Source organism: Physcomitrium patens, chromosome 16 (assembly GCF_059467195.1).
Source record: "Physcomitrium patens ecotype Gransden chromosome 16, ASM5946719v1, whole genome shotgun sequence".
In the NCBI taxonomy this organism is placed as follows: domain Eukaryota; kingdom Viridiplantae; phylum Streptophyta; class Bryopsida; order Funariales; family Funariaceae; genus Physcomitrium; species Physcomitrium patens.
This window is the reverse complement of record NC_143425.1, coordinates 4841210-4985388: the sequence shown is the minus strand read 5'-3', so window position 1 is coordinate 4985388 and position 144179 is coordinate 4841210. Positions and strand designations below refer to the sequence as shown.

Here is a 144179-nt window from a genome sequence, read left to right as displayed (position 1 = left end):
CAAATCCTAAATCTTATTTCTAAGCCATGCCTTAATAAAATTTTAAATCAATTTAAACCAAATTCTAATTAAATCATAAATCCTAATAAATTCTTAATCAAATCCTAATCAAATCCTAAATAAATTCTAAATTCTAATAAAGTCCTAGATCAAATTTTAATAAAATCTTAAATAAACTTTGATTAAATCTAAATCTTAGTCAAATTATAATTAAATTTTAAATTCTAACCAAATTCTAATGTAATCCTAAATCCTAATCAAATCCTAAACAAATTCTAAATAAATCAAAAATAATTCTAAATAAATCTTAATCAAATACTATAGTTGTTTTGAAACCTCAATTTATATTAATTAAATCATTAATCTTTACTAAAATTTCACCTATACTTTAATCTATAAATAATTTATAATCATACAAAATTGAAAAGAATTAAATACATTAATTAAAAAAAAAGCTTCCACAACCTCTTGGATGTTGGCCGCCTTCTTTCTCCAACTTAAATATTGATGTTAAAATAAAGATTTCTCCTTATTGAACTATTCAATTGCTCCAATAATTAGCTAGTGTGTAGATAGTTAAGTCTAATTTTTTTCATCAATTTTTGCTTTAATTGGCCCAATGGATGTTGCAAGATTGCAAAAATCCTTATTAATCCTAAATTTCAATTATTTAAGACAATAATCCACCAAATCTCTCACAATCTTCAATTTAATCAGTTAATTGATATTCAATATTTGAATCGTATTAAAAACCATCTCAATGATAAATTAAAATTTTTTTACCTATAAATATAATACAATACTAAAAAATCATTAAATTTATAACCTTCTTTTTATTTCTTAAAATCCAAATCCATTGAATATACTTCTTATTTTGAAAAGCTCTCAAAACTTCAATGTGCTTTTGAATCACGTGAAATTAGTTCTTAAAAATCCTCTCATAAGTTTTCTATCAAATTCTATTTTGTGATCAATCAAAGAACCTTAGAGTTGCTATTGGTGTGTTGTTTTGTGCCTTAGAGTCTGATTTTGACCTTGATTCACAATTGGTCCTTTCTAGGTATCAATTCTTCTTATTTTGAAGTATTTTTTATTAAAAAATATTGTTGATATTTTTTAAAACATTCTTTAATTAATTATTATTTTATTTACTTTAATTTGGCTCATTTATGTCACTACAAAGTAAATAGAAGTCTCTTTTATATGAAAGTAGCATTAAGACTAAAGTTTTTACTACCTTCCTATTATTTATCTTTTTTTCTACTATAATCTTTTATTAGGCTTTTCTATAATATATATATATATATATATATATATATATATATTACTAAATAGCCATATTATTACATAATATTGTGGCTAATAACAATAAAGTGAAGAAGGATGTAATTGGTTTATTTTTTAGTTTAACTTATATGATGATTTTAAGTATGTGTAAGAGTTGTATTGTATGTACATGGTAATATTTGGCTTCACAACAACAAATTCTATAGATGCACTTTTTAATAATTCACAAGTTTATTTATACATCATTACTCTTTAAGTAGTTATTATCTTTTATCATGGTTTCTAAATTGATACATGATATTAGTAATAATATGTTGCATTATTTATATAGAGCTATCTTGAAGTTACATCTACTTTAATATCCTCAAGCATGAGAAGGAGGTTGGAATAAACTTGGTTACATCTTTAATTATATTAATTTTGAACATTGGTGGTTGTCATAGAAATTATACTTAGCAAGGTTGAACTAGATCTAACATGTTGTTGGTGACTTTTACTCTTCTCATACTTTGGATTTGCATAAGATAGACAAATATGATAATCCAATGGAAAGCAAACAAACAAAGGTAGAAAATATAGATGAACATCTTGATATAGTCATAGTAGACCATATCATTGATCACTTGGATTTTGAGGCAAGACACCTAGATTTTGATGCAATTGTAGAGGAAGGATAGGACTTCACATAATTAGAGGAAGAAGTTGCAACACCAATCTATATCAGATCTAAAATAAATATATTAGAAATAATTATGAGCTTCTTTTGAATTAAGATAAAAAATCTAGGTATGATAAACTAATGTCTTGATGATGTTCTTTATTATATAAATGATTATATCATTAACCAAAGCCTTGATTTGAAGATGCCAAAGTTAAAAATGGAGGCACAAAAGGTTGTAATTGATATTAGAGTTGATTATATCATAATTTGTGCATGTCTATATAATACAATTCTGTATTACAAGGAATATGATACTCTAGAAAGTTGTCATAAGTATCAAAAATCTAGATATTGAGAAGACCTATTATCAAAAAAGATTCTAAAAAAATTATTATTTCTCAACTTAATTATATTCTATATATATCATTAAATGGTAATATATTGGAATGTATAAATTTTTATAGATGTTAGAAATCCTATCTATATTAGTTGAAGATACTAGAAGTAGCTAATTATTTGAATTCTATCATAGAAAATGCATTCTTTTTGATTATGCCTTGATTGTAGGTAATTTATCACGGTCCAATTTTGTCAAGCTTAATAAGTCATTATTACAACTATGTTAGTAAAGATGGGACAATGAGGATTCTTTTAGAATTGATGGCATAAAAATATCTTTTGAAAAAGCATCCTTTACTAGCCACAATGTATGATAATTCTTTTCTTATTTTAGCAATTAATAAAATTAATTCATATCAAAATAATGTAATAAGTCATTCTATATAGCCTACGTTGCTTATTAATATAAATCCTCTTCCATGATTATTAGTCAAGTCCATCCATCTTATACTATCATTAATTATGCCTAATACATATATTTTTTATACAAAAATTTCTTATTTCTATTTTATAATTAACATATTATACATTCCATTGTTTTGGTAGTTGTTCACATATTAGTCAAGTATAAAATTATATTTTTTGCCATTTGTATAAATAAAAAAAAATCAAAGATATAAATATCTATTTAAAGCCATTAATAGATAAACTCAAGAGACTTTAGGAAGTAAGAGCTCAAAGAATAGACATGTCTATATAAGAAGAAGCAAAACTATTATTTGTGATAAGAGTTGTATTCATGTAGACAATGCATAACTTCTTAGACTATAGAGCAACCAAAAATTTATAAATTCAAGGGTTGTATAGATGTCTACTTTGCAATCCATATGAGGTGGATTTTTATTTTTTTAAGAATTTAAAAAAAATCATATACCATGGCTATAAGAAGTATCTTGTATACAACTATCTAGAGAAGTAGAAGATACAATTGTAAGTTTAATGAAATAGATGAGCCTAGTTAAGTACTTCCAAAGAGATAGAAAGATTAGAATTGGCTATACTAATAAACCAAGGTAGAAGAAAGCAATCTTTATATAAATACAAGTAAAATAAAGAAATCGTCAATTTTTTTTAAACTACCATACTAGATGGTAGGTATTGAATTTGAACTTTATATATTAGATCAATTTTTTTTTATTGTGAACATTTTTTATTCCTTCATTATGAAATATATATTTTTTGATAATTTTATTGTACCTTTATACAATGTGCAAAAATACTTCTTTTTATATCTTTTTGATCTAATATATATAGAAAAGAATATTTGATCTTCATTATTTAACACAATCACAAATGCTCAAGGCACAAAAAGTAATTACATTGAGCAACAATTGGAAATAAAAGAAATGAAAACTATGCATAGAATGTAGGCCATAAATCATAGTATAGATAAAAAAAAGGCAAGACAAAGTATTCTTTGGCTAGAGCACCATAGATGTTAAATAAAATAGAATACAAGAGTATGGTGGATTTGATTAAATCCATTAATACACCAAGAAGATATAATTCTTTATTCTATTACAAGTTTTTAAATTATAAAATCTTAAGTATAAAGATCCATAACTATCATAAACTTCTTCATAATATTCTACCTATTGCAATTATAGGAATGTTGACATCTAACATTTATAAGATTGTATATTATTTGGAAGCATTATTCTAGCAGATATGCAATATAGAGATCAAAGAGTGTGAAGTTTAAAGCATGATAGATAAAGTAGCAAAGTTAATATACATAATAAAACAATATTTTTTACTCAATATTTTTGATATTTAAGTATATGATATTGTACTCTTACTAAAAGAGGTGGATTTGGTAAGACCAATCTATTACATGTGGATGTACTATTTGGAGCAATATATAAAGATAATAAAAGTTTGAATTAGGCAAATAGTATGACCAATAGGATCAATGGCTAAAGATTATGTTTTATAAGAGGGATTATACTACTTGATTAAATATACTACTAAACTATCTCCACAAGTAAAGCAACTTTGGCAATTGAAGAACAATCCTATATTTAAAAGGTAAAAGCTTTCAAGGATTCATAGAATGAAGAGGTTGGATTATGACTCTAAAAGGTGGATTTTATTAACACGAATTAATTCATTTGTTTTAAAAAATGACAAGTGCATGAAAAACTAGAGAACCACCTATAATTTACAAGATTTAGTTGATTTACCTTCAGTTAGTGACTAAATGCTGATTCAAATCTAGAGTCTTATTAGCAAGGAGAAGATAGGATACATGCTCTAGACCATGAATACCACTTGATATTGGATTTCTATTAAAAGGTGAAGTTCTTCTTATACATGTTGGTTAATAGAAAATTCTTAAGGATTCAAGGCAACAAAGAACCTAGTAAGACTATTCAAAACTTTGATATAATCCATTAGATATTTTAAATAAATATTTATTTCAAAACATGGTTTTATAGATTGGATGGATATTGTTGTGGTATCAAAATGTCTCTAGAATCAACATGGCAGTTCCTATTGGTGATATTCTATTGTTTGTCTTTAGATATTAGCTGTAACTTTCTAGACAATGATTTGAATGAAAAGCCTTCATCTACCAAGTAATTTGATTGAATTGAGAATATTGTCCAAGTGCACTTTACTACATTTGAAGTGACTTTATTGAAAGAAGAATGGTATGACAACAAATTAAGGTGTAAGAGTCTACCAAATGCAATAATTGATGAATGTGGATTCATGCACATGAAGACAAATTCCTTTCTACCATCACACTTATCAGAATATAAATCTTTTATATATATAAAAGATTTTAATTAAGTATTTTATATTAATGATAGAACAAATAGAAGATGAAGATGAGTTGTGAAAAAAGAACTTAAGATTGTATGTACTTATTGTGAACTAAAATAAATTTCTACTAATTGGAAGTCTATTCTAATTCATAACAATTTTAATTATCTAAGTTTTTTAACAAATTTCTATTATTATTTGATTTATGTCCAATATTTCTAATAATTATCTAATTAAAAGCTGAAATAAACCGTTCTAATAAATAATTTATTCTAATTTATAACTACTAATTAATTTATGAATTAATTACAATAAACTTCTTCCTACTTCTTATTAAGTATTCAAATTCTTTAACTAGTGAAATCCTTTCATACATCCAAAACAACAATACTACCACTTAAACAATTTAACAAAAACACCACAATTGAATGATAAATTTTTATATGATTTTTATTTTATTATTTAATTTTTTTATGTTTTTTATTTAATTATGTAAGTAAAATTTTCATTTACAAGAATTTCTCATCTGTAAATGAATTTTCATCCATAAGTAATTTTCATCTACAAATAAAAAATCATCCTAACTTAAAATAATATTCATCTACCAAAAATCATCCAATCAATCTCTAATTCATCCACTTAACCTAATTCAATCAACTCAAGAAGTCCATGCATGTTAAGTTGAATAACAATTTGAATAACAATTTGAATAACAAGGATGGAATCTCTGAATTAACTCAACAGTCTAAATTTTGGGAAGCACATAAATCTCTGCTGCATCTGCCTCCAATCGCAAGCTCAGTAGAAGCCGCCGCAAATGATGAGGTTGAGGGAACTTGACTACTTCTCCTGCTCGTGCGAAAATTGTTCCTTGGTTGCAACCAAACTTGACTCCAAGCCTGGATTCGTGCTGAACCAACTTGTTGAGAGATGTAGCTCGCTCGCTCTCCGCCTTGGACTCTAGAGCCTCTTCACATTGCTTAGTCGTCAAAGACCCTTTCTTTTGTTTTGATTTTATTAATACTGAGCCTTCTACAAAGAAGGTCTTAGTAGAATGTATTGTGACCAGGCTGGTATGGATTAATACCGGACGAGCATGAGGGCAATCACGATTCTAGATCAAGCAACAGTCAATGTAAATTTGACCACACTGTTATCCTAGCAGTTGATATATGCAAAAGACTAATCTGGAGTCCAAAGTGCCGAGGGTGTGACTTCAACATCTTCCTCGGTTGATTGCTAAGAGACTCGAGTGTGAGATAATTCTGTAACCCCGCGTGAATGTCACCTTCATATCAATAATGCAAAATCACCGTCCAAATCCATGTCACTTGAACGGCCAAATTTCCACATGAATATTAAGACCTTATGTTGATGTCAATCTGCTGATGTAGATGTTATGGATCGTCAATGCAGCTCTGGAGCTATTTCAAGGGGAGATCGAACAACGAGACCAACACAAGCAATTGAAATTGATTTTGAAGCTCAAATTTGCACTGAACCGACTTGCTGAGGTCCGTCTTTCAACCAGTGCCGTACCTCCACAGCAGTACTTGGACAAATCTTGATTAACGCTCGACCATACCACTCATGCTTTACGGTACGATAGAAGAGAATATAATTGCTCTTCTTCTTCAGCCTGATTGAGCACAAATGAAGAAAAAAAAAATCTGGGTCCCAGCACCAATCCGAAGACCGCGCCAATTAATTCACAAGAGCGAATTTTGGAACAAGGCCACATAGCTCCTATGACAAGTCGCATGTCTGAAACAAGAACATGAATCTCTTGATCTTCACTGCAACCAGCTCAAGATGGTCGTCAATCCTATTACCTCTTTGATGCAATCACAAGGAGCAACTTGCTTGCTGCCTTGATAGAAGACCAACATCAACAGCTACCAGTCGACGACATACGAAGAACTTGAAATGTCCACACAAAAAAAAAAAAAAAAAAAAAAAAAAACTTGGGGAGGGAAGCCACAATCACACAGAAGTGACTATTGCGGCAAAACAAGAACACAAGAGGAAAAATTAACTGGGAAGATGTTGACGTCGAAAGTTGCAGAGGAATGACACTTAGAACGGTCCAATCCAGCCATATTTGTTAGAAGCCATCGCTCCAGCCTCCACAACAAGCCCGGACGAAGGAATGGAAGATAATCAGAGATGCAAAGACTGGTCTCCAGAGCGATCGGAGCCTGGACTCATAACACAATTAAAAAAAAGGAATAGTTGTTCCTTGTGATTATGAGTCCAGGCTCCGATCGGTGTTCAACAACCGGTCGATGCCCGATTTCCTCGATATCCGGCTAGCTCCATACCCGGCCAGCTCAATGGTTCGATATCAACCTGCCACTATACTGTATGTTGCCATGCTATGTTCTATATGTATACCACATCAAGACCATATTCTGTATTCTACAATATATTGTCTATATTTTGCCCTGTATAGCTATGATACATATACTATATTTTTATAGTAATTTGCTTTATTTATATATATATATATATATATATATATTCGTATGGCATCTAAGACCATATTTACTTCATATCTAGGCCATATTTATATTATATATGGCCATCTCATATTAGAACCTTGAATATTCTAGATTTTTTTAGATGCTCTTAAGATGCTAAAAAGATATCTTTTACATGTAAATTTCTACTAGAATTCCTATACATCACTAAACTTTATCTACTAACTCTATTTTACTTTTATTTAGCATTTTGTCTACTTCATGATGACCAGTAATTGACTGTTGACACTCCTTTTGTACTCTTTTGTCCTAAAACAATCCATGAGCTGTTTTGATTACTTACACTTATTATCATGGATTCCCAACTGCTGTTATAATGGTCAGTGATGGAAGTTCTCAATTGATAACTTTGGCAAATCTAATGCCAAACAGCTACATATACAAAAGAAAAAATATGAATTTAGTGGTTTTATAATATGTTGACAATGAGACAAATTTGCATGATGAATGTGAATTTTTTAAAAAATAGAAAGATGATAAAAACGATTACAAAGTGGTGGATGAACAAAAAACTTGATAATGTAATTTACAAGAGGTTGAAGGAGATGTAAAAGACATATGTGAATTTGGAAGTAAGTGAAGAAATGTAAATTATTCCTTAATTGTAGTAGCATATACTTAGAAGAATAGTTGAATCATTTTTTTTTTTGTAACACCTCAAATGAATGTTTTAATATTCATCTTTCTTTTACATTATATAATAATCATATGAGTATATTAATTTTAAAAATTCATTGATGAGCTATAGCCAACTTCTATATTACTGTTGTTTAAGTCTAGTAAGTATTTATCCACTTGAAAGTATTAACAAATAATATCTTATTTTATTTTGGAAAGATGATTTCTAGTTTACATGAAATAAAATTGTAAAAGCCAAAGTGATAGCAACAAAATCAACTCTATAAGCCCACAATCTTTACTATTAGATTGTACTTTTATTTATTTTTAATTTTTAATTTTTTTAGAAAAATAAATCTTTATGCTATTTATTATATAATTGGTAGTAGATTATGATAGATGTATATTTAATAGTAGATTAGAATAGATATATAATTTTGTTGTTGCTAATCTATATGCTAGCTTGTAATGGAAAATGTTCATTTCATATGCTTGTTATAACAAACACTAATAGGATGGATTAAAAATTTTCTTTATTACTTATAACAATAAATGAAGTTTTTGAATGTCATAAACTAGATCCTTAGAATCATAGTGATATAAGAAATCATCTTTGAATCCAAAATGTTGCTAGGGACTAGTAGAACTTCGAGATTGTCCTTTCTTCCCTCCTCTTAGAAGAGAATGTTGTTTACTTTATATATTTGAATGATAATATTATTTTTAAACATTGTAATAAATCTTGTTTTTAATAGTATTAGCAAAAATTTATGTGGTTTCAAAAAAATACCACATTTATTAATTATTTAGTGAATTAAAATTCCATATTCATCACAACAAATACATTTATAGAAGCATAAATGCATTTTTTTTTTAAGCTTGCTACAAAAACAAGGTACAACTTTATCATATAGTCTTTAATACTTCTTACTACAACAACCATATTTTGCAATTGCAATATTATTACAACTTCCAAATCTCTCTAATAGATATTATAATAAAAGATTAAAAAAAAATAGCTCTTGAATTTAGACTTCAAAGATATTTTAAAAATATTAAATTATCTAATCTCAACTATTATAAGTATCTACAATATCTACAATCTAGCGACAACTAACTCAACTTAATATGAAGTATCCTTAGCATTAGTTCATAATGTCTAAGATTATGAACTTAATAGTCTAGAATTAGAATATTTAATTTGACATGACTACAAGGTTAAGGATTTAGATGGATAAGGAATAAAAATAAAATAATAGGTAAGAATTAAAAATCCTATTTTTTTCTTATTTTTTTCTTTTAATAGAAAAAATTCTAATTTTAAATATAAGATAGAAAAAGATAGTCAATTCTAAATATCATTTTGACCTATGCCATTGTTGATTTCTTGAACAATCTCAGATTGTAGTTGGAGATTGTATCAAGATTAAAAATTCAAAGAATGTAAATAAAAAAGTAAAATATTTTTCAAAGAAAGATGAAAAAAGAAAAATAAATAAATATGTATATTCAAGAAGAAATTAAAATGACTATTTTCAAAGACTAGTAAATTAAATATTCTTGAAAATAGACTAGAAGCAAAAAAAAAATTAACAAGAATAAGGAAGGCCTTATTTTTTCTTCTATGTATACTATCTAATTAAGAACTATATGATGACATTCTATATGACCTCCAACATATATCCAACTTATAGGATACATATTTAATTTGTAAATTAAACTTTATATATGTATGCCACATGTCCAGCTTGTACCACAAGTGACCAATATAAGCAACATGTGGCCAACTTATTGACTAAATTTTCTATCTATCAATTACTTATAGACACATATAAAGACAAAGCTGCATTTATAAAGCTTCTTCACAAGGAATTATCAAATTTATCTACTTTTACTTACTTCTATATGTTCATATTATTTTAATAATTATTAGAATAAATATATATATATATATATATATGTAAAAAATTCCTTGCATTATTTTTTATTATGTGTGATGGTAGATATGTGCATATAAAAACAAAAGAATAATTTTTTGGTGGTTATTTTTATTAAAAATAAGTTTTTAGATATTATTATGGATTTTTGTTGGAATTGCATTATTATGCTTTTAAAGCTTATAATCAATTTATAAATAGATGTAAATTCTTGTATAATTCTAAGAATTTTTGTTTTTAATAAATGGTTTTTGTGAATGCAAAGCTCTATCTAACCTAATTGATTATTTGTACATTTTATAACTTTAAATGTATAATAAGCACAACAAATTTTATGACCATATTCCATTGCATACTTATGGTGTTCTTAACCTTGATGGTATTAAAGATCCTATTCTTTATTATTTCAATTTTGATAAATTAGAGATTTATATGCCAACAATTGCCATCTTTCATTAAATAATAAAAAAACACATATAAAAAATCTCTCAATAGCCTCATAATTTAAATTAGCTCTTTAGTTACATGTGAGTGTAAAATTCACTCCTCAATCCTAATTACAAGATAGCATTAATTAAGAGTTGCTTGTAATTGGTGGTATAAAGTGAAGTATACAATTGGCAAAAAACCAAAGAAGAGCAACCACAATACAAGTGGAAGAAATGAAACCAAGTAATTACAACTCCCAAAACTAAGTCACAGTCTATTCACTGTATTTTTATCTAATAAAAAGTAAAATTAAAAATTAAAAAGTATATTTTTAAATAGATAATTTTTTTATCTTTTCAATTACATAAGAAACATGTAAATCCGAATTAATATGAATAAATTATGAAGTTTTAAAGATAGGAAGCAAATAATTAAAAAGTGAAGTGAAAATATTTTACCTCAAGAATAACTTGCTTATAGATCAAGGATTTGAGCCTCACTAAGGCTCATATGTAGTATATAAGGGTGTCTAAGAGAGGCCATGAGGATTTTAGCCTAATTTTTTTATCTTAGAGATTTTTGATAATAATAAAAATTAATTTAAATCTACTATAAATCTTATTTTTTATATCAATAACTAAAATGATATGATGTTCTTTCTTATGCTTCTTCTAACTACTAATATTTATAGTTTTTATAAGTAGTACATATAGATATAAGACTAATATAAATATTGGTCTTAATAAATAATCTTTAATATTCAATAATGAATAAAAATACTAAATCAACAAAGATAATTATCTCTAAGACTTACTATGACTCCATTTCTACTACAAACATTCTAATTTTCTATTTCTCTAAGAATTTCTACACTATGTACTATATATTGTGATTTAAAGCATTCTAAATGCATATTTTTATCCTAAAACAATAAATAAGCAAATTTGATGATTCACATCATATACTCTTATGATAGTCTACAAATGCCTTATATGGCAGTTTTAAAGGCTATTATTCTTTTTTTTCCTATCCAAATCACATGCAACTTAAAATCCTATATTTTTTTAATTTTTTGCAATTCTTATTGTTCTTGCTATTTTTCAATTGTCTTTATTGCAATTTGGTACTTGACTCACTTGTGTCATAATTTGCTTCTTTTTTTTTGTAAGCACTTGATCTTGCTTAAGAGCCATAACAAAGAGACACAATACTACTTTATACCTCATACCATTATTATATCACATTATTACATTGCCACCAAAACTACCATCTATCTATTACTTTGTAGTTGCCATTATAACCACATCCATCATCATGTATCTAATATCCTTATATATTAATGATACAAATATTATTTTTTCATAGATACATTGATTTTTTTTGTATTGCCTTGTTTTGAGCTCAAGTTTAGACAAATTTTTGTAAAGTTGATTTCTCTTCTTTTATATTGAATTTATTATATTTTTTATTTATTTATTTTAATTCTAATAATCTATATATTCTACAACACATATAACTTTATTTTTCATATTTTTTTTTTCTTTTTTTTTTCTTCTTTTTTGAAATGTAATATAAATTGATATATAATTTTTTCTTATTTTTTTACAAACCTTCTTTTCTTGATGCAATGGCAAGAAGAATTTATAGAATTTACAACTTATAGTGACGTAAAAATTCTAAATTAATTTATCAAATCAACACAATTAATTCAATTTATATTAGCTTAATAAATTAATTTTTTAGTATTTAATTTATATTCAAATTATTTAGCCATCTAATCATTACAAATTTAAATTATATTTAGATTAACTTATAATATTTTTAATATAATTCAAATCAATTTGCAATCCTATTACAAAAGATTGTGAAATAAAAGCAAGCTAAGCAAGATAAGAGCAAAGATTATGTAATTTTTGTAAAAACATACATTTATAATTGATACCTTAAAATTTTAAAATTAAAAAAAAAATGTTGTATTAAACCCTTTGCATATGCTTGAACTTTCATATGCTTTAATTTCTCTAATTGTTTTATCAAAAAAATGGAAAAGTAAAATTTATATATTTTGAAGATCCTTAGTAGAGACTTTGATATATTACTTTAGAGCATAATGTTGACCTTCTACAAGTAATGTGATTATGTATCTAAAGTAAAGAGTAATATTTTTTAAAATTTTTATAATTTATTCTTTATGTAAAATCAATTTTTTTGATATATTGTCATGGACATACATATTTACTTCAATAGTTACTTATATAATTAAATAGAAGTAGCTTAATATAGATTAATTTCATAAAAACTTTTAGAATAGCTTCTTAAAAGTTTATAGATATAATTTTTACTTTATATATGTTTATAGTTGATTGATAGGTTAGAAACGTGGTCAACAAGTTAACCAAATACCACACATATTGGTAGATCGTGGAAAAAGTTAACTATGGAGTGTACATATAGATAACTTATCTTACAAGTTAAGATATGTATCTAACAAAATTAATACATATTGGAGGTTGTATAGAAGATTGTCATGTAGCTCCTAATTAGAAATTATATATGGAGGCAAGAGTGAAGCCTTCTTTATTCTTATTAATGTCTTTCTAGTCTTTAATCTTGTTTCAAGAGTTTTTAGTCTTCTTGTTTTTTATAATAGCTATTTTAGTTCAATATATTATCATCTTTGAGTGATTTTTTAGTCTTTTTGAATAAAAAAAAAGTATATTGAGATTTTTTTTTCTTTGAGATTCATATCTTTGATAGTTTGATAAAAGTGCTAAATTATTGTTCTTATCTTTTTTTAGAAGTAAGTGGATTACTCTATTTTTATTATTATATTTTGAAGATTATGGAAAATCCATCTTTAAAAAAATAGTTTAATTTTTTAATCTTGATTTTTTTTTAAAGAAAGTGGATTATCCTTCTTTGTAAAAAAAATCATTTGATATTAGAGGTTTTGGATTATCTTCTTCAAATTTAACTTTTTGAATTTTTTTGAATTGTATATGGAAGAAAAGATTGTGGATATTATTTTCAAAAAAAATAAGAATAGATTTGTAACTATTGTAGATCTTCATGAGCTTGTCAATATTTTGTAAATAGAAATCTCACATATTTTTAATGTGAATCATAGAGGTACTATTTCTATGCATATAAAAGAAGTCCACAATCTAGGCCAAAAAGTTATATAATTAAAAGAAGCAAGAAAAGACTTATCATTGTGGAGAAGGTTTATGCCTATATTATAGAAAATCCAAGCATACTACTCAATATTATTCAAAGAAGTAATTTAATCTTAAAATGAGGAACATTGTTGCTAAAGAGCATAATGTGTCGATGTCATGGACATATACATTTCTTTCAATAATTACTTATATGATTACGTAAAAATAGATAAATATAGATTAATTTTATAATATCTTTTAGTAAAGCTTCATAGAAGCTTCATAGATGCGGTTTTGACTTTAGATATATTTTTAGGTTGGAAACTTAGCCAAGAAGTTAACCACATGTTGATAGCTTGTGGAACAAGTTAACTCCGTATCATAGCTTGTAGAACAAGCTAATCATGTGGCGCATACATAGAAAACTTGCCTTATAAGTTAAGACATGTGGCTAGCAAAGTCAATATGTTTTGGAGGTCTTATAGGACATCGCCATGTAGCTCCTAGTTAAGAGTATATATGGAGGCAAGAGTGAAGCCTTCTTCACTCTTGTCAATGCCATTCTAGTTCTTAGTCTTATTTTAAGACTTTCTAATCTTTTTATTTTTGACAATAGCTATTCTAGTTAATATTACATTAATTTTGGAGTGACTTTCTAGTTCTCTTTAGTGACACAAGAATGTATTGAGGATTCTCTTTTTTTGAAATTCATATCATTGGCAGTCAAAGAATAAGTTTTTCCAATTATAATTGAGACCGTCTAATTGAAATCTTCCTTAACACCTAATAAAGATCTTATTCTCTCTTCAAATCCTTCAACTTATTTTGTAATAGAAGTTTATTTAGGACCAAAAAATTACAAATTCTTAGCCTTGTCAGATTTAGGAGCCGCAGCTTATTTTAAAAATGAAGACTTTATCAAAAAACAAGAAATCTTATTAGTTAAGAAAACTAAATCCATACATGTAGAAGTCATAGATGGTCATTTGTTATCTTTTAGAGATATTATCTATAAATTTATTCTTTTAGATGTATCAATTAAATGTTATAATAGCATAATAATATTTAATGAGATAAGATTTCTATCTAATTTAGTTATTTTAGGATTATTTTGGTTAAAAAAATACAACTCTTAAATACATTGGATTTTTCATAACTTAATTTTTTTTATTCTTTGATCTAAAAATTTGCCAGTTAAGTAAAAATACATAAGCTTAATATATCCAAATCTTTACTAGTAGAAGCAAAAGCTTTTATTATTGTAGCAAAAGAAAGATTACTTTTTGCTATACATGCCATATCTATTTTTAATGGTAAAAATATGTCAAGTAGTATTCTTAATTAATATCAAGATTTTTAGGATATTTTTAAAAAGAATAATGTACATATTCTTCTAGAACATCGATCTTATGATTATTAAATTGATTTATAAGAAGAAGCTCAATCACCATTCAAACTAATCTATGGCTTATTACAAAATGAATTGGTTGCATTAAAAGAATATATTAGTAAAAACTTGGCTAAAAATTTCATATGTCATTTAAAACCTCTAGTAAGAGCTCCTATCTTATTTATAAAGAAAATAGATGGATATCTTTGGATGTGCATAGGCTATTGGAGACTTAATAAGATCACTATCTAAAATAGATATTTCCTACCTCTAATTTTAGGACTTCTTGACCAATTCAATCAAGAAAAAATCTATACAAAAATAGATCTACAAAGAATGTATAATTTGATTTGCATCAAAAAATGAGATGAATAGAAGACTACTTTTTAAACTAGGTATAGACATTTTAAATATAATATCATGCCTTTTGGACTCACAAACACACCAACTACTTTCCAACATTTCATAGATCTCATTTTTTGTAAGTTTTTTAATGATTTTAGTATCTATTATTTAGATAATATTCTAATCTATTTTAAGAATATAAAAGAATATAAATTTTATATTTTTGTGTTTTACAAAAATTTAGAAATACAAGATTGTATACCAAGATAGAAAAGAGTGTATTTTATACTATCCAATTTGACTTTTTAGGATACATCATTTCCATCAAAGGACTAATGATGGATCTAAAAAAAGTCCAAACTATCATAGATTGGAAGATTTAAAAAATAATTAGAGATGTATAATATTTTTTAAAATTTTCCAATTATTATAGAATCTTCATCAAGAATTTTTTTTAAGTTGTGGCTCATCTTACATACTTGATATTCAAAGAAAAATTTGAATAGAACAAAGAAGCTAAAGCATCTTTTGAAGCCTTAAAGATAGCATTTGTTTTTGTATTAATTTTATATCTTATTGATTTTTTTAAGATATTTTTTATGGAAACAAACACATCAAACTTTGTTATAAATGCTCTTTTGTTAGAAATGGGAGTAGATAACATGCTCTATCTAAGTAGTTTTTTATTCCAAGAAATTTTTAGCAATCAAAATTAAATATGAGATTTATAACAAAGAATTTCTTATAATTATGGATTCATTTTAAGAATGGCATCATTATTTAGAAGGTGCTTTTAGTCTAGACACTATACATACAAATCACAAGAACCTTAAGTACTTCATCTTGGCAGATGTTTTGAAAATTACCTTTAAATTACCTTTAAATGTGTTTTAAAGAGGTGATAAGGTAATAAATAAGGTAGAAAATTTATTATAAGATCTATGATCAAATCCTAATCATTTATTACCTTATCACCTCTTTAAAAATCTTCATTCAATAATATTTGTAAATCATCCATAGTATCACCAAAATAAGATTCTTCAAATAGCCTTGATATGTATTCATCTTCAACAATCACACCACATCTTCAACTCATGTTCTATATTTTTGATATTTATTTTTATCTATTCTTCTAAAATTATTTATATTTTTAAATATGATATATCCATCTTGTCATAATCTTATAATATCCTCATCTTTTTTACTACATGGAAAGCCTTTATTCTTTTTATTATCGCAATCTTCCTTTACAATGGCATCTAATAAAAATCCTTTGAGTCTTTAAGATCTTCAAATCCTTTATATATCTTTGGCAAAGAATGCTCTCTCAAACTATTCTGATTTCTTTCATGATTTGTACAAATTGTTAAAAATTACACTGTCTTCTTTTTGTCTTAACTTCTTATATTTGCATAAGTCAATCCATCATCCATAATCTTTGTCTCAATTTGTATCGCAGTAATATATGATATTCTCAATATAATAGGATATGTAAATATGTCTTGCACAAAAAAAAATTATTCATGAATAACATCTTCTATCGTCACTTTGATATTTGAACATGTTTTATATAAAGATTCTTTTGAATTATTTGCTGTTCTTATCATCCACCCATGTTCAGTATTAATAGGCCATTTTTCCTTGTTATACAATTCTTTTGACATCAAATTGATTTTAGAACCATGATCAATCAATGCTACAACTAATTCTTCTAAATTTTCCAATTTTATCTAAGTTTCTGTAGTAGTCTTTATCCAATGACTTCTAGAATAATGGCTAGAAGCTTGAATGACATCTTTTTTTTCTACAAATCTTACTCGCAAGACATTCCCAAAATTTTATATTTCATCTTCTTCATCTTCATTGCTTTCTATTGTTCTTGTTCCTTGTGCATTTGATGTCATAAAGTCTCCTATAGATTGTCATTTTTTCTTTATTATATCAATAATAACTTCATGAAACTCATGCTTTGTAATTCCTAGAATTTCACCGATTGTAAATTCAACCTTTTTACTTAAAATCCGCTCCTCCAATACCTTCTTCAAATCTATAGTACCTTTAATATCTAATTGTAATTTATAAGTAAGAGCCTTTGCTTTTTCTTATCTAATTTTCCTTTATTTTGTGGAAATGTTCTTTTTTGTCTCTTCATATATAGGATTCATTTGTTGTCATATTTTTTCTCCCCTTGTAGTTCTTTTTGAAGGCCCTTCATTATTTTCATCTCTCCTTTGTTTTTCTTCTATTAACGCTTCATGTTGACTCCTTGCAATATGAGCATGCACAGATAATCTATCTACGGGATTATCCCACTTAGTAATTTGTTGAATGTTATTACCAATACATTTTAAATTATTTCTAGTAAATTTTTTCCTTTCAGCATAACTCATTGTACTTATCCACAAAGAATTAGATTTTTTTAGAAACTCAAGATTTATACTTAAACATTTATTAGGATTTTCTTCCATCCAATATGTTGATGCTTCATTATTTGAGATTGTATTCACTTTAAAAGTATCTCTAACAAATACCTTTATTCTTCCTTTACCAAAATTTATTTCTAATTTTTCTCTACTTTCTTTTAAGTGTATCATTCCATCTTTAAAAAAAAAAAAAAAAAAAAAAAAAAAAAAAAAAAAAAAAAAAAAAAAAACTCCTTTAAGTAGTCCCTCTATAAAAACTTCACATTCCCTCTTTGAATGATCTATACTATCACACCACATGCACCTATGCACTACACCTTCCATTGGCCCTAGTCTTTATTTTATTGATATTATTGATGATTGACCCTTCTCTTCAAGTTTTGTAAATTTTATTTACAAATATCCCATCCCACATTTGATTTCATTGATGTCCATTTCTTCTTTCTTTGATGTACCCATTGAACGTTGAATCAAAGATGTTGGATGGATAATAGACACTTTTATCTTAGACGCTTGTAATGATCTTTGAATATCTATCTTTTCTTTTCTTCTTTCTCTTTTTAGAAAAAATCCTATTACCTCTTTTACTTCTTTCGAATTTGTTTTCAATCCTTCATCTTCTTCTTTATTTTCAAGCAAGATTTCCAAATTCTCTTGCAACTCTCCATCAGCCACTTGAAGAAAGAACTCGACCTTACTTCGATCCAAAAATTACCTTTTTTTTCTTTGATAAAGAAGAATATTACTTTTCAAACTCCCTTAATAATTCTTTTGTTAGAAGACCCTTCTCTGGCCTTTCAATCCATTCAAAAAAAGACTTTTTTGTAACCCTGTGATTATCTTCCAAGAAAAACTCATCCTTCAATACTTGAAAAAATTTCTCCTATGAACCTCCAAAATGTCCTATTAGAGACTTTACTTGATTCTTTATTTCTAATACAAAGGCTAATTCAAATAATTGAACTATCTTCCTTTCTAAAATACGATTCAATTCTATTTCTTTTACATAACATCTTAAATATTTTATAATATTTTTTCCTTCAAATTGATTGATTTTTTCTACAACCGCTTGTAATGCTTTAATTGCCATACCCTCTTTGTGATCTTTAACTTATTGCTCTTGCATGAATGAAAAAAAAAAGCTTCAAATATGCTTGAATAATTAGGATCAAAATATATACCTTGTCCTCTACTAGTTCCACCACTTGTAGCTCTAATTGATGCACCATCTATAGTTCATCCTCCAACTTTCTTGCCTTCCATCTCCATTATTCAAATAATCCAAGAAAACCTTTTTCTTTCCATGACAAGCGTTTCACGTCAAGTTTACTAAATATATCATAATACGTGAAGTCTTGCTTGAGAATGCTTCGAGTATCTAGTTGTGGAAGGTAGAATAGAAATTACAACAAAAAAATCCTAACTCTAATAGAATACTAATTAAATTCTAATTAAACCATAACAATGTTAAGCAAGCTTTAATCAAACTCAAATAAACCTCAAAGGAATTACAAAGAAATAATAAGAAATTTTAGAGAAATATTTGAACAATTACAAATATATCTCAAATACATCTTAATTCAATCTTAATTTAATCCTAGTTATAATCCTATTAAAATTCATTCAAACTTTTGGCCGAAAATTAACTAAATCTTAAACCCTAAATAAATCCTAATAAAATCCTAAATCCTATATCAAATCCTAAGTAAATCTTAAACTCTAAATCAAATCCTAATCAAATCCTAAATATTAAACTAAATCTTAATCAAATCCTAACTAAATCCTAAATCCTAAATCAAATCCTAACTAAATCCTAAATCCTAAATCAAATCATAATCAAATCTTAAATCCTAAATAAAATCCTAATCAAATTCTAAACCCTAAATAAAATCCTAATCAAAATTCAAATCCTAAATTAAATCTTAAATAAATCTTAAATCCTAAATCAAATCCTAATCAAATCCTAAACCCTAAACCAAATCCTAACCAAATCCTAAATCCTAAATCAAACCTCAACCAAATCGTAGTAATTCCTACTACAAATTTAAACTTCAATAACTAATGAATGAACCATCGATCTTAATTCAAAATTTGTATACTTCTTAAAAATCAAATTTAAAAAAATTACAAAATATTTGAAAAGGATTGAAATTACTAAATAGATGATTACCTCGTGTATTGATTGGTCTCCTTCTCCAACCTTGATGCTAATCTCCTAGAGCCAATATCTCTCTTTTTCACTTTTCAATTGATTTCAAAAAATTTATATATATAGAAAAACAAGTCTATTATCTTCATCTATAAATTTCACTCAAATCCAACTAGTAAATTGCAAGAAATCTTAAAAATCCTCACTAGACCTAAAATTCTATTTTTTGAGACCTTGACCCACTTAAATCTCAATAACCTTTAATTCAACCATTAGATCAAGCTAAAATTTACAACACATATTAAGCACAACTATAACCATTAATCCACAAAATTTCATCCATAGATCTATAACAAAACTCTTGAAATTGCCCAAAACATCAACCCTATTTTATTTCATAAAATCCAATTCATCCAAAAACAAACTTGACTTTGTAAAGCTCTTACAAAGTCATTACGAATCTAAATCATACAAAAATAATGCTCATAAAAATCCTATCTAGTCTGTTATCAAATCATACTCTCTGATCTGCAAAAGAATTTCCAAGTTGCCATAGGTGCTCAGTTTTATGCCTTAGAAACTGATTTCAATCCAGGTTGATAACTAGTCCTCTTTAGGTATCAAATTTTGTCTTTTTGAATTAATTTTTATTAAAATCAACTCCTAATTTCCTCCTATAAATATTTGTATCCTTTATTTTTCTAATCTAATTTATTTTATCTTATTTATGGTCCAACAAAGTAAGTAGAAGTCTTTTTTCTAAAAAGATAGCATTACTTCTAAAAGTTTTACTACCTTCTTATCTTTTATCTATATTTTTCTACTTTATATTTTAACTTATCTCTTCTATAATAAGATCTATATTATCTTCTTTTACTATATAATCATGTTACAATATAACAACATATAATAATTTGGTATATTTTTCTATTCAACAAACATCTTTCTTTACCAATTATGGTTATCATCCATGACCCAATACTTTTGACTTTTCAAAAATTGATAATCTTATAATAGAAGATATAGCAAATAATTTATAAAAACTATGTGCAATAATAAAGGTGTAGTTAAAAAAAAAAGCTAAAAAATGACCAAAAATCAATGTAGATGTCTATTGCAAGGAATAACCATAATTCATTGTAGATGACAAGGTATAGTTACTTTGTCATAATATCAAGACTACTTATTCTTATGATAAGTTGGATAATTATATGCTTTAACTTTTTTTCTATTTATGAATAAGTAAATCTTATTTCTTATTGATTACATTTACTAGAGTCTATGAAGATCCATCTTCTATTCTACGTGTCTTTTTTTGAACCATATGATATAGTGAATATTTCAAGAAGAAGACAAATATCACTTCTTTGTATAAAAGTAGATAATAATCAAGAATTCAAGATAAAAGGAGTCTTAGATTCAAGGTGGTGCTAAAATAGATAAGTTGTTCATTGGCATGGATATGATATTAATAAATACACATGAGAGCCAACAAAGAATCTTATAAATATAGCAAAGAGAGTTGAGGCTTTTTATTAACAATATCAATCAAATTCAAGATAAAGAATTACAAGATCCATGAAAGATGATGACCGCTATTCGTGGAATTTATCTCTAAAAGAGAAGGTATATACATTTATTCCAATAGTTACTTATATGATTAAATAGAAGTAGATAAATATAAATTAATTTTATAATATATTTTAGAAAAGCTTCTTAGAAGCTTTATAGACATAATATTGACTTTACATGTATTTGTAGTTGACTGATAGGTTAAAAACTTAGTCAATAAGTTAATCACATACAATACATATTGATAGCTTATAAAAATAGCTAACTATCTGGTGTACATATAGATAACTTATCTTGTAAGTTAAGACATATGTCTAATAAAGTTAATACATGTTGGAGGTCTTATAGGAGATCCATATATAGCTTTTAATTAGAAAGTATATATGGAGGTAAGAGTGAAGCCTTCTTCACTCTTGTCAATGTCTTTTTATTTTTTAGTCTTGTTTTAAGACTTTTTAATCTTCTTATGTTTAGAAATAGCCATTCTAGTTCAATATATTACCATCTTTGAATGATTTTTTAGTCTTTTTGAGTAACAAGAAAGTATATTGAGATTTTATTTTATTGAGATTCATATCCTTGACATATATATTCAATAGTCTTATTGGCAGATATGGAAGGAAATTTGATGCACAAATTTATCCATTCTATGTCAAAAATATCTTTTAATGAAAAATTCATCATATAGATCCAATTACAAGAAAACTAGATAAAAATTACTTCTTGTAATTAATTAGCTTATTCTTTTGAATATGACAAATACAAAACAATATAATTAATATAAGAAATCTATCTTCAATAGATATAATTAATATCTATTTTTTATTAATATCAATAGTAAAAGATTGAAGATCCTTGCATAATTGAAGAAGTTAGATAGTTGATTAGCAATAGAATGGTTTAATTTTTTTTAGAAAAATACAACCATAATAGTATAAGATATGTTAAAGCTTATGACTCCAATAATATGTACCATGACCATCCTAAACTTGTTAGATTTAAATGTACAATCCATAATAATGTTGTATAGATATTTTTTGTAAATTGGACAAATCCAAGTTGAAAAAAGAATATAAAACTTTTCTTATTTGTTTCATTAAACTTGTATGTTGTGAAAATAATATTCATTCATCAACTCAAATTACAAGATGGCCTCAATTAAAGGTTGCTTATAATTGGTGGTATAAAGTAGAAGTAGTAAGAAATAATAACAAAAGAAGAACAACACAAAACAAATAAAACAAGTAAAATTAGTGCAATCAAGCAATTGTATACTACAAAACTAGTTATAGTCTATTTACTAGATTTTTACCTAATAAAAAGTAAAAAATATATTTTTAGATAGATAATTTTTTATCTTTTTAATGACATAAAAAATATATAAATCTAAATTATTTTGAATAAGTTATAATAGGTTAAAGATAAAATATAAATAATAAAAAAGTTAAATGAATGATTTTTATCTCAAGAATAACTTGCTTAAAAGATCAAGAGTTCAAACCTCACCAAGGCTCACAAGTAGTGTACATGGGCTGTTAAGAGAGGCTATAAGGCCTTAGTCTTATCCTCCTAACTCTATTCAAGGTACTACAATCCATATGGGACTTATACACCTCCATTTCTATAAGGACTAGACTAGCTTCTAGTCATTCTATTTTCTACTACTAAAATTCATAATTTTTTATTTTTAAATTCATTAAGATATTTAAAAACATCCAAATAGCTTAAGAACCTTTTATGGCTTTTAAATCTTACTCCATTTTTTTCATAATGGCTTCCAAGGTGGTAAAACTTAATTTTACCAAAGTCTTGAAATCTTCTCTAAAGAGATCCTAAAAAATCCTATTAAATTTTTATTATGCTAATATATATTTAAGGCTATATTTTTCTACCTTGATGATTTTTTATAGTAATAAAATCAATCTTAATCCACTAAAAATCCTATTTTCTATATAATTAACTAAAAAGACATGAAGTTCTTTTTCATGCTTCTTATCACTACTAACTAATTATTGATAGGATTTTTATAACTTATAAATTTAGATAGGAAGCCAATAAAGACATTAGTCTCAATAATTACTCTTTAATACTTAATAATAAGTAAAAATATCAAACCAACTATGATAATTGCTTCTAAGACTTATTAAGATTCTATTTTTATAGCTTTTCTTTTAATAAGACTTTCATAATTTATAAATAATTTTAAATACTAATAAATACTTAAATAGTCAAAAATACTCTCTAACCTTAATATTTATATAATGAAATAAATTAAAATTATTTTTTTTAATATTTCATCAATTAAGATATATTGGTGGGACTCACATATGTATATTGGTATATGGCATTGCAAAGATTTTTTATAAAAAGTAAAAATGGATGAACAACCATAAAAATAAATTTTATAACTATATTGGTACTATCAAATTTTGTGAAGTTTTCTTGAAATTGCACTAAAAACCTAGATGTAGAAAATAAAATATAAATTATATTGATAAGATCTTAATAAATCTAATAAGTTCTTGAAAAAACTCTAATTAAATCCTAATAATGCTTATCAAAAATTAATTAAACTCAACAAAAATCTTAAAGAAATTACAAAAGAATCATAAAAATATTATGAATTAACCTTTAAAATATATATTTATTATATGTTTTTATTATATATTTTATTATTATTATTATTATTATTATTATTATATAAAGAAAAAAATTGTTAATTCTACATTTTCAATTGATATTACTATATACTATGTAACCTCTATATAACTCAATTTAAATAACCTGGCATCCTTAATTATCTTATATATAAATAAGTTCTTAAGCTTAATATCATTGATAAATGAATTGAGCGACTTCACATCTTTGAATACCTTAGACATATTGGAGTACTTAAGCTTGCCATCATTGCTAAATGAATTGAGCCATCTTATATCTTTGACCACCTTAGATATGTCAATGTGCCTAAGCACAGAATATATGTCAAATAAATTAAAAAATCTCACATCCATGACTACCTTAAATATGTTAGAGTACTCAAACTTGATATTATTGCCAAATGGATTGAAAAAATTTAGATCTTTGATTAACATATTAAAGTTTTTGAATTTGATATGACTACCAAATTGATTGAATTGCCTCAAGTCTTTGACTATTTTAAATATATTGAGGTACTTAAGCTTGACATTATTTTTAGAAGAATTTGATAACTTCATATATTTGACAAACTTACTTATGTTGAAATGCTTAAATTTAATATTATTTCCAAAGAAATTTGGCTATAACAAATCTTTGACTATATTAGACATATCAAGGTGCTTAAGCTTGGCATCGTTGTTAAATAATTTGCACAACTTTATATCTTTGACTATCATAAAAATTAGGTGATTACTCAAGCTTGACATCATTGTTAAATAAATTGAATAAATTAACATCTTTAACTATCTTAGAAATATTAAGATACTAAAGTTTGACATTATTATCAAATAAATTAAAATTTTGACCATCTTAGATATATTGAGGTGCTTTAATTTGACATTGTTACTAAATGAATTGAAAAAATTTACATCTTTGACTACCTTAGGCATATTATAGTATTCAAGCTTGATATAATTATTAAAAAAAATTAGAAATCTCACATCTTTCACTATACTAAACATATTATAGTACTCAAATTCAACATCATTACTTAATAAATTGGACAAATTTATATTTTTAACTATCTTAGACCTATTAATATACTCAAGGTTGAAATCATTGCTAAATCAATTGAAAAATCTTATATATTTAATCATCTTAAGTATATTATAGTCCTTATGCTTGAAAACATTATTAAATAAATTAGGTAATTTTATATCTTTGACTACCTTATATATTACAAGGTACTCAAGCTTGACATTATTTTCAAATAAATTTTCCAATTTTATATCTTTGTCTACTTTTAAAAAATTCTTTGTTTCCACTTTTTATATTTTTACTTTATTCCAATTTTTTGTTCTATTCTGATCTTCTCATTTCATGTTTTCTTACTTCATTTTCACTTCTTGTTCTTATGAAATTATAAAAGATGGGATTTTCATTTGATGTCGAAATTTTATGCTTGAGGAATTCTTTTTGTTCATATTAGCTAGCTAAGGAATTAGAAGTTTATCTATTGATTAGTGGATGTTTGTTGGATTTATTTATTTTTTTGTTTTGATTCATTTTGTGAAGTTGATAGGATGTGGTATTCATAACAATATTAGACTTGACTTTCCAAAATATACTTAGTGTGGCATATTATTATTACGTACACATTATACATTGAAACAAAAAAAAATTATTTCCTTACTTTGTACTCAATTCTTATTTCTACTTAATACTTTTTTATTTTTTTACCACTTTTTGTTTCTTTTAGTTATTTCCACTTCTTCTTCTCTTACTTTGTATCTACTTTAGGTTCTCTTTTGTTGTTCCTACTTCTTGTTTTCTTACTTCATTTTTATTTTATTTTTTTACTTTTTTTAACTTCACTCTTACTTCTTCTTCTCTTACTTCATTTCCACTTTGTTTTTATATCTTATTTCTAAGAATTTATTAATTTTTTGTCACTTCTTATGCTTACTTCTAATTCTCTTAATTTATTGTTACTTCTTAATCAATTTTTTTGTTGTCACTTCTTGTTCTTATTTCCTAGTCCCTTACTTTGTTTTTACTTCTCTTTCATACTTTTCTTTATTTTATTTTATTTTCACTTCTTGTTTATATATTTTTTTTATTATTTTTAATTCTTACTTCTTATTTCTTTATTTTATTGTCACTTTTTCTTCTTATTTCTTATTTTCTTGTTTTATAGTTACTTCTTGTTCTTATATTCTATTTTTATACTTTGTCTCATTTTTAATTTTCTTACTTTTTTTTCACTTCTTATTTCTTTACTTTTTTGTAACTTCTAATTCTTATTTATTATTTCTTTACTTTGTATTACTTCTTATTCTTTCTTCATCTTTCTTTACTTCATTCTTACTTCTTATTCTTTTATTTTATTTCCCCTTCTTATTCCTACTTCTTATTTTCTTACTTAATTATCACTTCTTACTCTTATTTCTTGGTCTCTTACTTTGTTCTTACTTCTTGTTCTTACTTCTTCTTTCTTTACTTTGATATCTATTCTTGTTGCTTTACTTCATTGTAAATTCTAGTTCTTACTTCTTATTTCCTTGCTTTCTTGTCACTTCTTATTTGTACTTCTTATTCTCCTATTTTATTGTTACTTTTGATTCTAATTTCTAATTCATTTATATTGCTCTTACTTCTAATTTCCTTCATTTGTTATTACTTCTTATTTTTTTATTCCATTATCACTTAATGATCTTACTTCTTAATCTTCTACTTTATTGTAACTTCTTGTTTTTACTTCTTATTTTTTTTACTTCATTGTCACTTCTTCTTCTCACATCCTATTTGATTACTTTATTCTCACTTTTAATTTTTTTTATTTCATTCTTGCTTTTTCTTTCCTTATTTCAATATTACTACTTATTCTTATTTCATATTTTCTTATTACATTGTCATTGCTTGTTTTTACTTCTTGTATTGAAGTAAGTAAGTAAAAGTAGAATAAATTACATAGTAAAAGTTATTATCTGAAGTAAGTTGCTATTGGTCAAAGGATTGACTCTTGGTATATAAGAAGAGCATCCTATAGATATAAGATGAGGTCAAGGACCGAGAGTCAAAGTCAAGAGGATAAAATATGAACTAGAAAACATCCAAAGACTAGATAAGAGTAATTAGTGTTTGACATAGGATGTCTTTGTGGTTAGTAAGATGCCAAAAGATTCAAAGACCATAGAGTATCCTTGAGGTACGTTAAATGCCAAAGAATCTTAGGACCTATCATCATGTGTGTAAAAATCAAAGAGTTGAAGGTATCTTGTAAGGTAGCAACCACAATCTATAAGTATTGGGTGTTGGGAGTGAAAGATATCTTATTATATACTCTCTTTGTGTGTAACCTTGTAGATGCTATGTGTTGTGACTTGAAAGTTCTATTTCTTCAATAGGTTATGGATCCATTCAGCTTTAGTTGTGAATTTTGAAGTTCTTTGAAGACTTTGATTTTATAAAGAGTAGATCTTATGGTTGTTGCTGATGTTAGAATTTGGTATCTTCTAAATCTCTAATTGCATCTAATTATTAATGTATTTATGCTCTTACTTGTTGTTAAGTACATTCATGGACTTAGAGATTGTTATACACTTTAGAATGTTGTTTTAGAATACTAGTGGTATGTTTCTTTACTAACATATCTCATTGATACACTAACATTGAACTTTGATGTACTTAAGTTCTTAATAGATCTTCTTATAATAAAAAGAGGTATTATGAGATATTAGAAGTGATAAAAGAGTGGCAAAGCTTGCAAGAGAGGTTAAGATAGTGTATAAGACTTGTGAAAAGTCTTATAAGTGAAGTTGGGAGTGATCAAAGAATAAAATCATTAATTTACTTACAAAGAGGGCATTTTGGGATTTTAAGACAGCAACACCTTCTTGTTGATTTTTAGAATTCTATCTGCTCTTTTTTTTTTTTTTTTTTTTCTTTGATACACCTCTTCTTTAGATATGGCTTCAAGTGAAGATGAGGGTTTGAAAGTGATTGAAAAATTTAGAGGTGACAACTTCTACTATTAGAAGAAAAAAATGGAGCTTTTATTAACTTCATTGGATCTTTGGAACATTGTTGATGTAAGTGAAGAGCTTCTTAGTGATGATGCTGATGTCAAGGTGAAGAAGGAGTAAAAATGACGTGAAAGGAAGGCTTTTGGCATGATTGCAACAAATCTTGATGTTGCCAACTTTTCACATATAATTGCTTGCAATAGACTAACAGAAGCATGGAAGATTTTTTGTAATATCCATGAGAGTAGAAACCTTCCTAATATTCTATAGACAAAGAAGAAGATCTTAATAGTAAAGATGGAAGAAGGAGATGACCTCATGGCTCATGTCAACAGGATAAAAATACTTGCAAACCAACTAACAATTGTTAATACGCTAATTAATGATAGAAAAATTATATTGATATTACTCATGAGCCTATCCAAGTCCTACAACTACCTTATTGTGGCATTAAAGTCTATCAACATGAAGGAGCTTACCATGAATTATATCACATCAAGACTTGCACATAAAGTAACCAAGAGGAAAGAAAAAGAGCTTCAAAGTGATGATTTGACTCTATTCTCAAGATAAGGTAAAGGTAGCTTTTCACACCAATATGATAATTCAAAAAATAACATAAGGAATTACTATATTTATAAAAAAATCAAGTTATTTTATTAGAAATTGCTATAGGATCAATAAAAAGAGGAGATAGGAAAAATGCAAATAATGCTAGTGATAGTTTTGGTGGAAATTATTATGCTTTTATAATAAGTCAAGGAGCCTCCATAGCTGCCAAATCTAAGTGGATTTTAGATTTGGGTGCTATTAAGTACATGACACCATACAAGTATTCATTTGAAACTTATGAAGTAATTCTAGTAACAAAAGTATGGTTGAGAGATAATGGCATGGTGCAAGCTATTGGAATTGGCTCCATTGTGGTGGAGGTTGAAATGAAGGGCAAAATCAAGAGGATCAAATTGAAAGAAGTCTTACATGTATCAAAGATGAAGAAGAACCTTTTTTTAGTGAACAAACTTGTATCACATGATTGTAAAATTAAATTTGACATAGATGAATGTTTTATAAAGACATTGAGTGGACAACATATTACCAAAGGCCTTAGACATGGCAACCTCTACTTTATCAATTGTAAGAAGGTGAATGGAGTTGAAGTAGCGGCATATGCTAATTTATCACAAAATCAAGATAAGTTTGGTATTTGGCATCAGCAACTCAATCATTTGAATATCAAAAGCATAAAGGAGCTCTAATTTGTGGTAAATAGCTTACATCTTAGTCAATTCAGCCACAATGCTATGATACTTGTTTGTGAAGGTTGTATCCAAGGCAAACAACACTAAGATAGACAATGGGGGTGAGTACATATGAAAGCATTTTGATGAATTTTTGAGAAATCAAGGTATTAGAAGACAAACCTCTACTCTTTATATTCCACAATAAAATGGAATTTTTGAAAGAGCAAATCATACTATTATGGAAATGGCAATGAGTATGCTTCATACACAAAACCTCATGCATGAATATTAGGTAGAAGTTGTAGTGAATATAGTATATACACGGAATAGATGTCCAAGAAGTGCACTTACATCAATGACTCCATAAGAAGTTTGGAGTGGCAAAAAATCTTGTGTTTCACACATGAAGATCTTTAGATGTATTGTTTATGCAAAGAAACTAGATTGCATGAGGTCCAAACTTGATGCAAAAGAAACAAAATGTATATTTCTTAGGTATTGTGAAGGTACCAAAGCATATAGGCCTATGTGTTTAGAAACCAAAAAAATCATTAAAAGTTGTCATGTAGAGATTTTAAAGGACAAGAATACTTATAAGCACTTGAAGATGTGTCCAAATGGGAGTAATGGTATATTTGTAGATGCATCTTTAAATCCAGCAATGAAAGAAGAAAAAGATGATGATAGTGAAGATGGTGGAATCTCAAATCAACATGAAGAAATAAAGAAGATAGATTATGAGGTGCCTACAATTGCTAAAACTAGCAATGAAGATAAGCAAGATGTTAAAGATGATGATGGTGATGAGGGATATCAACCTTTAAGTATGAAAAAACAAGTTTTAAGAAAAGAAAAAGATTGAAAGAGCTATTGGAGTGCATGAAGGTAAATCTTCATCTAGTGAAAGAAGATATCCTTTAAGACATCAAAACAACTTGGTCCATAGTAGAAGAACCACATCTTTTCTCAAATAAGTAAAGAACATGTCAATGTTGCACTCCTTGTTGATCTATTTAATTTGTGTAATGCTATGAAGTGGGAGAATACCATAGTTTAAATCATTTATAGAAAATAGAACATGGGAATTGACTCAACTTCCACCAAATCGATCTTCAATTGATTGTAAGTGGGTATTTAAAACCAAAAGGGATGCAATATGAAATTTTGTAAAATACAAGGCTAGGTTAGTTTCCAAAAGATACTCACAAGTTTTTGGAGTTGATTTCAATGAGATATTTACTCTTGTGGCCAAATTCACCACCATCAGAACAATTGTAACAATTGGGATAGCAATGGACTTGGAAATGCATCAAATAGATGTGAGGATGGCTTTCTTGAATAGAAAGTTACAAGAAGACATCTACATAGATCAACCTCAAGGATTTGTTGAAGATAGCAAATAAGACCTTATTTGTAAGTTGAAGAAATCCTTGTATGGGCTCAAGCAATCTCCAAAGGCATAGTACCAACATATTGATACATTCTTTGTAAATAAAAGATTTGTAAGGAGTGAAGCTAATCATTCTTTGTATGTGATGCAATCAAGTAAGTTCATATTGATTGTCATCATCTATGTTGATGATTTGATTATCTCAACTAATGCTATGAAGATGATGGATTGGTTCAAGGTAAATTTTAAAAAAGAGTATGAGATAAGTGATTTGAGAGACCTTCACTATTCTTTAGGACTAGAGTTTCTAAGAGATTGTGCTAAGAAAACCATTACAATGAGCCAAAGTAAGTACATTGAAGAGGTGTTGAAACGATTCAACATTGAAGAGTGTAAGCCTATTGGAACACCTTTGAAGGCCAATTTGAAATTGATGAAGCTCGCGGTGTCGTGTTGTAACACGAGTATACAGTGAAAATAAAAAGAAAGGGGAATTTTATTAATATTCAGTTACCTCGAATATTGGGAGCATCGATCAACTCCAGTACAAATACTGAGTGGTCAGGTTCAGTGACTCCGTTACAGTCAGCCGGGACATACTGGAATGCCCCATTCGATTCCAATAACGGGAGTCAGCAGGAAGAGAAGGACCAATTCACACGACGGGTTCGAGGAGCCAATTGGATCTAATTTCGAGAATCCAATCCGGGTCCTCTTACCCAATATGAGACCTGTATTGGTGGGGCAACCCAATGCAGTCTAGTTACGGAAAATCCAGGTCTTACTACGGGTCTTAGCCAATCTGACGCGAGGACCAATTTGACCCAATTACAGGAACATCCAGGTTACTACGGGCATCTTTCCCAATATAGGACCTGAATTGGTCGGGCGACTCAATGTGGTCCCGATTACGGGGTTCGATTCTGTTTCAGGCTGTCCTGTTCTCTGTGCCGTCTCAGGGAACGTTGTTTTTGGTAAATGGATTTCTTAAAGGTAAAAACGGAGGAGAAAGCTTGAGGTGGGAGCCAATTTCGGATCCAAGCTTGAGGTGGGAGCCAATTCCGGATCTAAGACGGAAGATTGAAGAAATTCAGAGGATAAGGTTAGGGGGGATATAGTTTTGGAGTGGTGTGGGTTTTTATTGGGATGGGAGGTTTTTGAAGATCAAGGGAATTAGAGAGAGGAGCTTCATGCTTTGGGTCGGGAAAGGAAAGACATAGGATTTGGATTTTTCTTCTTCGTAGAGTTTTGGGGAAGACTGAGGCAATCGCTGCTGAAGTCAGTGTTGTAATGGTGAATCGGGATTTTTAAATGAAGTGGGTTTGAATACTCTTGACTGTTTTGTGAAATCGAGTTACGTCTATGATTGAAGGATTAAAAGGGTGTCTATAGGATTGAGTATGCGGAGTGAATGAAATTTATTGGGTTAATCTAACAAGACAGTCAGTGGATACAAGATCGTAAGTACAAAGCAGTATTGAAGGTTAACAGTTTGGGTTGTACGGGGTTCTCTGTAACGTCTAGAGACCTACCGGCTGGGACAAAAAGGACTTCGACAAGCAGTCGAAGAGCACCCATATAGATTTACGGTACATTATTGCAGTCGTTTATATTCCAGCAGTCAAAAACTGATAGACTGCTTGACTATCGACGAATCTCCATACTACCTTCTACAGCCAGACGCCCGGCGCGTTCTCGAGCAGGAAAGCACGTAATACGACATAAGTGGTGAACCCGACGTGAAAGCTTGAGGTAGAAGGTATTGGATTTCGGTTGATTTTATCTTTATTTTTTATGGAAAACGAAAATAAAAATTTTGAAGGATTTTTGGGAGAAATTTCTGGTGGGGAGTCTTCTAAAGGACAAGGTATGCACATGGATCCGTCTATTGCTAGTTTGTTTCAAGCCTTCTCATTGTCAATGTAGCAACAGCAAAATAATGATCGAAAGGAAGCTTTGGCAACCAAAGCATTGCAAGCAGTGGTCAATAAAATTGATCAATTTGATGGGAGGAATATTTCAAGGTATTTAAGATGTTATGTTCGTGAAATGGAATTAAATCGGGTTTCTGAGAAGAAAATGGTTGCACTATTTGGACTTGCCACGATACCAGAGATAAGGGACCACATTACATCGATTACGGATCGTTGTGGGAATTCATGGGAGGATTTTTCACATGCATTGAAAGACGAATATTTCTTGGAAGATGCTGATCGCGTTACTAAGAAGCTGTTTCTGGGATGGATTGAACGGCCCAATAAGAATTTGCAAGCAACAGAGCTACTAAGGGAATTTGAGAGGCAGTACTCTCAATTATCGAAGGTAGAAAAATTGACATTGGAGCCGAACAAAGTTGATTTATTTCTTCAAGCTGCTGATGGAGAATTGCAAGAGAAATTAGAACCCCTTCTTGAAGACAAAGAAGAAGATGAAGGATTGACAACGAAGTGGAAGAACGTTGAAGATGCGGTGGGGTTGCTTACAAAAAAAGAAAGGAGGAAGGATAGGAGTAATATTCTGAAACAAGTACAAGCATCCAAAGCTCCAGTACGTACTACACCACCGACAATGCCTACAGTTCAACCTTCGACATCCTTGTCAAAGAAAATAGATATGAATATGGAAGAAATTATACGAGGAATGTGAGATCTTCAAATCAAATTGGCAAGACTTGAAGAGAATACTTCTATAAACAATTCGAAGAATGTTTCAAAACAAGGATATGTACAAAGATGCATTTGGTGTGATGATGCTTCACACACTAGAAAAGATTGCAATGAATTTAATAATATGATACGGCAGGGAATTATTTGCTGGAAAGATGGGAAGATAGCATTGAAAGATAGGGAGGATCTTCTTCAAACCAATTTTGGGAAGGGAGGAATGAGAGCATTGGTTCAAGATTACTTAAAAGGGCATGAAACAGTAGCACGAGAAAGTGCAAGTTATGGTGCTAGAGTAGATGATGAAATTGGTGGAAGTATGGAAACTAGTGAGTTTTGGGCTTCTGCCGTTTCTACAATGCAAGAAGGGAAATTACCTCGAGAAGCGTTATTGAGAACTGCAGCTACAATACGAGAAAGAACAGGTTGGGAGGATCCTGTTGAGTCTCTTTTAGTTCATGCATATATTGCTAAGAGCCAACATGAAGCTTTGATGGAAGAAAAAAGACGAGGAAATTTTGATGATACTAGAGAAGGAAATTTTTCTAAGAGGCAAACTCGAGGAGACAAGGCTCGAGAGGCAGCTTCACAAGAATTGCCTATAAAGGATACCTCAGCATCATTGGGAGAAAAAACAACGGAGACAAAAGATAAGGGCAAATCAATTGCTTATAAGCTACTTTCTGACATTGAAGCGGCAACAAATTTGAAAGGGGTGTTGGAAGAACGTATATTAAAGGCTAAGGTGGAATTCACATTGAAAGAAGTCTTGGGAATTGCAAAGAAGGAGTTTCATGATGTTATCATTGACAGCATTAAGCGAAAGAGGCAATTAATGAGCGAAACTGGAATGAGTCATGCTATTGACGCAAGAATATGTAGAGATGAAGAAGAGGTTGATATTGGTTACAAGCAACCAACAAATGAAAAGAATGGGTATAATCAGCGAGTACGTTTCGAAGATTCTAGTGACAAGGGAATGGAAACTTTGAGCCATTATACTCGAAAGCATTGGGCAAGGGCAACTACTGAGGTATTGGTGAAGATAGGAGATATAGAAGAACCAATAGTTGCTTTGGTGGACCATGGTTCTGAAATAAATCTCATGTCTAAAGATCTTTATAAGAAGCAAAAATGGCCAATTGATATGGAACATGGATGGGCAATACGAGCAGCTAATAACACACGAGGCGAATTATATGGAGCTTGTCCAGATGTCAAAATTCGGATTGGGGATGTTGCTACGGAGCAACATTTCTTCGTTCAAGATACAACGTCTTATCCGTTGATTTTAGGACAACCTTATATCACGGCAACACGGATGGAAACAAAGGTACTTGACGATGGTTCTGCTTATGCAAGGGTACGGAGCGAAGATGGGAGGAAAGCTGTACAATTTCTAACAGTACCTCCTAACCATGAACGGAATCGAGATAGGTTGAGGGAGAAACCATTGCCAAAGATTGTTGAAGGATTTAAGGATTTTGGGGAGGTACCACTGTAAAGCGAGATTATGGAGGTACAAAAGAGGAGGTACTCTCGCGAGATGAAGGTGCCTTTGATGCGAGTTTTATTGGTATATTGGAGAATGGAAATATTATGTACAAGAAAGTTGATGATTTTAAAAGAAAAGAAAGAAAAAGATTATATGATATTGAAGGACAGTTACGCAAGATGGGTACATTGCAAGATGATGAGAGGATTTTGGGTGTTTATGAAGAAAATGGGCTGGAAGATTCATTGGAATTGATTACATCTATTGGGTTAGGAGATAATGATAAGATTGTTGAGATTCATTCGAGAGAGGTTTATACCATGCTTGAATCTTTTCAAGTACCAGAAGTCACAGTAGAGACGAGATATAAAACGGCAGATAAGAAGGTAAAGCCTGTTGCCGGACCATTACCAGAGGATTCTAAAGAACAAATGGGAGAAGCATCAAAAGAAGCAAGTTTAAGAGATCCAATGAGTATTGGACATCAGTTTACTGAAGAGACTTTTGAAGAATTGAAGATTGGTTCTGATGGTTCTTTATTGCCGGAAGAAATTACTTGCTTCAAAAAGATGTTGGCTAAACAAGGTAGATCGTTTGCCTTCGAATCTCATGAAATTGGGTGTGTGGATCCAAATATTATAACACCTATGGTTATCTTCACTGTACCGCATGTACCTTGGAATCTAAGACCGATTCCAGTACCGAGGGCACATTTACCTAAATTGGTGGAACTATTGAAAGAAAAGATAAAGATGAAAATATTAGAACCTTCATTTGCGCCGTATTCTAGTCGATGGTTTACGGTACCTAAGAAGAATGGGTCACTGCGGTTTATTCAAGATATGCAGCCGGTGAATGCTGTAACTGTCAGGAATGCAGGAATTGGACCTATTGTGGATGAATTTGCTGAGCCGTTTGTTGGAAGGGCGATCTATTCAATGGGTGATTTGTATTCAGGTTATAATCAATTTCAACTTGCCGTAGGAAGTAGAGATATGACAACGATGAGGACACCGCTTGGATTGGTTAGAATGTGCACTCTTCCTCAAGGCGCGACCAACTCAGTTGCGCATATGATGAATGGGATGAATAAGGTATTGAGAGATTTTATCCCGGAAAAGACTATGCCTTTTCTGGATGATGTTCCTATAAAAGGGTGCAAAGAAGGAGACAAGGATGAAACTTTAGATACGAGGGGGTGTCGCAGATATGTTGTTGATCATATACAAGATTGTGAAAAGATTTTAACTCGGCTTGGAGAAGTTCATCTTACATTATCGGGTATGAAGTCCGTATTTGGAGTGCGAGAGGTTGTAATTGTTGGACATTTATGCGGATCTTACGGAAGAAAACCAGATCCGACTAAAGTTGATGCAATTGGAAGGATGAAAGAAGATTGTGGTTCTTTAACAGAGGTTCGCAGGTTTTTGGGTGCATGTATATTTTATCGAATCTGGATCCCTCATTTTGCTTACATAGCGGATCCATTATATGAACTGTTACGCAAGGGTTACCGATTTGAATGGGAAGAAAGGCATATTCAGGCAATGCAAAGATTGAAGAAATTTTTGATGTCACCTCCAATATTGAGGAAGGTTGATTATAAGTGCAATAGACCAGTGATTCTTACTGTAGACGCTAGTCCAATTGCCGTTGGATGGGCTGTGGGTCAAGATGATTCGAATGGGAGTAGATTTGCAGTTCGATTTGGGGCTAAAGTTTTAAGTATTCGTCAGCGTGCATATTCGCAAGTCAAAAGAGAACTTTGGGGAGTCGTTTCGGCTATGAAAGCTGAAAAGGACTATTTAATTGGAGCAGTAGTAGTAATTGAAACAGATTGCTTGCCATTGCTTGGAATGATTATTAACTGTTCAACGCCAGATATTGCAATGTTGAGATGGATTGCTTATATTAAGTCACTAAATCCAGAATTTAAGCATATCACTGGAAAGGACAATTTAGTAGCAGACATGCTATCTCGAGCAAGATACGAGAGGGAGGATGAAATGGTTGAAGACATTGATGATGTCGGATTGAAATTCTATTCAATACCAAATCTCAACAGAGAAGACAAGCTATTTCTTGAAGAATCTTATGAAGGAGAATTATTGGATATTGGTCATTATTTGAATACCTTGTCTAAGCAGGGGAATTGGTCTACAGAAAAATTCAAACAAATAAGAAAAAAAGCATATGGATTTTTACTTCGAGATGGATTCTTATGGAAGAGACCGAAGAAAGGAATTGGGATGCCACAACGAGTGATAGGCAAAAGGGAAGAAAAACTAAAATTATTAAAGGAGTTTCATGATAGTTTATGGGCAGGCCATAGAGGAATCTGGGCTACTTTTGCTAAACTCAAGGAACGATATTGGTGGAAAAATATGTATCGAGATGTGCTCTCATTTGTAGAGTCATGAGAAATCTGTCAATCGTATTCTAATATCCGACATCGAGATGGTCTTCATCCTACGTATCCTCTGGCTATTCATTTTAAATGGGTTGTTGATTTGGTTATTATGCCGGTTGGGTTATGGCAGATGAGATATTTGGTTTTAGCTCGTGAAGATTTATCAAATCAAGTAGAAGGAAGAGCATTGAGGACAAAATCTACAGAAGGGATTTGTAGGTTTTTGCTTGAAGATGTCATTTGCCGTTACGGGTGCGTAGGAAAAATCACTACAGATTGTAGAGAATTAAATGCACAAGAAGCTCGTAAGTTCTTTGAAAAATGTGGAGTTAAACTATCACTTACTACTGCTTATAATCTGGAAGGGAATGCGAAAAGCGAACCCGGTCACCCCCCGATTGTGAAAGCATTGGTTAAAGCTTGTAATGGGAAGGTTAAAGAGTGGCCACGGCTTTTGTCATTTGCATTATGGGCTGATCGAACAACACATAGTTCGGTGACAGGATATATGCCAGTAGAACTTATGACAGGTCAAAAACCAATTATGCCGATTGAAGAAAAGGTACTTACTTGGAGTATGCTACCATAGGAAGATGGATTGACAAGAGAAGAACTTCTGGCTATTAGGATTCGACAATAGGAGCAAAGAACGGAAGATGTCCAGATAGCATTGGAAAGGTTAAAAAGAGCAAGGTTACAAAACAAGGCGCGATTCGATAAGCAACATCGATTGAGACCAAAAGCAATCAAGGAAGGTGACTGGGTACTTGTTTATGACAATAGTCTGGATAATCAACATAGTACTTTGCGGAAATTTTCAAAACGTTGGTTTAGACCATATGTTGTAACAACTGTTCATGATAATGCGACTTACTCATTACGGGAGTTAGATGGTACAAAATTGAAAATACCAATTGCAGGGAAGAGAGTAAAAATATTTAAACGAAGACACGCAGAGATGAATATGGAAGACCTTAATGAAGGTACAGAGATTCCGCAGCAAGAAGATGAAAGTGATATGGATAATGAAGGTGACGAAGACGAACTGGACAAAGACGTAGGGGATATATTCTGAATCAAACAGCAATTGGGTAAATTGGTACATACCGGAGGATGCACAGGTTCAGAGGGGGTGGATGTCGTGTTGTAACACGAGTATACAGTGAAAATAAAAAGAAAGGGGAATTTTATTAATATTCAGTTACCTCGAATATTGGGAGCATCGATCAACTCCAATACAAATACTGAGTGGTCAGGTTCAGTGACTCCGTTACAGTCAGCCGGGGCATACTGGAATGCCCCATTCGATTCCAATAACGGGAGTCAGCAGGAAGAGAAGGACTAATTCACACGACGGGTTCGAGGAGCCAATTGGATCCAATTTCAAGAATCCAATCCGGGTCCTCTTACCCAATATGAGACCTGTATTGGTGGGGCAACCCAATGCAGTCTAGTTACGGAAAATCCAGGTCTTACTACGGGTCTTAGCCAATCTGACGCGAGGACCAATTTGACCCAATTACGGGAACATCCAGGTTACTACGGGCATCTTTTCCAATATAGGACCTGAATTGGTCGGGCGACTCAATGTGGTCCCGATTACGGGGTTCGATTCTGTTTCAGGCTGTCCTGTTCTCTGTGCCGTCTCAGGGAACGTTGTTTTTGGTAAATGGATTTCTTAAAGGTAAAAACGGAGGAGAAAGCTTGAGGTGGGAGCCAATTTCGGATCCAAGCTTGAGGTGGGAGCCAATTCCGGATCTAAGACGGAAGATTGAAGAAATTCAGAGGATAAGGTTAGGGGGGATATAGTTTTGGAGTGGTGTGGGTTTTTATTGGGATGGGAGGTTTTTGAAGATCAAGGGAATTAGAGAGAGGAGCTTCATGCTTTGGGTCGGGAAAGGAAAGACATAGGATTTGGATTTTTCTTCTTCGTAGAGTTTTGGGGAAGACTGAGGCAATCGCTGCTGAAGTCAGTGTTGTAATGGTGAATCGGGATTTTTAAATGAAGTGGGTTTGAATACTCTTGACTGTTTTGTGAAATCGAGTTACGTCTATGATTGAAGGATTAAAAGGGTGTCTATAGGATTGAGTATGCGGAGTGAATGAAATTTATTGGGTTAATCTAACAAGACAGTCAGTGGATACAAGATCGTAAGTACAAAGCAGTATTGAAGGTTAACAGTTTGGGTTGTATGGGGTTCTCTGTAACGTCTAGAGACCTACCGGCTGGGGCAAAAAGGACTTCGACAAGCAGTCGAAGAGCACCCGTATAGATTTACGGTACATTGTTGCAGTCGTTTATATTCCAGCAGTCAAAAACTGATAGACTGCTTGACTATCGACGAATCTCCATACTACCTTCTACAGCCAGACGCCCGGCGCGTTCTCGAGCAGGAAAGCATGTAATACGACAGCGGAAGAAGAGTTTGCTGAAGTTGAAGGACAAGTACAAGGTATTCAATACAAGGCATTAGTGGGCTCACTAATGTATGTTATGGTTGACACAAAGGTGGATCTTGCATATGCAGTGTCGTGATGTAACATGACTAATAGGTGAAATTGTATGGAAATTATTATAATATAAGAGATCTTAGTTCAAATTATTAGAGCAAATTACCTTAAAAATATAGTTAATAGTCAAAAAGGTAATAAAACCAAAAGGTATCAATGCTGCCTTTTTAGAAAGGTGACTTCTACTTACTTTGTAGGACCATAAATAAGGCAAAACAAAGTAGATTGGAAAAATAAATAATATAGGCATCTTTAAAAAGAATTTAAGAGTAAATTCTAGTAAAATTTAATTAGAAAAACTAGATATTGATATCTAGAGAGGGCCGGTTATGAACCAGGATCAAAATTAGACCCTGAGGCACAAAATTGAGTCTCTACGACGACTCTGGAGTTCTTTTGTAAATCGGAGAGTAGAATTTGATAGCAGATTGGATAAAAATTTTATAAACATTAGTTTTGGAAAATTTGGAGTTTTTATGACTTTGTAAGAGCTTTACAAAGTTAAGATTGTTTTTCAATGACTTGGATTTTGTGAAATAAAATAGGATTGATGTTTTTAGTGATTTCAAGAGTTTTATAATAAATCTATAAGTAAAATTTTGTGGGTTAATGGTCATAGTTGTGCTTAATATGTGTTGTGAATCTTAGCTCGATCTAACGATTGAATTGAGGATTATTGAAGTTTAAGTGAGTCAAGATTTGAGAAAGTAGAATTTTAGGTCCAGTGAGGATTTTTAAGATTTCTTGCAATCTACTAATTAGATTGGAATGAAATTTATGTGAGAGGATATTAGACTTATTTTTCTATATGTATGAGAATTTTGAAATCAATCGAACGGTGAAAAAGAGAGATATTCGGTCTATGAAATTGGCATCAAGATTGGAAAAGGAGGCAGGCCAATACCCGAGCACATTTTTGAAATTATCGTCTAGTTGTTAAGTCCAATCCTTTTCAAAAAAATTTGTGCTTGTTTTTAATTTAGTTTTTAAGAAGTATGCAAAATTTGAGTTAAGATCAACGGTTCATTCATTAGTTATTGAGGTTTAATTATATTATAGAAATTACTAGGATTTGATTAGGATTTGATTTAGGATTAGGGTTTGGTTAGGGTTTGGTTTAGGGTTTAGGATTAGGATTAGGATTTGGTTAGGATTTGATTTTAGATTAGGGTTTGGTTAAGGTTTGGTTAAGATTTGATTTAGGATTAGGATTTAGTTTAAGATTTAGGATTTGATTAGGATTTGATTTAAGATTAAGGTTTGGTTAAGATTTGATTTAGGGTTAGGGTTTGGTTTAGGATTTAGGATAAGAGTTAGGATTTGTTTAGGATTTGATTTAGGGTTAGGATTTGGTTAGGATTTGATTTAGGATTAATATTTGGTTAGGATTTGATTTAGAGTTAGAATTTAGTTTAGGATTTAAGATTAGGGTTAGGATTTGATTAGGATTTGATTTAGGATTATGGTTTGATTAGGATTTAGTTTAGGATTTAGGATTTGATTAGGATTTGATTAGGATTTGATTTAGAATTTAAGATTAGAATTAGGATTTGGTTAGAATTTGATTTAGGGTTAGGATTTGATTAGGATTTGGTTAGGATTTGATTTAGGATTAGGGTTTGGTTTAAGATTTAAGGTTTGGTTAGGATTTGGTTAGGATTTGATTTAGGATTAGGATTTGGTTTAGAATTTAGGATTTGATTAGAGTTTGATTTAGGATTTAGGATTTGATTTAGGGTTTAAGGTTTGGTTAGGATTTGTTCAAGATTTCATTTAGGATTTAGGATTTTATTTGAATTTATTTAGGATTTAAGATTTACTTAGTTTTTGGCCTAAAGTTTGAATAAAGTAAGATTTCAACTAGGATTAAATTAAGATTGAATTGGAATGTATTTGAGATATGTTTGTAATCATTCTAATATTTCTATAAGATTTCTTATTATTTCTTTGGAATGCCTTTGAGGTTTCTCTAAATTTGATTAAAGTTTGTTTAGCATTGTTAGTGTTCTATTAGAATTAGGATTTCATTATTGCAATTTCCATTCTACCTTCCATAGTCAGGTGCCCGGAGCATTCTCAAGCAAGACTTCACATATTACGACAACAGTGAGTGTTGTGAGCCAACATATATTAAAGGTTGGACCAATACATTAGACAACCATCAAAAGAATCATGACATACTTAAAAGGTACTTTGAACTTCATAAAAATAACTTAGAAGTGATAGCATTACTATGCATGGTTATTATTATGTAGATTGGATTGAAGATGCAAATGATAGAAGGTCAACAATGAGATATGTATTCTTTGTTGGAGTGAAAGCAATTTCATGGAATTACAAAAAGCAACCAACAATTACAAGGTCAATAATGGAAGCAAAGTAAATGATAGCAAGCCATGGTGCAATGGACGCAATATGGCTAAGACAACTTTTGAAAGACATTGGAGTAGTACAAATGGAAGCATAGTCAAGTGACTATCAAGGATGTCTTTCTTTTACAAAGAATCCAAAGCATCATTCAAGGACCAAATACATTCACATTTAACATCACTTTATATGAAAGAAGATTGAAATAGAAATAATTGATATAAAATATTGTGCAATAGAAGGCATGCTTGCTGATTTGTTGACAAAGGCATTTGTAAAAGATAGACACTGGATATTGACAAAGGCTTTAGGATTCAAAGTCCCTTGACCAGTAGCAAAGTGGGAGTGTTGAAGTAAATAAGTAAAAATAGAATAAGTTATGTAGTAAAAGATATTACCTTAGGTAGGTTGTTAATGGTCAAAGGATTGACTCTTGGTGTATAAAAAGAGCATCTTATGGATATAGGACGACGTCAAAGACTAAGAATCAAAATCAAGATGATAAAGTATGAATTAGGAAATATCCAAAGACTAAGTAAGAATAATTAGTATTTGGCATAAGATACCCTTGTGTTTAGTAAGATGCCAAAAGATTCAAAGACCATAAGATATCTTTGAGGTACATTAGATGCCAAAAGAACTTAGGACTTAGGATCATGTGTATAAAAGTCAAAGAGTAAAAGATGTCTTATAAGATAGCAACTACAACCTATAAGTATTGGGTGTTGGAAATAAAAGACATCTTACTCTATACTCTATTTGTATGCAACCTTGTTGATGATATGTGTTGTGACTTCAAAGTTCTATTTCTTCAATATCTTGTTCCCTAATTTAATTGTCACTTCTTCTACTTACATCTAGTTTGCTTATTTCTTTGTCACTTCTTGCTCTTACTTCTTATTTGTTTACTTTGTTTTTACTTCTAAATTTGTCACTTTATTCTTACTTTTTTTTTCTTACTTCAATATAATTACTTGTTCTTATTTCTTATTTTCTTACTTCATTGTCACGTCTTCTTCTCATTTCTTATTTGTTTATTTTTTTTTAGCTTCTAATTTCTTTACTTTATTTTCACATCTTATTTCCTTCCTTCAATGTTATTACTTGTTCTTATTTCTTAATTTCTAACTTCATCATTACTTCTTGTTTTTACTTCTTATTCTCTTATTTTGTTGTCACTTTTTCTTTTTACATCTTATTTGATTATTTCTTTGTCACTTCTTATTCTTAATTCCTATTTACTTACTTTGTTCTTACTTCTAATTTCTTTACTTCATTTTCACTTCTTTCCTTACTTCAATATCACTATTTGTTCTTATTTCTTATTTCTTTACTACATTGTCACTTCATGTTCTTGCTTCTTGTTTGTTTATTTTATTGTCACTTCTTCCTCTTAAATCTTATTTTCTTATATCTTTATAACTTCTTGTTTTCACTTCCTATTTATTTACTTTGATGTTACTTCTAAATTTGTTACTTTATTTTTACTTCATTTTTCTTCACTTCAATGTCACTACTTATTCTTATTTTTTATTTTTTTACTTCATTGTTATTTTTTGTTTCCACTTTCTTTTTATTTATTTTTTTCTCACTTCTAATTTTCTTACTTTTTTCTCACATCTATTTTCCTCATTTCAATGTTACAACTTATTCTTATTTCTTGATCCTTTATTTCATTGTCACTTCTTATTCCTTTATTTTGTTTTAACTTCTTGTTCATATTTCTTATTTACTTGATATATTTTTACTTGTTTTTATGTCACTTCCTATTTTTTTATTTTATTCTCACTTTTAATTTATTGATTTCATTCTCACTTCTTCTATCCTTACTTCAATGCCACTACTTGTTCTTATTTCTTGTATCCTTATTCCATTGTCACTTCTTATTCTTACTACTTATTCTCTTATTTTGTTGTCACTTCTACTTTGTACAACTTGATTGCTTATTTCATTGTCACTTCTTGTTCTCACCTTTTATTTGTTCTTACTTCTAAATTCTTTACTTTATTCTTACTTTTTTTTTTCCTTACTTCAATATCACTACTTATTCTTATTTTTTAATCTCTTATTTCATTGTCACTTCTTGTTCTTATTTCTTGTTTCTTTATTATGTTGTAACTTCTTGTTCTTATTTCCTATTTGTTTATTATGTTGTTACTTGTTGTTTTCACTTTCAATTTGTTTACTTTGTTTTCACTTCTAATTTCCTTATTTCATTCTCGCTTCTTCTTTCCTTATATCAAACTTACTATTTATTCTTATTTCTTGTTTCTTTACTTCATTATCACTTCTTGTCCAACTTTTGGTTTCTTTACTTTGTTGTCACTTCTTCTTACATCTTCTTTGCTTGTATCTTTGTCACTTCTTGTTAACACTTCTTATTTACTTGCTTTATTCTCACTTCTAATTTCTTGACTTCATTCTCATTTCTTTTTTCCTTACTTTAATATCACCACTTGTTCTTATTTCTTGCTTCCTTACTTCATTGTTACTTCTTATTTGTTTACTTTGTTATCACTCTTTCTTCTTACATCTTATTTGCTTATTTCCTTGTTTGCTTACTTCTACTTCACTTCTTTTTTCCTTACTTCAATGTCAGTGCTTGATACTATTTCTTATTCCCTAACTTAATTGTCACTTCTTGTTTGTACTTCTTGTTCCTTTACTTTGTTGTCACTTCTTGTTCTTACTCTTTGTTTGCTTACTTCCTTGTTACTTATTGTTCTTACTTCTAATTTCCTTGCTTTTGTTCTCACTACTTGTTTATTTTATTCGTTGTGACTTCTAGTTCTTATTGTTTCACTACTTCTTGCTCCTTTGTTCTCACCGAGAACGAGGCGCAACTTCAAGGCACACAGCAAGACCAAAAACGTTGAAACTTTTGTCCAAAGATTTGTTCATATCCTGTGTTCGTCATAGTATGTCATCTCTTCTTACGGTATACCTATAGTATTTAGTTCGAAGCCTTCCATCCTTCTTCTGTGTTGCTACGCTACGCACAATATTACTGTGTGACTATTATTCATATCAATGTTACGCCGCCGCTTTGAGGCACCTTTGTTTTGTTCGTGTTTCATGGTTCACTCTCGTTTCAATATGGTACCAGAACCACTTTCCTAGGACCAATAGAGACGGGGTGATTTCCTTGCAGTGATAAGATAACACACCTTGTTGTTTCTTCCTCAAGCAACACTATCTCTATCGATTAAACTCAACACACAATGGTGGATCAAGTGGTCGCAGATCCGAACGAGCCGTCAGAGTTCAGCTCCAACTCTGGAGAACAACCGGCACTGTCTGAGGCACTAGTTGTGGCTCAACGACCATACCAAACAAGGGAATGCTCGATTCCAAAACAATACCATCTAGAGAGGCCAGACAATTACGGGATCTGGGCGTATCAAATGAAGAATGTATTACAAAGCGATAAACTTTATTAGTATTGTACAACCCTGTCCACTTTGGAGCAGCTAAGAAGAGCTAGCACCCTTACTGCCATCAATAACAATGCAAAAATGCAGCTCTGCGACTCATAAGGAGGTACAAGGAAGTGCACCTCTGTTTGACAAAAATCAAACAAAGGTACAAAACTTACAACGGCCCTCGCAGATACATGCTTATAGAAAAGTTTTTCATGATGAAAAAATCAAAAAAACATAAGTATAGATAGTTTTCTAACCAATGTGAAAGAAGTAGTGGATTTACTAGAGGAAGTAAATATAGATCTATCGGAAGATGTTGGAGTTTGGGCCACCGTCAAAAACCTACCTGACAAGTATGAATTTTTTTAAACAAATGACACTGGATGGCGATAAACTTTCATGTTATGAAGACATGGAGTCCAAAATACTTGCCATAGAGATGTCTATGAACTTATCAAATTCTGATCACTCCAGCGAGGCACTATTGGCACACCGAAATTGCGATTATCGCGACCATTAGGGAGGCCATACGTACCAGCAACCTTATTCCCAATCTGGTCAATGTTCTACGATTTTTGAATTAGGGAGCTCAGGATAGAGATATACCCAGAGGTCACAATCTCCTACACCACAAAATCCACACTATAGTCAACATCGACCACATCGATCGAATAGTAGATCGATCGCTTCATCATCAACGTATCAATCGCGATCAAATTCAGCACCATCATCTACATACCAACCTCGTTTCAAAACATGCGGTTCCGATCATCCCAGAAATGAGTGTTGTAAGTATTGCAGCGAAGCTGGTCACTTCGAAAGAGAATGCGACATCAAAGCTCATATCGACAGGGCAAAGGAATGGAAACATTGGATTTTACAAAAACGTTGTACCCGCCATATCGTCGACGCATGTTTTTTTCAATTAGAAATCAACTCGATTGATTCTAGGAGTTCAAAAATGAAGTAGTACTTGGATTCCGGGCATCCAACCACATCACTGGAAATCACCGTGCCTTCTCCTTCGTGCGCCCATCTAGTGGGCACCGCATCCGATCTGCTGGCGGATATAGTCATCACCGCAATCGGTAATGTATCCATAATCAACCTTGCCAAAGAAATAAAGTCTATGGGAAACGTTCTTTTTTAGCCTGGCATAGTCAAAAACCTCATTTCGGTGGGCTACGTGGCTGATAAAAACATGAGTCTTGAATTTGTCGTCGAAGAATGCTTCATCCGCCAACAACAAGACCACTCTCTAGTCGCCTACACCAAAAGAGACCGTGGTAATGGTCTATTCCACCTTGATCTATCCACGATCCTAGACCCAAGATAAGATCCGCATATCGACGTAATCTCTAAACCAATTGAGATACTCTCATGTTGCCCCGAATCCGATTGCGACATACGTGGCACGCTTGGCTGGGCCATTATCACAGCCGATGACTATCCCAAATAATTTAACAACACGCCGACCGCGAACTCCCTACATTTTCAGGCCTCTTAAATCCATGTAAAACATGTTTTCTCAGAAAACAAAGTAGGAAAGCAACCCCCAAAATAGAACGACACCGAGCCTCCCGCATCCTCGAAATCATTCACTTCAACGTTTGCAGCCCCTGCCCCATCAAATCTCTAGGTGGCGTATCCTACTTTGTCACATTCATTGACGACCATTCCAAAGAGCTTTGGACGTATTTTATGTCACACAAAAGCGACACTCTCCAAAAAAATTGACAATTACAAGCCAAAGTCAAAAATACTTTTGGACGCAGCAAGAGAGGCAGTGCACCCGGTAGAGGAAGCCGCACTGGAATTCTAGGCATCAAATGTTTCCTCGTCCCCATCGAGTTGTGTCTTGCCCCACTCAAGCCTTCCCCTGGTAAAGCTTGAGACATGCAAAGGAGAAGTAGGAAAACCAGCTTCAGGATCCTAGGCGCCATGCTGCAAAAGAAGGCTGCATAAAAGGGTGAAAGGTGATAATAAACAATACCTCGTCCCCTTGCCTCTCTTCATGCTGTACCCACTCCACTTCGACTCCACTTTGACTCCATTTCCTATGAACAGTGTCCAACTCCAGATTGCTATATTCACTCCACTTCATCTGCACACTTACCACACTTCATCTGCGCATTTTGCACAGGAACACATCGATCCAAAATACAACCAGCGCAGTCCTCAACGTCCGCGGTGACCTCCATTAGGTACATCACCCAACCACGTTTCTGTAAACCATCGCTAACGTCACCGATCCCAAAGCTCCAAACTCTCCCCATCGAACACCCCGACCTGCACACCCAATCAAGTCGCTCCACAAAACATGAACAACATAAAAGGAACCCTGCCTCATCCCACACAACGGTCGCGGCTACCGCACACCTTCCACAACCACACTCACACAGCTTCCTGCTGCATCTCCGCAACAACACAACCTCAATAACACTTCCCAACCCCCACGGAACCGTTTCGCCCATGCCATGCGCACCCGTATCGCACGCTCCCAATCCGTCCACTCACCCACGCAGCGCCAACCAAATGCACAGCGTCCCAACACCCGGAATTGCTCACATCCCCCATATCAGACGCCGTTCCCCCACGACGCTTCTTCCCGCTTCCATTCGCTCTCTCACCCAAATCAGACATGCCGCGAGCCCTAGCAATTCTCATCACCGCTTCCGCGCCTCCCACCGAGAACGGGGGCCAACGAACAAGGCACACAGCAGGACCAAGAAGCCCCCGTGGATTCCCCATCCCTGCTCTCCACGCTGACTTGTATGCTCCACAACCTTTCCACGTGCTCCACAAACCGCTGCCCTGGACTGCTGCTGCTCTCGGCTTCTGCAACTCCTACTGGAACTCCAGTTCGAACTCCTACTGCAACTCCAATTGGAACTCCCAGTGCTTGCGCCCTCCTCCATTCCACTTTGTCCCAGGGGTTCCTATAACTAGGCATGCTGTGCGCTTCCACCTTCATTCCACTTCATTTTCCTGTTTTGTTTTGCTCTCTTCGTAGAGGACCTGGCCTTGCTTGTGCTTCCTCCCTAGCCATGGCGCCCATCTCCAAGCAGCCCCCCAAGAGGAGGACCATCATCGTCCTCACTCCTCGATCTCTGCCCCCACAGACAATAATCTCTGCCCCCACAATCAACCCCAAGACAGCAACTACCCTTCCTGCCAAGCCAAGACAGCTTCCAAGGCACACCTCCAAAAACCCCAAGCCCAAATTCAATGCGCACTCGAAGCCACCCCATGCTTCCGACTCTGCCTTGCACACACCCGCGCATCCTCTTGTGCAGCCACAGCCAAACCCTGCTCAGCTGCTCAGGCCACACATAAGGCCACGCGTTAGGCCCGAGCCACGCTGCAACATTGCACCAGTGCTGGTGCCTAAGATCACGCCAACCGTGTCCCCGTTGTTGTCGAGAAGGCTGGGCCGGAGGATCCTCATGAAAGTCTGGATCCCTCCTCGACTTCCCCTCAACCTCATCTTCCCCATCGCCTGCAAGGTCACCCTGGCCCCAGGAATCACCTTCTACCCGATGTGAACCCTGCACCGCTTTCCAAATGCACGCCTCCCTAGGGTTCATATGCGGGGCTAGGGTTCAAATGCAGGGCTAGGGTTCATATGCAGGGCTTGGCATTTAGACTCGACAGATGATATGGCACACTTTTGGTGCGCCATCTCAGTTTCAGTCTATAGTGCACCACCATTCCCCCAATCTTGTATTTTATTCCCCCACTGAATAAAACACTCCTGGGCCATGCTCAGGCTTCCAGCATTTGTGGATGTAGATGCACTTGCTGCTATTTGTGGATGTACTCCCTAAGATTCCTTCACTCCACTCCTGGGCCATGCTCAAGTTACATCCACAAAAGGCATCGCATAACCTGACAAGAGGATGAAAAATTAGGTGTAATTACGTTCAAGAAACTGCTAACCCTGAAAAAAACGCTGTAAGCAACGCTCAGATGGCATCCATTCCAATCGATTAGATAGTGGCAAAGACATTCCTTAACTTCTCACCAAAAGTGCGTCAGTAATGACAATATATTCAGATCACTATCCAATTAATGATGTGAAAGGGCTTTGCGGATTGAGAAGTGACCATGTTCACTCATCCTCAGTCCAATACTAATGCGAGAAAAATCGATGCAAAGTCAAGTCTAATTTTTGAAAACGGTAAGGTACAATCTCGTCTCGACTCTTCCCAAGAAATGACATGCAACCATTAGCTAGATCTTCTTGCGACGTCTTCGAACCTGTAATAATGCCAGAAGTTTTATAAGTATATAAGCATAGAGTAACACAGAGCCGCAAGAAGTATTGGCAGCATGAACGTTCTAATATACCATGGTCAAGAGATGTATCCTTCATGCATCTGGTAAACGTTGAAAGATAGAGCCAATAAATCAATACATAAAGTAGGCATTGGCCAGGAATGACGTTGAAAGATAGAGCCAATAAATCAATACATAAAGTAGGCATTGGCCAGGAATGAGAAAGATCAAGCTAAACGCACCTTTTTAAGTGATCCAAAATCAGAAGCCTGGGTCCTGGTGGAATCTGTACATCTCTTAAAGAACTGCACAGACCAACATAAACCAAGTTCAGCCTCGAGTATCATTGAGTAAAGATTATACTATGCCAAAAAGCACAGTTCTCCACGAAACTAGCTTTCATACCCAATGACCTTCTTTTCACAGTTGTGTTGTGGAAAAGAAATAGGTTAAAAGTATATGTAGCAGTAACAAACCTGTCATTTAAAAGATGAAGAGTTGAATCTGTCAACATGCCCTTCTTGAAGTTCTTCTCGTACTTTTGCAAATTAAGTTTCTCCAACATAATCTTTGATCGCAAGTAGTCTTTGTCCTCACTTCTGAGCTAGTTATCGCATTCTTAGCTAGTTATCGCATTCTTCTTGAATCTTAGCAAGGGATAATAAAAAGAAGTTGCGGTTTCTCCAAGTTAACTTCCAACCTGTTCACAACTTTCCAGGGTTCGTTCCGATTATGGTTTAAGTACGAAATCCTACTTACACACCAATGTCCTGCCTCAAACACGAGCATGCAAGCCAATTCAAAACAAAGACCCCTGAACCAATCAATATACAGAATTGAATGACAATTTACTAAAGATTAACTCCCCTCGATTCATGAACAACCATAATCACGAAAAGGCACTCAACCAGAAGTAAAAAGATCTCATAATTCAGCGAGAATACAATTAACAAGCACAAATCACGAATTTTACCAGAAACGAGAAGCCCTAAATTGAAGGATCCAGTGAATTCCCAGTCACAATTTCATGATCCCGATTCACGATAGCCACAAATCCCAGCCTGGAGACCCACCTTGGCTTGCTGAAGCGAGGCAGCAGCCTCGGGGTTAAGTTGAGGCGAAGGAGTTGGCATGGTAGAGACCACATCTGCACTGAACGTCCCCATGAGCGCGCCTATAGCACCACCTTGCACAGCGCTCCCTGCTGTGACCAACGCTACCTCCACAGCAGCGGGCTGCTTCTTCAGCCATACCTTGACATCCTGGTCCAGCTGCTTCACCTTGAGCTGAATCATCTGGATGGGATTCCCATCCGTTTTGTTCGTAGCCTGCATCATAGACGCTCCTCGAAAAACCCAACAACCCTAGAGCTCCAAGGCCAAGCTCAGAAGCTTGACGAAAGCGCTGCAAAAGCCATTGGCGACAACTCCACAACACAATCCAAAAGTTAATCTGGGGCTCATCGGAAGCAGTGGAGCAACCCCAGTCCGGTTCTCAATCCTGATGTCATGTCCAACACCGGTCTCGATTCTCAATCAGGACGTCTCACCGATCACAGATTTTGATGTATTTATGTGTAGTGTCTAATCTCCTGCTGTGTTTGGGAGCGTCTCCACTATGTCTTCTGAAGATTTTGAGATTACTGGTTGGAGGGGAGATTAAATAGGATTTTCAGATTTTAGTAGAGAATTTCATTGAACATCTTTTTAGAACACATATTAGTATGTTCAGCAATTGTAGTATTAACATGCGTAGAGTTAAGAAGATTACATCATTAATGAATATATTTTATGCGGAATTTTAATACAAGATTGGTCTGTCTAGGACTGGACTGTTAATTCTACATCATGGGCATGACTAAAAATATCTTTGAAACCTTGGCAATGGTCACTTAGTACCAACATGTCTGTGCAAAACATGTGTAGTACCAACACTCAATCAACTTTTCTCAAATCTTAATTTGGATGCTCACATTAACGGTTTAAGCAATGAAAATTGATTTCACTCCCTGTCGTGAATGTGTTCCTGTGACAACTCCTCAACTTCGCTTGATTCTTTGGAAAAGCAAATAATTTTCGCAGCAATCACTTGGAAAAAATATCTACCGTAAATTTTACCTGGGAATGTCGAAGTAAAAATGTAAAGAAGATTCAAATTTGTGTCATATACTGGTGTTAAGGAGAAGAAATTGTGGGCCGGATGTGAGCCCCAGCGCGACGGCGCAGCGCCTTGGGAACGGAGTTGAGTCTCGATAGGTCATTCTCCAAAGCAGATTGCGCTTCCATCGCAGAAGCTGATGAACGTCGGTTCCGTTTGGCGGATGTTGTTGCGTTCACGACAACACATTTTCAAGGAACTAGAATTTTTGTCCTGGGTCAACAAATGTCGCCGTTAACAAAGTGTGGCGAAAAGAAGCTGGTATTCGACTTTCCCGACCTCTCTCCTTGCACCATCGAGGAGCCGTAGAAATCCTCCACCCCCTAGAAGCAAGGTAATGGTAGTATATGCGCCGCTGTATACGCCAAAATTAGCCTGCCAAGAATCGGGAGCCTCTCGATACGCAAATTCATACCACAGACGCTAGGAGCCCAAATCTAGCATGACGAGCGACACCTCTGGAGGTTATATTTCAGACATGAATCTGGAAATCGCCCACCGTCAACGTTGGCATCTAAATTTACAGGGGTGAGAAAACATGGCCAAGGTGATGGGAGCCGTTGTGCGAGAGCGTCGTGCAAGTGATAGATAAGGGCGTGCGAACGGCGTGCACATCTTCGATTCAAATGTTAGCCATTCGCGGGATTCGTCCAAAACCCCCAAATATGCTTCAGGTTGTATTTCTTGTGGTTGATTAAAACAACAAAAACATAAAATAAAAATAACTCAAAACTAATCTCTCTCTCTCTCACTCACTCACTCACTCACACACACACACACACATACACCAGTTTAATTCTTAGCCAGGAACGGTGACGGTGAATTTTTTGTGTCTGCTCCAAACCCTCAAACCCCCGCTTTGGCTCTCCGTCAACGTAGTCCTTTCGCAGTTGGACTTTCATAGTCATGTGATGTGTCAACGTTTAACGGTCTGAACCCCTTTGAGCAGTTTCCGTTTAAAAAATATAAAAATCGTCTTTTTCTTTTCTTTTCTTTTCTTTTTTTTTTTTTTTGCCTGTATCTGTACTTTTCTTTGCAGTCTCACTGTCAATGTACAGGTGAACACGGCCATACATGATCTGGGTCCTCAAACAAAATGTTTACGTTTATCAAAACGTGAACAGAGCTTCCACGAGCAGTAGGAGAACATTCTATTCAGAGTGCAGATGGAGGCCAAATTACAACGCTCGGCGATTCACCGTTAGACTTCTGCACTTGGACCGGAGGGCACACACACATCCAACAGAATTTTCACAACTCCCAAGGCACTAAATACATAGGATTCAATTTTCAACTGCCTTCTGTCATTGGGGGGTAATTGCAAGTGGCAAAGTTCGGAAATGGGTGGGAGTAAATATTTTTATTAGGGGATATTTCACCAAATGAAGAGTTGGATCAATCACCACGTAATGACCAACATTCAAGAAGTTCGTCTGAATTTAGAAGTTATAAAAGGGTTGACATTTGTAGTAAATATTTGTTCAATTTTGAAATTCAAGTGGATTCAATTTTTTTTCGGGTATGGTTATTTATTTAGATATTTCAAGAATGATAAGGCTGATGAGCATAGTTCAAATAAAGATTTAATATCATTACATACAATGTAGCATTTAGATAATAAGCTCATAATAAAACTTAAGTTTGTGAACTTTGCTAATATTTAGGTTTAATGTTGGTATTTCATAGATACTAAGATTCTACTCTACCACATTTGCAAGACTTTCTAGTACATAGCATACTTCTAAAATTTAATGATATATATTTTAAGAAAGAATTATATTCTCTATTAATTATACTTCTTTCAAACTTTTGGAATGGTAGGTAAGCATTGGATATTAAGCAAGGAATAAAACCCTTTTTCTAAACTCAACCTTTATAGATGATAATTAGTAAAACAATATTCATCTAAAACGATAAATTTAGAAGTAATTTTATAAAAGTAATAGTAAATTTAATGTAGCTTTGGTACATTAATGAAAAGTATGTCAAGACATATTTTTGAAAAATATGTCAAGAAAATTATTTTTCATGTTGAACTTGCTACAATGCCTTCTGATCCCAGCTAATTCCTTCAAAGCATGTACTTTCAAATGCATTTTAATAAGATATGTTGAAAAAAAAATTAAATAAGAAATACATAGAGATGATAATGAATTATTATTATTAATTCTAAAAACATGTAATAAATATTATAAATATTAAACTTCATGTGATTTTATTTTTTAATTAATAAGATTGGATTTTGGTAATTTAGGCATTAAGAATTATAAAAATACTTAATAATATAGTTATTTTGTAGGATAAAATTACATAGATAGTTAGAATGAAGTAGAATTAAAAATAAAATAAAAGAGGCAAGGCTTTGAGATTTTGAAGATTTATTATGAAATTTAAAATATGATAAATAAAATTTAAAATAGTATATATATATATATATATATATATATATATATCTGCAAAAATATATATAGACATGTTTTGCATAGTTTTAATTATTCCAAAAACATATTATTACATTAATAATTACATTGTTACATGGAAGATTTAGATAATGATATAAAAATATATCAATATTAATATTTCTTTGATTAATTTTTATTTTCATTGTATCAATGTTGGTATTTTAAAATAATAGAAAAAATATTAATTTAATTTTTTTATAATTAAGAGAATTAAAAATTAACTAAATATTTAATATAAAATAAATAATCAAATTTATTCTAAAGAATTTTAAGATCAATAGATTAAATTTTATAAATAAAATAAAATATTTTTATTCACTTTTATATTTAATTATTATTTAAATTATTCCAAAGAACAAGAAACTTAAATCTAAAGATGGTTGCATAAAAATTAGAAGGATAAAATCTTTAATTAATTTTTTATCAATAATAAAGATATAGTCAATTAAATTTAGATATTACTAGGTAGAGATCTCACTTTTATTGTATACACTCTTTTTTTATTGCATCAACCATACATTGTCCCTTCACTACTTCTCTCCCTCTTCTCTCCCTCTTCTCTCCCCCCTACCCCTCCTTCCATGCTATACCAACAATACATTGTTATTATAAGTTTTTCAATAATATAGACATAACTAAGTTTGAAAAGTTTAAATACATAAAAGTAAAAACAAAAACAATAATCTACAACATACAAACAATAGTGGCATAGAAGGTATCAAAGTAGACAAAACAACACTAAAATAGAGGTGTCAATCCAATAAAACCACTATATAGACATCTTCTCTCATCTTTTTATTTATTTTTTGTTCTATTTAACTTACATTTTATTAATGTTTCTATTTTATTGGCATTGTTTTTATTCTTTCACCCTCATTGATATCTAGCTTGTTTAAAAACTTGTAGTGATGATGTATTGTTGGTGTGGCATGGGAATTATCTATGCAATTATAAAGGGATGTCCACATGTCAAATGGGAGATATCCACCTAAATTTATTTTTTATGAAAATATAACATGTACAGTTTGGATTGCTAATACATTTAAAAATATTTTTAAAAATAAACTATTATTTACTAATAAGAACATAATTGTGTAACAAAATATAACAAGTATTGTTATATATTTCTTTAATAATAACAAAGAAACATCATATTACAAAGCATAATAAGTATCAAAAATATATCTTCTTAATTGTCATGTTGTGCTCTATTCAAATGATTTAGACTGTAAATCATCACCAACACAATGTTTTCCTCCACCACTTCTCAAAATCCTTGATTTGATGGCCAATCGATAGTAGATCAAATATCTAGGCAGGAATCAAGGAAGAGAGGAAAAGTACAACAAATAGACATGAATCTCACCGTTGGAATGGCACAAATACATCATTCCTCCACAACACACTTCCAACATTGGACTCAGGTCAAAACAGAATTAGCCATGGATTTAAAAAAGAAAAAAAGAAGAAAAAAAGAAAAGAAAAAAGGCATAACCTCCTCATGGTCACAAACACAAAATGTATTCTCCAGAAATAATCGGACCACCATGGATCTCAAATTCTTTGCAGTGCACCCTTACATTCCCCATGCATTGGCTCCTTGCCCTTCAGAACAAAGTTGATTCTCGAACATCGGAGAAGCAGTCGAATAGCAGTACAGCAAGCATCCCAATCATGTGCAGATCACAAACTGTGCAAAAAGAGCAAAGACTCTGCACCACAATCCAATTCCAATGAGGGGGCTCATCAACGCTCCGCATCATCCGAAACGCGAACCCACAGTGGATGCAAAAAAGCAGTTAATGCTCCGAGTGACCTATATTTTCATCCAGAATCAGGAGCAGCTTCCTAGGACTCCATGGCGTAGTAAATGAGGCGAATCAGGTTGAACTAGGGGTGTGGGGCAATGTCAACTTCGCATTTGCTGGGAAATGGATAGTGGGGAGCAATGAGAGAGGCGTTGTATTGAGCAGGAATTTAGGGCGGTGTTGTCAGCCCTTAATGTGCCCGCCCTGCAATTGTGCATTGATTTATATCGTGACAGCTCGGGCACGCGCGGCCCCACCTTCTGATGAATGCAAGTTTGGTCTCAGATGGTGGACTCCTGCTGTGTCTAAAAAGCTGTAATCGGAAAAGTGGGTCGGAGATTTCGAGAAGTAAAAAAAACAAACGTGTACACAGACCGAGTCACTTGTGGTTTTTAACCCACATTGCTTAAACACTTGACATTGCACAACAGTCCCCTGTGCCATTGTATCGGTGCATTATATGCGGCTAATTCGCTGAATGAGTATTTCTTAAAATCAGTTTTTTGTAGTGGCTCTCACTTGTATTGCTCATCTTACCAGTATTTTTGGGTAAATGGCATATGATATCGAAATACCCTCAAGGTATCATGTATGGTGTTATTTTAAAACTAGCTGAAATTGAGTCTCGAGAAATTATAAGATATCTGAAGGCGCATTCATGGCTTATGGTGTGCTTAAAAAATTATGCTCCTTACCTTCCTAATGATCTTTGATTATCCTGCCCAATCAGGATAGTTCCCTAACCAGAGACACAAGCTCGCATAATAGCAACGTTCCATTACATGAAGGGACTCACAGAGCAGCAACAGGTTTGGGGGGGCTTTTGTACATGTTCTGAACCGTCATTATTGACAACAAATTGCTAATTCATGTTCAGAGGCCGTGAAAATTGAACCAAGTCTTCTCTCCAGCTAAATTGAAGAGATGGTTACGATTAGAAGCTTGAAGGAAGCGAAAGTCTTCCTGGTGAATCATCTACTTCCTCAGTTATTGTTGATGACCACATTAAAGTTTCGGGAGAGAATAGAGGAATGCCATGAGCAATGAAGCACTGAATCAATCTATTCAATTAATGCGTAGGTTAGAAACAACCTTTCCCAAGAAATGTTCCCGCCAAGCGAGATCCCCACAAGGCAAAAGCTTCGCTTGAGTTGACCACTTCATCTTTCAAACAAACTTATTCACAAATTCTCCAACGCAGCTTGTCTCACACATGAAAAATCAATAGCCAACACAAATACCCATAAGTTCCAAGCGCTCGAACTCGACGTGGGTCATGCAGAACACTCAAGAAAAAAATCTTGCGCTTGTCACAGACATGAGATGAAAGCTGTGTGACCCATAAATCGCCAAAAACTGGAGCAATATCTGGCTGCGTGGCACAAGAAATCCATGCGCGAATGGACCAAAGCGGCGGCCCTAGCCTCCAGGTTTGACTCCACCGTAAACCGCACAGGCATGAACAATCCATAAGTGAGAACTGAAGTTTTGGTAAGAGAACAGGGACGCGACGCGTTCCCAATGAGGGGAACATTTCGGCGGGCGGGGAAGCGCGGAGGCGTTGCGGCGTGGGGGGGAGTGTTGCTCGGTCCATGGCACGCGCTGGTTTGCAGCAGACCAGGAAGGACGGGGAGTGAGAGAAAGTGATCGAAAGAGAGAGAGCGAGAGTGATTCTGGTGGGGCTGTTTGCCTGCCTGGCTCGCTGGAACTACGCTGCGTCCACGTTCTCCATTCCCTTACTTCTACTTTTCCATCACTGAGCAGTTTTTTTCCCCTTCGCCCCGATCGATGTAATCACGCGCACTGCTCAAGAAAGTGGTTGGATGGGACGAACCCACTCGCCAATGGTCGCAATTGCGCTTTCTGGGAGGTTGTTGGAATCGGAGCTGGAGTTGTTGTGGGGGTTTTTGAGGTTTGCAGGTTGGAGAGTTTGACTTTTGAACCCTAATGTTGAATTGAGGGAGCGGTGATAGAGATTCGATGGCGGGGTTTATGGTGGCGGAGCAAGGTTTGGGAGGTTGTGGATTGTTGGTTTGAATGGAAAGGTGGGTTGGGATCGTAGGGACGGGATCGGGGGTTCGCCTGGGCTGAGGGGGAGAGTGGGGTGGTGGGTTTGCGCTGGGTCGAGTGTCTGAGGTGGCGTTTGCGTGTCCTAAGTTTCGCACCAGGATTGCATTGGGTATCGGATTGGTTGCTAATTCGATCAGCAGTGGAATTGACGCGTCCTTTTTTGCATCTTTTGTAGCAGTCCCTAATGTTCGGACCGTTGAGGAGGCTAGAATGTAGTTTCGCTTTTGTGCGGCAGGAGGAAGCGGGCACACTGCGAGTTCAATCTGTATGGGGAACGTCAGAAGTAGGTCTTTGACTGTTCCAGAATTTTAGAAGAATCCTAATTTGAACCTCACCTTCAATATAGTGGAAGTGGAGAACCTTAGAGCGTATCTTTTGACCCAATCTGAGCGGCTATTAGTGCCATGTCAGTAATCTCAAGTCGTTTGAAGCTTGGGTGATCTTGGCCAGGATAAGCTAGGAGGAAACCTCGTATCTCCTCAGTGGATCATGTAGTCATGGTCCCGGTGACTTGAAAAATTATGAAATTATCCTAGTAGAATCCATTTGATTGTTTGTGTTCAATCCGAGCTACCTGGCTGGAGAATCTCACTTCTCTTTTGCATCGTGTGTGCAGGCTGGAAACGTTCTAATTGGTCTATAATCTTATGAGTTTTGGGGTATATCTCCCAAGGAGTGTCTTTGTGCCGGGTTGAGAGGGTTTGGTCACTCAACTATATGAAATTATAGCTCAATCTTGACTTCTTGACTTCCAAAGAGCGTGGAGTTCGTGTCGAGAAATTGAGGCGCAGCTGGTGTGGTGGTGCCGGAACCGAGAAAGACAAAGGGGGTGGAATTGCGCTTGCCATTGCGAGTTGAAGTATTACAGTTCTAGTGTGTTTTCGAAGGTGGAGAAAGGTAGCAGATGCCTTGGATTTGCATGAGTGTTGTCTGTGGAGCAGAGTCGGAACTCATCGTCGTGTTTGGGTAGTAACTGGAAATTGGAAGCCGCTCATTTTGATTTGAAATTGCAAGTAACTTGCTGTGGAGTACCTTAACAGTGGCACATTTGGCTCTAAAAAAGGATGTCATTTAAGATTCTTGTGATCGAATTTTTGGTCACTTCAAGTTTTATAACTCCTGCTCGATAGTGAGATTTAGTATATTAGTTTTTGAGGAGGCACGATGGGGAGACATGTCCTTGAAAACACGGGAAGGATGAATTTGTGGATGGATTGTAGCACGTCTCATTGGGTATAATCCGCTTGGAGATGGCATGGAGAGGACAACAAGTTGACATCCCTTTGGACTGGAATCCAGCTTCTTCCCTGCAAGCTTTTGCGGGTGTAGTCGAATTCATTGTGGTTCTTGTCTTTTGTTTTATTCATTACGCAGCGTTTCGAGTTCTAGGTAGAGTTGGCTCAAACCCTCCAAATTCTTGTCGTAATCGATTGAGAGGAAAATTGAGAAAGACCAATTATTTGATATATTTTCTAGGTCGCAATGGAAAACTTTGCTGGGCTAGTTGCTGCAGATAGTGCAGTAAATAATAGATTAGGTCAAATTTCTAAGGATTCATTGGCAGAGTCTGCGTCTGAAGATGTAAGTGTTGAGAATGAATTAGGTTACATTTCACCGGTTAGGAATGTCAAAGATCAAGAACAGGAAGATAGGGACAGAGACCAAGATTTGAAGGACAAGGAACTTTATGAAGCTCTTCAGTGTGAACGTGAAACACTGGCTGCTCTGTACAGCGAGTTGGAAAAGGAGAGGAATTTCTCCGCAACAGCTGCTAGTGAAGCTCTTGCAATGATTTCTCGTTTGCAAGAGGAGAAAGCTGCTGTACAACTGGAGGCTCGGCAATTCCAGCGGATGGTCCTCGAGAAGGCAATGTATGACCAGGAGGCAATTGAAGCCTTGAACGAACTTCTCATGAGTCGAGAGGAAGAGAAGCTTGCGTTGGAAGAAGAAATTCGTGTGTGCAGAGAAAGATTAGACTCTGTTATGAAGGAAGAGAGGAGACAATCATTGAAACCTAATGCGATCTCTGAATCACCAATTTTAAATAGAACCGGAAAGGTTATTGTGACTCCAAGGGCTGTGAAAGAAGAGCAACCAAAGTGTATTGATAAGTTTAGCACCACCAAAAGCCAGCTCTACGCTGCATTAATACCTGACGCAGGTCGTGGTATCGAAGCTGAATTTGAGAAGGCTCAAATAGGTGTTAGACCCAAAGTGGCAGGCCGTGAAAATGGTTCCAGGATTCCTCCTGCTAACTTGAAGAGCAAGGTTGGGAAGTCCGACGAGGGAGAGGATGGAAAACATGAATTGACAGGGTACGTCAGCCTGAAAAGGAGATGGGGTGCTCAGGAAGTGTCGCTAAAGACTTTGGACCAAACCAAGGAGGAAAGACGGATAGAAGAGAAAAGGCTTTCCGTTTTAGAGTTTGTCCGAAAGTTTGAACAGCAACAGCAAGGGGCAAGACTTCCTGTCTTACAATCATCTACCAAGCATAGAAGTGGCGGTGACTCTAGGTCTAAAGCGCATAGTGATGATGTTGAAGAAGGCACAGACTCACTATCATCGAGTAAGAACGAGACACCTTCGAGAGTTCTCACAAGAGATCATTCTATGCGACGTAGACTATTCCAGGAAGATCAGGGTGACGAAGAGCGGGTCTTTAATGTGTCCCCAGAGGATGCCGAAGACGGAGGCATCTATGATAGGCGTCGTAGTTGCGTTGGCACCAACGAAGTTGTTGATGATGAAATGTGCAAGGGTATCGATGATACAGAACAGTGTTCGGAGGAAACATTGTTCGTGCATGATGTTTATGAGGTGCAGAAGTTGGGGCCTGGAACGGAAGATGCGGACTATGTTCGCAATTTTTCAAGTGCAGAGCCGCACCCAACAACCCCTTCAGATCGCCTTGGCAAGCCAGATTTGCATAGTTTTGATAGGGGTGATAGGGATTACGAGAGCGAACCAGAGCCCTTATGCTTCATTCACCCTGCACACCTTGATGAAGACGTTGACGACTTAGACAAGGACTCTCCATGGGAGGACTTACAAGGGAAGGTTAGGTACAAGAACCTACGGGTTTCTTCTTCGCTTAGGGGAGACGACACTAGCTCAGGTGTGGAAGAAGAAATCGAGAACTTGACAAATCGCTTGAAAACTTTGGAAGCTGACAAATATTTCATGAAACAAGTTATTGAATCTTTGAAGAGAGAGAATGGAGAGATGAAGCTTGCTCAGCAGTTGCGCGAGTTTGGGCGAATGGAACAGCAAGAGCTGTGGCCGAAACGGTTGCCGATGACATTTCAGTTTCAGGTAAAGTTGCATCCAATTCTCTTTGCTGCCAATAACATTGTTTTGCACTTTTTTCCTACATTGTTTCAATTTGACACAATGAACTTAGTTTATGGTCACGTCTGCTCTTTTGAAATGAGCTGATTTTACTTGCTCTCCAGCGCATCACACCCCCAACAGAAAGTCTCGGTATTGTGTGCATTTAGTTTACAACCTAGGTATTAGTGACCAGGGTTGAGTACTTAGAAACCCAGTTTCGGGATTGAGAATTTGGTGCCCTTCACTGACCGGATGAAATTGTTCCTTTCCTTAAGTTCTGATGAGAGGTTTCTTCGTGTTTTATTGACCTAAGGCTTGGGCATTTGTTTCAATGAGTGGCCAATGTGTATGTGGGGAGTGTATTAATATAGCATGCTTGGTGTTTATGGGTGTTTTTCGGGTATCAGGGCATGATGTCATTCGCTCGTTTGTGCAACAATGCTCAGGCCCGTTTGAACAAGTGAGTAGATCGCAATGCCTTTCTCAGGCTTAACAGTGACACTTATGTTCTCCAACTTTGTTCTACTGACTTTTCGAAACATGCACTTTCATTTGTATTGCGCCTCGTGTTAGAGGGAATGTTTATTTTAATGACGTTGCTTGGGAGTAGATCTCTAACATTGTCTTGAGTCGGGCGTCTAGATTTCTTGCTGTTTGGAGTTCAAATCCTTAATGAATACCGCATACTTGCATTGAGCTTGTAATCAAATGATAACAGGATGTTTCAAAGTAACACGGTATTGTCCTGATGTTTAGATTAGCATTTACATGTCTAAGAGACTCCGACACAACGGGATCCGAAAGGGAGCGCTCTGTGGGACTGAGTCGCCTTCTCCAACAATCACCCAAAGGTTTGCCTGGTACATGTTTGACCCGTGTGCGTAAAGCGGAGGAAATTATCCCCACTACAATTTTGTCTCGGAAGATAGACAAATGGCCTTTTTCCAGGACACTCAATCTGATACAGCGTTGAGCATCAGTTGAGATATTTTTTGTCAGTTAATATTTTACCTAGAAGTATTGCTCCCTTGTGTAAACCCACCATTGACATAAAAGCATCCAAGCTAGTTTGGAATGCATTTTCCAAAGGTCCTTGCTTGCATTGCATTCAATAAGTACTAGCTTTTGATACAATGTGTTGTGCGAGTACATCAATGTTGAATCTTTTTCTGCATATGGCTGACACTTGCAAGACCTTTCCTTAGTAGGATATTGATATGACAAGGAATGTGGTTGTGTGTGATTATATATATATATATATATATATATATAACTGTGCATACAACCATTAGACCTCAACGAACTAAGCTGAAGAGGTGAGGGTTTGGATGCGTCTATATTAATAGCAGTGACATCATGTGGGCGTGTGGGCACTTAAAAACAGAAGATGGGTACAGTTTTTGTTTATTGTGAATACACCGTTGAACAAATGTGTGCTGTAAAATACATCTATTGGAGCAGAATGGCATCAATCAGCACACTTTTGAACAGACCCACATGTAAACAAAAATCAATGTTTATTTTTTTATTCAAGCATGCACTTGGGTTTCATTTTTATGTTGTTGACTTCTGTCGGTTTATTTTCTTATTTGGATACGAATAGAGGATCTATTACAGATGTGATATGATCACAACTGCCTTGAATCAGGTATACTCTTTGGTTGCTTAGGGACGTTAACAGTTTAGTCTCAGTTGTGATCTTAGAAAGATAAATGTTTTTTGTTAAAAGACCATTTTTCTATCAAAATAGTTCGTTATACATCCATATTTTCTTGATGAATAGCCTAAATTGCTCATTCTAAGGATATTTTCTTTCCACTAGTGTTGTCTACAATTCCAAAACAATTAATCAATTAATGACCATTAAACTTTTAAAAGTTATGTACAAAAAAAACCATCATGGCAATATGATTTGAAAAATGTATGGAAGAGTTTATATAATTTGCGATATATATTTTGACACAAAACAAAAAAAACAAACAAACCAGAAAAGAAGTGAAACTGCTGATATTGGAATTGTTTGTAAATATTTAACTAGAAAAAGTATCTTTCAAAGATTGAACAAAAAGATAACAAAGATCTGAAATTTCTTGGAACTTGATTTTGTTTTTCTCTAGTATTTTGTACCTAAAAAGATAAGTGAACAAATGTGTATAATCACCACCTTTGAAATTTTCAAGTTTCAATTACTTTGCAAAATGAACAAAAAAAGAAAGAAAAAAAAAACACAATGTTTTCTTTTAATGCAATGCATGCATACTAAATATAGTTTTATTTTTTATTCTTTTATTTTTTTATTGGAACAACTTAGTGAAAAGAAATACTTAATCCTTTGAAATCTTCACAATTATAAATGAATAGATTAGGATAAAACCACTATATTCGATTTGGGCCTCCTCAACCTTGTTCGACAAATTTCAATTTGCGAGCTTGATTTTGCCTTGCCAATGTCATGCAATGAGGATTGATTGAATTATGGCTCAACTCATTGTTAATTGTTACAATTCTATGTGTGGTTTATTCCTCATTTACTTTGTGTAGGTCATGCTAATAAAAATTAGCTTGAAATTTAGGCAGCAAATATGTCAATCTAAATACAAACTAAATAGGAGATACTAGTAAAAAAGATTTGTCTCATAAGAAGCATGAGATGAAGTATGGTAGCCTTGCAAACTTTGCTTTCTTCCTTGTCTTAAACCTTGTTCAACATTGATGGGAATGTAGATCAAAAGCTAAGAAGTTCATGCATATGTATTAAACAAGTCCAAATTCAAAGACTTCTCTACAAACGAGCACATTATTAAGAGAATTATTTCAAAGAGATTGCAATCTCTACACATCTACCACTTGAAATGCATCTCAACTATCTAGCCCAAATGCAAAAGTAAGCAAAATTCAATCTATATTCCACCACCATATCTAACATCCAACATTGTGGTCCTAAACTAAGAGATAACCGATTCCAGCTATTCAACACTATTTAGATATCAAATTTCCAAAACCCACAATTCCTTATTCTCAGTACTAACATATTTTGATACTATCCTTGAGATTGAATCCTTGAATCATGTCAAATTCTTCTATCCTTGTTCATTCAACACTCTTCCCTCACTAGAAACAAATCCACCTCCTCATCCTCATCATTTATGTGTATACTTCATTCCAATGATAATAGTAATATTAAGAAAGCAACGAGAGCAGTTTGAGAAGTGGTAAAGAACTAGCTTATAAATAGAGGCAGGAGTGGGAGAGAGTAGTGAGTGTGGTAAGGCAATGGCGTATCAAATTGTGATGTCTTCTTCTAACTTATAAGTTGATTTATTACCTAGTATATTTGTCTTCATGATACATTCCTTAGATATCTCTGCAAACAATTTTAGTTAGTAGTAGAAAGTTAAAATCCATAGTAGTGAAATTGGACTTGTTTGAGATTGAAATGCATATTATGGAAGTTATGGCCACTGATTTGCCTTTTGTATTGGACTACCCAAGTAGGTGGAATGCTATTCAAGTTTGTATTAGACAATTCACACTTCTTAAAAATAAGATCAACATCAAACATCCTCGTAGGATTAGCAAAGTCTATTATTCCATAAGGCAAGGTGTCACGGACATATGCATGTAAGCCAATAATTGCATGTTTAAATAGGTAGAAATAAATAAAAGTAGATAAAAATAAGTTAATTCTATAGTATTTGGTATGGAAGCTTCCTAGACGCTGCTTTGACTTTATAGGTGTCTTTAATTGACTTTTTAAGATTAGAAACGTGGTCAACAAGTTGGCCATGTGCCACACATGTTGTTAGCTTAAAGACCAAATTAACTATGTGGCCCACACGTAGAAAAACTTGCCTTGTAAGTTAAGGCATGTGTCCTATAAAGTCAATACATATTGGAGGTCCTATAGAATGTTGCCATATAGCCCCTAGTTAGATAATATATATAGAGACAAGAGTGAAGCTTTCTTCACTCTTGTCAACTCTTTTCTTGCTTCCAGTCTAATTTCAAGGTCTCTAGTTTTCTTGGCTTTTAGCAATAGCCATTCCAGTTTCTTTCTTAATATATATATCAAGTTATTTCTATTTTTTCATCTTTCAATGAGAGAAGTCTCACTTCTTTATTTGTCTTTATCATATTCTTGTCCTTGATAGATTGACAAGAGTACACCTACAATATCAGAGCTTTGTCTAATCTTGATCAAGAGTGGATTATCCCTTTTTCTTAATAAGACACAAGCATATTAGAAGTTGCGGATTACCCTTTTCTAAACTAATATTGTTGTTAGTATTTTTTTGTTCTCAAGTCCTCTCTTCTATTTGTCTTGAGTGATATTAGACATCTTCTCTTTTTTAAGTCTTATCATGGCAGAACTTGCTGAAATGAAGAGTGCAATGGCACAAATGCAAGAGCAATTGAGGAAGTTAATGCTTATGATGCATCAACTCAATTTACCACCACAAGGAGCAACAAGATTGACAAGAAGTGAAGATATAGAAATGATTGGAGTTGCTTCAACATCTGTACCAAATCATATCCCTTCTCCTATGGTAGAACATCCTTCCAGTGTTAGAGAACCAAGAATTATCTTATCCGAGAAGTTTGATGGCACCAGATCTAAATTTTGAGGATTTATCAATCAAGAGAAACCTGTGATTGAACTTCAATCCCAAAGCTATCCAACTCTAGGATCGCAAGTTAGATTCATTGGTGCGCTTCTTTCAGATTCAGCATTATCATGGTTTTCATCTTTTCTTGAATGACGAAATCCAATATTGGATAATCTAGAGGCTTTTATGGTGCAGTTTTAATCCATGTATGGAGAACATGATGCAATTCATGTTGCAACTAATAAGATCCATATTTTACGATAAGATAATCGATCGATAATGTTGTATGTTTCATAAATTTGACAACTTGTAACTGATATCAAGTGGAATGATGCTACACTTATTAGCCAATTTATCTATGGATTACAATATGAGGTAAAAAAATTAATGCTCAACTTACCTGATCCTCAAACATTGAGTTAAGCAATTGACTTTGTTGTGAAGTGGGACAATCGCCTTTTTGAATTCTGATCTGAGAACCATACAAGTGGACCTCAACGTTACTATAATTCAATGGTAACACCAACACCTCTTCAACACATACATTCGGAAGTAGAGGATATGCAAATTGATGCAGTACGTTTCAAACTTCTTATTGAGCAAGAAAAGACTCGTCGTCGTCAAGAAGGATTGTGCTTATATTGTGGAGAACCTAAGTACACTGCTCAACATTGTCCAAAGAAGCAACGCAACCATAAAATGAAGAGTACGACGATCAAAGAAGATAGCATATTAGAAAACGAATTTGTCCAGCTACAATAGGGATCGTGCGGCTGGAACCTTGTACAATGCTTAGTGAGTGTCCTATCTTCTCCTCAGAACCCTGTCCATGTTTTACGATAAATGTTATTCTAAGACCTAAACATCTCAAAGCCTTTGCCTTACCAGATTAAGGAGCCTTAGCATGTTTCTTAGATGAAAAATTTACTAAAAGACATAGCATATTTTTAGTAAAGAAAACTAAACGTGTTCATGTAGAAGTCATAGATGGTTGTCTATTGTCTTCAGGAGATATTACTCATGAAATCCTTCCTATAGAAATAGCAACTAATGGTCATAGTAGCTTTATAATATTTAATATCATTAGATCTCTTTTTAATCCAATCATTTTAAGTTTATTATGGCTAGAAAAATATAATCCTAAAATAGATTGGACTTCTCATAGTCTTGACTTTTCTGAAAGTATAACTAAGAATGTAGTTAATCAAGTACAAAGTTATAAGTCTAGTATAATTAAACTTATATTTGTAGATGCAAGTGCTTTCTTGTATGCTGCAAAAGAAAGATCACCTTGTGTTATTTATGCCACACTTGTTTCTACTGGTAGAAAGACTTTAAGTGGCATTCAAAGCCAATATCAAGATTTTTAAGATATATTTGAAAAAAAGAATGCAGATACTCTTCCAGAATATGGTTCCAATGACTGTTCAATTGACCTTCAAGAAAGAGCACAACCGCCATTTGGATCAATCTACAATTTATCTCAAAATGAGTTAGCTGAACTCAAGAAGTATATTGAAGAGAATTTGGCCAAGAACTTCATACACCATTCCAAATCTCCAACATGAGCTCCAATTTTATTTGTGAAGAAAAAAGATGGATCATTATGGATGTATGTTGATTATCGAGGACTCAACAAAATCACTATGAAAAATATGTACCTAATACTTTTGATATGTGGACTTCTTGATCAATTGAATCAAGCTAAGATTATACAAAAATAGATTTACGGGGAGCATACAATTTGATACGCATTAAAGAAGGAGATGAATGGAAGATTGCATTTCAAACAAGGTATGGACATTTTGAATACAACGTCATACCTTTTGGACTTACAAATGCACCAGCAGCATTCCAACATCTAATGAATGATGTCTTTCGGGAGTTTTTAGATGATTTTGTTGTTTGTTACCTAGACGACATCTTAATCTATTCTAAGAACCCAGAAGAACATGAACTTCATGTTCGCCAAGTATTACAAAAACTAAGAGATATAAGACTCTATACTAAGATAGAAAAGTGTGTATTTCACACTACTCAAGTCGACTTCTTAGAATACATCATTTCAAATGATGAACTTATGATAGATCCTAAGAAAGTTCAAACTATTATGGATTGGAAGATCTCAAAAACGGTAAGAAATGTCCAATGCTTTTTGGGATTTGCTAACTACTATCAGATCTTCATCAAAGACTTCTCTCAAGTTGCAGCTCCACTTACACATTTGTCTTGCAAAGACAAACTTCAATGGAATCAAGAAGCAGAAGTAGCATTTGAAGCTTTGAAGACAACCTTTGTTTCTGCACCAATCTTATATTGCGTCAATTTTTCTAAGCCATTTTTTATGGAAACAGATGCATCACACTTTGCTTTGGGTGCCATATTGTCACAAATGGGAATAGATGATAAACTTCATCCAATAGCTTTTCATTCCAAAAAATTTTTAGTACCCGTGATCAACTACGAGATCCATGATAAAGAACTTATTGCAATTGTAGATTCGTTTCAAGAATGGCATGATTATCTAGAAGGTTCTTCTAGCCCAGTCACAGTGTATACGGATCACAAGAACCTTAAATATTTTATGTCTGCATGTATTTTGAATCGTCGCTAAGTCCGTTGGAATATGTCTTTATCAAGATTTGAATTCAAGATTACTTATCGATTAGGAAAATAATAAGGTTTATCAGATGCACTCTTTAGACGATCTTATCTCGCACCAAAGAAAGAAGATGCTACTTTTGATCAACAACGAATAATTCTCTTGAAGCCAAAGCATCTTCATCTTCGAGCAATAAAATCAATACTAATTGTTGATTCAACTTTCATTAAGCAAATTTAGTCAAGTATGTCTTCTGATCCTCTTATTCATGATATTAAGAAAAATCTTTCAAAGTCTCATGATACTTCCAAGTTTGAATTCAAGAAGAATCTATTATACTTTGAGGGATGCCTATATGTTCCAGAAGGTGAAGCTCAATTACGTGTTCTTCAAGCTCGTCATGACTTTCTAGCAGCAGGACATTTTGGGTACAAAAAAACTTTGGAACTAATATCCAGGGACTTTTGGTGGCCCCAAATGTGGAAAGCAGTTAAAGATTTTGTACAATCTTATGATGTTTGCTCGAGATAAAAAAACTCCTCGTCATCGACCTTATGGACTTCTTCAGCCATTACCTATTCCAGAACAACCATAGTCTTCTATTTCTATGGATTTCATCACGGATCTTTCAATCTCAAGTTCTTATGACTCTATATTCGTGATAGTAGATCGTTTTATCAAGATGGCATATTTTATACCATGTATAAAATCTATCATAGGTGAAGAAACAACTAAGCTCTTTCTTGATAATAGATTATCCAAGGATATTATATCAGATAGGAGAACTCAATTTGTATCAAGATTTTAGTGGACTCTTTTCAAGATTCTAAAAGTGGATATAAAACTATCTTCGACATTCCATCCTCAAACTGATGGATAAACGGAGTGTGTTAATCAAGTTTTGGAGTAGTATTTAAAATGTACCATTAACTACCAACAAGATGATTGGACAACTCTTTTGCCTTTGGTAGCATTTGCTTACAATAATATAGTATATTCTTCTATAAAATAAATATATTTCTTTGCTAATTATGATTAACATCCACGACTTGATACTTTTGACTTTTTAAAAGTTGATAATCTTACTGCAAAAGATTTGGCAATTATTTTTGTCAGAGTTACATGCAACGATGAAGGCATAGTTAAAAGAAGCTCAAGAACAACAAAAAGTCAATGCAAATGTCTATCGAAAGGAACAACCACCATTCCACATGGGTGATAAGGTATGGTTACTTTGTTGCAATATCAAGACCACTCATCCTTAAGACAAATTGGACTATTGAAGGCTTGGACCATTTTCTATTTCTGCATAAATCAATCTAGTTGCATATCGTTTATATCTACTAGAGTCAATGAAAATCAATCCAGTATTCTACGTGTCTCTTCTTGAACCATACAAGATAGTGGACATATCAAAAAGAAGATAAGCTTCACCTCCTCCTATAGAAGTAGACAATAATGAAGAATTTGAAGTAGAAGAAGTCTTAGATTCTACGCGGTGCCAAAATAAATTAAAATATCTTATCCATTGGCATGGATATGATATTAGTGAATGCACATAGGAGCCAATAAAGAATCTTGCAAGTGCAACAAAGGTGGTCGAGGCTTTTCATCGACGACATCCATCAAAATCAAGATGAAAACCTTCCTTATAAAAGAAACAAGTTCTAGGCAAGATAACATTCTACTTTCAATCCTTGTTTGTAGCTTCTTTGTAATTATGACGCTCAAGAAATGGAGAACCAACAACCAACAGATTTGACTCAAGAACCTTCGTTTGTTGACTTGTTGGATGAGACATTACGATTGTCACAATCTTCAAGACGACACAATCGAGATGAAGATCTTCAAGAATGACATGTTCTTCCTCGAATAGATGGCGAGATACAATGCGTTTGGTATCATGACCTTGGAATGGACTCCCGATGTTTGGTGATTTTACTAGAGGTAGGAACAACTCCTGATGGTGTTTCAAATGTTTTATTCGAAGGAAGTTATAAAGGCCTCAACAATAATCAAATAACTAGGTGGTCTTTCCGCCTTGATATGGGACACTATTGATGGTTGAGAGGCCCTATCAATCATCTTCGAAGAGAACAAAGATCAGAGTATGTGGCAAATACAATTCTTTGCATCATAGATTTCATGAAGATATGATTATCGCTCCTTGTAGAACTCGTCCCTAGAAGGAGGGGTAATGTCATGGACATATGTATGTAAGTCAATAATTGCATGTTTAAATAGGTAGAAATAAGTAAAAGTAGATAAAAGTAAGTTAATTCTATAGTATTTGGTATGGAAGCTTCCTAGACGCTGCTTTGACTTTATAGGTGTCTTTAATTAACTTTTTAAGATTAGAAATGTGATCAATAGGTTGGCTATGTGCCACACATGTTGTTAGCTTGAAGACCAAACTAACTATGTGGCCCACACATAGAAAAACTTGCCTTGTAAGTCAAGGCATGTGTCCTACAAAGTCAACACATATTCGAGGTCCTCTAGAACGTTGCCATGTAGCCCCTGGTTAGATAATATATATAGAGACAAGAGTGAAGCTTTCTTCACTCTTGTCAATTCTTTTCTTGCTTCCAGTCTAATTTCAAGGGTCTCTAGTTTTCTTGGCTTTTGGCAATAGCCATTCCAGTTTCTTTCTTTATATATATATATATATATATCAAGTTATTTCTATTTTTTCAACTTTCAATGAGAGAAGTCTCACTTCTTTATTTGTCTTTATCATATTCTTGTCCTTGATACAAGGCAATGGAATAAGCTTACTTCGTTAGCAATTGGTTGCTACTTGTTTCAATTGTAGGCCAAGAAATCCAAATGCTAAGCCGTCATTGGTGGTGAACACAATAGTGAATTCCTTTGGCCATGCCATGGCTTGGGAGATCTTCATAGCATTTAAAATGATCACCTTGCTTGCCAAGAGAGGCATGAGGTCCTTCCAAGTCAAAACCTTGGATACTATAGAAGCCAAGACCAAAGTGGGTGCAATTAAGATGATGATATAGAATATCAAAATTATATTCCTTACCATTTAGCTGGCCCCAATTGCTTGTGCAACAATCTTGACACTATACACTTGAAATTGTAGTTTGCGAGCTCCACAATTGATAATATTGTAAGATCAATTTTTCAAAAATCCAAAATCAATTACAAAAATCTACAAATATTAAAACTTTTGTGAGTTATGTGAAGAAAATTACAAATAAACCACACGCAAAATTGTAACTTCCAGCAACAAATTGAACAGTAAGTCTTTGTTGCATGACATTGATAAGATAAAAGCCAGTTTCCGTAGTAAAATTCATTGAACAAGGTTGAAGAGGGTTGATGGGAGAATAGAAGGCTAGGTATTGAAACAAGCTATGAGAATGGTAGGAATATAGACAAGGTATAGGAGTTTAATAATGGTTTTGTAAGGATAGGTTGATTTAGTAAAAATTTGGGTTGCTTTATCATTCTTTTATGTATATATATATATATATACTTGAAAGTACTAATCTTTATCAAATATTAATGAATTAGAAGAAAAATATAAAATCATCAAGTGTTCATTCATTGTGTTAAAATTAGTTCCTTGCAATCCAAAAATTACAACTAGTTTTCAATAAACCTTATAATTTTGTAGTTTATTTTTATCCATATTATTTTAAGTTTGAAGTATTTCTTTCTAATTTTTTGTTCAAATAATAAACATTCATTTAATAAACTCAAAATATTTATTATTTAAATTTTTTTATTTATCTAAAGCTTATTATTATTTCATATTTTGATTTAATATGTGACAAAAGAAAATCAAATATTTTGCATTGAAGTTGGTTTCATATATATAAATGAAAAGACATATAAACATGGTTTAGAATGATTTACATGAGTCATTAAGCATGCAAATATTACAAATCATTTTTATTTGACAAGTGCTTCCAACATTTAAGTCAAAAGTATAAACATATTTTAAGATTTGTTTTGTACATGACCTTATTCTTCCAAATGAACTTTCTAATGTCTTTCACTAAGATACCTATTCCATTATTTTGTCCCTAAAGTGTTTTAAGCCTCTTTATATATATGTATATATGTATATCTATTCTCCCTTGTTCTTCTCCATCTATCAAACTTATTTGCTATAGTATTGATGGCAAGTTAGTTATTTTTTATTTTTTATTTTTTAATGTAAATAAAAAAAATTTAGCTTGTCTTGATTCTTCATGATGATTCATTAAATATTAATAATATTAGCTCCAAGCATTATATAAGTGTAGCATAAATTGAACTTATGATTTTGGAAATATTTAAAATAATATTGAATTAACATTGGAAATAAATTTTTTCAATGTATAATGTGCACACAATAATAATATGCCACACTAAGTATATTTTGGAAAGTCAAGTCTAATATTGTTATGAATACCACATCCTATCAACTTCACAAAATGAATCAAAACAAAAAATAAGTAAACCCAACAAACATCCACTAATCAATAGAAAAAATTCTAATTCCTTAGCTAGCTAGTGTGAACAAAAAGAATTCCTCAAGCATAAAATTTTGACATCAAATGAAATCGCATCTCTTGTAATGAAAGAAAGCAATGAAATTTTACTATTCAAATAATGAAAGAAAGCAATGCTCTTTTATTATTTTAATATTAATTTAAATTTAAATAAAGAAATATTCCCACACCCCCCTCCAAAAAAACATTACCACCAATCACATGGCACCACCTGTCCAATGACACCTGCCACATCAGAAACAACAAGAGGAGACATAAGGACGCACTTGGTGATGTGGAAAGGACGGACCGGGCCGGGCCGGGCCGGGCCGAGCCACCCAGGCTGACTCTGTCTATGTCTCGTTCTGTTTTTTGTACTTTGCTTTGTGTTTTTGTGTGTTTTTCTCGCAACATTGCATTAGCGCCTTTGCATTAGGGCACTGCCTTGGCCTTAGCTCTCATCGTTACTATAAGCATCTCCTTCCTTATAGAGTCTGTAATAGCACCTCGCATCATCGCCCTTATTTTTATTTTTATTTATTTTTGGTTTTGGTTGTGAGGAAGTGAGTTGATTTAAGGGCATGAGCAAGAACGAGAGTAGCTACGCGGGCGTTGTGGGCAATGGAGGGGGCGAATTCGAGCTCCCTCAGGAGGTTTTTTCTGTTTTGCCTTCCGATCCCTACGAGCAACTTGATGTTGCCCGGCGGATTACTGCCATGGCGGTCGCGGCGAGAGTTTCGAAGCTGGAGAGTGAGACCGGGAAACTGCGCCAGAAGCTGACGGAAAAGGAGCGCCTCATTTCTGGCTTGCAGGAGCGCGCTTCGGAGGCCGAGGGGACGTTGCAGGAGACTAGCGCTAGGCTGTCTCATGCTTTGGATGAGCAGGTTGGTCGATCGTTTTCGCATTTGCGCGGAATTTGATGATGGCTTCATTTTGGTTCTTGCGTGGCGATGCGGAGTTTCTGCGTGTGAGTTTGTTTTTCTTTTTTTCTTTTTTTTGTTTGAATTTTCGTAGGTGGACGGTGAGGTCTGGAGCTTGAATTTTTCCTTGTCAAGGTGCTGTGGATTGATGACTGCATTCCGCGTTTCTGGCGGCAAAGAAGCTGATGTGGCGGGGAATCCCTTTCTGTAGAAGATTCTTAAGTAGAAATCCGAATTGAGGACAATGTTTCCTTGTTGCTGCAGGCGTAAGGATCCATTTTTCCAGTTAGCCTTTTGCTCTTGTACACATTCGGCCGGTTTTGAATGAATTTTTCTCTTGCCAAATCAATAGCCAAGTAACCATCATGGGCAATGGTCATTTCCACCAACGACGAATTCGTGCTTCGATCATTTTTCAGCATTGAATGTTCCTAAATGGAACTCGCTCGAAGACTGTGGAGATTTAGGTTTCTGACACTGATTTTGACTGGTCTCGAGTACATTCATCCTTGACATATCTGCCCGGTAGAACCTAGCCTGTTAAAATCTACTAACGGCAGAGCTTTTTAAGCACATAACTGTATAAACTGCTAAGGGTTTCTATTGATGACCTTTTCGGTTACTGATCTTACATTGCATTGGCTGTTGAATGTGTCATTTTAGAGCGTATAATTGGACATCACCTGCTTCTGACGTTCTAAATTCATTCTGTTAATACCGGTAGCCTTAGGACTTCTCGTGGGCAGCTGTCTAGATGTTGGTCTTTTAAACACCTTTCTTACTGTGAACCACTGTTTGTGTATATTTTAATAGGCTAAGCTGGCAAACGAGAAGAATGCGTTGGCAGCCCAAGTGAAGAAGTTGATGAGGGACGTTGCGAAGGTAAGTTCGATGCCATCTTGTCGCCTTTTTTTTACTATAATATGTCTGGTCTTACTCTCAATTTCAAGCTGACAAGTCCACGAACAAGTCATGTTTTCCGAGTAGGAACCAAAAATCTTATTCATCACCTGCACCTCACACCTTACGAGGGTGTAGATTCTATGTCGTTATATGCAAAATTTTCTTGATTGTATTGTTGGATTAAATTAGCGGCAATTCCTTTGAATAGCTGGATCACTGCCGCACAACTTTAGTCTTTCAAGTATCTAAGTATGAAGTTCTCAAGGTCTGGTATGGGTCTGTACGACACTATCGGAATTCAGAGACTGAAGCCTTTAATCTCCTATCGTTTTTCTCTGCAGCTGGAGACATTCAAACGCACACTCATGCAATCCCTTCAAGAAGATGACGACAATCCCAAAGTATGTATTATGCCTACTCTTCTACCATCGACTTTTTTTGAATATAATGAAAGACGATGAATAAAAAGTGCGCTTTGAGAAGCATATCTCTTAGTTTCCCTTCAGATAACAAAAGGTTGTACCTGGTTGCAGAATTTACACAATTTTTGAGAATAGAATTTGAGCCTGGTTCGGTCATTAACATGTATGGCTGTCAAGTTCTCTGTGCATGGAGACCCTCTGTATCTTTGAGTTGTCTGAGCCAAATAGAGATTTCATTCTGAAGTCCGTTCTGGTTTGCATTTCTTCAGGCTGAAGGCGGTGACAAGCGAGGCGTAAGTTCAAACCTGGCAATTAGGAGAGCATCTCGTGAGTTTCTGCATCTTCTTGGAAGTAACAGAGTTATGTCTACAAATGCTTGTTACTAAATGAGGAAAGAAACGTAGCAAAACCAGATTATCACGTTCATGGGAATCTTTTTGTCAAGCACAGGAGATGATATTTACATCCCTAGTAGATTAGCCTTCTTTTTTTTCTCAAAGAACGGATGATGATTAACCCTGATATAGTAGAAGACTGAATTGACTCTACTGGATTTGAAAATAGGATGCATTCTTTGGTTCAGTTAGTTATCTTCTTTAAAAATAATTTATCTGTTAGGATTGTAGTTAAGGTAGCTGTTGCGATTAGACTAATTACTGAATTGCATGTTTACAGAAGCTGAGTCTTCCCTGAGCAGAGCCCTCGATGATGACGGTCAATCAACAAAATCCTTCAGTACAAGTTCCTCCGTAAACACTGAAGAGCGTGGTTTCCGAGAAGGTACTAATAAAACCGGTGACCAATCTAGCAACAGTTTGTATTTTTAGTGGTATATAAGTTTTCTGAAATTAATCATTCAAGTTTTTAACCTTACCAAAGTGAGTCATTGAGTGTTTATATATCGATTTGAGGCTTCAAATCTAGATTTACATGCAAATTTCCTCCAGGTCGCTCTTAAACTATCACAGCCATCTCTAGGTATTGGTTTGCTAATTGTGTGGCATGTAGTCTTGAGTATTGACTAGGCCGATTTAGACAATGATCTGTTGTTGTTGGTTTTGTAAGAGTCTGAATTTTGCTTTTGCCTGTGGGTCAGTTATTTTAAGGATTAAGTTGTGAATTTCCTGGACAAGCCTTCAAAAGAGTGACGTGCATATCTTCTTTTTTGATATTACAGGAGGAGCATCTAAGCCTCCCACCAGCTATCAAACTTCTGCGCATAATTCGGCACAAGGAACTCCGCATTTGAGCCCAAAGCTAACTTCTAGTGGATCCGGAAGAGCATCACCGCGGCGGAGCATGAGTTTGACTGATAACTCCCATAGAATCTCACTCCCGTCGTCAAAGCCCACAAGCCAGTCCACTACTGCTCCAAACTCTCCGCCTAGTCATGGATCCGCTCCCTGTAAATTATTTTCCTGTCCTGTTTGTATTTACTTCAGAAAGTACGTCAAGAAATGCATTGCAATTGTAGTACTGTATCCGACTGAGATACTGTCTTCCTACTTTCATTCTGATACGCTTTCTTCATGGAGCATAGGGCTGTAGTTTGTTAGGAAATCTTACTGTTGCATCGCTTGTCACAGCACGGACACCCCGAGTAGATGGCAAAGATTTCTTTCGTCAGGCTAGGTACTTCTCGCTCTAAATCCCCATTGTTGTCTTTTCTATGGTTGTAGTGACTTAATTCCTCTCTGATTCTACAAATGTGGTTTTCTTTCGTATTGAGCCCTCGATGATGGTTTCGTAGGTGGTTGAAAACATTTTAGTGCGCTTTATTTTGGGTGTTCACATGTGAAAGTAAGTTCAAACTATATTATGGGTGCAGGAATCGTTTGTCATATGAGCAATTCAGTGCGTTCTTGGCTAATATCAAGGAACTCAATGCGCACCGACAGACTCGAGAGGTATGCCTTTCCCCTTGTAAAGTCTGATAGGTTACTAGATGCGTGATCATTATATGTAAATCAATTTATCTCTAGTCATAGGTAGTCAATACTTTAGGACTAAAATGTCTGTTCTGATACTTAATGTCATTTCCGGAGTATCTTGTGTTTTGTTGGAATCTGTTGATCATTGTGTCCTTGTACGTATCTATGCAGGAGACGCTTCGGAAAGCCGAGGAAACTTTTGGTCCAGACAATAAGGATTTATATGCTGCCTTCGACGGACTTCTGAGTCGCCATCTTCCGTTCTAGGGTAGCTACTTTTCAATGTTTTTAGGGACATGCTATCTATACTGATCATATTACAATTGTTCAAAACCTTGGTGCGTTTATACGAATTACATTATATCACAAGGTGAAGAACGTGATGTGTACACAAGCTTATCAGTTGTAACAAGCCGGTAAGCTCTTTTGCACTAAGGTGCACCACAGATCAGGTAGGAAAGAGCTTTCCAGTTCATTTTCTGTACAGTTAATGGTTTCAGCGAGTCCGCTCAGTTAGGTGCCTTTATACTTCTTGTTGAAGTTTTTGTTCCTAGAGCTGACAAGAAGTTTGTAGCAGTTTGCCATTTGACATCGAGATAGTTATTCGTAGGTTAGCTAATCAAAGTCTGCCTCCAACACTAGAGGTTTGGACCCTCAAATATTTTTAAGGATCGACCATTCTGTTGCTCTGGAAGCGTAGCTCTCTAGTCCAAGGAGCCAAAATGAAATCTCGTGTTTGGGATTTTAGGTCCACTTGACATGTTCCTGAAAGATTCTGACGATGTCGGCTCCTCCTTTGTTTTCGTCAAGCTTCCTCTAATTCCTCATGTCCATGACGACGAATTTGAATAAATGAAGTAAATACTACCGTGATTTGGAATTTAGGTTTCATCAGGATACCAGCTGATTAGTTTCAAGTAATCTGTCCGCCTAATTGTGGTGTGTTGTGTTCATGATGTGAAGTGTCCCATGGTTCCTGCATCTAAGTTTAATTTGATTGGAACTTGGAATGCAAGTTTGTGTTATAGCAGAGACTCCGGTTGGAGCATTCAGGGGGTGATGCTGTAAATAGATTAAACAGTTAAGATGAAGCCATCTGTTATTATGGATTATTGTGAAGTCAACTTCAAACTTAGATTCAATGTGGATAAAATTATTTTCCTAAAAACCAACAATCCTCAAAAAGAAACAATACTTAAAAAACACTACTGTGAAGAAATTATATTTTCTTCAAAAAATAACTTTATATACTGTAGACTTATTATGAAGAACCTACACAGCATATGTTGTGTAATTTCTTTACAGTTGATGATTTTAAAATAAGGATGTATGCTAATGAATACAATGTATCTTATTAATAAACATTGACATACAAATTGAGTATCAATTGGAGCACTTTTTTTACATGAAAATTGGCTTTACTATATGCAATGCACAAAAATACAATACTTAATATTTTGAACATAATTCTCTAAACTTCTTTTATTTATTTTGAAGTATTTATTATGGCTTAAAGAAAGTTTGTGTTGTGTTTGGAAAAGTTGGATTTAAAATAATTAATATCATATTTTATTAAATTAGGTGAAAAAGAAAAAGAAATTTTTGATATATAAAAGTTAAAAACTACTAAGCTTGGAAATAAAAGCTAAAATAATTTGTTTAATATAAAACATTTTATATTACCATCATGCACAAGATTCCAACTTGATGGTTATAACTGCTTAAATAAGAACTTAACAAGTTAGTAATAAAATATGAAAAAAGTCAATGAAGATAATACTTGACATTACTTGTCTTTCAAATATTACCAAGAAGTGTAAGAAAACCATGATGGAGATACTTTTGCCTTAGAAATCAAAAAATTTCATATATATATATATATATATATATATATAAAATATATACATATAAAATTAGCAAAAAAAAACATATAATATTAATATTTGTAGATAATCTATAATGTACATTAAACAAGAATTTTCTCACATATATCATTATATTCAAATACAAAGTAATAAAGTGACATGGTATAATATTTACTAATTATTTTTACACTATTTTGGATAAATTTGAATCTTAAATTATAAATTGTAAATTAATTAAGAATGAAACTTTTTAAACCAAAATATTTAATAAAAAATAGAAAGAAAGCAAAGCATTATAAGTCTAATTATACTAAAATAAAAAAAATTATCTAAAGGAATTCCTTTAGATTCTAAAAAAAAAAAATGTATATATTATATATATGTCTAAAATCTAAGATATCCTACAAATAAAAAATAAAATTTCTACATGATTGAAGCTAACAATGACCTCAACCTAAAGTATAGCCAACTTTGAACATTTTAGAAACAAACAATATAAATAAAACAAGTAAATAAATAAATCAAGACGTATTTTGTCTTAGTTTGAAATTAAAAAGCTTCATTTGTATATATTCTATAATATATGATTAAGCTTGTGGATACAAAACCTAACAGTTGATATAAAACTAAAGATAGAAAGAAATTATGTTAACAAGACTTTAAAATATAACATAATTTCAATAAATTAGAAAATAATATGAAGGTATATCTTCATTACAAACTTTAAACTATCATAAGGGCAATAATCCTTCCTTTAACTTAGAAGAAGAAGTAAAAAAGAAAAAAAGCAAAGAAAAGAAAAACATTATTCCAACCAACTTGTAAAAAAATGATATTCATACAATATACAAAACAATCTAATTCCTCAAGGTAAAAATTATATTAAAAAAGAATATATACTAAAACTAATAGGTAAAGTAACACAATGATAGTTCTTCTATCTTAGGTCATAGCAACAACTTAGCTAATCTCTGTATTGGAAATCACCTCAAATTTTCGTAAAACATCAAAAAACACTTCAAACAATAATAGATATGTCAGACTAAAATTTGGAATACAATACAAAAAAAAACCAAAATATATCATAAGCCATATATTATTTCTTGACGTGGTTTAAAGGATTTTTATTATTAATATTTCAAAATAAAAAATTATATAAAATTAGCCTGGACACAATTTACATAAAATCTTTTCATGTTTTGTAGAAATTTAATATAAGTACGTTCATAATATACAGATTATAATATTAGGCTCAAGCTACAAGGACACTCCAAGTTGCTATATGCATACCCGTTATGCCTTTACATATACAGAAGACTTTTGATTGGCTAATTCAAATTCCTATTAATCATCTAAATTAATCACTGATACAAAAGCATCCCGAAACTTGACTTCAATTTCAAGATTGTATCAAATAAAGAGGTATCGTTTTCAATCCACCTCAAACTTAACAATTGTTCGACAGTGAACTTTTCGAAAAAATGTGGTAAACGATAAAGCATGAGGAAAGTCACATCCACAACAGTGTGTAAAACAGTTGCGTTTAAGTGCCATAAAATGAAAGAGAAAAACTGTCAGGTGATTGATATTCCTGTTGGGGTAAATGCAAAGATTCGATTGTTGGCGCAGAAAGCACCACTGAATGATGGAGACTCAGGAGCACGATTCTCGTGCATGTTCAGAGAAATGCGCCTATAATCACCGACTGCAACCACATTTCGTACGAAACCTCTACCGCTATGCTATACAATTGAAGCCATGTTCGTTTACTGACTAGTGCAGCGGTTCCCTTCCCTAATGACCACATGGAAGGGACACACATAAGCGAATTGATTGCCTTTCAAGACTTTCAAGGAACACCGTCATTTCATACATCATCGACTCGCGCTTAACAACACGAGCGTGAGTTCGAACCAAGGTAAACGTCTCACCTAAAACAGCTGGCCTTAAGATTCAGCCTGGAGGTTTGTGCCAGTAGAGATCATCGGGTGACACAACATTCGAACCTCACAAGAGAGCCGTCATTTGTGACGACCGAAAAATCCTAAGCGCTACGGTATCTGTTCATGGAGCACTTAATGTGCATCTTCTGTTATAGCCATTCGGTACTGTGCCATTGATGCTTGGAGAAGGGGGATCTACGAGCCATCAAGCTATCACCAGCCATCAAGCCATGGTGGATCGTCTTCATCGGGTTGGAGATCAAACACTTGATAACTATCATCCACGGGAAGAAAGTCTATGGCCAACTGAAGGCGTGTCATGATCTCTGAAGGAACTTCCACACTGCAATCGAGGTGCTTGTCCCAGTTTATACCTCGGAACCAAGGATGTTCCCTTATGGCAAGCGATCCATGGCTGTCACAGCCCAGTCTCTTGGTTGGGTCCACCACCAGCAGCTGTTTTTTAAGCAACCGCATCAAGCAGTGGTGATTAGCTTTACTGGTAAATTTTATCGTAAAACTAGACTACAGAATCACTGGCATGGAAAGAATTGAGTAACGAATAATTGTACGGCCTTTTCATGCCGTAGGAGACACAGATAGCTTCGTAAGATATATGATCACATTTTGAAAGTGAAAAATTTACCTTGTCAATGAGGTCAACCGCTTCAGGGCTGAAACTTGAAGGAAACGTAAGCTGCCGACGGGCTATTCTACCAAAAATTTCAAGCTCGTTGTCCCGCCATGATCCAAATGGAAGCTCAGTTTGCAACATGAAGTACATTAACACACCTACCGCCCACCTGCAGATATTCGTGCAGATTCTTAGTACATAGAATGTATATTTCGACGAAATCACCTATAAGTTTGCGTGCGCATCAAATAATAATTCTCCGGCAAGAAAAACTTCGAATGAGTTTGTGAGCTTATCTACAAAAATATGACCAACAAAGTAGGGCAGCTTATCGTGATATTTAAGTTCTGAGAGAACAAGAGGTATCGAGAGCTAGGTGGAGTACCAGTCAGAAGCCAGGCCATGACCTTGTCCTTGAATGATCTCGGGTGCTAAGAAATCAGCCATGCCACAGACTGTGAAAGTGCGCTCATCCGACATTTGCTTTGCAAACCGAAAATCAACCAGCTGCAATCAAAGACCTAATCAGTCGAATAAATTGAGCTTGAAAACCCTTCGAACGTTTTCCAGAGTGCAGAAAGGCAATTGACTGCCTAAGAAAATGTGGCAACAAACCAAATCAAAGCCGCAACAGAAATGACACATCTAGATAAGCCTACCTGAAGTCGTCCTTTCCGATCTATCATAAGAACATCGGGAGAGATGCCACGATATACAACGCCATCCTGCATTTGCAAAATTTAAGTCATTGCATGCTGTCTAAAACGAACTGCTCTCAATGAAATTTATAAGGAATCCACTGCACAAAGTCAGAGCTGGAGAAGAGGCAATGCGGCAACTTTAAGTACGAGATAGTGCAATTTTACATCCTAACGACTTCTGGCATCTTGGACAAGGATTGTACTAATATTAAATGTTCAAAATGCAAGCTCAGGCTTCACCAAAATCATCTGGATTACAAGGGAAAGTCATGCACCTTGTGCAGAAGTTCGACGGCTAATACCACGTTGGCGACCAGAAAACGAGCTGAGTTCTCGTCTAAAGGTGACCGAAGTAGAAGTTCTAGAGGCCCAGCTAACACACAATTAAGAACGAGTGCCACATTGTCACTGTCAATAGGGGTGGCCAAGAGATGCGGCACGAATGGGGAAGGCCTCAGTTGCTTGAAAAGAGTTCTCTCCAATAGGACTTGGCCCTCCCGACCGAGTCTCTGAACTTTACGTCTCTGGTACCTTTTCATGCTTATGACGTCATCTGCATTTATCAACTTCCAATGATTAATAAAAAATTGTTTAAGAAAAAACAGTAGCATGATCACCTATAGTACACTCGATTCCCTTTGAATACAGATTTACTTAGTTGACTCTCCCAGTTACTGTCCTACGCAAAGTAGAGATTCGAATTCCCTGTATGTTTGACCTCTGACATTTTAACCAAGAATTAGAACATAGTAGTATTTCCATTCATAGATACATGTAAACTCAGTATAACTGAGTGACCGATATGCAGAAAATTCAATAATTTCTCACTCCTGTTCAGAGCCAATAGCGATATTGTGAGACAATTTGCCACATATAATTATCCTAATGCACCTGCATCGATGCATATGGCATTCCGCATTTAAAAATATACCGTATTCTTCTCACCTGATTTCTTGCAGAGCACCACACCGACATCACAGCAATCGGTTGAATAGACAGTTTCTTGCCAGTCCTGAGCAAAGCAAAAAGTTTGTTAGCAGCTGTTATCTCGTCCTGTTTCAGAATTAGAAATGCAGAATCAGGTCACAGTAAGGCGAGGAAGTATCAGGAGTCCCATTAATAAAGTACATAGTGTTCAATCAATGGGCGAACCCCTGTGTCAACGCTTACAGATGTCGCATAGTCACTTTCATACCTCAAGCCAAAGACTGGTATTACCTCAAACGAAACATCCTAAATAAAATTATTTTCCATTAGAATCGAGGAACATACCAAATCCTTAAGTGTAATTCTCTGAAAAGCGTGTACATCCACCTCCGCAAGTTGGAGTCTACGCAAATGTGACATTTTCTCCATGTACCTGCCAAGACCATATAATCTACTTTATTTGAAGGCCATCATGCAAAAAGTACGAGGATAACATGCCAGGCCAGATAACCGCAATTATGCTGGAACATTTTTGTAATCTGATTGTCGAAATGGTAGGGACGAAACTCTTACTTTGCGTCTTCCTTGAGAATTAAACTTAGAGGACCAACAGCAGCTTCAAATGCTCGCCGTGAAATATACCAGCACTCCACGTCAGTGGTAGCTACCACAGTGATGGATTTCGCAGGCACATTAGTAAGCAACCATTCACCAAAAGACTTTGCTTGGGGTAAATCCTGCCGAATATCATCACTACGTTCAATGAAGGCGCATCTTTCTCCTGTCCACTCCAAGCTTGCCCTGGGTAACTGAAACTGCTCACCATCATCATTCTCACTATCATGGTAGGTTATGTCCACATCGCCTTTGTTGACAATATAGAATGCGTCAAGTTTCTGATCCTACAATAGTAGCGCCAACAACCACAAAAGCAGGGAATTAGAATTGGATCCTAATTAAGAGGAAAATAGAAAGGTCCTTTGGTTTCATTGTTTCTGAGCTACCCCCAGAAGTTACCACTCCCGTTTCACTACAGAAAAACAATTAAGTAACATTCATACACAAAAAAAATAAAAAACAATAAAAAAAATTCTAGAGAATTTACGCCAGAAATTACGGCTAAGACTAAAAAAGACCAAAACCTAGGTGTACTCACTTTTTTCACTATAACTTGACCTTCCTCAAATGTAGCTTCGGTCAGAGCTTCTGCTAGGCTATGCAGATGTGACAAGGATAGCTTAGAAAATATTTCCACCGATCGTAAGATCTTCACCGACGGCCGCTGCATGTATTTCATCAAAAGAACTCCTCGAAAGGCTTCCCGCTCTAGTACCCACAGACTACCGTTCGATGCCGCCCGCACTGTTGCAAGCCCTGGTTTATTATACCTGGAGAACAACATTCCTTCATGCGATCAGTCACTGCCATTAGCTAATATATTTACAAGTCTAATGTGCGAAACTACCCATCCTTGCTGATATACAACTCATCCTGCAACTTTCCAACAACGACAGCCTGATGTCCACCTCGCCAGCTCATGTGAAAACGTCCATGTTGGTCAAGCTTGTGGAAAATTTCAAGATGTCAACCACGGTTCATGATCCAAGGAGGCCATTCAACAATAGGTTGATCATAATCATGCTGAGCTGCAGATGGTTTCAAAGTCTGCCACTTCCGAAGGGAATATACACTACCAAGAAGAAGAACCAGAGATCCTAGGTCAGGAACTCTGTACATTAGCTGTACCCTCACCAAGATAGTCATGAAAGACGGTAGGAAAACATTTTTGTGCAAAGGGCTAAAGATATGGAAGTTACATGAGTGCAAGCTCTCCAAAGCAGGGGTTTGAATCCGCAGTATACAAATGGACCACCTTCCCAGCATCCTGAACAGCACCAGCAGTGCCAGTTCCAGACTGAAAAAACACAACATCTGACACCTTAAGATCCACAATGTATGCATCAAAACATAACGTCAATACTGAAAGAAAACAGCAAGAAGTGATCTTTTTAGTTCACATCAGTAACCTAATGCCTGGGTACGATCCTTGATGCAATGCGTTGAAAACTATGATTTCTGAAACTATCAGTACTTCATCCGTCTGACGAAACGACAGTCAAAATACTGAAAAAAGCAACACACTGGCATAGAATTTCTGGTTGAAAACCTGTGAAAATGAAGCCTCAAATTCACCAGATTCTACTATGTAGAATAGATCGCTCTCAAAACCCTGTAAGACATGCACGGCCGTGCAGTGAGACTAATGGAAGTACAAGTAATCAAGAAAGCTTCCTGCCCCCCAACAAGATATTTATTTAAAACTTAAATTCGAAAGTTCTGAAAATTCTGCAGAGCACACGCTTTAAACGCTCGTGACAACTATAATAAAAGATCTTTACCTGCCGTATTATGACATCACCGGCATTTACTTCCAATAAATCCATGCAATCAATTAGCGTGTGCCGTTGCCTCTCTGTCAACCCTTCGAACAAGAAGTTACCTTGCAGAGCTCTCTTAATTTGTGCCTGTGAACAAAAAGAAATTTTATGAGAACCTGATTTTGGGTACCGAGTACTAATAAACATCATTCCAAACAACGTGGTCACAATCTCGAAACGAAACTTTTCACAAGATGGGGAAAGAATCTCACATGCTAGACTTGCAACTACCAAACGGACCCAGACGATCCAAATTTGTTACTTTTAAATGTAAACGAACAGAAGACTAGATCCTATATTTTAAATAAATAAATAAATAAATAAATAATAGGCCATTTGCCAAAGCTCTTGTGACACCCACCACATCAAGACAACTCCTAAAGCACAAAACTTAACTCCCACCTTGAACTTGCAAAAGTTAACATAAAGGACTGAATGTATTGCTGGAACCAACCTCTTCTTCTGGAGTTTTTACATGGGGCTCCGTTGTGGGCACCCAAGGTTCGTCTGGATCCAAAGAAGCTTCAATAGCACGGGCTCGTGCCCTTGAGAAATCGCTGCGGGCAGGCCGACTGCCTTTGAATACATCTCTAGAGGCTCGACCTGGGGATTTTACTCCAGGGGACTTGAGAGGTAGCACTGGTGAATCTCTGTAATATGACTCCACTGTAACGTGGTCCTGATTCCAGAGGATCCAATGGATAATATGAGAAATAAACACAACTGCAAGACTAGGGACATCGCTGCTGCTCTAGTCAGAAGTAAACAGCTTCAATAGATAATTCCACCACAGTGTAATCCATACAACTAAGGTTTAAGACTTACAAGTTAACAATATCACTACCGCACAAGTGAAAGCAGCTAGTTGGCCAAGAGAAGGAAAGAAAAGATTCGACTGTTTAGAATATAAATTAAAGTACTCCCTCAACACATAGTTGGCTGATGATGAAAGTTCAAAAAGGAAACATACGTCATTGAGGTTTTGAATGTGCACAACAATTATTGTAATGTCGTCAGTACGAGTTTCGTATTGCAGCCACAGCCGATATGATTCTGCCACGATAGCTGCACAAGCTTCCTTTGGATCGTTGTACTTGGCAACCTGTTCCAACAATCAAGTAAAAAATCGGTAACGAATCAATCAGGTACTTCGCAAGCGTACTTTGATCATTATCTCAGGTAGTGTTCGCTACCTCTCGAATTCGCGTACTAAACATGAATTAAGCCATTAACAGCAATTAAAAGACGTAAATACATATGAAGTATTTATCCAATATTAATAATTCATGCAACACATATAAACTAAAACAAATGGTGGTGGACAAATCATTAGTAGAAGATTTAGGAACAAATGTGTCAGTGAAAAGGCAATCATTTACAGGCAGCCTGAACAAGGCAAGAACCAAAAGAATACGTGCTTAAGAATGCCTGTAAACCCCGACCAACCGTACCCTAAACGGCGAACACCCAACCTCCAAAACTACGATGGCAAATGAAGATTCCACATAATCTACATCCAACGATCATTCACAACACACAACCCGTTTCGCATTAACACATCTTTCGTGTTCTGCAAAGGAAAGAGGGATTTATTGAAATTGAGTATGATAAGAAGGGATGTACTCACCATGTCAACAACAGTTTGGCTGTTTAAAAATTCGAATACACCATCACTGGCTATAACAAAGAAAGGGTGCTGCGACGTGAGGTCCATGACAAGGACCTCAGGCATTGCGATAACGCCAATCTCCTCAGCTGCAGAGTCTCCTATACTTCGTGTGAAAGCTGTTCCAGGATACATACCATTTTGCACCCATAACCGTGGAGGATCACCGTCATCGTCACCCTCTCCGCCCCAACACCTAACATCAGGATTTTTCAAGCCTTCAAGCTGGTCGAGGGTCAGAATCCGCGCGCCACAAGCCTTCACACGGGTGCATTCATCTTCGCGAAAAGGCGTCTGGTCAGTGGAGAGATCAACAGCCACAAAATTGTTACCTCTTCTCTCTGCAATTACTGCTCGCGAATCGCCCACATTGGCCACATAGAGAGTCCGGCCTCTCACAAGCGCGGTTATGGCTGTCGTGCCACTCATTGAATCATCAATACTGTTGCGATGCAGCTGTGTATTGGTTGTTAAAAATGCTTCGTGGTATGCTTGAACAGGATCTGTAAGGTAGTGCTGGTTCCGCAGCAAGTTTTCACATAGATTTTTTTTCACAAACTGGGAGCACTGTGTTCCAAACTCGCCATGACCATCAAACACTCCAAAGAAATGGTCGTCAGGATTATCGCCAAATACCGTATGAGCACAGAAACTGTCCTGATTCACTTTGTCAAGCGCTTCGGGATAGTAACCCCGCTGCGTCAAATAGGAGAATCGCAGCTCATAGTTACCGTCAGGAACTCTGACAACACGGGAGCCGCTAGCAGGGAGATACTGATCCGAGATTCGAGAGAGGCGAGAAATTCCGAGGTCAAGGTCGAGAGACTCCAAGAAATGAGAGGAGCTGTGACTATTTCTTCGAGTGGAACCATGCTCATAAGGAGAACCAGACTTCGAACCTCCTCCTTCGGGTTTGGCAATGGGCGAGGTGTAGGCATCCGATTTCGTCTTTGGAGTTCCAGTCTCTGACCTAGTCTTGGGCGTCCCCGACTTCGACTTTGGTTTCGGCAGCCCAAGCCCATATTTGCTACCCTGTTTTGGAGTACCAGCTTCAGATTTCAGCTTCGGGGTGTTGGCCTCCGAGAGGAGCTTCGGAGTTCCAGAACGTGAGTTCGGTTTACTGTCCCGCCCAGGCAAGCACATTTGAATGCCCATGCCATCTCCAAAAACATCTTCGTCACTGTCGGAGGTGAGGACATCCGCTGCATCGTTCAGAGAGGGCAAGATCGCTGGCTGCTGGCGGTGCTGATGTTGAAGCTGCTGCTGATGCTTGGCCTCTCGCCGCTGTGCCCCGGACCTCTTGCCATTAACACATCCCATGGTTTCATCCACGGAAAATGAAGTGTATCCCTACCACAGTTCTGTACCTGCTATCCCCATTCCTGGAAAAACGCTCGCCGAATTCCACCTTCTCAACGCTCCCATGGCATCCCAGGCCTCAGAACACAGCACGCCTTCATTTCTTCTCAGTCTCCAAAAGACACCACCCGCCAAATTCAGCAACACGCCCAAGAATTCCAGCTCCCGTACTCCCACCTCCCACCTCCTGCATCAGCAGACCACCTCAGCATACACCACCACGAGCTAAAACACCACCCCTCTGTCTCCCCACCCCACTTCACCTCTTCCACCTCTACAACACCCAGCCCAAAGCTCACAAAAAGGCTCAGAAAACGGTCACCACCCCACTACACTCCAAATGCAGTGCAGAGCTGAGAACTCCACGACAAGACTCTCATCTCCCGCTCCCACATCAAAATCCCTCCCACAGTCCCCAAAATGCGCGGAAACGCGGTGGAGGAGAGCAGGATACACCACCTCACAGCACCTCCTGCAACACAGAATGAGAAAAAAGTAAACCTGGCGCCCGGAACGGAGAGGTGGTGGGTGGATGACCTTCAATGGAAGGAGAGCAATGGAATAGTGAGGCTGCTGCTGCTGCTGGCTCAACTTTCTGGTGTGGCTTAGCTTGCCTATTTTCTTTTTCTTTTCAGAAAAGGCAAAGGAGACAACGGACAGGAAAACGAAGCAGGCTCAGGCCATGCTCTGGCTATGGTGGGCCTCCTGGTCTGTTGCGATTGCGGAGAGGCTATCATGGCTTACACCTAAATTGCGACCACGGCAAGCGAAACAGATCAAAAGCAAAGGGGATCATTCATGCGAACCCCGCACCCGATTTCCCAGACAGATTGTGGTGATGTCACCCGTTGCCCTGCGCTGCGCTGTGACGGGGAGCCCTCTACGAGGGCGCGTCCCATTGCCAGTCCGTCTCGGTGCTGCACTTGAATGGGGGGGGCACTTTACTACACCACACCGAGGGCTGCTCTCAACCGGGCAGGGCCCGGTCCAGAATCACCACCCGTCGTGCTCCTTCTGCCGGTTTGCAGAAAATCTGTCCTGGCACCGTGATGCTCGCCTCTGCTTTCTTCACCCACTCTTCTACCATCCAACGGTGAAGCCTGATCCGGTGGAATTAGTACTCCCTTTCAAAATTGGAGTGGGGAGTGAGGTGGGGGGGAGCTTAGTTTCGAATCTGCAGTGTGGATGGGATTCGGTGCGGTTGGTTTTAGTGCTCAGAATCTTCCTCTTCCTCACCCCACTATTCCTTTGTTAAAAGGTTCTTAGACTTTGCTAAATTGTGTAAGCTATCATTTTCTGATCGACCCAACTTGGATGAAAACACTCCTCCAAGATCTGTTTTGCTCTTCCCTAAAAAAACGTCCATCATTCGGGATTCACTCTGTACATCCCCGTTTGTTTCATATCTGCCCTTTTCACTTTCCTTCTCATTCCAAACCCTACGTTTGCAACAAACATCCAAGAGCTTGAATGAGATGTATTCAAAAGAGGGAATTATTCTGTTGCCACCAACCCCACTGCTCCTCCAGTTCTAAATGTTTAAACAAAGCTTTCCTCTCATCATACTTTTTGAAGATTCTGGATTCTTTGACGGCAGCTGGAGTAAATACTAAGAATGTGTCAGAGAAGGCGGCTTGTGGTTTTCAACCATGGCCATGATCCCAACTTAGAGCTTGGAGTGGGACTAAGCCCTGGAAGTACAGGCAAGTTGGTGGAGCTTGTGAGTGAAATCACCACCGCAGACAAGAGGAAGACTATGCAGAAGGAGCAGGCAGCAGTAGCAGCATGGCAGGGATGGTCAGAAGCTCCTACAAGCTTTGCAACGGTTGGTAGCAAAGCTACTTCCAGTGGAACCAGGAAGGCTCAGAGCAGGAGGATGAGGAGGAGGTGGGGCTGTTTCCCTCTTTTAGGGCATGGAAATCTCCTCTTTTTGCAGGTTTGAACAGGGATTCCCAATGGAAAAGACCACACTTCAGAATTTGCCGGAAGAGCACACTGGTGCCCTGTCTGAACCCAGAAATTTGTTCTTATTGCTAAAACAGGAATTTACTTTAAAACTTGGCTTCGAAAAGATACAAAGGGACCATGACGCTCCAAAGGGACTGGCCGCACAACGCAAAGAAATCCTAAGAGTAGTTGTAATAAATACGTTGTATCCTTAGTAACTGTGCGCTCAATTGAATGGGTGTGAGCAGGAGGTTTGCCAGCTCCAAACCTTACTGTTCTACATGCTTGACATGACAGAAAGGAACCTTGAGGTGAAACTTGGCATAAATTTAGGATTTTTACAATGTGATTAGCATGGACCCCACAAGGAAGGTAATTTTGATGTACAGCTTATGAGGGGAGTAACTCTATTGTACAACTTACATGAATAAGGAAGATATCGTACGCAAAGGCTCTCAAGGCACGATTGGCCCATGCCTTAGTGGTACCTACAACTTCAGCGGAGGGAAGGTGGGTGGAACGAGCCCAACATCACAACAAAATGGAACCAAGGCTGGTTGCAACATTTGCCAACCTTAGAAAATTTGCAGCCTTCAACCCTACATAAGCTACACTAAGCGAAATTTTGCTTGATGGATTAATTAGAAGCAACATCGGATTCTTGTTAAGCACCCAAGTAATTAAGATTAGGTTAAATGAACAAAAAGTAAAAACTAAAATAGAATATTTGGAGAAGTGTGTTATTATTGCATATTTTGTAGAAGGACAACCTCCAACAAGGGTATTATAGGACTAGTTAGGATTGTTGAAAACTAAAGTACGAGATAGAATTGACATTGGAAAGAATCTATGGTATGGTTTTATTCAGATGGTAAGTATGAGTGAAATAATAATACAGAAACTGCTCTTGCAAATCCCACATATTTTATAATAGAAATCTTGCATCTTCTAGCCATAAATGAGAGGGTTCAATTTTAGTTGGCCATTAGCATGAAGATGCCAATATGGGAGATGTTGAAGATGGTTCTAGATGAAGTCATAAGCAATATCTGCAACATCACCTAAGGTCTTGGTCTTGTATTGGATAAAGATAAGAACAACAAATGAGGTGTTAGAAATCACTAAATCTAGTGGAAGAAAAGAAATATGAAGTAATAACAATGGCGTAATTGATAACTAAAAAGGATGTAATAATCAAAATGCATCCTTAAAGGTAGCAACAAACAAAGCCAATCTATTAGATGCACAAATGACCTTAATTTAGATAGAATGGATAGAAAAAGAGCAAAGGTGAGTAGAAATTAGGAGATAGAAGAACTTTGCAATTTCAACAAAAATACAACCATGTGGAGTAGCAATAACTCCTTTTGGATTCAAAGCCAAATATTCAAAATTTGATTTGAACAAAGGGCATAATTTGCGGTCTATTTCCATAGAACTACATTATATTATAGGGCTCAACAATGCACATATGTAAAGAATGTATCAATAGAAAAACATTGAAGTTAGATCTAATGACACAATTTAGTTGTTTGAATTGTATATAAAAGAATTTAGAAAAACAAATCATGATTTATTAGATTATTTGGCTCATTTATTCAATGAATGGTTATGAGACCAAGAGCTCGCTACTCAAACGTCAAAAAATAATGAGTTGAATTGGTTGTTGAACAAATCGATACCAAGACATAAATAATATTTATTGTCTTTAAGATATTAAAAATTCTTTTGACTCATGGAATAGTGAGAAGATGAATGACCATCCTTCCAAGCATCATAGACATCCAATAGAGGTTAAGATGTTCTTACCTCCTACATTGAATCAAAAATATAGTTATATTAACTTAAAATCTACAAAAGATGTATGATTTTAGTAAATTCAAGGTAGTTCTAAATTATTTACATAAGTATCTATCAAGAATAGATATTACATGCATGCAAGAATATAAGCTAAGAATAGTAAAATTATTGCAACTCAAAAATTTATTTTCGAAAGATGTAACATTTTTTGGTTCATAAGCCAATGTGGCATATAACTTGCAATGATGCGAGCTTCAGAAGTGGGAGGACTGGGATATAGATCATTCCATACTTAGCACATCTTATTGAATCATCACGTCATTTTCAATTAGATAGGATCCAATGGATTAAACTCAAGGAAATAGATGATTATATTGTATCAATTCTAAATGTGTATGCTCTTCACTGTATAAGTGAAAGAAAGAAATTATAGTGCAAACTGTTGAGTATATTAGTTATGGATTGCAAGTGGATAATGGCATGAAACTAGAACTTTGTATAGTAAAGCCACAATAATTTAAACTTGTAAGGATCAATTATCTGTAGATAAGAAAAGTAAATAGTCAACATGCTAAAATTAATATTTTAAGTGAAAAACAAGTTCTTGATCATACATAAGTTATAATTTAGTTGGAAAATCAAATGAAGAAACGGATCTAAGATAATAGCTCAATTAAATTGTATATATTCATTTAATAGTCTTAAAAATAGTACGACAATCTTTGATTATATTATCATGGGCAACAACATGTACTTGGACTATTTGGTAATATTATGCCTCACAAAAATATAGCCAAAAGAGAAGAAAATATCAAAACATATAATGAGCTTCTAATACTTTAACAATAAGGATATTTATAGGAAAATTTAGAAAATTTGAAGCACTTATTAAGCACTTTCTTTTTTCAATAAGTTATAATGTTGTGTATAATTCTATAAAATCTTTTGTGTCAATAAAGTTGCAAAAAAGAAATATGAAGAAGACAAGCTGAAATATTATTTAGGTGAGAATATCTTAAAATTATAAAAAAAATCTTAGAAATGTTTTGTGGCAAGACCAGTTGGATAACACAACCAATTTTCCAAAACAGTTGAAAGAAAAGAAGGTAGTTGGATAAGAATCATATACAAGATTAAAGTAACAATAGGCCCTTGATAAATATTCAAAACCTTTTTTTTCGGCCTCTAAGAAAGAAATGAGGCATCTCAAATAAATATCATATACATATGTATTTATTCCAAGAATTATCAATATGAATAGATAGAAGTAGATAAAAGTAGATTTATTTTATAATATCTTCTAAAGAAGCTTCATAGACATTGCTTTGACTTTATACTTGTTTGTAGTTAATTGGTAGGCTAGAAATTTGATCAACAAATTAGCCACATATCACACATGTTAATAGCTTGTGGAAAAAGCTAATTGTGTGGCCTACATATAGATAACTTATCTTGCAAATTAAAACATGTATCTACCAAAGTCAACACATGTTGGAAGTCCTATAGAATATTGTTACATAGCTCCTAGTTAGAGAGTATATATAGAAGTAAGATTGAAGCCTTCTTCACTCTTTTCAATGTCTTTTTAATCTTTAGTCATGTTTTAAGACTTTTTAGTCTTCTTGTCTTTAGCAATAGCCATTCTAATTCAATATATTATCATCTTTGAATGATTTTTTTGTCTTTTTAAGCAATAAAAAAATATATTGATGATTTCTTTTTTAGAAATTCATATCTTTGATAATTTGATAATAATATTAATTTATTATTCTTATCTTGTTTTAAAAGTGAATAAATTATCTCACTTCTATTTTTATATTTCATAAGTCACATATTATCTATATTTAAATAAATTATTTAATTTTTTAATATTATTTTTTTTCTTAAAGAGAGTGAATTATTTTCTTCTAATTTAACCTTTTGAATTTGTTTGAATTATTTATGGAAGGAAAGATTATGAATGCTAGTCTTAATAGAAGTGAAAGTAGATTTGTAACTATTGTAGATCTTCACAAGTTTATCAATACTCTAATAGTAGAATTTTCACATATTTTTAATGTGAATCATGGCGGTACTATTCCTATTTATATAAAAGAAGTCCAGAGTCTATGCAAAGAAGTAGTATAATTGAAAGAAGTAAGTAAATCACCTTCACAACCAAATTTAATAAGTCTTGCTTCTACAAGCATAAGAAAGACAAAGAATAATATACCCAAAAAGTTGGATAGAACAAGATTAAAATTTTAAAGATTTCTACAACAAATTAAACTCTATTTAAAGTTGCATTCTTTTCAATACCTTAATGGATTTACTCAAGTTTGATTCATAGGCACACTTCCATTAAGAAGTGTTTGCTCTTGATTTGTACTTTTGAAAGAAAAAAAATTAAAATTATTCTATAATTTGAATTCATTTTTGAAAGTATTTATGGCTATATTTGGAAAAAATAATTGAAAAAGGATAGTAGAAATTAATTTCATATTGCTATGATAAAGATTATGTTTAGCCACGATATATGCTGCTAAATTCCAAAATCTTGCTTGGAATGTAGAATAGAATGACAAAGCCTTTATAAATCAATTTTAATATAAGTTAAAAAATAATATCATATATTTATTGTTGATAATGCTAAAATTAGATTTATTAAAGCAATTTATTGCTCAAGCCATTACATGTGATAATTAATTCTTTGAAATATGCCAAAAACAAGGATTTGATTGGAGAAGTACAAGTCAAGCTACAGCAACATCACCTAAGTTTTTGGAAGCTTACTCATCTAAATTAGAGCCTATGCAAATTGACATGGTACATCTTAAACCTCTTATTGAGTAAAAAAAGACTCATCATTATCAATAAGGTTTGCACTTATATTGTAGAGAACCCAAGTACATTGCTTAACATTGCCCAAAGAAGCAACTCAATTACAAAATGAGGAACATGGTTGCCAAAGAAGACAATGTGTCAAAAAATAAGTTTCTCTAGCTACAATAGAGACCGTGTAGCTAAAATCTTATATAATCTCTAATAAAGATCTTATTCTCTTCTTAGATCCTTCATCTTCTTTTTTAATAGAATTTTATTTAGGACCAAAAAATCACAAAGTCTTAGCCTTCATAGATTCAAGAGTCTCATCCTATTTTATAAATATAGACTTTTTAAAATAACAAGATATGTTTTTAGTTAAGAAAATCAAATTTGTATATGTAGGAGTAATAGATGGCTGTTTGTTGTCTTTTAGACATATTACATATTAAAATATTCTTTTAAAAGTAACAATTAATCGTCATGATAATTTAATAATATTTAATGTAATTAGCTTTCTTTTTAATTCAATTATTTTAGGATTATTGTAGCTAAAAAGATATAATCCTTAGATAGATTGGATTTTTTGTAACTTTGATTTTTTCTATAGTTTAACTTAAGATTCTACTAGGCAAGTAGAAATCTATAAGATCAATACATCCAAACCATTATTGATAGGTATAAAAGCTTTCATGCATGTTGCAAAAGAAGGTCAATTTTTGATATATATGCCACACTTATTGTTGATGGAAAAAAGATTTTAAGTAGCATTACAAGTCAATATCAAGATTATCAAGACATCTTTGAAAAAAAAATATAAATATTTTTTCAAAGTATTGTCCTTATGATTATTCCATTAATCTTCAAAAAAAAGCTCAATTATCATTTGAACCAATTTATAGCCTATCACAAAATAAGTTGGTTGCATTTAGGGAGTATATTGATGAAATTTTAATTGAGAATTTCATATGTCATTTTAAATCTCCAACATAGATTCCTATCTTATTTTTGAAGAAAAAAGACAAATGTGTGCAAATGTGTGTAGACTATCAAGGACTCAACAAGATCACCATTAAAAATACATATCCTCTATTTTTGATTTTAAGACTTTTTGATCAATTGAATCAAGCAAAGATCTATATAAAAATAAATCTACTAAAAGCATACAATCTAATACGCATTAAAGAAGGAGATGAATGAAAAATTACATTTTGAATCAAGTATGGATATTTTGAATATAATGTCATGCCATTTGGATTTACAAATATACTAGAAACTTTTCTATATCTAATGAATGATGTCTTTTGTGAATTTTTTTAATGATTTTATTGTTTGTTATTTAAGAAACATCTTAATTTATTCAAAAGATACAAAAGAGCATAAAGTTTGTATTTTTTGTATTTTATAAAAAATAATAAATACATTATTATATTCCAAGATAAAAAAGTGTGTATTTCACATTACTCAAATTGACTTCTTAAGATACATTATTTCAAATGATAGTCTTATAATAGATTCTAAGAAGGTTTAGACTATCATGGATTAAAAGATCTCAAAAATAGTCAAAGATATGCAATGTTTTTTAAAATTTGTCAATTATTATTGGATCTTCATTAAGATTTTTTTTCAAGTAGCAACTTTGTTTATATATTTCACATATAAAGTCAAATTTCAGTAGAGCAATAAAATTGAAGTATTTTTTAAAGCCTTGAAGACAAAAATTATTTTTGTATCAATCTTTATATTACATTAATTTTTTAAGGTATTCTTTATAGAAATAGACACATTAGACTTTGCTATGAGTACCATTTAATTACAAATGGGAGTAGATAATAAGCTCCACCCAGTAGTCTTTTATTCTAAAAGAATTTCAACATTCAAGATTAATTATGATATCTTCAATAAAGAGCTTCTTGTAATTATGGATTTATTTGAAGAATAGCATCATTATCTAAAAGTTACCTTAACTCTAGTCATTATATATATGGATCAGAAGAACCTCAAGTACTTCATATTGGCATGTATTTTAAATTTTTTTCAAGCCTGTTAGAATATGTTTTTATTAAGATTTGATTTCAAGATCACATATCAACTTGGAAAACAAAAAAGTTTGTTAGTTTTTCTTTTCAGACATTTTTATCTTGTACCAAAAGAAAAAAATACATCTTTTAATTAACAAAGAATAATTTTTTTGAAGCTAAAGCATTTTCATCTTCAAGCAATAAAATCAACATTCTCAATCTTTGTCAAACAAATCCAATGAAGTGTGTCCTCTAATCCACTTATTCATGATATCATGAAAACTTATTTTAAGTTTTATAATACTTTCAAGTTTAAATTCAAGAATAATCTATTCTATTTTAAATGTAACTTATATATTTTAAAAATAAAAGTATATTTACATATTTTTTAGGTATATCATAACTTTCTAATGGTAGGATATTTTGGATACAACAAGACTTTGGAGCTAATATTGAGATATTTTTAGTGGTATCAAATGTAAAAGGTTGTAAAAGACTTTGTACAATCATGTCACATTTGTTTAAGATAAAAAATTCCCTGTCATCAACTTTGTAGATTTTTTCAACCATTATCTATTCCAGAATAATCATAGTCTTTTGTTTCTATGGATTTAATCACACATCTTTTAATTCCAAGTTTGTATAATTTTAAATTTGTAATCATAGAATTATTTTATCAAAATGGTATATTTTTTACTATGTACAAAATCTATCACAAGTGAAAAAATGGCTAATTTTTTTTTTAATAATATCTATCACTATCATAGATTATCTAAAGATTTTATGTTGGATAAGTTGACTTACTTTGTATCAAGATTTTGGTGAATCTTTTTCAATATTTTAAAGATAAATATAAAGCTCTCTTCGACTTTTCATCCTCAAGCAAATAGACAAAAAAAATGAATTAATTAAGTTTTGGAGCAATATTTTACATATACCATCAACTATCATGAAGATGATTGAATAATTATTTTTCTATTGGTAGAATTTGTGTATAATAATTTGATACATTCTTCTATATAATAATTTTTTTTTGCCAATTATGGTTATTATCCATGACTTGATATTTTTGATTTTTTTAAAAGTTGATAATCCTATGATAAAAGACTTGGCAATTTTTTTGTCAAAATTACATGCAACAATGAAGGTGTAGTTAAAAGAACCTCAAAAACAACAAAAAATCAATGCAAATACCTATAGCAAGGAACAACCACAATTCATCGTAGATAACAAGATATGGCTATTTTGTCATAATATCAAGACTACTTGTCTTTGTGACAAGTTGAATTATTGTAGGCGTGAAGTTTTTTTTATTTGTGAGCAATTCAATCTTGTTGCTTATTAATTGCATCTATTAAAGTCTATGAAGATTCATCTCATATTCTACATGTTTTTCTTGAATCATATAAGATAATAAATATCTCAAAAAAAAGACAAATATCATTCATTCTTTAGAAATAGATAATAATTAAGAATTTAATGTAGAAGAATTCTTAGATTCAAAGTGGTACCAAAATAGATTGAAATATCTTATTTACTAGTACGGATATGATATTAGTGAATATACATGAGAGCCAATAAAAAATCTTACAAATGTAGCAAAGAGAGGTGAGGTTTTTCATTGACAACATCTATCAAAATCAAAATGAATAATTGCAAGACCTATGCTAGATGATGACTGCCCCTTGTTGAAATCATACTTAGAAGGAAAGATAATGTCATAAACATACATATTTATTTCAATAATTACTTATATGATTAGATAGAAGCTGATAAAAATAGATTTATTTTATAATATCTTTCAAAAAAGTTTTTTACAAACTTTATAGATGCTACTTTGATTTTATATATATTTATAATTAATTAATAGGCTAAAAATTTGATCAATAAGTTAGCCATTTGTTATACATGTTAATAGCTTACAGAACAAACTAACTATATGGTCCACATATAGATAACTTGCCTTGTAAATTAAAACATGTATTTAGCAAAGTCAATACCTATTGGAGGTCCTATAGAACATTACCACATACCTCTTAGTTAGAAAGTATATATAGAGATAAGAGTGAAGCCTTCTTCATTATTTTCAATACCTTTTTATTTCTTAATCTTATTTTAAGACTTTTTAGTCTTCTTATCTTTAGCAATAGCTATTCTAATTTAATATATTATTATCTTTGAGTGATTTTCTAGTATTTTTAAGTGATGCAAGAGTATATTGAGTATTTCTTTCTTAAAGATTTATATCTTTGACAATAAACAAGTTAAAAAATGACACCAGACAAATATAGAGTCAGTTAAAGCTAATACCATTTAAATACTATTTATTTTATAATTTTTTGTATAGGATCTAGCTTACATATAACATGATGCACGATACAGCTTAGTAGACTCTTGCAAGAATTAATGATAGATTAATTCTAAAAAAAAGAAGCTAAATTAAACCATCTTTTTTTTTTTACAAAAATTTCAACAATCCTAAAGAAAATAAAAGAAATTAATTTTTTTGGATTGGGTAGTATAATTCTTGAATTTTATATAATTTTTTGAGATATCATGGAGTCAAATTTTTAAGTATGGTTCAAGAAAGGATTGACATTCAAAAGTTTCCATTTGATGTCATGCAAGGACTAATTGTCTTATTACATAAAGATAAACTAAGGCAAGACTTTACAAATTGGAGACTTATAACACTTCTAAACATTAGAAATAAAAAAATATATAAAAATAATACAAATGAGACTTCAACCAATTTTGATGAATATTATTGGTATGGATCAATAAGCCTTTTTATTTAATTATTTTATCTTAAATAATTTATTTTCAATATATGAAACCATGATAAGGGTTGAAAAATCAAAGCAATCATTTTTTTATTTTTAAACTAGAATTTTTTAAAGAATTTTATATAGTTGATTAGATTTATTTTTTTATTTTTATTTTTTTCTTGCAATAGAAAAACTTGAACTATCAAGGGAATTTAATCATATGATCAATTTATTATTTAATAGTACAAAGGAAAATATAAAGATTAATAGATTACTTTCTAAGCCTTTTAGAATTGAAAGAGGAATAAGATAAGGTTGTATTCTTGCTCTTTATTTATTCCTTATAGTAATAGAATTCATTAATACAATGGTAGTAAATAAAGCTTGGTTGGAATTAATAAAAGTATCTAACTATCTATAGACTAAAAACAACAAAAGATGGTTGAATATGCTCACAACACTTTTCTAACTCTAAGGGGTGAAGAATACAATGTGAGACAAACAATTTACATACTTCAAACATTTTTTTATGAAATTATGACTTATCCTAAATTAAAATAAGTCTAACAGTCATTGAAAAAACAAAGTTTTACTTGAAAGACCAAGTTGGATTGATGAGCTATGTATGATATGGGTGGATGGAAATACTGCAATCAAATTATTGGGAGTACCATTTGAATTATCTTTAACTTTAAAAGACTTTGATTCCTTCTTACAAAAAATAAAAAATGAATAAATTAACTATTGGTGTTCTACAATAATAAATGCAATAAAAGAGGAGTAATTATTAATAATATATTATTATCAACTATATTCTATTTTATTTCTTTATAGAGAAGAACAATAAAAGGCTTACTAAGTATTAAGGCTTCATTTAGAAATTATCTTATGAGGAGATTTATCCATCAAGCTTAAATTTAAATAACATAAATATAATGCTATCAAGTATATCATAAAAGAAGGATTAATTTTATTAATTTGGTAGATGCAGTGATAATATTATTAAGAAAATGGATTATAAAAGCTATGGAACCATTGGATTTTAACTTATATTTGATGTTAAGAAGTTATCTTAATAAGTTCCAACTATATGCTAAGAAAAAATGACAATCTAATCTTGAATTTTTCACTCTTAGGAAGAATCAAAGCACAAAAAAATTAAAAGTATTGAATAAGATTGGGTTGGCTTGGAAGAACCTTCTTGAAGTGGCATATCTCCCTCTTATATGTCAAGAAGAATGAGAGAACTACAATATATGGCATGATCCAATATTGATCAATATTGAGCCTAATATTTCAAAAAAATGAATAATGAAACTTCATAAATACTTGCTTAAAAAAATTATGGATATATTTTAAAATAGTAACTTTCTTACTTTTGAAGAAGGAAAAAATTGGTTTGATATTGACCAAGAAGAGGAAGGAATATGGACAAACCTGACTAATAGGATAGTCCAATAGATGATGCAAATACTATCGAAGCTAATATAGGAATTAAAGGAGGGAGAGTGGATGAATATCTTTGCACATGAAGCCTTCCTAAGGCTAACTTTGTATTGCAAGGCTGGAGAAGAGAGAGACAGAAGCACATATTTCCAAGGCTCTCTCAAGAAGGTCAAAATTTTAAGAAGACAAGTATCTTATGTTTCATTTGAACATTGGGATTTATATTGATTGATTGTGTAGTTGCAAATTAAAAATACTTGTTGGTAAAACTATAAAGTATTATTTTTCATGAATTGGAAAAGAATATTCATATTGGCGTAGTAATTATTTCAAAATTTAACATACATACATACATACATTTGTCACAATAGACAATAATATAGTTATAATGTACTGTGTTGCTTTGATTCAATTTCATTGGAGCTCATATTCAAAAACCCCCGCCCACCACCATGCAAAGTACACTAATCCACTTCCAACGGCGTACTTCCAAAATAATTGACGTTTTTGTTTTCCCATGGTACACTAACTTACACACCCGCCACCATCACCTTACAAAAGTCCTATTAGTCATGCTTTCGAGACCTACAGATATACACAAATCTAAAGGTACCATCAACAAGGACTCGAGGGATATTATAACTCTCCCCAGAGTACATGAGACCTTGAAAGGGGATCTATTACTGAGGTATAGAGAGTACCAAGCTTTCAGCGACACCACAATCTTGAGGCTGGATGAGAAGTTTTCGTCCTATCGTGGACAGAAAAGCGGATAGAACCCACCAGTTTGGAAGCTATCAGCACAAAGCTATAAACAAGGGGAAGATGAAGGTGCAAAAGGTGGCAGAATCGAAAGTGGATAGGAGTGTATTGTCAAGGGCGAGAGGGAATGAGTAAAGAAGCGTTGCGAAAGAGGAGTGCATAATGCAATGCCAGTCTATCCGTGGATATAGAGCGCAACGCAGGCCACAGAATCATGGACCTGTCAGAGAATCCGAGTTGGCACCACGATGTGGCACAGTGTGGAGCACGAGCGGGTCTGTGGAAGAGGCAACGCCGGGCCCGATGTTACGGGTAACCACGTATGTGACTGGATTTCATATCTGGTGGTAAGATATACCCGGTTGAAAAGCCACCCACCTCCCTACTCCGCGGCGCCGCATTGTCTAGCTTTTTCCTGCACCCATTCCTTGCTTTCATTTCCCCCCTGTCGGTGGCAAATTGAAGCTGGCTTGTTGGCAGTGACTCACATTTCTAGCTCACTGGTGATGCTATTGATTGGCAGGGGTAAGAAGTGAATCACATCGGACTTTTTCTCCAATGAGTCCTGGAAGGTCCGTGACTAGTTGCTGCAGTCATCGCTTGTGGAGGAGGTTGATAGGTGGCACTGGTTTTGAGCTGAATAATGATGTGGTTGGTGTCCTCCTGAATGTTTTAGTTTTAGTACATCGCTGTGTGTTATCTCCATCTTGTGCCTCTTCAGTTTGTTTCACTTGATGCCCTCAATTGGTTTGTGTGATCAGAAGATTGTTCTCATAATGGGTCTCATGAGTATGTGTAGGGTTCAGGGTTTAGAGCTCATGTGTCAAATCGATAGGTCGGTGGTAGACTACATGAGATTTGTAATATGTAACTCTATGTAGAATATCGTTTTCGTTTGGACTCGTTTCAGTAATCTGGAAAATCTTTAAAGATGAAGGCGCATGACTGACTGTGTGTCTGAATAACGAGTCATAAAAGGAAGAACGAAAACTAAGTATGCTTTGCATGGTCTAGTGTCGGTTTACATGTGCCGGGGTTGTAGTATATATATCCAAGTGTTTGCAAATGTAGATATATATGAAAGGAAACGATTCTTCACAGACAGGCTAAATCCTCTTACCATGACAAATGCGTATACTCTTTTATATGAATCTGGTTTTGACTGCTACCTTCATACGAACCTATTCCTCACTATTGAACCTGAACAAGACCTACACTCTTGTTCTTGAGGCCACATGGCTGTGACTCTTTTGATAGGTTTGTTCTATTTGGCCAAAGATGGAGCTCCATTAAGAGGGTTCATGGTAGAGTTGCAAGGGTGTACGATTCCATGGTTAGCACCTGCAGATTTCCGTGGCTTAACGTGTGGTGAGAAAGCATGGATGTCACATCATCCGTTAATTCCACTCAACCATGACAGCGTTCTCATCTTTACAAGGCACTCGAGAAGCTACCCAAAAATATCTTGCATAACTTTATTGCAACCCCGACTGCTTTGCAAAGGAACATCGCAAAGAAAACCTACTGCAAACCTTCACATGTATGGTCGTCCTCGCTTCCATCTCCAGCTACGCTTGCATCTCCGTCCTCACTGACATCTGCAGCTTCACGGAATCTCGATACTGATCTTGATGTCCTACCCTCAGTTATATGTTATAATATTTTGTATCCTTTTCGGCTTCACATACTCATCTCCTGTACCAGGTTTTAGCTCATGTGTGTATATATATATATATATATATGTGTGTGTGTGTGTGTGTGTGTATACATTTTTAGACTGCTTATTATTTTGATCAATACCAAAAGGCTCGCTTCCCCAACTTGGACATTTGTAGAGGAGGTCGTAGCATCCTTCAGGAAAAGATCCCAATCTTCTCAGAGACCGAACGATTATGAATGCCACAGAAAATACTTGCACATCACGATGTAGTTCGAGATCAACACGCTTAACTCATCTCTTATTTGCCCCACTGGTTTGAGAATTGACAATATTGCTATCTCTACATAACAACGACAAGTGAAAGATCGAAGATTCTAGATCGAGCATGGGTAAAGCTAATGGGTGCCCAATACCTCGTGAAATCTCTCCATGTCACACCTCTGGACCAGCACAGGCAGCGACCAGTTCATACTCAATGCCGTTGGGAACGAAAGTCTTTCAAATCGCAATCTGGGGCACATCAGTAAGTCCGTTTGAATTGCCACATTAAACTTGTGATCACACGCGAGACGAGTTATGTTGACCAACATCCATCACCAAAACCAGCACTCCAAGCTTGCGAACTGATTGCACGTTCTTATGTCTTTCTATTTAAAAAGTTATCTGCTTTTCAGGTCTACAGTTAGAAAATTTACTTTTGTAACCTGCACAGTTGGACCACATTCACATGAACTTCAATACCAGTATGCTGCAAGCCCAGTCCTAAACCGTGGTGGCAACAAGTAAGAGGCATAACCACCTATTTTTAGACTTAATGGTTAATTCTAAGAAATGATATTTTATAATAAGTTTTTCATCTATTTTTCTAGTTTAGAGGTTTTTTAAATTTTCAATTAATAAGAGTTAGTTAATAAATACTTAAATTAATGAATAAACTACAAAAAAATACAAAATTTAAAACATTACTATCATTATAATTATTATTTGCTTGATTATTTTTATGGTATCTTGATGTAGATAAGAGTTGAAGCAACTGATAGTATCATAGTTAGATAGAACTTAAATTCACTATTATTATTATTATTATTATTAGTTAATAATTATACAAAACTATTTGTGTTGATAAAAAAAATAAGATTATAACTTAGAACTTGTAGTCCATATTTTTTTGAGTATTGTTAATGCTGCCATAGTTTTTGCTACTACCACTACAATCTTCCAATCTCATGCATGCCATCTTTGTTCAATATCTTTCAAACCATTTAGTTGAACATTTAGTTAAACTATTGAAGAAATATTTTAAGTAGATGGTGGATTGTGGTGGTAGTAGCAAAAATTGGAGTAGCATTTGCAATATACTTAAAAAAAAATAGATTAATTAGGTAATAATATTATTCTTAAATTATTCTATAATAAGATTAAATTAATAAATTTAATAAGGTGGTTAGAACAATAAGATAATTGCTTATATTTTAGAATAAAATTATTTTTAGATGGCCTATTATTTGTAATTAAAATACATGCTTGTATTGTAGTTTTAAATTTTAATTGTACTGTATTTTTTTAAATATATATGTAATTGGTATTTTAAAATTAAATTTGATTGGATATTGATAATAGTATATAATAAGAAAAAATAAAATGAGATTAAAATATTTCATGTATATACAATACAATTTAATATTTGATGTGTAGTAGAATTTTAAATAAGTTTTATCCCATTTGAAAATTTAATATTTATTACTACATTTTATGTGTTATGTAGAATATGAAGAAAAAAAAAACCTTTTGATTACATTGAAGAGTTACAATTAAGATTCACAATAAGAAACAAGAAACTGTTTTGCATATACCAAAGGTTGCACTTACAATACACCTCTTTCATTGATTTGAATTTGCGAATCTTTTGAGTTGAACTTAGCGAGCTGAAATGGATGTGAGACACTTACGTGGGACATTCATGTGCACTATGGTCGACATTCAATTTTCAATATGATGTTTCATATTTTACGTCTTGTGATTTGTTCATTTGGTTCCAAAAAATCCTTCTGAACTATGGTAATTTCAATTGTTGCTATCTCATACCAGAGACCAATATTATCCTTGTTCTGGAGCACATGAGATTCATAGACTGTGAATTGAGGTTTGATGTTAGTCCCACCAAATCAACACCATAGAAGTGATCCTTCCACTGGTTCTTCTTAACATGGACAGTTCAACTCTTTGGAAAATCCAATTAAGAACTCCAGCTCCAATGACGCAGTTCATGGGTACCACGCTTGCTATGATCGTGTTTGTTCACTGTCCAACTCCAAATAACATGAACTCACGGGTTATTGTGGTACATTCACCACCCAGGTTTGAAGCAGATCTCAGATCCACCAGCGATGCTAACGGACTCATCCATTGCAGACGGATGAGAAGGTAACAATTCAGAGCTGCAAAGACAATTGAGTACATTTAGGTTGAAGAAAAGCCTCAGAGAACCACTTCATACCAAGTACTGATTGTGAAGAGAGAGGCTGCACAACGATGCTGCCTTGGTAATTGGCCGAACCTTCCCTCGACCGATAGTCGAGACCAATTTTAAAGTCGAACCATTTCTTCAAAATTTTGTGTACTGGCAGGGTGTCATGCAAACCCACATTGTAACAGGATTAAAGCCTACCTGCTTCATCTCGCGCAGCTTGAGCCTCTTCACATACTGTCTGCTTGGGAGAGCCACAGCAAAAATTGTGCCACAACTTCATAGATCCCTTGATGAAAAGGCTTCACCCACCTCTCAGATGCTCTCATAGTAGATCCCAAACCCACCCCACCCAATCAACGGTTTCAAAGAGCCCTTGAAGCTTGCAGAAAAGGAGGCATAATAAAATCCTTCCCTAACGTCCACAAGTCTTTGGACAGTCAATGAGACGGAAATAAAAGGTAATAGAACTGCCATTCCAGAAGCACACGTGTGACTCCTCTGCACTCATAAGATTCAGGAGGACAAACCCTGATTTAGCAGATGTGTCCAAAATTCCAGCTTCAATTCCTTTCAAAAGTTCTGTACAATCTTTCTGGTTTATGGTGATACACATCACCAAAAAAAATCCGCATATCAACATTTTTCTCATAATGTCTTGCATTTTCAAGTAAGCCTTCTGCTTTCAACATCTCCCGACTTGCTACGAGATATAGTGTTTGCATGTTGGGCAGCAAGTGGACTGCAGCAGCCATTGACGTATACAAGCAAGATGAAAGGAATGAACGCATGGTAGCACCATCACTTCCTCACCTTCTACCATCTCCGACAAGCACACAATACAGATATCTCCAGCACTCCGAGAAACGGTGTGTGTAGGCAGATTTGCAATTGTTGACTCTGGGACTCCGACGTTCACTGCTCCAGACGAGAACTCGTGAGTTGGTTCGCAGGTTAGAATTTTAGATGACCTCACCGAGACGCACTCAATTTATCGAGTAACTGACATTCCTTTTCGAAGGTGATATTCTAATAAGGTAGTGCTGCATTAACTACTCCAGCCTCTTCGTCGGTTGAGCCAAACTAAGAAGGGAGGAAGCAGAAAATAACACGTTAAAATAATAATAGTATTAACCCAGTCGTTGATCAAACCATATGGAAAAACTATGCTTTTCCAACAATTCGAATATTTTACATAAAATAACTTTCAGGGTGTAGTAAGATCACCTCGACCAATGCTGCCTTCAAGTTCAACCAACTCTTCGTAAGAGAGATTGGTGTTCATGTGCCGGCTAAACTCTTGCCATAACTGTTCTAATTCAAGCTCAGGTTCATTGTCACTCTGAAGGTATCTCATCATGCGCCGTGCCCGACGCCTGTCTTGAGTCACTAAACCTCTGCTTCCTACCTTCTGCAAGTGTACCACGCCCCGAGGGACAAGTCCCACTGCAATGCCCATCCAAATTTGCATATTGAGACACCGCCTAAGGATAGAATGCTCCAACAAACATTGAATACAAGACCCTACCTCTTCGGCGATGATGAAAGATGTACCTTCTTGTAAAGTCAAAGTCAAAGCTTCTCCTTCAAAAAACTGAGATCCTGGAATTGGAAGTGTCTACAAGAATACGGAGGGAGTTTCAAATTAATTGCAAACATTGCCATCTTAATAGAGAACATAAATCGCCTGAATAGTACCAAACAAACAAATAAATAGTTGAGTGTAACCAAATTCTTTCTGCCAAAGGTGTTGCCACACTTACATATTGACTTAAAAATCGAGTAAGATAGCATGAAGAGACCTACACACATGAACTGATTAGAGAAAATAGAAGGGGCAGGAATTTGGGATCATGTATTGATACATACAAGGCCATATTCAGCTACTGAAAACCTCCCTGGAATAGCAAATTCGCAAACCGATTGCAGAGTGGTGTCTGTATGAGCACACAAAAAACTCAATAAACCCCACATAATACTGTACTAGAGTCAGAATTGATTACGATCTAGAAGGTTCAGCCAATATCCCACAGGAAGAAATGATCATTCACCCCTTACATGCAGGAAATGTGTGCCGTAGTACGCTCCCATCTTCCAACCATATTCTTAACTCACTAATTGACGGGCTTCCATTACCAGGGGATCCTCCATGCCACCTTGCGAGCGGCGATGTTTCTTGAACTTCCCCTCTCCGAACAACACGATCTATTGCATTTCCACTACAATTTTGCAGACAAAGGAACAAGTGATTTAGTAGTTTTCAAATAACAAAACAAAAACAAACAAACAAACAAACAAACAAACAAACAAACAAACAAAACAAAACAAAAGCATAAAACAAACTGTGAGGAGCAATGCACAGAATGAAGTTGACCGTTCAAACTATTGTTCACAATAATATGCATGAACCTCTACCTGGGACCCTAAGGTTGGAATAGAGATGAAATATAAATACTACGTTTCTAGAACAAGCACGCACAAATACAAGATAATCAATACCACTTCAGTAATGCTATCCTTACCAAGGTGAAACAAGCATCTACCTTGCAAAAATAGATGTGGGATTTCCTCCCGCGGAGATATCATTTGATAATTCCCCAATGCGTTGCAACTTTTCTGGCCGTGATGAAGAAAATGGCAGAGGCAAGCGCGCTCGAGAGGCCCGTCCTCTAAAGCCAACAAAATTGTTTCGTAAATTCTGCACCCGCAATTCAGTTGGCTGACTAGGACCACAATCTGCTACTTGCTTGCCTTTAGAATCTCGATCCCTGGGCGCAAATCTTGTTTCACCATCGCCGGTCCTTGCAGACACTGGCGGTACATCTGAAGGTGTAGAAAAATAACCTCCAAGTTCTCCTTCATCCGGTATGAAACCCTCACGAAACATTTGGGCTGCTTCAGTCATTCTTTTTGCCGCTGCTTGTAGAGCCAACTCACGATGCCGAACACGCTCTCCATCCACCTCCAGACTTCTCTCCTCCCCAGTACAGGCTACAGAAGTGGAAGTAGCTTCCACAGAAGGTGTAACTATTGGTGCTAGCACGGTTGCCGCCGCAATACCAGTATCTAAAGTTTCACTAGTTTCTCTTTCAGACTCTTGTTTACTACTAAAACTGTCAAGAGTGGCTTTGAGTTGCTGTTCACGCTTTGTCACGTCCTCAACATATTGAGAAAAATCGTTATCTCGTAAGGGTTGAGAAGCAGACACATGCGCATGTCTGGAATGTACACTCTCTCCAAGAGGTTCACTAATTTCATGAGGATTGATAACGTTCTCTGACGTTGAAGAGTTTGGTTTAATTAGGAACTGTGCAGTAAGGATTCCTCGAGGAAAAAGATTTGCATCGCACAATGTTGTCGCCATCGATGCTTCTGCGCTCACCCAACCAGCAACCACCATAACAATATCATCCCAAAATCAGCTGCTAGCAATTGCGTTGCAATAAGACCTGATCCTCTCGATCCGTCAAGGTCGCAGTGGCTAAAAGCTACAATCAAAGGAATGCCTTGGGCGGATTCGAACCTGTATCAAACACTTCTCGAGGGAAAGGAATCAAAAAGTACAGATTTCTAGCGGTAAGGTTGAGAGGAGCGGTTGCGCTTGAAGTGGGATCAGCATATCTCGATGTCTTTCCAGTCCTTTTAGAAGCCCTGTGAAGACCACAGAGAAACCGACCAAATGTCACTAGATAAACATTTTCATGAGAGAACCTCAAAAAGTAGGGGATTAACATTCTGTTATGACTCTACAACGAGATACAAAAATCCTCTTTTGAAGTCAAGCTATTTTGTGCACGTCAAGGGGTTGAATGCACACAACTGAACATATCTATTAACAGGTCAAATCTTAGAGGTTCAAAGCCACCTAAAATATCATTGCTCCATTAAAAACCTCCTGAGCCATTGCCCTTTGTGCAGAGCACTTTGTGTTTGTAACCCAAGTTCTGGTAAGGAAATTAAATACAGACTCCAAAGAGCCATATTAACATTGCTTTGTTCTTCCAACACGAAACTAATTACCTTGTGTAAAGTCCAGGACAGAAATCCCACAAACCTGTCGGGAAATGGAAATGCAGCATTGGCACTCGACCGAGGTGTCCTCGACTGACGGTTAGTCACCAGTGATGATGGCCTTTCCACTGGTTGTCGCAGTTGCTGGGTCTGCAACTCGTTCAGAACAAAATCTCGTACCTCCTTGAGAGTGGAACCTGACATCCACAGTCATCAACACCATGGTCATGCCTGAGAATCTATTCTTGCAGAGTAATGATTGCGCACCTTCAGAACTGCACCTAATAATTAACATTTCCTGCAAATAGTTTGTGACTTCACCAGGAAACTGCTTTGGTTCTGATTGACTGATAATACACAGACTATCCGAATTCACTTATGGAAGGCCTTCTACAATTATGTGGCACTAGTTACCTGCACTAAAAGTCCCTGTCATGGTTGGATACCCTGGGCAACGAATATGAAGCTCTACAGGAGCCGCACGCTGGTCAGCACGGGAACTTGAGCCAGAAGCAAACGCTGGTGCAACAGCAACCTGGCTGCGCCTACGACCATTGGCTTTGCCTTCCACCGCATGCTTCCGAGCTCTACTTTTCTCCGAGTCTTCATCCTGAACCTGAAAAGGTACGGAAGTTAAATTGTGATGGAAGCGAAATGGCGACGGCTTAAGAAAATTCCTGCAGAATGCTCTTTTATAATCATCATTCCCATATCTCCATAGTCAACATTCAAGTCAACAAGCAGCAACACCGCTGAGGTTATCTTGACTGAGATTCGAAACACACCATATTTAAGAATAGGATCGGCAGGATTGAGGGAAGGAACAACACCAAAATTTGACATAGGATTAATAATCTGATACATCCAGAATGAAGGCAACCAGAAGCAGACTTGTTGCGGCTTATATTACTGATCCAAGATAATTGAAAGTAGTAATGACCTTCAACCGTCTTCCCGAATAGGGCGAGGGAATTTGCCCAACACCGCCTGCATCCGGGACTACTGCGTCCAATCCTGCTGCTGGAGTTACGGGTTTCGGAGCAGTAGAAACAGCGGCTACACTCACAGGCTGACGTAGTGAAGGCAATAATGAGAACAACGTAGATGGACTCTCTGAAACAGCAGGAGGTGCACCTCCATCTGCTTGCCATTGCAACAACAATTCCACAGCCGGCTCAATCCCACTGCTACTACGCAGCGCTAGCTCACACCATTGTTTCGGAAAGCCCATTGCCTCCAACACATCCACCATATTTCCTACCAATTCTCGTCCGGCCTACACTTCTCCTGATGCCGGCACCAGATCCCGGTCACCCTCCGGCCTCAAATTCCTTTCCCTTCCTCACCCTCTCCAACCATCTGAATAGTCAAGACCCCATCTCCACAATTGGGCAGAAACCACGGTGGGATTCCTTCGGAAGGCAATCGGCGCCCCTAAACGACTTCCCACAACGCGATCTAATCTTACAACTATCTTCCGATACGATTCTCCCCAATCCCTGCAGCGGAAAGCATCGTAAACTAAACCCTAGCGCATGTTAGCTCCAAATTGACAAAGAAAAAGCGAAAGGGCGAAAAGAACCGAACCCAAGCGCCACCCAAACAAGCGTGAGGGTTTACAAAGCGCGCGGGTCCTTCTTGGTGAGTCGTCCACTCCGAAATCTTAAGAGGCGGTCACCGAAATACCCATCTTAACATGGTCGATCACCCCATTAGTAATTCGTTTCAACTCACTTGAAGTCCTACTAATAGACTAATATTCCCTCGCATTAATGGTGTAAAGGTCCCTGATGGCGCAAGTATCTTTTTTGTTGGCCATAGGTACAAATATGATTGAATCTTAATATTCTGAGAGTCTACGGTGAATCGTTCCGACTGCTTTATCATTTGGATAGCCTCAACTGGGGAATAGGTCAGTGACCCCATAACCAGAAACAGACCTGTTCTCGGCGGTGAGTGCTGACCCCCAATATCCACTCGTCTTCCGCAAGACTAATCTGGTCAGAGCGGCTCATTTACATGAAACCACTGAACTAATGAGCAGTGAGAGAGTTTCAGTGTCTCATGTTAATGAAGGTGATTGTTGTGGCTATGACGAGAGCTCAGTGAGCTGAAGCTTCACTCCATCCACGGCAATGGCGGTGACTGTGGGAGCGTGGATTGGCGGTGACTGTGGGAGCGTGTGGATAAGAGCACACAAACAGTGAGTATTCGGAGATAACAGCAGGTTGACAATGCTGTTGAATTGTACTCAACAGAATTATATTTTGTCTGAGTCAATTCATATCTAATCATAAAAGTCAATTTACTTCTTATTAGAGTTGCAATCTATTCTGGTCTAAGTATGATATAAAATGTTGTTTACCTCTTGACCTTGAAAGCCCTCATATACCCAACGTGCACAGGAATGAGATGGACCATACCTACATGCTTGACCCATACACTAACGCTGTCTTAATTATGACTGGGAACAGCTCAAATACAAGTTGGTGTCAAACCTAAATATGTTTCAAATACTGCACCCAATGACTTACACTAATGAATGTCAGGCATAGCCAAATACCAGAACTGCAGAGATTTAACAAATAGAAGGGCATGAGTTGATTTCTCGCTAATACAGTTGTATTTATTGATATCCTATGCAGGAGCATCTCTACTTCTGAAAGCATGTAACAAGGTAGAAGCTGTTTGTGATGTCTTCTTGAATGTAAACGCTATACTGCTGAAACAGAGGGAAGTGTCGCCACCTGAGAAAATATAAGAACGACATGTCAACGAGGCATATCAAAGGCATGTCAAATTGATGCTAGGAAATGGTCCAAAGGAACTTTAACCAGCCTCATGTTAGTTAATACAGAATCATCTCACAATTGGCCTGCGCTGTTGTACAAAAGAATAAGCGAACACATCAGTATCTTAACCAGAACCCTATGAGGAACTTTTCATCAAGTGAGCTAAATTTTTCTGGACAGAAAAATAACTTTAAATATTTCGCATCATAGTTTTTTCAAAACTGGTTCTCCCGCTTCACCACCTTGAAAAGAAAGAATAATCACTACGGTCCCCATTTGTTAGGACAACAGAGCTTTCGAAGAGACAAATAAACACTTTTGAAAAGTGGAACAACTTGGATTATCTTTCACTCCTGACCATGCGATGTTGGCATCGTAGGTCTACCACTTGTGCATCTCGACAGTATATCAGCTCTTACTACTTTTCCAACAGAAACAGAAACTATCTCCTTTAATAGAATTTCCGTAGGCTTTGCGTAGCTCGTCAAAACTCAGTGACCATGCCACGACGAAGAAAGTTCTGACAATAAAGGCATGTGAGAGGATCAAAATAAGGATGATTGTGCCAACACTATGATTGGAATGCACCGTGAGAGTCTTAATGATGCACACGTGGTCATTTCTACAGACTCCGAAATGCATTTTTGGAGATTATGGATGCATCAGGAAAATACTACAAACTTCAAGACATTTATTCAGAATTACTGCTTGTACACGAGACATCTTAAGTGTAAAAGACTCGGTTACATCTACTCTGTAATTTAGATCTGATAAAACGTCCTAAAAGACTAAATGTATTCAGGTCTAGTCTAGAACATCAGCTATTCAATCCCAGCCCATTGTACGCAATTTTGCAAAGGTCTTAAAATGCTGGCAAAGCATTGGGCTTCAGCTCCTTATGATTTGCATTACTTCGCTAAAACGGCCGCTCCCATGGTGGATAATTGGTAAAATTGTAAGTTGCAATATATGATTCAACAAGGCGAGGAGGAAGCCTACCATCACCGTGTTCATGTGGAAGGAGAAAACGTTGCTTTACAGAGCTTAAGCTGGTTTCCGGGTCGGTTTCCAACTGTGACGCATAAACACATTAAACGTGAAAGTGCATGAGCGGACGGCGCACGAGAAGGCACATTAATACTAGTAAAATACTTCAACTCCAAAAGTTGCTGTTGGCGATAATAGTTTACGTCTTAAGACTTGGACTACAATGGTCAAGGCATACCTGAAGTTGCAGGAGGCCCCTCAGTCACAACTAAGAAGTTACATAGTTTTTTGTAAAACTGAATTCGGTCCCCCGATTAACCCTGGGAAATTTGTATTTAAGCTCAGCATAGAGGAATTTCGTATCTTCATAGTAGAACAAGATTAGCAATAAGAAATTTCCTCTTGGAGGCAAACAGACGAGCTGACGCTTTCGGCGTTGTCTCTCCTTGAAAACTTTCGAAATTGAACAGCTCCGATCTGGAAGTTACACATTAAAAATGTTATGACCGAATTCCAAGCCCTCATTGACCATGGTCATGGAATGGATTGGAATAGTCGAAAGTTCCACCACAAGGCCACTGAAAAAACTACGGAGCGATGAAGTAAACCCCCACACCTTTCGAGTTCATGAACTATTCTGTGAAAACGAACAAAACGCAAATCAAATTACAAGACTTTGTCAAGAAACCGACAAAACTGACAACTTAATCGCTCACATCCATCCTACTTACACTCCGACGCACTAACCTTTCCAACAGCCAGCTCATGCATCTCAAAGCACTGACAATACAGAAAATGCTCAGATGCCATACCTGACGTTCAGATGTATACGTAGATAGAGTACACAGAGCACAAACTCCAACCAGCACTATCAATGAGGGCATCGGAAAGAACCCGAAATTACTGAAAACACGTTGTTTCTAAACTAGGAGAATCCCACAACAAGAGTTATGTGGAGGCTCTTTCAAAGCCTTTTTATTAGAATTTACTGACACGAAAACGGGGCGGTTCTCTCGCATCTCACTAACTCAGATGTTGGAAACCAATGCAAGCTGGAAGGATCGCGAAGTAACTGCAAGTGAGGCGACGGGATGTTAGAAAAATTCTACGGTGGTGATAGCGAGTAATCGAGAAGAAGCAAAAGATAGGCGACGCCTCGACGGGCCCCCGGTGGCTCTAAAAACTCAGCCCATCGGAGCGGCGCGGGAACAAAATTGCTGGCGGTGCAGCTGACTAGATTCTGTGTCACGTCATCCCGACTTTGGTCTCAAGATCATGTTGATACAACTCGATGCATCAGACATAAATACGTAATCTCACATACAACTACATCAATTTATATTCACAATGTTCAATTGACCCACAGAGAAATTGAACAACTCGTCCTGCTGAAAAAAAAACTAGGAACGCATGCAGACTTCCATGTACTTGACAAATAAAAGTTTTTACTTCATACAAAAGAAGCAGAAGGTAAAGACACATGATAGTGGAATTGTGTTATACAATCAATGTCGTGGATACCAAAGACAAATTGAAGATAAAACGGACAATCGAAAGGTAACTACTAAAACTGGAGACATAGGTGACAAAAAGTCAAATGTCAAAGATGAGTAGTAAATCTCACAAGGAGTATTAAACAAGAATTGTATACATGAGCAAGGGCCTCCTTTCTCATGGACTCTATACCTAATAATGAAATTCTATTTGAGACAAGAAAAACGGGCACCCAAGCTTAACAGAATGACTCTTGTAACTTATGTGTAACTCTGAAGCTCAAATTTTGAGAAGAAATATTGAAGTTGAATTGACATTTAAAAGCATACAATACAAAAGATAAAAGATTGAAAATTGAAGTGAAGACCTTAAAAATATTATATATAAAGACATAGCTTTAAAAAATAAAATAAAAAAGGTTGACAGAGAATGATGTATAAATGATTAATAGCTAAATGATGATATATCAATAAAAAAAAAATCCACAAATAAGACACCCATTTCGAACAACACAGTTCGACAGTTGCTATACTCCTTCAGGAACACTTGTAAGTGACAGCCGCAAGATACAAGCACGAACTGCGTCGCGTCTAACATGCAATCCGACTCGAGACTTTTACAACAGTCGTACCATCTTTCAAGTGATGCAATAGTCTGGGATTTAAAAACCCCTCGATTCAATCTTCAAAACGAAACTCATAGTACTAAACAGTAGGAGCAGAAGCCTCATGCATACGAAGTCAGAATCAAACAACACGATTAGCAAACAAGATTAGGAACCCTTGGGTCCCAGATAGAGGATTCCCATCATAAGAGAATCCACTGCGAAGACGAAAAAACAAAGACACAAGCAAAACTAATAAAATGAAATGTATTCTATTCTGCGTTACCAGCTGACGGGTCATATACCGCTTGACGCACAAACTGACCGCGAACTCTTGGTCTTTGTTCTGCAAGCCTTTTCCTGCTTTGATATCGTACCTGACCAAAACACGAGTATAGCTATCAGAAAACCATAAACGTGCAATACCGCTTTTACTTCACACTGTCGTCACACATTCTATAGCTATGATAACATCACGTCCAAACACAGCACGGGACAAATACAACTATTCTGGCAATTGCATCGACGTTTAACCACGCTGCCAGTAGTCCGGATAAATCCTGGCGATTCACTGCACCTAACAATTGACGTTTCACTCAAACGACCGAAGAGAACGAAAACAAACATACCACAAATGTCCGTACCTTTTTCTCAAAGCATCGTTCCTTTCTCTTCTGCCTGAATTTGTTTAAGGCAGCCTCTCGTCTGGCGAAACGCATTTGGTCTGTGCACAGTCCATTGCCCCCGCTCACTCCATCCACGGAAGGATCCGTCCCACCGGCGCCGTTACTCCCACTGTTGTCGTTGGCCATCAGCATCGCACCAAGTCCACTCTGGCCGTTGTTCACGCCAGTGTTACTTCCCGACGCACTTCCGTTCATGGACCCGTTCCCATTCCCCGTGCTCCCGTACCCGTTGCTGCTACCACTTTGACCATCCATACCAGTAGACCCACAGCGAGGAGCCCCCGACCCAAGAGTGACCACTGACTGCTGTTGTTCATCTTGCACTCCTGCATTGCCAGAATGCTGGGCGCCGTTCCCATGGTGGTAGTGATGATGGTGGTGGTGGTGGTTGCCTTGGTGATGGTGCATGTGCTGGTGGCTCTGTCCCGCTTGGGAATGATGTCCCGAACCAGAATCCTGTTCTTTAAATGCAGGAGATTGATTGTACACTTCTCCACGCTCTCCCATGTGAGGAGGCGGAGCTGCTATCCGTGCGCTCGGGTGAGCATAATACATCGGGTGCATGGCTGGACCGTATGATCCTCCAACGCCATCATAAGCAAGCATCCCGGGAGGTGGGATTGGAATGGCCATGGGCATGCCGGGTACGATCAGTGCATCCTCCGTAGTCTGCGTTGCACTGCTGCACCCATCCTGCCCACCCGCTTTCTCCACATTTTGAGGATGCGAGAGTGGGGATGTCAACCCCTTGACGCTTTCTTTCGATGACCCGATTCGATCCATTCCCATTCCCAGCCGGAGAGATCCTCCAGAGCCACCACCAGGCATGCCATATACTCCATATGCACCACACATCGGATAACCATTCAGAGGGAGAGAACTCCCGCCCTGATAGTGCTGTTGTATGATAGTTCCTCCGCTGTCATATCTGGAAAGGATTGGGCCAAAAAATGAGAGCAATGATGGTAAGTTAAGTGAAACCAGAAGAAAGAGTAACCCCCTCAATACGCCAACTTTGATATCAAGCATTATGCAAGTTAACACTTTCCAGAAAGTCAAGAGTAAACGAGTCAAAACTTTGGACACTGCAGTCGTAGTGTATGGGCTGCACCTAGAAAACGCCGACCCTCCTGAATACCGCAGTGGTTGACGCTCTTCTAATTCTCCGTCATTATCCACCGCCGATCGTGGCCGTTTCAAGCTTAACTCCAGCATAGGACCGGAATCTGAACCGGAGTTGACTTTTGGACTACTCCCCTGTGGATCTAGTTCGTCGAAATCATTCTCACTTTCTTGAGGTTGCTCTGCATCCTGTGTCTGTGGCTGACATGCTACGACATTTATCAAGTCAATGGCCTTTGGAGAAGACTCCTCGGCAGCATCATTCCGAAGACTGGATGATGGACTCTCGCCATTAATTCCATCAGGTGACTGCCCAGCATCTTGAAAAACACACGCAGCATCCTCATCTAGCTGCCTGGCAACCTCAGGCTGCTGATCTTTCCCAGTAGTATTACATGCAGACGGACGAGTTGCCATCTCCAAATCATGCCCCATCTCTTCATCTGCCAAGCAAACGATACATAAGCATACTAGAATCCTCGCAGCTACCCCGACTACTGTTTGTCAGAAAAGAACCTGATCGTAGCAAGAACAATTCTGCACAAGTTGAACATTTCTCAGTTGCTGACCGTGAATAAACGATGAAATCATCTTTCCCAGGCATACCAGCATTAGGTACCACGTATCACGGTGCACATTCAAAATCCAGACTAGGACCAACTAGAGAAATTCACCACGACTAGTCAAATAATGAGTTTCATCGACACTACACTTCACCTCTAAACAGTACTCACACACACACACATACACAAAGCGGAAGCAGTTCATCGAAATCATCCATTGCATCACATCCACCAACTAAATCAACTAAAAAGTAAACAAATAAACCAAATATAAAAAAACCTAAGAAACATTTCGTTAGAACAACTTTGAACCAAGAAGAAAACAGCACTAGGCTCCCGACTTCCAAGGGATTCGGAGTCCAATGTATTAACACTTCTACTCGTGATAAAATCATCTTTCCAAGCTGTACTATCCAGGATACATTCGACTAGAGGTATTGCCTAGTCATTACCAGCTACAACTCACTCTTCATCCCTTCCTACCAAGCTACCCTTAGCCAGTGTCCAGTGTTAACCTCGGTCGAACGACAGCTCTACGTGTTTCAATTCAACAAACGTACTAGCTAACGCCGAAGTCGTGAGGAGGATTACGCACGCGTCCAGCTTGTTCCGAATCCATGAGTAACCTGTCAACTACTTGAACACATTATCCAGTACATGCAATTAAACACCTCCGAACTGCTGAAAGCACTACACATCTACTGATCGATTCACCTAGAATATAACAGACACAATCAGTGCGTCAGGAGCGCGCTAATGCCTTGAACATCATGATTACGTAGTTGACTGCACGGCGCCAACAACGAACTTACAAGTACCGACACCTCAAGCACCAGAGAGCACAGCTCTAGATCTATCACCTACCCTGTGCATCCGAACCAAGCAATCCACCTACTCAATCCATCCCCCAATCCGTGCACAATCACGTTCAACATCAGGCATAACAATACCTTGCACATATGGAGAAAACAAACAGATGACCGTTATCAAGTTGCATCATCCACAACACATCAATCCCCCTCTTTTGAACCCCATCATCTACGCCATCATCTAACCCAACATGTAATCTCTCACAATTCTCACTCAAATCTCGAAACTTACCCAATTCAGCACCCTTATCTTGCGATGTGGCTTGTCCCTCTTCATCCCCGTCCGCTGCTTCCGGAACTGCATTGTTTCTTGGAACCTGTACAGGTTGCACACAAGCCTGCACCCAACGGTAAAACTAAGATTACCCTTCTTCTTTAAACCCAGCAGTTCTAAAGCCTCATATTCAGAAAACTCACGGCACTTTGAGACCAATACTTTCTTGACACAGTAAAACAGCGACGTATTCCAAGGAGCACTAAAATTACAAAAGCCTGTACCTGATTGCCACTACCATTATCGCTCCCACCCTGAGCATTGAGCCGGCTGCTCCCATTATCACTCCCGTCGCTGCTGCCGTTCCCATCATTGCTTCCAATTGGATTGTCAGCGGCCTCTACTCCACGGCTCTGAGGCCTAGCTACTTCCCCAGTCTGATTGCCACTTCCACTTCTGCTCCCAATCGACTGTCCATATCCACGAACAAAAACCCTCATTCACCCTCCAGACACCATCACCCGTCCACAACAACTCATATCTCATTCCATCGTGACCAACACTAGGTGCGCAACCTCGGTCACAAGTGAAAACAGTTTAATCAAATAGCATCAACCAAATAACAAGAGGCTGCTAATAATTCACCACCAAGCAGCACACCCGTCAGTAGCACTTCTAAACATTCAACCACACTTATCGGGCAAATGCAGGTAGTCAGAACCGACACTTCCACTGTGGCACTTCCTCCACACGTGTTGCCAAAGATTCTTCAACTCGTTTTTCCTGACAGGTTTCACGAGATAGTCACAAGCTCCTTTCGAAAGGCAGCGGAACACGATGTTCAGGCTGTCATATGACGACATGACTGCATCCAACACGAAGCTCAGTTCATCGATGCAGCTGTGGAGGACTTGTATAGCGACATCAAAATCGTGGTCCTATCCGAAACGCCACACTCATACTAGCAGGCAAAACCTCTACAACACTTAAAAAAGTGAAAATTATCCAGTTGCACTCTAAGCAGGATCACTCAGAAGTGAAAAGAGGCTGGAACTGCGTGTATTCAGACTTACTGACTATAGGCACTCTCTTGCAAGCCTCCCGTTTCAACATCTTCGATAGAATTCCGACTCCGGACAGACATGGCATCACCACATCTGTCAAAACCAAGTCGAAGTTGCTATTCGCTTCTTCCAACAGCCCCCATGCTAAGGACCCATTCGCAACCGAGGTGACTGGGACAGGCACAAACCTTCCAGTTCAGGTCTAGACTACACATGAGAAAAGTAAAATAACGGGCAATCGTTTCGACGATTTTCATCATACTCGCTAAACCGAAAGTATGCAACACAGAACTTTCCAACGCATTTCTAATTCGACATTCTAATTTCAAAGCATTCTCTTCAATAATCTGATCAAGATGCAATGCAGCAGGCATTAAATGGGTTGATAACAACATTGCCGACTCTGAAGTCATTTCAACCGGGACCCTACATCCACCGAGACACAATGAGTACGGGAACAGAAAGGATTGCTGGAATCAGAAAGAGTAACGACCTTCATAGTTGCAGTTCCGTAGGAGAGCTCCGACAACGTGCCGTGTTGCGTCGTCATCTTCCACTAGTAGAACCCTCAACTTCCGTTTCAGCAAAAAGCTTTCCCAACTGTCACCACCCTGAATTCCAGCAGCCACATCGGTCCCATGCTGCTGCTCTCTCGTTTGAGCTATCCCCAGCAATCTCTGCTTTTCACATGCTACAGCAGCCACAGCATCTCCTTCTTCATAATGGTCCTCCGCACTGTCCTCCCGGCGCCCATCTTCATCCGACTCTGATGTTCCCAGTAAGTCATTCGCCGGAAACTGGTGATCTAACTTCCTCATTCTCTGCTCCGCAATGTCCTTAGGACCTTCCCTGGCCTTCAGAACAGCAGTTCCTGAACGGTCTGTAATCCTGCGCCCGTTCTCCAACCTCGCGCCGTTCTTCTCCCTGACGACTACACGATTCACACCTACCTGTTCTCTACCTCTATCTACTTCCTTTTGAGTCTTAAACCCATCCTTAATCCTCCATTCTGGGCCCTCCGGGATTCCCACATTGGACTCAACCCAGGCCGTTCCCCCACCCGAGAACGGCCGGAGAGGCCTGGACTCTGACTCAACCTCGCTCAAATCTGCAGTCATAAAGCGAACTCTACTTCTCCCGCACCTGCTTACCAGCCACCCGACCTTCCACCTGCTTCCCCGCAATGGCTATCCTTCAGACCCCTGACCAACACTTAGTCTGTACTTGGGAACTCCGGGAGGTCTCCGTCGCAGTTCGCAAGACATTCGCTAAGACTCGTGGCGAAGACGTGTGAGCTCTCGGCAACCGCAAACTGTTCATTCAATAAAGTTCAGGCGGAGTCTCTATGTCAACATTTCATGATTCAGTTGGCCAAGGATGAAATCTTCATACATGTTCACAACCTCACAAACTACGCTGCTACAAAACTCGGAAACTTGAGTGGTGTACGGAACACATAAATGTTGGCTTTCATGTTTTTTACCATATGTATTGATTGAAAGTACACTGACTCCGTTATATTTATGTCCTGATAGTGACACAATCTCAAGCCGCACCACGAGAGAGAGAGTGAGCGATCGAAGGAATATACAGATGCACAATCACTACAAGCAATAGCAAAGGATGGTGATTCTCACATGTGCTCCGGCGATAAGCACTGATCACCACATCCACTTCTTCGAAAGAAGATACCCACTCAAATAGAGTTAGTCACTTGAGCTTGCTAGGGGTGAGCTATGAGTTGCGATTCGAAGAAAAACCAAAGTCACCATGCGTTACAGAAATATCGACGGATGCAGTTCACAAACGACCAGGCAAACAACACACATAGAAGGAGTGTAGGACAGACAAGAGCGAACGCGCAAGGCCTCTCTGGCTGCACAATGTATTCGAGCTACTCCTCCGTGCTAATCACCAAGACAACCACCCCCGATGTGAGTCCACTCAGAGCTAAGCAATCGACCTCGAATCCTTTCTTCTAAACCGCAATTTGACTACCTCGGAAAGGAATCTGAAACAGGCAACCTCCAGTCCACAGCGAAAACTTCGGCGCTCACTTAAATCTTAACGAGATTTTGGCTCGGCATCAACGATACTACGCTGAACGAACTCCTGCGCACGGAAGGATAGAGGAGCACTGCAAAGACGATAAAAACCTGGCGGTGTACGAAGGGCGGGGTAATGTGCAAGGGAAGCTTGGGTATGGTGTCGATGCAGGGGAGCATTGGAGTGCGCATGCTGGACCACAGAAACTGTCGACTGTGGACAGAAGCGGCTATAGGATCCGAATTCGTGGCGCGCTGGAGTGCGCAAAATTGATTGTGTGCATCGCAATGTGTCCATAGAGATGAGTAGATTAGATTTACCGTGGGGCACCTGAATCCGTCTCCAATGGAAAATATCTGACAGTGGCCCCGGATTTTACCAGCGTGGCTTTGGATCTGCCGAACTTGCTCCGCATCGGGGTCGGGCCAATTAGCGTTCCCGATTCGGTTCGTGCTTGGCTTCGGGCCTGACGTCCCAATGAATGGTCATCTCATGATCGCCTTCTCAGCTTTCCGTGACCAAGACCCATCGAACCCCGTTCACACTGTTCGTCAGAGAGGCACAGCATGAATAGTAAGGTCTCCAGAACGGAAAGTAAGAGACAGTTTGTAACGTCAACCATGGCTTTGGGTCCCCTGAATTGTCAGTGACTAATTCGACGGCTCTTTCTTTGATGCGGCAGATTAAATTCATCCACTGAATTAATTTTATTGTTGTTGTACTTTAATTACCGTGGCCCCACAGAGATCAAAAAGCTGGACAACGCACTGAGAAAAAGCAACTAAGGAATTATTCAACAAGTACAACGCAATGCCCTCGTCAACATGTTTCCGCTGCCCCGAAGTTGACGGTTGCAGCTCATTGCCGAGAAACTTCTTCTAAATGAGAAGCAACATCCATCCTAAAAGTAATTGAAGTCTACCTTTTAGAACCACAAAAAGCAAAATGTGTTAGTTCTTAATCAACACACATATTGTTTATGTGGACATATCCTTCCATTCTAAATGTGGATCAAATGATATTGAAGCTTGTTACAGTTGTTGCAAGTTCACCACAAGTTGTGGGGGAGTTTGAGTTTGTTCTCTATTTCCCCTCTCACTTGGCCCCAGTTTCTGGCCCCACTCTGGCTCCATCAGTTGAAGAGTGTATTCTATCCTGAGGCAGGCTTTGCTAGCCCAGTTGGTCCACTTGCAATCCAGAGGGTACCCATAGTGGGTCTATGGGTCAGCCCTTGCCATACATCCCCATTGTGTGCCTGAAGTGGTAAAAAAATAAAAAAATAAATCTTAAGGATAACTGTTTAGATTTGTGCCAATTTCTGCCTACAGAGAATAATTGGTGATTAATATTGTGTTTATTCTAACAATGAGATTTTGGATATTTGATTAAATTCTGATTGGATTTGCAGTTTGTTGTTTTGACGTTTTTTTTTTTTTTTTTTTTTTTTTTATTTTAATGTGAGATTATGGTCTGTTCTCATTAGTGCATCTTGTTGTATTCATTTGAGAGCAAATATTCTTTCCTTCAATAACTAGTATGTTCTTATATTAGTTTTTGCAAGTTTGAAACATCAAGCACTCTTCTGCATGCTATTAACTTCAAATTGTGGTGTACATGCACACATTGGACTTTTTATAACTTACGTTGGCAGAAATTAGAGTGCCTAGACAGGGATTTTCTTAATCTTCTTCTCCTAAACTCTGGTTATGTTTTAATCAGTCTTGTGCTTTAGACCCATGTGCTACTTCAAAGACATTGCATTCAAAACTCCATATAAATTATAATCAAGTTTGATATGAGGTGATTATTTTAAAATAAAACTTGATAATCAAGTTTGATATGAGGTGATTACTTTAAAATAAAACTTGGTAATCAAGTTTGATATGAGGTGATTACTTTAAAATAAAACTTGGTAATCAAGTTTGATTGAGTTTAAGGGAACATTAGACTAAAGTTAAAGATTTTTCACATTACTTTCTATTTATTTGTTGTTTTCCCATTATGAAAATCTACCCTCCTCTAAATAAGACCAATACATTTTTTGAAGAAGAGCATGAAAATAACTCTCAGAATTTACTTAGTGTCCATCTTTGAAGGCGTCTCTTCTGAATCCTATAGGAACTTCACTAAATCAACCACCTTCTAAAGACGTTTTCTTATCTGGAATCGTTTATACAATTAATTGAAAATCTAAATGAATGTAGCTTTGATTCCTTTGCTTTGAATTTTTTTTGTCTAAACTCAAATTTTCCCTATGATTGGTGAAAATGATGAAATTAAAAATAAAATATTAACATTGTAATTGTTATTAGATTCTTTATAATGAGCATTTCACTTTGAAATTGTGTTTTCTTATTATTCTTATAAATACCCATCGTGGTTTTATTTTTAAAAGTAAGATTCAGTATGAATTTTATGATTTTGTAACTTCAATGTATGAGCAGATCATTTGGAAATTGTGTTGTTTATTTTACATTGTAGATGTTGTCATCTGGTTTTGTTAAAAAAGCTCAAAATATGAAAAGCATCTTTTTCTGGACTGAATGATTAGCTTTCATGTGTTACAAAATTCAATCTTTATCTGTCTTTGAGATATTACTCAAAAAGTAGATATAATAGCTTTGAAATTTCAAGAAGCTCACCCTGCATCTTTTCAAATCAATAAAATAGTAGTAACCCAATTTATTTTTTGAATCTTTCAAAAATATAGAAAAAATAAACTTAATAGTTGTATTCTAAATTCAGGTACTCTGGCCAATAATTCCATTGGACAAGAGCAAGGAAACAGTTATATATATATATATATATATATGTATGTATAAATAAAAGAGGAAAAGAAAAACAGAACACATATTGTTAACTATATATACATACAGGCACACACATATACACTGAAAATATGTAAAATATTCTTCTGGCATTGACCATCACTAGGGTCACTATTGAACTATGGATTCAAGAACTTCAATAACATAATTCTTAAATTTACTTTCAACTCGATAAAAATATAATTTCCCCCTTCTTACACAATCATGCATGCTTACAACTTCACTAGCTTTCATCAGATTCATGAGAGATGTAATTTTTTTTGTTTAATTCTCTTCAAACATATGTTAGAATTTAAAGTCTTAACGCAGAAAGAATTTTGTAATTGTAAGTCTAGGCGGAAAACCATATCCAATCATGCAGATCCTAATGTCTTCAATATTGTTCATGTCACGCACACGCAAAACATTGAAGGAATAGTACAATCCAAAACAGCAATTTTTATTTGTTCTGACAATATTTGATCACGAAATAATGCACAAAAACTCATATTTGCAGAAGCAATTTTCCATCAAAGTTGAAAGGACGGGAATTCCTTAGCACTACCATTTCAAACCTATTTTGTTCGTGAAGGAGGAGAGCTGCTTGTGGAGCATCGGTGCAATGTTGCATTGGTAACTTCGCCCAGTTCGGTGCTTGGGGTCACAGCCTTTCGATGTTCGATGTTTCGTGTTCACGTGTGTGTCTGGAAATGCTTTTTCAGTGTGGATAAGGTTTTTTCAACCACGAGCATCGGTGTTAAATTGCCGTGTTGGAAAAGCTTGCGTGTTTCCATTTTAAAAAGAGGATGCTGTTGCTGATGCTTTCCATGACTTCATTCACAACGCCTTGGCATGCAGAGTTTATGAGGTGGCAATTCAGACTGTTGCCACTAAACATGCGTCGAGACACACACCGAAGCATGCGTGCTGACATTGCAAACTACTGCTAAATTTACCTCCACTGTGCAGCGGTTGGGGCGTCGCTAGGGGTTGAATCCCGTGGTCAATTGCTTTCTGATTATTGGTTAGCTCACCAGGTCTCAATACAATCTCACCTCATCGCACAGTTGTGCATGCAACGAGCATCGATTCTCATATCCGTGTGATGTTCACAACGCCGCCGCAAGTAATACAAAAGACCTAGGTGGCTTTTAGTGGCGCGCTCGACGCTGGATCGTCTCCGTTCACATCCCTTAATCATTTTAGAGAAAACGGTAGATGAAAAGTCCTTCGGGACAGTGGATGGGACTTAAAAGCAATCTGGCTGAGCCCTACGATATTAAGAATCTGGCAGAACCGACGTATGATTCCCGCTGGATTCGCATCAACTGGGTGTTTGGACGGCCAAGACTCGGTGAGATTACAGATAACCAAAAGGAGCAACGGCAGCCCTTCATCTGGGCGTGACATGAGACGAGCCCACCGCGCCGGCGGTCCAGGCACAACACCCTTGAACTTCGAATTACAGACAGGGTGTCTGAGTTAGGGGCTTTCGTCTTTATGCGGGGCTTTAGGGTTTAGGATCATACAGAACGCTGAGAATCAAGTGTTGGATAAAGGTTATGTGTGGGTGTGATGCGATTTCCGCGGCGATTGAGTAATTGGGAGAGACGAGTAGGGGAGGGGGCGGGATTTCGTCTCTAGTGTCAGTATTGTTATGGATTCGAGGAAGGGCTCGGGGAGTCGAGGTGGGGTGCGTGTGAGGACATCTGCGTTTGGAAGTCTTTCGTCGGTTGCAGTTGTTGAGAAGAAAGGTGGCGACATGGGGCACGGATTTGGGGAAGAGAGTGAGAAGAGCGGGGCGATTTTTGAGAGTGAAACGGAGTCGGTGCGTCCCGTGTGGATTGAAGTTGCTGATAAGGTCCGGCGTGAGTATGGATTTGGGAGTGGTGCGCAACCAGCTAAGTTTTTGCAGGTATTTATTGTAGTGTTATCGAATTGGATATTATTCATGGGTTAAGAATGAGGAAGTTGATAGTTATAATATTTTTGGTGGCACTTTCAGTGTATTACCTGTAATGATGTGAGAGTGGGAGAAAAATGGTGTTTCATGTCGCTGGTTGCCTCTATCTTTCTGGCACTAATGCTGAATTGCCTGCTTTTATGAGGATTCCTAGAGGATCTCGTAGTGTGGTTGCATAGGTGCTGCGTTGCTAAAATGCAATTGAGGTAGTATCTGTATGGAATCTACGGCAAGGATTTGAACACATTTCTACGAACGGTTACATACAATAAAAGCTAAAACCCTCCATAAACCCTAGCATTGTCTTGTGAAAATTTCAGATAAGATGACTTTCTTCTGTCTGTGGCAGGTCAAAGTTTTGAAAGAAACCAGGCCACCTGTGCAGATAGCTGTGGACAGTTTTCTTAGTCGTTTTTTTCCCCTCGGATACCCCAACAGGTTGTTATTTAAATTCTTGTGGCCTCGGCTAAGCTGGTTCTGTTCGTCTCTTCTCGTCAGCTTTCTTCCATTGCGAAGAAATACTTAACGAGATTGAACTTAAAGCATAAGTGCTTATGAAATTGGAACGAAGATGCATAATGTTTTCAGTTCAACTCCTGTATATTTGAAGTTAGTTTTTATGGGCTCATAAAAACCTTTGTGTTTTACAGTGTGGCAGAGGGTTATCTCGACTACTCTAAGTATCGAGCTGTGCAGCATTTCGCAAGTGCAGTTATGCATGTACTTTCCACTCAGGTGAGATTTCAATTTCATATCAATCTATGCTTTGTCCATGGAGGATGGAAGCACTTTCTTAGCATGGCATATATTGTGAATTTTACCATCACTTCGTCTTTTTCACTTCACTTACTGCCTCTGAACTTTAGCTTTGTGATGTCCTGTAATTCACGGCTTGTGATTTTCGTTTCACTCTTGAGTAGCTTTTATTTTGACGATGAATCAAATCGATGTAATAACTACAGTCACTTCTGGCGATTGGGTATCAGTCGCTACTCTTTGCTGCAGGTCTTCGGCCAACTCCTGCACAGGCCACGATCGTTAGCTGGGTGAGTATTCAAGTCAATGTTTCCTACAGTATTTGAAGTTAAAATTTTCGTACGCAACCATCTGGCGTTACCTTGTACATCTATAGGTTATAAGGGATTAAGGATACGATATTAGTAGCAGAAGTTGACGGTAACTTGAGCTTTCGCGTAGTTTGTGTAAATTACAAAGTACTGAATTTTCATTTCGTTTTCTTTTGTTTGAAGAAGCTTATTTATCTAAATTTTCGTGACGATTATTGGACAGGTCTTGAAGGATGGAATGCAACATGTTGGGAAATTGTTATGCAGCAGAATGGGCGCACGGATGGACTCCGAACCAAAACGCTGGCGCATTTTCGCTGATTTCATGTATGACGTTGGCGCAGGGCTGGAGGTGATATCACCTTTGTGTCCACAACATTTTCTTCCTGTTGCGGGCATGGCAAACCTTGCGAAGGTACATATCGTCATTCATAATTTTTCTTTGAACTTGGTTCACCGATGGTTGTTTTCTTCATGAGTTGTTATCTGACTGTGCATGTGTCTTACTTTAGGGCATGGCGCTTGTTTCTGCTAGAGCAACTCGGCTGCCTGTTTACTCGTCTTTTGTTAAAGAGGGCAACCTGAGTGATCTCTATGCCAAGGGCGAAGCGATATCAACACTTTCTAATGTGCTTGGTCTTGGTGTTGGCATCCACTTAGCATCAAATTTCGCTTCAACCATTCAAGGAAAGGTGGGCATGATATGAGAATATGATGTTCACTTCTGTTACCTGTGAATGTCATGGTTTCTGCCGTGATGGTTGTATATTGTGATATCTGTGACTCTTCATTTTATCTGGGACACCTCTAAATTTCCCCTTGGTTTTCATGTAACAGCTAATATGGGCGCCAATATTGTCAGCTATTCATTTATATTGTGTACAACAAGAGATGCGAGCAGCTCCCATCAATACGTTGAACTCTCAGCGGACAGCGATGCTGGTCGCAGATTTTGTCAAGGTTTGTCTTCATTGCTAAGTCATTTTTCCGCACGTACTTCTTAGTGCATCTTATTGGTATTAGAGAAGGGCTTTCATATAAGGGCACTATTTTGTTGAGCCAGAGCTTCAAGAATGTACTGAGGTCGAAGGTCTCTATTTGTGTTAATATGGGGCTTGTGGTAAACTTAGTCCCTTAAGAGATGTATGAGAAAGTTCATGGATCCTTCTGGGCAGTTCACTAACAAAAGTGTTGCACCGCCATGTTCGTTCTGGCAGACTGGGAGCGTCTCTAGCCCTGCTGAGTTAAGATACAGGGAGCGTTTGATTCTACCAGTCGGCCTGGAAAAGGATGCTGGAAATGTACGGGTTGGTGCTCCACTGCAGAGTGGTATTGGTAAGCCTTCAGTTATGGCTGAATTGAAGGAGAAGTTCCAGGGGGAGCAATTTCTTCTCCACTTCGGAGAGCAGGCAACGGACATGGTTTTACACCAGAAAGCATCCGGAGAAGATGCTGTTCGGGGGTGGCTACTGGCTACTCATGTTTCTAGATTATGCAAGGGCAGAAAATTCCAGGATGTGGATGTGTATGGGAAGATATTAGAGAAAGCATATGATGAAACAGAAAGATGTCTTCCAGCTTTCATATCTGGACTGAAAGACCATGGTTGGCATTCTCATCTTTTCTTGGAAGGCTCCGGAGTCCGAGCTGTTTGGTGATAGACTTACGAGGCACAATAGTTTTTACCGGTTAGGTAGGTCATTTTTTCAATTTTTACGAACATGTGTAATTCTAAAATTTTGACAATCAAACGATGTTTTTAAGGTTTAAATTTTCCAAGTGACTAATGTCTTGAGCTGCTAGAATCAACATTTTATGCTGAAAGTCGGCATGACGTGCAGATACGGTACGTGCCAAAAGCAATAATATTAGCACGATTCCTTCAATCATATTCATGATCTTTTGTTTTAAACTTGCCCTTCCTAAATGCCCGCAAAGAAGACGAAAATGTAGCATGCTGACATTATCAGTTGCCGACAGTTTCTGATGCAATTTGACGATGCAATGTCTTAGGCAGTTCCATCGCTTGTGGACATCGTTGTTTCAAAATTTCCAAGCAAAGGTGTCCTTTGAGCTAACCATGTACCAAATTTGAGGTATGCACATGGTTCAACTTCACTTCTTTTGAAAAGATGTAAAATCAGTCGAAACAGGCTACTTGTAGTCATTCCCACCAGAGACTATTTACGGTATACGTGCGCTGCTAGATATGGCAAATAAGGATGTCAACATGGCAGCGTGCAGCTCTTCGCACAAACCTTGTCCATGGAAACGTATCTGACTACTGATAAGCAGAGCTCACGATGTGTTTGGATCACCCAGTACTCTGCAACAAACTACGCTTGGTTTGGTATATTGACTGGAAGCCCATTCTCCTTCCAGGCCAGGTAGCCTCCTCCCATATCAATGACTCCTGTAAATTTCTGCACATACAACATCATCAAGACGTCAAAAGAGAATCTTTAGAGACCAACAATTTTACTCGGAATGGATCAATTACAGCGAATTGATCGAATTGTGTTTGTCAGCACGCATGCACGCACGCGCACAAAAACACATGCACACATTAGTATATATATTCCAAGCGAGAGAGATCAGTCAACACCCTAACGTACCCCTCAATAAACTCTGCGTAGGACCCAAACATAACCATATCCATCCAATTTTTTTTCAGATTTCTGAACTGAACAAAACCGTCAAAAACAGGATGTCTTACCGCATCCCGAAGTTCTGCAGCAGCCATCAAAGAGCGGCGCCCGCTCTGACATCCCTACAGTTGCATAAAATTGGAGTTTCATGTATTAGACCCTCGGGCATGTGCAGATACTCCTAAAACCAAGAGCTAATCAACAACTCACTTATGAATGAAGACGCCACTAGTCATCAGTTCCTGTGCAGAGAGCAGATAAACTCTACAAAGAACAAAAGAACAGTGATAACAATAACGCAAATGCTTACAATAAGTATTTCATCGTCTTTGCTAAACCCCTTCTCAACTTCCGCCAGAAATTTGGGGTTCTTGCTCATGCCTGCATAATGTCAGAGGAATATCGTTTCACTTTTTGTGAACAGAGAATACACAGCAATAAGAGTTCCTGTGTTAAGAGAAATATAACGATTAAAAACATACGTAGAACATAACGAAAACAACGCTCGAAACTGGAATAAGCTGTTTGTGATGCACGCATCGAGGCTTGAACGAAATACTGGACTCTTGAAGCCTAGACAAGTACCATAACATGCGAATCTGAGATACAATGATTCAACAGACACTAACAGGAGAAGCTTTCACGTATCACAACAATAAAATGGTTATATGATGGGCATATGTTGCCCTCTGAGTTCTCTTTCCAATATGACATTGTACGATCACCCTATACAATAGTTTGTTCAAGCAGCGATTCGTGACCAAATTCAACAGGGTTTGAGCGCACACCATGTCCAGTTTTAATAAGGTAGGGAATATTGACAGCGCCTTTCACGTGGCCTGCAGTAAATTCCTCTGTTGTCCTGGGTTTATAAACAGAAAAAAGGTTAACGGCCAAGTTAGAGGTTACATTACGATGAATGGTGCGGCTTTCTTTCAAAATAACGTTCAGACTCTATTCCTCTCAAAGAATTTACAACCAACACACTGCAGCTACTTAGTAAGTGAGATACTTTTACTTTGACAATTACAATAGACAGATGTGTACGAAATGGCACGCCACACACGCATACTGTCACTTTCGTATCTCAAGTACGGGAATCCGTATGCAAAGTCACAAATTTATATTACACGCAGGAGCGTTTTCCAGAAACGTCAGCAGAAAAACAGCAGATATGCAATGTGCGCGAATTCCAGATTAATTTGTGTAGTGTAGAATAGGAAGTTCAGAATGTCTGAACTTCTCAGGCTGGTAAGGATACATACAGAAGAAAGTAGACAAATGGATGATCAGAGCTCTAACCTGACATCCAAGCATCGGTGGCCAGCATTGAGAAGTTCATGGGCAACTTGCACAGGCACACTCTTGATTGTACTTGTTTCATTTTGTTTCGCTGTAATATATAACCTGCATCATCAGTTTTCCATACGTCTACATACATGTAAGCTCGTGCCCGCCATCTGTCACGACCAAATTATTTGCACTACTGCAGTATTTTTAAAACGTATCGCACTGTATCTCCAACTGCAGCGCATAACTGTCCTCGTATTATCCTACAAAACGCGAATCTAAGATGACACTTTCTGAACTTGTACGACTTGTATCAATCAGATATTTTCAGGAACTTTGAGCGATAATAGAAATTATCTTTATCTTTGTGTGAGTACGACTTCATCTACAAGTCGATTCTCGACAGGTTGGCCTCCCGACTAATCGGAACAAACTAAGAAACTTCGTCAAATCCTGACTGAAGTACATAGAAAATGAATAAGATTTAAACATTTTAAGAAAATCGTTACAATTGGCAACATTTCTGTTTAAAATTTTAGTATTCAGTAACTGGCTCAAGCATGATCCTTAATTTTGTGACGCCTTGGCTTTAGTCAAAATGCGAGATACCAGAAGAACATGTCTGTATGTGTGTGAATTCACTGTTTTAGAGATATTCAACTACATTATCTTGTTGATAACCTAAAACTAAACATGTAGTTGAGCATTCTAGCAATTCATTGTTCCCACTATCACACAATGCCTAAAAATTCTAAAGAAAGACCTCATCGAAAATTAAGCGAATTATTAATTGTATCATTAAGGCCTTTATGTCCAAGACATAGTCGACATCCCAGTGATTCCAAAAATTCATACTGTGACCACAACCAAAATTAGTCATATAAACATGACCAGAATCAAGGAGGAAGAGGAAGAGGAAAAAAGGAGAGAAAGCAAAGAAAACAGAAGGAAAGAAAAAGATGTGGAACAAGGATGACTTCGCGAGGAGTTAGCGATACTTAAGCACTGAACTTTGCAGGCAAAAAACGATAAACAAACCAGCACTTACCTCGTGGGCACATTAAAACTCTTCATAGTCGAAGAATGCTGCGTTTTCCTTCGCAACAAAGCTGAGCACGAAGCTCCTCTGCTAAACAAACCATCTCCGCTCGTCGTACACGCTGAGGTCACTTCTTTACGAAATGAAGCAGGACTAACAGCCAAGGAGGCAACAAACCCAGCCTGTGCAACCGACATGTTTCTTCACTGCACCTCTCCTGAAATTCACTCTTCCTTTGATACTTCAAATTCACAAAGATGCTGCAGATAGCACAGCGACACACGTTCGTATCCTCTGCTATTCGCCTCTTCACTTCTTTCTGCTGCAATCCACTATATTAATGTTTGCCGCATGCAATGGACGCAACACACAAAACAAGTCTCTGAGCTTCCGAAGACTGAGCACAATTTTCTACAAACGTTCCTACAACTCGACCACATGCACAACTTCCTCTTCACCTTTCATTCGTAAGCTTTACGAAAGAAGGCGCCCCACCATATGCATCAAAATCCTCGTATCCTCAGAAAAGCAAAACGCTCATGTTCCTAAGTGCATGTCCGACATACCTCAAAAACCCATCAAAACCCAGCTTAATCTATCACTAATGCACCCCAAACGTGCCTTCAAATTCAACATCGACAATATCGACCCCATCAAACATCGATAATATCAACTAATAAGAAGGATATTATTAAGAAACTAGATTACCTCTCCACAACGTTGCAGTGCGCGAGCAGCTGTAAACCTCGAATTGCTTACGGAACCCGCCGACTGTCGAAGCGACGCCACCCAGATGCGCAATGTGGAATTGGATCAGGCCCCATGGAATTTGGAGGCAGCAAGAGATGAGCCCAATTCAATTCCGACGCCGGCGATCGGCCCGATGGGCCAGCCCCATCCATCCCGCCACCGCCAGGCGGGTCCACATCGTATTCTATACATGTATGAAATTTATATATTCTTAGATGTATACACCCAATATCGTACATCAATGTACGTGCTTTCAAATCGCCTCCGTATGCGGCTTTGGATAAAGTTCCGCCTGCGATAACTTGATGTCCTTTTCATTGACATAGACCCACTTGGCTTCTGCAATGAAGGGTGATTTTTGAAAAAATATTCTTGCATCGTGTGGTGTTTGATTTTCTGTGTGTCTGAACTCGTAATTGTGTGGAATTTACATATGAAAATAAAATAAAATAGAGATTTCTATACATGTATATTATTATTATTATTATTATGTAGGCGACTTCTATTATTTTGTGGTTGGTGGCGAATTTAATGGTGAAAAGCATAAGTGAAAGTTTAGAGGGTTTTGGGTTTAATCAGGAATGGTCACGTGAGTTTTTATTCACTGTTGCAATGTTTCCACAAGGTCTTGACTTTGTTTATTTATTTATTTTGGTGATGGTATCACTCCTGATAATGTTGTCGGTGGATCAAATTTAAAGCTGATCCTAAGTGAATAATTGATTTTTAAAAAAATAAAAAGCAGATGGTGCATAGAAGATGGTGCAGGAACTCACCAAATTTATTTAATTTCTGATTTAAATTTTTGAATAAATCCTAGTATTACTCAAACTTTTGAACACTCATAACATATTATAAGAGTTTATATATATATATATATATATATATAAAATATAATTTGATTCAATTGGTTGTCTTAAAACTAATGTATTCATCTCAAAATCCATCCATCTATTTATACATGTATAATTTATATCCTAAAAATAAGGATCTTAATAATAAAGAATAAAAAAAATATATCATACATATTTTTATGATTAGAGTATTGTTAATGCTACCACAATTTTTACTACTACCATAACATACCTACATCCTTTGTCAATATTATTAATAAAAAAATTAATTCTAAATATAGTATATTTAAAATATATATTAGCAAAAGAAACTAATTAAATATATCAAGCTAGTGACAAGTTGTGTTGATAATAGCAAAAACTATGGTGACATTAGCAATATCTTATGATTATTATTATTATTGGTGATTATTTATGTAATTCTTATTATATATAATTCATTGATGAGTGAATCAACTCTGGCTTCTAAGATCTATTTCTAACTTATGTACCTCAATCCATATCAAGAGAAGGTTTTTGATTCAACTCATGTGGCTCCTTATGCTGAGTGTTGTGTAAATAAAGATTGTTACACACAACACATCAAGTACTATGAATCAATCATAAAGTATGTAATTTAAACCAAATACAAATTCACATCTAACACACTCTCAAGAAAAGATTAGAAATCTATACCAAACTAAGTCAAGTTATCTTTCACACCATAAAGGGAGAATTCAAGAATATAAGTGTGAAAATAAGAAAAATCCTAAAGCTTTACTAAAATGGCTAAAACACCATAGTCAAACAAATCCTTATAACAAATTCTTTCAGTCTCAAAATTACTTATAAGATTTAATTTGACAAGAATGTCAAGTCAAGGGTTTTTTTTTTTTTTTTATTTAAGTATTCAAGCCCTAATTGAAATGAACAAAGATTATTACATACAACACATCAAGTATTACAAACCAATTATAAATATGTATAATATTTATGTAATTTAAACCAAATATAAATATACATCCAATACATTTTCAAGTACTTTTTTTAGTTAATTAAGAGCTCTTCTAAGCAATTAGGACTATAAAACATATATTATTGAAGATGAATGTGATAATGATATGAATGCTAAATTATACTCCTCCGAACTAGTATTGTAGCAGCTAGACTACCAAAGTGTGTGACAAACATAATAAAAGAAATTTTCAATCCTTATCAAGAGATGATGCATAATAAGAAGACTTCTTATAATGAAGACAAATCCAATCTCCAAAAGGGAGAATTGAAATAGGTCGTGTTAAACATGTCATATGCCACCTATGTTGGCATTGATTATGTAAAAGCATGATAGCAACTTTTTTCTTCTCACCACATATAAAACAAGGAAGACGAATTGGTACAACTTCCAATTTAGGATATATAGAATCAATAATAAGAAGATGATAAGGAGCACAAATCTTTGAATGCTCCCAATACTCTTTTCCATACTTATCTTCTAACAACAAAATATTATTATTCAACATGGTCTTTATATGTAAATTTGTGTGCCTTGCCTTAACATCAAGTGTTGTAAGTACTTTACATTACAAATACATATAATCTTCTTTCAAGAATCTTTACAACTGAGGTCAATAAGATCGATTACAAATATGAGCATATTATAAAGTATTGCAATGTTGAATAATAGATAAGTTCTCTATAGCCATAGGCATGGCTTGTTTAAAGAACTTTGTATGATCATGTAGTCATTGAGTGCAAACATCAAGATTATCTAGGTCTATAATTGGAGCTAGCTTCTCATATATTGAGCTAAGTAGAATTAGCTACTATCCATACAACAACTAGTAAGGATTATAAGATATCAAAGATGCTTATCTACTAAAGCATAATCCATAGCAATCCATAGCAACATCAATTTTCAATCATGATGGTTGCTATAAAATAATCCTCATTTTTGTAATCCACATTTGATAGTCTAAAAAACTTGCTCAACTAGGCCATTTGCATCAAGATGATTTTTAGATGTGGTACAATGATCTATCAAAGCTTTTATTCATAAAGCTTCAAGTTGCCAAATCTAGGGAAGGCCAAAGTCGTGAAATATTACTTGGTGGTGTCAAATATTTTTGTGAGGCATCTACCTTTGCGTATTGTGTGCCAAGTCTTCTTAGGATAATCATATGACCTAAGTATAATAATCATTCATAGAAAAATTTATACTTTTCATGATATAAGCATAATTCCTATTAATATAATTATTCAAATATTATTTGTAAATATCTCATTTTAAATTGGAATTAGTGGCAACCAAAAGCCTAGCACTTTTTTAAAGCAAATTTTTTCTATCTCAACATATTGGTGCTTCTATTGAGAGAGCCTTATGACAATAAATTTTTCATTAAATTAGAATAGAAGATCAAATTCTAGGATTTGTATTAATACATGGAATGGATGTCCATGATTTATTCTAGGAATTTGATTAATTTATGGAAGAGATACAACAAGTGCATAAAAAAGATAGAAACACCACCAAAGCTTTAAAAGTGGTAGACAATAAAGTTGAAAGGATTGATGGGAGGAATATCATTAAGTTTCTAAAGATTTATATATATATGAAATGGAGATGCATCAAGTTTCAAAAATCAAGTAATTACCACCTTTGATTTGATAATAATACCAAAAATCAAAGAAAGGGTGCAAGAATTGCATATTGAGACTATATTATTGAAGAAATTTGAAGAACTATTGAACGATAATTTTTTTGAAGAAGACTCAAAGAAAATGACAAAACAAATATTTTTGGAGTGAATTGAGCAAAGGCCACGAAATCAAATGGCTTGAAATGAACTAATCAAGGAATTTGAGACTAAGTTTGGACAATTGCTACAATAAAAGAGGCAATTCTTGGAAATAAGGAAAATTAGATTATTTTTGCAAGGAGTTGATGAATACTTAGAAGATAAGTTGCTCTTTTATTTAATAGATAAGACATTTGAAAGTGGTTTTATAAATAATTAGAGATTAATTAAAGAAGCAGTGAAACTTTTGGTTAAGCAACAAAATATTAAGACTCATGGTTTAATATCAAGGCTAGAATCAGTGCCTACATCTCAAAATCTAGTACCACTTTAAAAGATAAGCAAGATTTGGAAAGATGAAATTCTTCAAAAATTAATCAAAAGAATATAGGATTTGAAGATAGAAATTATTGAGTTGAAGAAATTTGATATGGCAAATTCATCCAAGACAATTGAAGGCTCAAAGAAATTTGTTGAGAGATGTATATAGTATGACAATCCAAATCAGAAGCATGGTTAGTATGATCATTATAAGGCTACAATTAAGGATGGTATTATATATTTCAAAGAGGATAGGATAAGACTTATAGGGTTAAATGAGCCTTTGAAGATTAATTTTGAAAAGCATGGCATGAAAAAATTGGTGGAGAAGTAAACACAAAAGAATAATACCATATAAAGAAAAAGAGTTGAATCTTACTCTATTATCATTGAACAAAAGGTAGTTAAGACTAATTCCTTACTAATTACAAGAGCTATGATCAAGGGAGCTAAAGCTATGAAAAAAATAATTGGATAGAAAGATTTAATTGATACTATTAGCATTAAAGCATTTTTATGTGGGAAAAAATATGATGATGATTTGTATGATACTATGGTTGGGAAAAAAAGAGGTAGAACTATTCATAAAAAAGATGTTGTTGAGCCTAAACATAAGAAGAGATGTCCAAAGAACAAAAAAACAACTAAGGAGAAGAAATCAAAGAAGATGCTTACTTCTACTTATCCTAATAGTATATCATTACTAAAAGAATATTAGAAGAAAGAAAAAGAGAAGGAAAAAGCTAACATAAGTAAATGTAAAGATAAGAATCTTGCTTACAAGCTTCAATTTGACATTGAAACATCTACAGATATGAAAAATATTTTAGAAGAGAGGATCTTGGATGCCAAAATTGAATTCATTTTAAGAGAGACTCTTGGTATAGCCAAAAAGGATTTTTATGAGTTGATTATCAATATGATAAAGAGGAAGAGATAGATGAGAGTTGAAACTATTATAGTAGAAGCATTGAATACAAGTATAACTATAGATGAGGAAGAAGAAATAAAACAAGTATTTGCATAGTTTGCAATACCAAAAATTTGAAGTAAGGCTAATATGGACGATGAGGCTTTATTTGAATATGTTAAAATTATAAAAAAAATCAAATAGAATGTACATCTTTTAAATCTATGGAGATAAAGAAGATTACACAAGAAATATGTATAAATACTTATTTTAAATATGATAATGATGGAATAGGAAATAATAGCTATTCAATATTTATTGAACAAGAGCTATTATAAAGACATATGTGAGGTTGGAAGATTCTAAAGATCCAATTTTGGCCTTAGTTGATTATGGATTTGAAATCAATATCATACCAAGGCAAATATATGAGAAGAATAAGTAGCCAATTGATATCAACCATGGTTGGATAATTAAAGCTATAAACAACCAACAAGGTGATTTATATGAAACTTGTGTAGTTATAAAGACTAAGATTGGAGATGTGAAAGTAGAGTAAAGTTTCTTTATATAAATTTTTGTTTTATATCCAGTAATACTTGGTTGGTTTTATATTATAGCTGCTAAAATAGAGACTAGCATCTTGGATGATGGTTCACATTATGCTAGGATTCATAGTTGAGATAGGAGAAGAGTTGTATAATTTATTATTGTAAAACCTATTTATGAAACATACAAAGAATAATAAAAAAAGATGTATTTAGAGCCGAAAAATAACTTTGTGGATTTTTAGAAAGCGCCTTCATAGGATGGGGACACATCGATGCAAATGAAACATTTACAAACCTCAATGTAAATAACATGAGGTTTGGATTTCAAAACTTGACTAGTAATAGATTTGTGAGTATTCAAAGGATTAAAGATTTAGGTTTTATAAATGAAAAAAAATAAAGAAATAAGAAAAAAACTTAAAAAAAAAAGATTTAATTTTAAATGATAAAGCCATTGTTGGAATAATAGAAGAAGTAAGTTTAGAGGATGATTTGATAAAAATTCTAGAGAATTTAGCTACAAGTATGGATAAAGATATTATAGTAGAAATACACTTTAGATGGACTTATGAGGATTTAAAAAAGATGGTAGAAAATGGTAGATTTGCTACAAGCTATGGATTGAAACATAAGGCCAAAGTTCAAACTAAATATAAAATTTTGGCGAGAAAAATAAAACCTATAGCTATCTAGTTATCAATTCATACTAAAAAACATATCAAGCAGAGAATTAAAGAGCCAAGTTTAAGAGAGAAGTGTAGAATTGGATATCAATTTACTCAAGAATTATTATCTAAGCTGAAGATTGGAGAGTGTGATTTCTTGACACGAATAGAAAAAAATATATTGCAAGAAATGTTTATTGAATATGGTAAGATATTTCCCTTAATTTCTAATGAAATTAGATGTGTAGATCCCAACATTGTAGTACCTATAGTAATTGTTACAATGCCACATATTCCATGGAATTTAAAGCCTATACATGTGCCTAGAGCTTTGCTTCCAAAATTGATAGAATTATTAAAAGAGAAGGGGAAGATGGATATTTTGGAACCTTCAATTGCTTCTTATTCTAATAGATGGTTCATTGTACTCAAAAAATCAGAGATACTAAAGTTCATTCAAGATATGCAAATAGCAAACAAAGTGACTATTTGAAACATGAAGTCAAGTCTTATAGTAAATGAAGTCATTAAGCGATTTGCATGTGATGCCATTTATTCTATTGAAGACTTGTATTGTGGATATGACCAATTTCAATTGACTAAAGAAAGTAGGGATTTAACTACCATAAAGACTTCTTTGGATTTAATAAGGATGTGTACCTTACCTCAAGGTGCAACCAACTCAGTGGCTTATATACAAAATGCTATGAACCAAATATTAAAAGAATTTGTCTCTAAAAAAATCATTCTATTTTTGAATGACATACCTATAAAAGGAGATAAGAAAAAAGACAAAGATGAGACTATAGAAGCGTATTGAAGATGTGGCTAAAATATTAAAGAGATTGAAGTTAGTTAATTTTATATATCTTTGGAGAAATCAAGCTTTGGAGTTGATAAGATTTTAGTAGTAGAATATATGTATAGTAGATATAGCAAGAAACTAAACCTTGATAAGGTTGATGCTATATCTAGAATGAAGGCATATAAAAGAGTTACAAAAATAAAAGGTTTTTAGAGGCATGTATATTCTATCACATTTACGTGCCTCACTTTGTCTATATTTCAAAGCTACTATACAAGTTACTAAAGAAGGATAAGAGATTTGTTTGAAAAGAAGAATAAGAAATAGATATGAAAAATCTAAAAAAAATATTGAATTCACCACCTGTGCTTAGATCAGTATATTATTAATATAAAAGAATAGTAGTTGTAACAGAAAATATAAGTCTTATTGTCTTAATATATATTATCTTATTTAAAATTGCATTGGAAACATAGCTATGAAAGGTGAAGTTGTATTTTATAAATATCTAACAAACCTTAATAGGTTTCAATTGTCTAAATATAAAGTAATTTGAATTGTAATTCAAAAATCTTTAAAGCCAATATAAAGTGCTAAAAAATACTCTTCTTAGTAACTTCAACCATATACAAATTCTAATTACATTATTACTTTCATAATTAAGCAATTTTGATTTTTTCTTGCAAATCCTAATTCTAATCATTGAATTTAGTTATAATTCTTAATTTGATTATTTACCTAGTACAAAATTTTGCATACAAATGCCACTAAAAATATTTTATATATTCAAAAAAATTCAGGCCAATTCAATTTACAAATTGTGAGAAGAAGTCTAAAAATCACATTGGTCGCTAACTTGAAAGTCAATATAGATGTTCTAGTAGTGATTTCTTCTTTTCCAATATTTAACTTCAATTCAAAATTGGTATAGAGCTTAATTTTAAAGTCTTCTACTACTATGCTAAATTTTCACCTTGATTCAATTAGTAGATCTTTATAAATCATAGATATACTATCCAACTCCAAACTCCCAACTTCTAATACCTTCTTATATCAAAACCTAGATAACTTTTAATTGTATCATCAAATTAACACAAGTTTTTTTATACACTTAGTACACCTAATCAACCAAATATTATCAAATTTTGAACTATTGATGTGATACCAATTGCACAAACTAGTTAAGAATTCTAATTCTAATTGTATTGCATAAATCCCTGTAGAATGGGTAGGATATTTTATATTTTATAATACATAGTATGTAGGGTTAAGAGAAGCTAGTAAACTAATAAATAAATAGTTTAGAAGGCATAATAGATGATGTAGTTAGAAAAAGTAGTTATCATTGGTTGTGTAGTGGTTGGTATTTTGAAAAAAAGTATAAGTAGTTTGAAGAAGAAGTAGAAAAAGTCAAACTGTGATAGTCATGAGCCAAAATAAGCTTGGTGCTACCTCTTTGTTTCTTTGTAGAAGAAGAGTAATATATAGAATTTGAATAATGTGAAGTGAAATTCTAAAATAAAAAAAAGATTTGATTTAGATGATGTCAAATGAGAAATTAAATTTATTATGTGCTGAATTATTAGTGGAGGATTGAAAAGTTGATAATTGAAGATGTTTGTGAAGTATGGATATAATTGAGAGAATTATAATACAATAAATATTGAGATTCAAGAAGAAATTTGTGGAGTCTGGAATTGTGTAACGTAGATTACTAGGAATGATAGTTAGTTTTGGAGAATTCCAATGATTGGATTATGGAATATTTTTTGCAATCTTTTAAGATAGTGTAGTATTACCTATTATTGTCATAAGTTTGAAAAAGAGAGGAGACAGTGAATATATAAGATAGAGTTATTAATTGTAATATTTTCTTTGATAAAATGCAGAAGACATATAATATTTCTGGATATTTTAGTTAATCAAGAGACAGCTAATTGTGTGATCTTAACGTAAAAATTCATGTAGATAGTCTTTTTCTATGTTTGAATCTCCTTATAAAAGTTTATTTCAATTAGATTAGTCTAGAATAAGTAAAAAAATAATCACATTTTGACGTTGCTGTCAAAGAATTGATAATAGTACTGAGTATTAAGAATTAACTGTCAAATGTGTGGTTGTGGATGTTGTATGAAGAGGTTACAAAATTAATGTTTGTTTAAAAATGAAGCCAAATATATAATTAGATTGAAGATGGAAAGAAATTTTAGTATTATATGATGAAAGATTATAGTTAATAAGAAT

The 144179-nt window shown here is 35.2% G+C and overlaps 9 protein-coding genes and 2 long non-coding RNA genes across 29 annotated transcripts; 4 read left to right on the top strand and 7 right to left on the bottom strand.

Moving 5' to 3' along the window:
- Positions 1–45833: 45833 nt before the first annotated feature.
- On the bottom strand, positions 45834–49428 carry LOC141046361 (uncharacterized). Its single transcript, XM_073539772.2, has 2 exons — positions 47835–49428; positions 45834–47729 (listed from the first exon to the last, which is right to left on the bottom strand). The coding sequence occupies exon 1, from the start codon at positions 49426–49428 to the stop codon at positions 48883–48885; it is 546 nt and encodes a 181-aa protein (XP_073395873.2). The 3' UTR covers positions 45834–47729; positions 47835–48882.
- A 141-nt stretch (positions 49429–49569) lies between these two features.
- LOC112293024 (chloroplastic import inner membrane translocase subunit HP30-2) lies at positions 49570–51681 on the bottom strand. Its single transcript, XM_024542056.3, has 4 exons — positions 51193–51681; positions 50596–50723; positions 50362–50424; positions 49570–49729 (listed from the first exon to the last, which is right to left on the bottom strand). Exons 1-4 carry the CDS (start codon positions 51454–51456, stop codon positions 49570–49572), a joined length of 615 nt encoding a protein of 204 aa, XP_024397824.1. The 5' UTR covers positions 51457–51681.
- Positions 51682–57427: 5746 nt separating this feature from the next.
- LOC112293785 (uncharacterized) lies at positions 57428–63034 on the top strand. 5 transcript variants are annotated; one of them, XM_090256758.1, is made up of 5 exons: positions 57428–57976; positions 59233–60005; positions 60220–61928; positions 62354–62406; positions 62703–63034. In XM_090256758.1, exons 2-5 carry the CDS (start codon positions 59867–59869, stop codon positions 62917–62919), a joined length of 2118 nt encoding a protein of 705 aa, XP_090112884.1. In that variant the 5' UTR covers positions 57428–57976; positions 59233–59866; the 3' UTR covers positions 62920–63034. The 5 variants fall into 5 exon arrangements, with proteins under 5 accessions (XP_090112884.1, XP_090112886.1, XP_090112882.1 ...); XM_090256756.1 differs by lacking the exon at positions 57428–57976 and adding an exon at positions 58129–58466; XM_090256757.1 differs by lacking the exon at positions 57428–57976 and adding an exon at positions 58129–58591.
- A 10998-nt stretch (positions 63035–74032) lies between these two features.
- Positions 74033–78710, top strand: LOC112292978 (uncharacterized protein At4g15545). Its single transcript, XM_024541976.3, has 9 exons — positions 74033–74538; positions 75388–75456; positions 75819–75878; positions 76169–76226; positions 76575–76679; positions 77077–77304; positions 77486–77531; positions 77728–77806; positions 78002–78710. Exons 1-9 carry the CDS (start codon positions 74236–74238, stop codon positions 78095–78097), a joined length of 1044 nt encoding a protein of 347 aa, XP_024397744.1. The 5' UTR covers positions 74033–74235; the 3' UTR covers positions 78098–78710.
- A 2543-nt stretch (positions 78711–81253) lies between these two features.
- LOC112293442 (protein phosphatase 2C and cyclic nucleotide-binding/kinase domain-containing protein) lies at positions 81254–90065 on the bottom strand. 3 transcript variants are annotated; one of them, XM_024542840.3, is made up of 16 exons: positions 89901–90065; positions 87966–89550; positions 87309–87440; positions 86793–87017; positions 86300–86425; positions 86068–86130; positions 85718–85815; positions 85057–85288; positions 84474–84802; positions 84246–84333; positions 83919–83985; positions 83249–83526; positions 82932–82997; positions 82658–82779; positions 82285–82441; positions 81254–82094 (listed from the first exon to the last, which is right to left on the bottom strand). In XM_024542840.3, the coding sequence occupies exons 2-16, from the start codon at positions 89322–89324 to the stop codon at positions 81852–81854; spliced, it is 3585 nt and encodes a 1194-aa protein (XP_024398608.1). In that variant the 5' UTR covers positions 89325–89550; positions 89901–90065; the 3' UTR covers positions 81254–81851. The 3 variants fall into 3 exon arrangements, with proteins under 3 accessions (XP_024398608.1, XP_090112887.1, XP_090112888.1); XM_090256761.1 differs by lacking the exon at positions 89901–90065 and adding an exon at positions 89689–89849; XM_090256762.1 differs by lacking the exon at positions 89901–90065 and having other exon boundaries at positions 85718–85785; positions 87966–89558.
- Positions 90066–102949: 12884 nt separating this feature from the next.
- LOC149987608 (uncharacterized) lies at positions 102950–103589 on the top strand. The gene is made up of 2 exons (XR_016506944.1): positions 102950–103256; positions 103433–103589. It is a non-coding gene; the product is annotated as an uncharacterized LOC149987608 (long non-coding RNA).
- Positions 103590–106729: 3140 nt separating this feature from the next.
- On the bottom strand, positions 106730–107439 carry LOC149987607 (uncharacterized). The gene is made up of 2 exons (XR_016506943.1): positions 107238–107439; positions 106730–107007 (listed from the first exon to the last, which is right to left on the bottom strand). It is a non-coding gene; the product is annotated as an uncharacterized LOC149987607 (long non-coding RNA).
- A 143-nt stretch (positions 107440–107582) lies between these two features.
- On the bottom strand, positions 107583–112908 carry LOC112293148 (uncharacterized). Of its 4 annotated transcripts, none has more exons than XR_012219255.2 (10): positions 111988–112710; positions 111462–111663; positions 111091–111244; positions 110560–110687; positions 109580–110408; positions 109095–109255; positions 108800–108973; positions 108591–108654; positions 108264–108482; positions 107583–107954 (listed from the first exon to the last, which is right to left on the bottom strand). XR_012219255.2 is itself a non-coding variant. In XM_024542292.3 (10 exons), exons 1-10 carry the CDS (start codon positions 112297–112299, stop codon positions 107740–107742), a joined length of 2352 nt encoding a protein of 783 aa, XP_024398060.1. In that variant the 5' UTR covers positions 112300–112908; the 3' UTR covers positions 107583–107739. The 4 variants fall into 4 exon arrangements, 2 of the variants coding, with proteins under 2 accessions (XP_024398060.1, XP_024398059.1); XM_024542292.3 differs by having other exon boundaries at positions 108906–108973; positions 111988–112908; XR_016506942.1 differs by having other exon boundaries at positions 108591–108838.
- Positions 112909–114510: 1602 nt separating this feature from the next.
- On the bottom strand, positions 114511–123677 carry LOC112293145 (two-component response regulator-like APRR7). 9 transcript variants are annotated; one of them, XR_002972910.3, is made up of 12 exons: positions 123080–123656; positions 121936–122754; positions 121452–121613; positions 121104–121243; positions 120663–120848; positions 120397–120502; positions 118722–119175; positions 117569–118538; positions 117211–117301; positions 115639–115898; positions 115065–115463; positions 114511–114911 (listed from the first exon to the last, which is right to left on the bottom strand). XR_002972910.3 is itself a non-coding variant. In XM_024542285.3 (12 exons), the coding sequence occupies exons 3-11, from the start codon at positions 122558–122560 to the stop codon at positions 115095–115097; spliced, it is 2943 nt and encodes a 980-aa protein (XP_024398053.1). In that variant the 5' UTR covers positions 122561–122754; positions 123080–123118; positions 123292–123576; the 3' UTR covers positions 114511–114911; positions 115065–115094. The 9 variants fall into 9 exon arrangements, 7 of the variants coding, with proteins under 7 accessions (XP_024398053.1, XP_024398051.1, XP_024398058.1 ...); XR_016506941.1 differs by having other exon boundaries at positions 115065–115303; XM_024542285.3 differs by lacking the exon at positions 115639–115898 and having other exon boundaries at positions 115065–115303; positions 123080–123118; positions 123292–123576.
- Positions 123678–127431: 3754 nt separating this feature from the next.
- LOC112293738 (protein root UVB sensitive 2, chloroplastic) lies at positions 127432–131096 on the top strand. The gene is made up of 8 exons (XM_024543526.3): positions 127432–128210; positions 128608–128696; positions 128909–128993; positions 129245–129304; positions 129549–129740; positions 129838–130017; positions 130163–130285; positions 130543–131096. The coding sequence occupies exons 1-8, from the start codon at positions 127953–127955 to the stop codon at positions 130981–130983; spliced, it is 1428 nt and encodes a 475-aa protein (XP_024399294.1). The 5' UTR covers positions 127432–127952; the 3' UTR covers positions 130984–131096.
- Positions 131097–131374: 278 nt separating this feature from the next.
- On the bottom strand, positions 131375–135094 carry LOC112293739 (thiosulfate sulfurtransferase 16, chloroplastic). Of its 2 annotated transcripts, none has more exons than XM_024543527.3 (7): positions 135011–135094; positions 134312–134624; positions 133276–133380; positions 132762–132835; positions 132284–132354; positions 132042–132095; positions 131375–131748 (listed from the first exon to the last, which is right to left on the bottom strand). In XM_024543527.3, the coding sequence occupies exons 2-7, from the start codon at positions 134497–134499 to the stop codon at positions 131662–131664; spliced, it is 579 nt and encodes a 192-aa protein (XP_024399295.1). In that variant the 5' UTR covers positions 134500–134624; positions 135011–135094; the 3' UTR covers positions 131375–131661. The 2 variants fall into 2 exon arrangements, with proteins under 2 accessions (XP_024399295.1, XP_024399296.1); XM_024543528.3 differs by having other exon boundaries at positions 134312–134621.
- Positions 135095–144179: the final 9085 nt, after the last annotated feature.

What these genes read in the sequence shown, in the direction of transcription:
- LOC141046361 (XM_073539772.2), bottom strand. Translation starts at nt 49,428, where the DNA reads ATGAACCCTAGGGAGGCGTGCATTTGGAAAGCGGTGCAGGGTTCACAT.
- LOC112293024 (XM_024542056.3), bottom strand. Translation starts at nt 51,456, where the DNA reads ATGATGCAGGCTACGAACAAAACGGATGGGAATCCCATCCAGATGATT. An exon ending in CCTCGCTTCAGCAAGCCAAG is followed by an intron (nt 50,724 to 51,192) that starts GTGGGTCTCCAG and finishes TGCGATAACTAG; the next exon opens with CTCAGAAGTGAGGACAAAGA. An exon ending in CTTCATCTTTTAAATGACAG is followed by an intron (nt 50,425 to 50,595) that starts GTTTGTTACTGC and finishes TGGTCTGTGCAG; the next exon opens with TTCTTTAAGAGATGTACAGA.
- LOC112293785 (XM_090256758.1), top strand. Translation starts at nt 59,867, where the DNA reads ATGGCATGGAGAGGACAACAAGTTGACATCCCTTTGGACTGGAATCCA. An exon ending in CGATGACATTTCAGTTTCAG is followed by an intron (nt 61,929 to 62,353) that starts GTAAAGTTGCAT and finishes TTCGGGTATCAG; the next exon opens with GGCATGATGTCATTCGCTCG. An exon ending in GCTCAGGCCCGTTTGAACAA is followed by an intron (nt 62,407 to 62,702) that starts GTGAGTAGATCG and finishes CCTGATGTTTAG; the next exon opens with ATTAGCATTTACATGTCTAA.
- LOC112292978 (XM_024541976.3), top strand. Translation starts at nt 74,236, where the DNA reads ATGAGCAAGAACGAGAGTAGCTACGCGGGCGTTGTGGGCAATGGAGGG. An exon ending in TGATGAGGGACGTTGCGAAG is followed by an intron (nt 75,457 to 75,818) that starts GTAAGTTCGATG and finishes TTTTCTCTGCAG; the next exon opens with CTGGAGACATTCAAACGCAC. An exon ending in TAGTCATGGATCCGCTCCCT is followed by an intron (nt 77,305 to 77,485) that starts GTAAATTATTTT and finishes CGCTTGTCACAG; the next exon opens with CACGGACACCCCGAGTAGAT.
- LOC112293442 (XM_024542840.3), bottom strand. Translation starts at nt 89,324, where the DNA reads ATGGGATGTGTTAATGGCAAGAGGTCCGGGGCACAGCGGCGAGAGGCC. An exon ending in TTGAGGCTTCATTTTCACAG is followed by an intron (nt 85,816 to 86,067) that starts GTTTTCAACCAG and finishes GTGTTTTTTCAG; the next exon opens with TCTGGAACTGGCACTGCTGG. An exon ending in ATTCTCAAGGAAGACGCAAA is followed by an intron (nt 84,334 to 84,473) that starts GTAAGAGTTTCG and finishes TGGTCTTGGCAG; the next exon opens with GTACATGGAGAAAATGTCAC.
- LOC112293148 (XM_024542291.3), bottom strand. Translation starts at nt 112,299, where the DNA reads ATGGTGGATGTGTTGGAGGCAATGGGCTTTCCGAAACAATGGTGTGAG. An exon ending in CCCACATCTATTTTTGCAAG is followed by an intron (nt 109,256 to 109,579) that starts GTAGATGCTTGT and finishes GCAAAATTGTAG; the next exon opens with TGGAAATGCAATAGATCGTG. An exon ending in CAGTAGCTGAATATGGCCTT is followed by an intron (nt 108,655 to 108,905) that starts GTATGTATCAAT and finishes GTATTCTTGTAG; the next exon opens with ACACTTCCAATTCCAGGATC.
- LOC112293145 (XM_024542283.3), bottom strand. Translation starts at nt 122,560, where the DNA reads ATGACTGCAGATTTGAGCGAGGTTGAGTCAGAGTCCAGGCCTCTCCGG. An exon ending in ACGGAACTGCAACTATGAAG is followed by an intron (nt 121,614 to 121,935) that starts GTCGTTACTCTT and finishes TGCCTGTCCCAG; the next exon opens with TCACCTCGGTTGCGAATGGG. An exon ending in GGAGGGTCGGCGTTTTCTAG is followed by an intron (nt 118,539 to 118,721) that starts GTGCAGCCCATA and finishes AATCCTTTCCAG; the next exon opens with ATATGACAGCGGAGGAACTA.
- LOC112293738 (XM_024543526.3), top strand. Translation starts at nt 127,953, where the DNA reads ATGGATTCGAGGAAGGGCTCGGGGAGTCGAGGTGGGGTGCGTGTGAGG. An exon ending in CCCCTCGGATACCCCAACAG is followed by an intron (nt 128,697 to 128,908) that starts GTTGTTATTTAA and finishes TGTGTTTTACAG; the next exon opens with TGTGGCAGAGGGTTATCTCG. An exon ending in TGCATGTACTTTCCACTCAG is followed by an intron (nt 128,994 to 129,244) that starts GTGAGATTTCAA and finishes ATTGGGTATCAG; the next exon opens with TCGCTACTCTTTGCTGCAGG.
- LOC112293739 (XM_024543527.3), bottom strand. Translation starts at nt 134,499, where the DNA reads ATGTCGGTTGCACAGGCTGGGTTTGTTGCCTCCTTGGCTGTTAGTCCT. An exon ending in CACCGATGCTTGGATGTCAG is followed by an intron (nt 132,836 to 133,275) that starts GTTAGAGCTCTG and finishes TTATAAACCCAG; the next exon opens with GACAACAGAGGAATTTACTG. An exon ending in CTGCAGAACTTCGGGATGCG is followed by an intron (nt 131,749 to 132,041) that starts GTAAGACATCCT and finishes TTGTATGTGCAG; the next exon opens with AAATTTACAGGAGTCATTGA.